Below are 144,179 nucleotides of genomic sequence, written 5' to 3'. Positions count from 1 at the left end.
TGGAAAGGGGAAGAGGCGTGGTGGAAAAGGGAAAAAAGGGTTTGTCCGTGGGGAAGGTGGCAAAGCTCCATTATCATCTGCTGAAGATAGACCATCTACCAGCAAAAGTAAGATGTCTACTACTTACCGTGGACAATCCGATGTGCTCACTTTTTTACGGACACGAACATCAGGAACAAAGGTAGATGATGGACAAAAAAGGAAAATGCTTGAATGGATCTCAAGTGGTCCAACAAGTGCCCTCTCAGCTACTTCAAGTACCGCATCCAAAAAACACCAGTCCTCTGAGTTGTCATCCCAATCAAACTTGCTTTCTCCCAGCTCTGAAGTCTCCATCCGCCCTGCACAGTATAGTGGAACTGAGATGGCTGAGTCTGCAGAGCTGTTCAGTCACACTATAGCCTGGGAATCAGAGGTCTGCTCCCAAGCTACAGTGAGTACAGAACATGAAATGGTCTGCAGTGATGCCCAGAACCTTTGTGACTCTGATTCAGGCCGTGAGGACCAAGTTTCTGAGCATAATGTTGACCCTTTGTCACAAACTGTAACACCTGTGGTTATAGACAATGAGGAACATACTGATGAAGATGAGACGCAGATACCCGATTGGGATGACAACTTAAATATTCGGTCAGGGCAAGAAGAGGCTCGGTCTGAGTGGGAGGGGAGTGCAAACACAACAATTGATGATGAAGTTCTAAATCCCACCTACTATCAACCCACAGTCAGGCACTCGAGGAGGTCAACAGAGGTGGTGGAGGAGGATGCAACTGATGACGAAGTTACCTTGCGCCTTCCTGGACACAGTCGGAGTACTGGTAGCACGTCTACAACTGCATCCTCAGCCACCACTCTGCCTCTGAGCACTAGTCGGGGTGGATCAACATGTCGCTTGCCCTCTAAGCCTTGCCTAGCCTGGTCCTTTTTTGACATAGCAAAAGATCGCCCAAATTATGTGATCTGTAAAATTTGTCATTGTTCTATTAGTAGAGGTCAAAACTTCTGCAGTTTGACAACTTCTTCCATGAATCGTCACATGAATAAATATCATATGTCCCGGTGGGAAGCTCACCTTGCTGCAATGCGGCCTAGTGGAGCGAACCATCCACCGCCTGCCCCTTCCAGGGCATCCGCGCGCTCTTCATCTTCTAGGACTGTGGGGACAGCTGTCACACCTATTTTTCCACGCACAACTTCCACCACTGTAACCGCAACAGGCAGTTTGCTTGGTAGGTCGTCAGTTGGTTTGGAAGGGGAACAAGTGAGTGTTTACAGCTCTCTCAGACATCGATAGCACCAACGTTGGATGAAGGCAACATCAGGTCTCCGCCTGCACTTTCCTCACAAACCTGCATTTTTCCAGGGACACCCTACTCAACACCGTCTACACACAGCAGCCAGATCTCTGTCCCTCAGATGTGGTCAAATAAAAGGCCACTTTCTGCGACCCATGACAAAGCTAAGAGGTTGACTCTATCCCTCTGTAAGCTCTTGGCTACCGAAACGCTGCCTTTCCGCCTAGTGGACACACAGGATTTTAGAGACCTTATGTCTGTCGCTGTGCCCCAGTACCAGATGCCTAGTCGCCACTACTTCTCTAAGAAAGGTGTGCCCGAGCTACACCAGCATGTCGCACACAACATCACCACTTCCTTGAGAAACTCTGTGTGTGAACGGGTGCATTTCACCACCGATACTTGGACCAGTAAGCATGGACAGGGACGTTACATGTCGCTGACTGAGCACTGGGTAACTATGGTGATAGATGGTGAAGGGTCTGCTGCACAAGTCTTGCCATCCCCACGACTTGTGTGTCAATCCTCTGTCTGTCCAAGTTCCGCCACTGCTTCTGCCTCCTCCACCTCATCTGGGTCCTCCACCTCCGCCCGAAGCCTGCCTGGTCAGGCCACCAGCGTTCTCACTGCGCAGAAGGAATCACGCACGCCTCATTACTATGCTGGCAGCAGAGCACAATGGCATCAGGCGGTCTTTAGCTTGACATGTCTTGGGAATAAGAGTCACACAGCTGAGGAGTTGTCGTCAGCTGTGCGGTCCGAGTTTAATAAATGGTTGTCTCCGCTCAACCTGCAGCCTGGTAAGGCCGTGTGCGACAATGCTGCAAACCTGGGTGCGGCCCTTCGCCTGGGCAAGGTGACACACGTGCCTTGTATGGCTCACGTGTTTAACCTTGTTGTCCAGCAATTCTTAACACACTATCCCGGCCTAGATGGCCTTCTGAACAGGGCACGAAAACTGTCTGCTCACTTCCGCCATTCAAGCGCCGCAGCTGAGCGACTTGCATCGCTCCAGAAGTCTTTCGGCCTGCCGGTTCATCGCCTGAAATGCGATGTGGCGACACGCTGGAATTCAACTCTCCACATGTTACAGCGACTGTGGCAGCACCGCCGAGCCCTGGTGCAATACGTCATGACGTATAGCCTGGGCCAACGAGACGCAGAGGTGGGGAAGATCACCCTGATGGAGTGGTCTCAGATCAAGGACCTATGCACCCTTCTGCAGAGTTTCGACATGGCGACGAATATGTTTAGCGCTGACAATGCCATTATCAGCTTGACAATTCCAGTCATTTACATGCTGGAGCACACGCTAAACACTATTCGGAGTCAGGGGGTGGGACAACAGGAAGGGCAGGAACTACAGGAGGATTCATTTGTGCAAGGGACAACAACATCACCAAGGTCCAGACGTTTTTCATCACCAACGCGGCAGGCATGGGACCATGGGGGACAGGGATCAACAAGGGCGCATGGTAGCAGGCTAAATGTTGAGGAAGGTGCAGAAGAACATGAAGAAATGGAGGACGAACTGTCCATGGACATGGAAGACTCAGCGGATGAGGGAGACCTTGGTCAAATTTCTGTTGAAAGAGGTTGGGGGGAGATGTCAGAGGAAGAAAGAACGGTTAGCACCTCTATGCCACAAACACAGCGTGGACTTGGTCCGCATGGCTGCGCAAGACACATGAGTGCCTTCTTGTTGCACTACCTCCAACATGACCCTCGTATTGTCAAAATTAGAAGTGATGATGACTACTGGATTGCCACACTATTAGATCCCCAGTCCAAGTCCAAATTTTGTGACATAATTCCAGCCATAAAAAGAGACGCACGTATGCAGGAGTATCAGCAGAAGCTGTTACTCGATCTTAGCTCGGCTTTTCCACCAAACAACCGTGCAGGTGCAGGGAGTGATTCTCCCAGTTGTAACTTAACAAACATGGGACGGTCTCGTCATCTTCAACAGTCTACCCGTACCAGTAGGACCGTATCTGGTGCTGGTAACAGCAATTTTATGGAATCTTTTCATAATTTTTTAGACCCTCCTTTGCAAGGCCACCAGAGACAACAAGTCTGACACATAGTCAACGGCTGGAGAGGATGATACAGGAGTATCTCCAAATGAACATCGATGCCATGACTTTCCAAATGGAGCCTTGCTCCTTTTGGGCTTCAAATCTAGAAAAATGGCCAGAGCTCTCCACTTACGCCTTGGAGATTTTGTCGTGTCCAGCTGCCAGCGTTGTCTCTGAATGTGTCTTCAGTGCTGCTGGGTGTATGCTGACAGATAAGCGCACGCGTCTGTCCAGTGACAATGTGGACAGACTGACGTTCATCAAAATGAACAAGTCATGGATCCAGAAGGAATTTACTACCCCTGTGTCATCCTGGGGAGAGTAAATGCTTGTGGATTTGGAATGTGCTTGATGCAAATCAAAACATCCTGTGCTGCCACTGATAAGGTGTCTGTGTGGGGCCCAATTTTTGGAAAAAAGGGAGACTTAGCTTGGAGTAACCCTTGCTTACATTGTTTTTAAAAGAAGCCAAGATGAACAGAGCTGGGATCAGGAAAGACTTTGCTACCTACCCCGGTGTCATCCTGGGGACGGATAAGAATGGCGTATTTTTGAATGTGCTTGATGCAAATCTAGCTGTGAAGTGTACAACTAGGGCACAAGTGCTGCCACTGAATGGGTGGGTGTGTGTGGGGCACAATATTTGGAAAAAAGGGAGACTCCGCTTGGAGAAACCCTTGCTTACATTGTTTTTAAAAGAAGCCAAGATGAACAGAGCTGGGATCAGGAAAGACTTTGCTACCTACCCCGGTGTCATCCTGGGGACAGTTAAGAATAGCGTATTTTTGAATGTGCTTGATGCAAATCTAGCTGTGAAGTGTACAACTAGGGCACAAGTGCTGCCACTGAATGGGTGGGTGTGTGTGGGGCACAATTTTTGGAAAAAAGGGAGACTCCGCTTGGAGAAACCCTTGCTTACATTGTTTTTAAAAGAAGCCAAGATGAACAGAGCTGGGATCAGGAAAGACTTTGCTACCTACCCCGGTGTCATCCTGGGGACGGTTAATTATGGCATATTTTTGAATGTGCTTGATGCAAATCTAGCTGTGAAGTGTACAACTGGGGCACAACTGCTGCCACTGAAGGGGTGGGTGTGTGTGGGGCCCAATTTTTGGAAAAAAGGGAGACTCCGCTTGGAGAAACCCTTGCTTACATTGTTTTTAAAAGAAGCCAAGATGAACAGAGCTGGGATCAGGAAAGACTTTGCTACCTACCCCGGTGTCATCCTGGGGACGGTTAATTATGGCGTATTTTTGAATGTGCTTGATGCAAATCTAGCTGTGAAGTGTACAACTGGGGCACAGCTGCTGCCACTGAAGGGGTGGGTGTGTGTGGGGCCCAATTTTTGGAAAAAAGGGAGACTCCGCTTGGAGTAACCCTTGCTTGCTGTGTTTTTTATAAATGATCCAAGATGCACAGAGCTGGGCTTAGGAAAGACTTTGCTACCTACCCCGGTGTCATCCTGGGGACGGTTAATTATGGCGTATTTTTGAATGTGCTTGATGCAAATCTAGCTGTGAAGTGTACAACTGGGGCACAACTGCTGCCACTGAAGGGGTGGGTGTGTGTGGGGCCCAATTTTTGGAAAAAAGGGAGACTCCGCTTGGAGTAACCCTTGCTTGCTGTTTTTTTTATAAATGATCCAAGATGCACAGAGCTGGGATCAGGAAAGACTTTGCTACCTACTAGAGTTGAGCGCGGTTCGCGGTTGGAGGTTCTCCAGTTCTAGGCTCGAGTGATTTTGGGGCCTGTTCTAGATCGAACTAGAACTCGAGCTTTTTGCAAAAGCTCGATAGTTCTAGAAACGTTCGAGAACGGTTCTAGCAGCAAAAAAACAGCTTATTCCTAGCTGGCTTTCCGCTGTAATAGTGTAAGTCACTCTGTGACTCACACTATTATGACATTTCAGTGTATAGTGTGCGGGAACAGCGCCTTCAGATCACTGCTGTTTGTATAATGGCGATCGCCATTTTTTTTTTTTTCCTTGTCTTCCTTCCCTAAGCGCGCGCGTCTTGTGGGGCGGGCCAGCATGTCAGCCAATCCCAGACACACACACAGCTAAGTGGACTTTTAGCCAGAGAAGCAACGGCATGTGTGATAGGATGTCCATGTCACATGTCCCTGCATTATAAAAACGAGTATCTGCCCGTCCGGACGCCATTATCTCTTCTGCGTCCTTGGTGTCAAACATCACTGGCGCAGCTCCGTCCTGAGTCCTATCGCCGATACTGCTGTATACACAGCGCTGGACAGCATAGGGATAGCACTTTCCATCAGTCCTTTTAAGGGCTCGTACCGGCAGGGTCAGAGACTCAGAGCCATAGGTGACAGGTCCTGAAAACAGCGACAGCGTCTGTGTAGCAAAGGTCAGGGATTTCTTCACTGCATTTCCCCATTAGGAGGGAATAGAAAGGCAGGCTTCCATTCCTCTACCCAGAGACCCACAACCCTGCCACTGTACCCTCCTGTCCTCTGCACACTCTAACTCATTATAACTAAGCCATTATACTAGCAAACACTCAGTGTACCTAGTGGCATCCTAAACGTGGCTATTGGACTTTTGTCTAGTCCCACTAGTGCAAAGACATTTGCAGCACCTCTACCTGCATTGCACACTCCAACTCATTATAACTAAGCCATTATACTAGCAAACACTCAGTGTACCTAGTGGCATCCTAAACGTGGCTATTGGACTTTGCTATAGTCACACTAGTGAAAAGACATTTGCAGCACCTCTGCCTGCATTGCACACTCCAACTCATTATAACTAAGCCATTATACTAGCAAACACTCAGTGTACCTAGTGGCATCCTAAACGTGGCTATTGGACTTTGCTATAGTCCCACTAGTGCAAAGACATTTGCAGCAACGCTACCTGCATTGCACACTCCAACTCATTATAACTAAGCCACTATACTAGCAAACACTCAGTGTACCTAGTGGCATCCTAAACGTGGCTATTGGACCTTTGTCTAGTCCCACTAGTGTAAAGACATTTGCAGCACCTCTACCTGCATTGCACACTCCAACTCATTATAACTAAGCCATTATACTAGCAAACACTCAGTGTACCTAGTGGCATCCTAAACGTGGCTATTGGACTTTGCTATAGTCCCACTAGTGCAAGGACATTTGCAGCACCTCTGCCTGCATTGCACACTCCAACTCATTATAACTAAGCCATTATAGTAGCAAACACTCAGTGTACCTAGTGGCATCCTAAACGTGGCTATTGGACTTTGCTATAGTCCCACTAGTGCAAGGACATTTGCAGCACCTCTGCCTGCATTGCACACTCCAACTCATTATAACTAAGCCATTATAGTAGCAAACACTCAGTGTACCTAGTGGCATCCTAAACGTGGCTATTGGACTTTGCTATAGTCCCACTAGTGCAAGGACATTTGCAGCACCTCTGCCTGCATTGCACACTCCAACTCATTATAACTAAGCCATTATACTAGCAAACACTCAGTGTACCTAGTGGCATCCTAAACGTGGCTATTGGACTTTTGTCTAGTCCCACTAGTGCAAAGACATTTGCAGCACCTCTGCCTGCATTGCACACTCCAACTCATTATAACTATGTTATTATACTAGCAAACACTCAGTGTACGTAGTGGCATCCTAAACGTGCTATTGGACTTTGCTATAGTCCCACTAGTGCAAAGACATTTGCAGCACCTCTGCCTGCATTGCACACTCCAACTCATTATAACTAAGTTATTATACTAGCAAACACTCAGTGTACCTAGTGGCATCCTAAACGTGGCTATTGGACTTTGCTATAGTCCCATTAGTGCAAAGACATTTGCAGCACCTCTGCCTGCATTGCACACTCCAACTCATTATAACTAAGCCATTATACTAGCAAACACTCAGTGTACCTAGTGGCATCCTAAACGTGGCTATTGGACTTTGCTATAGTCCCACTAGTGCAAAGACATTTGCAGCACCTCTGCCTGCATTGCACACTCCAACTCATTATAACTAAGCCATTATACTAGCAATTGATGCTGCCAGTTTAAGGGCCGTAGTTGCATTGTCAGGGATATTTATTCTTTATTATTCTGCTGTTAATAAAGCTAGACCACCGCTGCAATCTACACCACCTCTCAATTTTTACTACCACATTTTAAGTGCACAATCTTGTCGCAATCAACATGAGTGGCAAAATGACAGATGCTGGTGGAAAGGGGAAGAGGCGTGGTGGAAAAGGAAAAAAAGGGTTTGTCCGTGGGGAAGGTGGCAAAGCTCCATTATCATCTGCTGAAGAGAGACCATCTACCAGCAAAAGTAAGATGTCTACTACTTACCGTGGACAATCCGATGTGCTCCCTTTTTTACGGACACGAACAACAGGAACAAAGGTAGATGATGGCCAAAAAAGGAAAATGGTTGAATGGATCTCAAGTGGTCCAACAAGTGCCCTCTCAGCCACTTCAAGTACCGCATCCAAAAAACACCAGTCCTCTGAGTTGTCATCCCAATCAAACTTGCTTTCTCCCAGCTCTGAAGTCTCCATCAGCCCTGCACAGTATGGTGGAACTGAGATGGCTGAGTCTGCAGAGCTGTTCAGTCACACTATAGCCTGGGAATCAGAGGTCTGCTCCCAAGCTACAGTGAGTACAGAACAGGAAATGGTCTGCAGTGATGCGCAGAACCTTTGTGACTCTAATTCAGGCCGTGAGGACCAAGTTTCTGAGCATAATGTTGACCCTTTGTCACAAACTGTAACACCTGTGGTTATAGACAATGAGGAACATACTGATGAAGATGAGACGCAGATACCCGATTGGGATGACAACTTAAATATTCGGTCAGGGCAAGAAGAGGCTCGGTCTGAGGGGGAGGGGAGTGCAAACACAACAATTGATGATGAAGTTCTAGATCCCACCTACTGTCAACCCCCAGTCAGGCACTCGAGGAGGTCAACAGAGGCGGTGGAGGAGGATGCAACCAATGACGAAGTTACCTTGCGCCTTCCTGGACAGAGTCGGAGCACTGGTAGCACGTCTACAACTGCATCCTCAGCCACCACTCTGCCTCTGAGCACTAGTCGGGGGGGCTCAGCAGGTCGCATGCCCTCTAAGCCTTGCCTAGCCTGGTCCCTTTTTGACATAGAAAAAGATCGCCCAAATTATGTGATGTGTAAAATTTGTCGTGATTCTGTTAGTAGAGGTCAAAACCTCAGCAGTTTGACAACTTCTTCCATGAATCGTCACATGAATAAATATCATAGGTCCCGGTGGGAAGCTCATTGTGCTGCAATGCGGCCTAGCGGAGCGAACCATCCACGGCCTGCCCCTTCCAGTGCATCCACGCGCTTTTCATCTTCTAGGACTGTGGGGACAGCTGTCACACCTGGTTTTCCACGCACAACTTCCACCACTGTAACCGCAACAGGCAGTTTGCTTGGTAGGTCGTCAGTTGGTTTGGAAGGGGAAACAAGTGAGTGTGTACAGCTCTCTCAGACATCGATAGCACCAACGTTGGATGAAGGCAACATCATGTCTCCGCCTGCACTTTCCTCACAAACCTGCATTTTTCCAGGGACACCCTAATCAATACCATCTACACACAGCAGCCAGATCTCTGTCCCTCAGATGTGGTCAAATAAAAGGCCACTTCCTGCGACCCATGACAAAGCTAAGAGGTTGACTCTATCCCTCTGTAAGCTGTTGGCTACCGAAATGCTGCCTTTCCGCCTAGTGGACACACAGGATTTTAGAGACCTTATGTCTGTCGCTGTGCCCCAGTACCAGATGCCTAGTCGCCACTACTTCTCTAAGAAAGGTGTGCCCGCGCTACACCAGCATGTCGCACACAACATCACCGCTTCCTTGAGAAACTCTGTGTGTCAACGGGTGCATTTCACCACCGATACTTGGACCAGTAAGCATGGACAGGGACGTTACATGTCGCTAACTGGGCACTGGGTAACTATGGTGATAGATGGTGAAGGGTCTGCTGCACAAGTCTTGCCGTCCCTACGACTTGTGTGTCAATCCTCTGTCTGTCCAAGTTCCGCCACTGCTTCTGCCTCCTCCACCTCATCTGGGTCCTCCACCTCCGCCCCAAGCCTGCCTGGTCAGGCCACCAGCGTTCTCACTGCACAGAAGGAATCACGCACCCCTCATTACTATGCTGGCAGCAGAGCGCAACGGCATCAGGCGGTCTTTAGCTTGACATGTCTTGGGAATAAGAGTCACACAGCTGAGGAGTTGTGGTCAGCTCTGCGGTCCGAGTTTAATAAATGGTTGTCTCCACTCAACCTGCAGCCTGGTAAGGCCGTGTGCAACAATGCTGCAAACCTGGGTGCGGCCCTTCGCCTGGGCAAGGTGACACACGTACCTTGTATGGCTCACGTATTGAACCTTGTCGTCCAGCAATTTTTAACACACTATCCCGGCCTAGATGGCCTTCTGAACAGGGCACGAAAACTGTCTGCTCACTTCCGCCGTTCAAGCGCCGCAGCTGAGTGACTTGCATCGCTCAAGAAGTCTTTCGGCCTGCCTGTTCATCGCCTGAAATGCGATGTGGCGACGCGCTGGAATTCAACTCTTCACATGTTACAGCGACTGTGGCAGCACCGCCGAGCCCTGGTGCAATACGTCATGACGTATAGCCTGGGCCAACGAGATGCAGAGGTGGGTCAGATCACCCTGATGGAGTGGTCTCAGATCAAGGACCTATGCACCCTTCTGCACAGTTTCGACATGGCGACGAATATGTTTAGCGCTGACAATGCCATTATCAGCATGACGATTCCAGTCATTTACATGCTGGAGCACACGCTAAACACTATTCGGAGTCAGGGGGTGGGACAACAGGAAGGGGAGGAACTACAGGAGGATTCATATGCGCAAGGGACAACAACATCACCAAGGTCCAGACGTTCATCATCACCAACGCAGCAGGCATGGGACCATGGGGGACAGGGATCAACAAGGGCGCATAGTAGCAGGCGAAATGTTGAGGAAGGTGCAGGAGGACATGAAGAAATGGAGGACGAACTGTCCATGGACATGGAAGACTCAGCGGATGAGGGAGACCTTGGTCAAATTTCAGTTGAAAGAGGTTGGGGGGAGATGTCAGAGGAAGAAAGAACGGGTAGCACCTCTATGCCACAAACACAGCGTGGACTTGGTCCGCATGGCTGCGCAAGACACATGAGTGCCTCCTTGCTGCACTACCTCCAACATGACACTCGTATTGTCAAAATTAGAAGTGATGATGACTACTGGATTGCCACACTATTAGATCCCCGGTACAAGTCCAAATTTTGTGACATAATTCCAGCCATAGAAAGTGACGCACGTATGCAGGAGTATCAGCAGAAGCTGTTACTCGATCTTAGCTCGGCTTTTCCACCAAACAACCGTACAGGTGCAGGGAGTGAATCTCCCAGTTGTAACTTGACAAACATGGGACGGTCTCGTCATCTTCAACAGTCTACCCGTACCAGTAGGACCGTATCTGGTGCTGGTAACAGCAATTTTATGGAATCTTTTCATAATTTTTTTAGACCCTCTTTTGCAAGGCCACCAGAGACAACAAGTCTGACACATAGTCAACGGCTGGAGAGGATAATACAGGAGTATCTCCAAATGAACATCGGTGCCATGACTTTGGAAATGGAGCCTTGCTCCTTTTGGGCTTCAAATCTAGAAAAATGGCCAGAGCTCTCCAGTTACGCCTTGGAGATCTTGTCGTGTCCAGCTGCCAGCGTTGTCTCTGAACGTGTCTTCAGTGCTGCTGGGTGTGTGCTGACAGATAAGCGCACGCGTCTGTCCAGTGACAATGTGGACAGACTAACGTTCATCAAAATGAACAAGTCATGGATCCAGAAGGAATTTACTACCCCTGTGTCATCCTGGGGAGAGTAAATGCTTGTGGATTTGGAATGTGCTTGATGCAAATCAAAACATCCTGTTTGCAACTGGGGCACAACTGCTGCCACTGAAGGGGTGGGTGTGTGATGGGCCCAATTTTTTGAAAAAAGGGAGACTCCGCTTGGAGTAACCCTTGCTTGCTGTGTTTTTTAAAAGGAGCCAAGATGAACAGAGCTGGGATCAGGAAAGACTTTGCTACCTACCCCGGTGTCATCCTGGGGACGGTTAAGGATGGCATATTTTTGAATGTGCTTGATGCAAATCTAGCTGTGAAGTGTACAACTGGGGCACAACTGCTGCCACTGAATGGGTGGGTGTGTGTGGGGCACAATTTTTGGAAAAAAAGGGAGACTCCGCTTGGAGTAACCCTTGCTTGCTGTGTTTTTTAAAAGGAGCCAAGATGAACAGAGCTGGGATCAGGAAAGACTTTGCTACCTACCCCGGTGTCATCCTGGGGACGGTTAATTATGGCGTATTTTTGAATGTGCTTGATGCAAATCTAGCTGTGAAGTGTACAACTAGGGCACAACTGCTGCCACTGAAGGGGTGGGTGTGTGTGGGGCCCAATTTTTGGAAAAAAGGGAGACTCCGCTTGGAGTTAACCCTTGCTTACATTGTTTTTAAAAGGAGCGAAGATGAACAAGTCATGGTTCAGCAAAGACTTTGCTACCTACCCTGGTGTCATCCTGGGGACAGTTAATTATGGCGTATTTTTGAATGTGCTTGATGCAAATCTAGCTGTGAAGTGTACAACTAGGGCACAACTGCTGCCACTGAAGGGGTGGGTGTGTGTGGGGCCCAATTTTTGGAAAAAAGGGAGACTCCGCTTGGAGTAACCCTTGCTTACATTGTTTTTAAAAGGAGCGAAGATGAACAAGTCATGGTTCAGCAAAGACTTTGCTACCTACCCTGGTGTCATCCTGGGGACGGTTAATTATGGCGTATTTTTGAATGTGCTTGATGCAAATCTAGCTGTGAAGTGTACAACTAGGGCACAACTGCTGCCACTGAAGGGGTGGGTGTGTGTGGGGCCCAATTTTTGGAAAAAAGGGAGACTCCGCTTGGAGTAACCCTTGCTTGCTGTGTTTTTTAAAAGGAGCCAAGATGAACAGAGCTGGGATCAGGAAAGACTTTGCTACCTACCCTGGTGTCATCCTGGGGACGGTTAATTATGGCGTATTTTTGAATGTGCTTGATGCAAATCTAGCTGTGAAGTGTACAACTAGGGCACAACTGCTGCCACTGAAGGGGTGGGGGTGTGTGGGGCCCAATTTTTGGAAAAAAGGGAGACTCCGCTTGGAGTAACCCTTGCTTGCTGTGTTTTTTAAAAGGAGCCAAGATGAACAGAGCTGGGATCAGGAAAGACTTTGCTACCTACCCCGGTGTCATACTGGGGACGGGTAATTATGGCGTATTTTTGAATGTGCTTGATGCAAATCTAGCTGTGAAGTGTACAACTGGGGCACAACTGCTGCCACTGAAGGGGTGGGTGTGTGTGGGGCCCAATTTTTGGAAAAAAGGGAGACTCCGCTTAGAGTAACCCTTGCTTGCTGTGTTTTTTAAAAGGAGCCAAGATGAACAGAGCTGGGATCAGGAAAGACTTTGCTACCTACCCTGGTGTCATCCTGGGGACGGTTAATTATGGCGTATTTTTGAATGTGCTTGATGCAAATCTAGCTGTGAAGTGTACAACTGGGGCACAACTGCTGCCACTGAATGGGTGGGTGTGTGTGGGGCCCAATTTTCGGAGAAAAGGGAGACTCCGCTTGGAGTAACCCTTGCTTGCTGTGTTTTTTATAAATGATCCAAGATGCACAGAGCTGGGATCAGGAAAAACTTTGCTACCTACCCCGGTGTCATCCTGGGGACGGTTAATTATGGCCTATTTTTGAATGTGCTTGATGCAAATCTAGCTGTGAAGTGTACAACTGGGGCACAACTGCTGTCACTGAAGGGGTGGGTGTGTGTGGGGCCCAATTTTTGGAAAAAAGGGAGACTCCACTTGGAGTCACCTTGCGGTGTTTTACATGATTTTAGAAGGGCGTGCCATGCCTATATCTGTGTGTCCTCCACTTTTTCCTTGTCCTGCTCTTTTGTTTTCGCATGAGTATATGTCCTTGTCACTTTCCCATGTGTTTGTGTTGTGTTGTGAGTTGTTTGTCACCTTTTGGACACCTTTGAGGGTGTTTTCTAGGTGTTTTTATGTGTTTGTGAATGCCTGCCATTGTTTCCTATGCGGTTCGAGTTCGGTTCGTCGAACGTTCGACGAACCGAACTCGAACGGGACCTCCGTTCGGCGAACCGACCTCGAGCCGAACCGGGATCGGTTTGCTCATCTCTAGTTAACCTTTTTTCTTTATAACAATTTGGGTTTTTGCAACATCTATTTCTGTTTCATATATCTAATAACTGATGGACTCAGTAATATTTCTGGATTGAAATGAGGTTTACTATGTCCCTCACAATGGAAACTGACAGTTTAAATCTCTGAGACAACTGTTTGTATCCTTCCCCTGAACAACTATTTTGAATAATCTTTGTTTTCAGATCATTTGAGAGTTGTTTTGAGGAGCCCATGATGCCACTCTTCATAGGAGATTCAAATAGGAGAACAACTTGCAAGTGGCCACCTTAAATACCTTTTCTCATGATTGGATACACCTGTCTATGAACTTCAAAGCTCAAAGAGGTTACAAAACCAATTTAGTGCTTTAGTAAGTAAGTAAAAAGTAGTTAAGAGTGTTCAAATCAAGAAATTGATAAGGGTGCCCATACTTTTGCACCGGGTCAAATTTTGTTTAAATGCGGATTGCACATTTTCTGTTAGTACAACAAACCTCATTTCAATCCAGAAATATTACTCAGTCCATCAGTTATTAGATATATGAAACTGAAATAGCTGTTGCAAAAACCCAAATTGTTATAAAGAAAAAAGTTTAACATTAATAGGGGTGCCCAAACTCTTTCAAATGACTGTATGTAGATATTGCATTAACAACCAGACATTTGAAGTTAGAACAGTCAGTTACAACATTAAAAATGTACAGTGTATTTCTTTTTAAATTAATGTTAGCTTCATTAAAAAAAAAAGTGCTATTCTTTGAAAAATAGGGAAATATGTAAGTGACCCTAAACTTTTGAACTGTAGTGTGTATATATATATATATATATATATATATATATATATATATATATACAGTACAGACCAAAGGTTTGGGCACACCCTCTCTTTCAAAGAGTTTTCTTTATTTTCATGACTGAAAATTGTAGATTCACATTGAAGGCATCAAAACTATGTTTTAACACATGTGGAGTTGAATACTTAACAAAACAGTGTGAAACAACTGAAAATATGGCTTATATTCTAGGGTCTTCAAATTAGTTTTGCTTTGATTACTGCTTTGCACACTTTTGGCATTCTCTTGATGAGCTTCAAGTGGTAGTCACCGGAAATGGTTTTCACTTCACAGGTGTGCCCTGTCAGGTTTATTAAGTGGGATTTCTTGACCATCAGTTGTGTTGTGCGGAAGTCTAGTGGATATGCAGCTGATAGTCCTACTGAATAGACTGTTAGAAATTTTATTATGGCAAGAAAAAAGCAACTAAGTAAAGAAAAACGAGTGGCCATCATTACTTTAAGAAATGAAGGTCAGTCAGTCCGAAAAATTGGGAAAACATTGAAAGAGGCAAAAACCATCAAAGGCTACAAGGAAACTGGCTCACATGAGGACAGCCCCGGGAAAGGAAGACCAAGTCACCTCTGTTGTGGAGGATAAGTTTATTCGAGTCACCAGCCTCAAAAATCGCAGGTTAACAACAGCTCATATTAGAGACCAGGTCAATGCCACACAGAGTTCTACCAGCAGACATATCTCTAGAACATCTGTTAAGAGGGGACTTTGTGCAGCAGGCCTTCTTGGTAAAATAGCTGCTAGGAAACTACTGCAAAGGACAGGCAACAAGCAGATGAGACTTGTTTGGGCTAAAGAACACAAGGAATGGACATTAGACCAGTGGAAATCTGTGCTTTGGTCTGATGAGTCCAAATTTGAGATCTTTGGATCCAATCACCGTGTCTTTGTGCGATGCAGAAAAGGTGAACGGATTGACTTTACATGCCTGATTCCCACCGTGAAGCATGGAGGAGGGGGTGTGATGGTGTGGGGGTGCTTTTCTGGTGACACTGTTGGGGATTTATTCAAAATTGAAGGCATACTGAACCAGCATGGCAACCACAGCATCTAACTGCGGCATGCTATGTTGATGCTGATGTGCTGAGGTAGAGCATTCCAGAGTATGGGGGAAGCACGGGAGGAATCTTGTGCGCGATTGTGGGAAGAGGAGATAAGAGAGGAGCAGAGAAGGAGATCTTGTGAGGATCTGAGGTTGCGTGCAGGTAGGTACCGGGAGACTAGGTCACAGATGTAGAGGGGAGACAGATAGTGCATGGCTTTGTATGTCATTGTTAATGTTTTGAACTGGAGTCGTTGGGTGAAGGGAAGCCAGTGAAGGGATTGGCAGAGTGGCAAGGCTGGGTAGTAGCGAGGGGAGAGGTGGATTAGGTGGGCCACAGAGTTTAGGATAGATTGGAGGGGTGCAAGAGTGTTGGAAGGGAGGCCAGAGAACAGGAGGTTGCAGTAGTCAAGGCGGGAGATGATGAGGGCATGCACTAATGTTTTTGCTGATTCTTGGTTAAGGAAAGCACGGATCCGGGAGATAGTTTTGAGTTGTAATCGGCATGAGTTGAAGAGGGCTTGGATGTGTGGCTTGAAGGATAGAGCAGAGTCGAGGGTTACTCCAAGGCAATGTGCTTGCCAATGACACCCAAACATACCTCCAGGCTGTGTAAAGGCTATTTGACTAAGAAAGAGAGTGATGGGGTGCTACGCCAGATGACCTGGCCTCCACAGTCACCAGACCTGAACCCAATCGAGATGGTTTGGGGTGAGCTGGACCGCAGAGTGAAGGCAAAAGGTCCAACAAGTGCTAAGCATCTCTGGGAACTCCTTAAAGACTGTTGGAAAACCATATCCAGTGACTACCTCTTGCAGCTCATCAAGAGAATGCCAAGAGTGTGCAAAGCAGTAATCAAAGCAAAAGGTGGCTACTCTGAAGAACCTAGAATATAAGACATATTTTCAGTTGTTTCACACTTTTTTGTTAAGTATTTCATTCCACATGTGTTAATTCACAGTTTTGATGCTTTCATGTGAATCTACAATTTTCAGAGTCATGAAAATAAAGAAAACTCTTTGAATGAGAACGTTTGTCCAAACTTTTGTTCTGTACTGTATATATATATATATATATATATATATATATATATATATATATATACACACACAATTTATATGGTTGTAGAAAAGTAAATCATTAGAAAAACGACGTAGCAGTAGAAAGGGAACTTGCACCTTGTTCATGTTTAGATTATTTGCACTTTAGAATATTATTTGTTCTTTGATTTTATTTCTTCTCATTATAGCTGCAGTTCTGTTAAAGTGTCTGGCACAAGAGTATCTGGTATAGTGGGGGGAAGACTGAGTGTTCTTAGTATTTTTTTCCTATCAGAAGTTTGGTATTTTTTGCAGGTTTTTTTGCTGGCCACATCCAGTTATATTTGTTGTGATTTCTCATTTCTACCTTTGAGGTGTAGCAAGTTTTTTAGGCCGTGACAGGGTGTCTAGGTGTGTTAGGAGAACATCCCACTGCTACTGCTAGTGTTGTCTGATAGGGGATTGCGGTCAACTTAGTTTCCAACTACTCTTGTGGTTTTGTTTTTTGCCTGATTAATGGGATTTTTTGTGATCTTCCACGGTTAACATATCATAACAGGGAAGCAGGCTGACACTGAGGCCGGTGTTCTACTTACAAGTGACTCGTGCAGTCTCGCATCAGCATCATCCGGCATGGACTGACACTCTCCGGACACGAGCGCCTTAGCTGCATGGAAATACATGCAGCCAGTGTGTGTCTATACCGGGTGATGCTTTGCAAAACTCACACAGTGACAGTCAAAGTTCAATCGAGTCCATGAGCCATGGACTCAGGTGAGCCCTGAGGTCACTGTGAACATAGCCGAAAACAGACGAAGATTGCTGAGTGACGAGCAGTGCAATCCATACCTCTGGAAGTTAACAGGACCTGCCATGACATCATAGTCATCTGACCAGCCTAACCCAATGGCTGTACAACATTCACATTAGACTGGTCCCATGGCTATGACATCAGGGCAGATCCTGTAAGTCAGTGCTGGCTACCGGGAGGACACAACAATGATCGGACTTGGAAGCAGAAGAGCCCGGGAGACAGTCTGCAGGACGCGTCGAGGGACCTGTAAGTATGATCATAATGTTTTTTTAATAATGTGCTTTTTCTTACAGCCCTTGGCCCCGAACTGGATCCGAACTGCTACAGGAGGTTCCCAGGAAAGCTCCTGTTTGGGATCATGTACACGATCAATATCTGATCAGTACGAACCCCGAACTTTACAGTTTGGGATCGCCCATCACTAGTAATAGACATTCAAACAAAGTGTCTTCAGAATAATTGGGTAGGTAAGTCAGCAGGGAAAATTTGTGAGGTAAAACTCATAAAAAAAATCATCAAACAAAAGCCCAAGGGTTATTAAAAATGGTCCATTGTATAAGTAGTCTTCATTAACCTCTTTACTACAGCCTTACATTTTAAAACAGCAGCAGAAAAGGGTACATATTCTGATCCAACGTTTTAAAATGGCAGGAACAAAAAGTAAATAGCACCCCCCAGCGTCGAGGGTAGCTGAGACCCTGGAGATCACAATTCTGGCCGTTACTTCCGGTCCCCAGTGACGCGATTACCGGTACCCACCGCAAAACCATGATGACGTGACAGTATATGGTGGCGCCAGTAAAAAACATCATTTATCTCCCTCAGTCCCTCCGTTCCCTGGTGTCGTCAAAGTGCTCCCCAGACCCCCACGCTACTCTTGCCAAGATGGCAGCCCGCATGACCAGTCGCATTCATCCTCCATCTCTGACTTCTGTTGCATGTGCCATGGCAGATGCAACATTAAACTCCTCCCAAGGTCCTGTTAAGTCACCACCTATAAACCCCCCACTGTTCCCCTGTTTCCATTGTACTTTTCACAGCGTTGATCCCCGCAATCCCTCCTTCTCCTTCACCAAAGATCCTTGCCACATGCGCAGAGTGGCTGTCAGCCAGCTTCTTGCCTTCAGAGATGCTGAGCTTGCTGCACTCGCGTGCTGTGTATAATTACACCCACACTCCTAATATGAAGGGTCTGCACTCCCAGAAAATGTGTGATACATTCCATGAGCTTACCCCCATATTTTGAATGGTCCAGAATTGTCGTGGGACCTCCAAAATGGATTACAGCAGACCGCATTTTTTGACAATAAATTGGTGAAAGAGAGAATGTTTGGGGAGTGTTTTTTCAAATTATTTTTGTCGTCTATTTTTTGATCACTGACAGCTTGTGATGTCGGGTATCTAATAAACGCTATGATATCACTAACCGCTGGGCTTGATGCCAGGTGACATTACAGCTGGTATCAACTCCATGTATTACCCCATTTGCCACCACATCAGGGCAACAGGATGAGCTGGTGCAAAACGCCAGGAGTGGTGCATCTAATAGATGTGACACTTCTGGGGCGGCTGCGACCTACTATTTTTAGGCTGGGTAGGATTCAATAACCATGGCTCTTCCCACCCTGAGAATACGAGACCACTGCTGTTTGCTTTACCTTGGCTGGTAAACCTATTTGGGGGTCCTGACATTTTATTTTCTTAAATTATTTGTTTAGAAATAGTTAAAAAAACAGTCTGTGGTGTCCTCCATTTTGGATCACTAGCCAAGGTGAAGCTGCCAGCTGTGGTCTGCAGGCTGCAGCTGTCTGCTTTACTCTAGCTGGCTATCAAAAATTGGGCGGGAACCACATCATTTTTTTTAATTGTTTATTTTTTGGCTAAATACAAGACTAAGCACGCTTTAGTGCCACATGAAAGTCAATAAAAAGTGGCAGCTTAGACTATGTAGGGGGTGGAACATTATATACAGTGCCTACAAGTAGTATTCAACCCCCTGCAGATTTAGCAGTTTTGATAAGATGCAAATAAGTTAGAGCCGGAAAATCATCATGATCAGGCCGGCACAGGTCTCTGGAGTTATCTTGGCCCACTCCTCCATGCAGATCTTCTCCAAGTTATCTAAGTTCTTTGGGTGTCTCATGTGGACTTTAACCCCTTAACGACCTTTGACGTACTGGGTATGTCATGGTGACATGGTGCTAAACGACCCATGACGTACCCAGTACGTCATGGCGAAATCGCGGCCCCGGAGCCCTTCTAAGTGCGATAGTTGTAATGAAATAGAAGATTCTGGAAGGAGGGGACCTCTGCCTGACCTCAGGAGGGGTGGTGTCTCCTCCCTGGACCTACAGAGGCTGTGATTGGCTGACGAACGCCACTCAGCCAATTACAGTCACTGTAAAGTGTCAGCCATTGAAAATGGCTGACACATTGAAATCCAGCCATAATCAGTGCTGCTGTAGCACTGATGACTGGCTAAAGCTGGGTGAACTTTGTTTCACCCGCCCCCAGCTCTGATTGGAGAGACCGGCCTTGTGACTGATCTCTCTCCAATCACTGTGGATCTTGTGCCGGTGACCGCTACCCTCAGCTTCACTCCGTTTGTGAAAGCTGATGAGAACGGTCGCCCATCGGTAAGTTATAGCCCCCCCCGATCCACCGCTGCCCCCCGCTGATCCACCGCTGCCTCCCGCCGATCCACCGCTGCTCCCCGCCGATCCACCGCTGCTCCCCGCCACACCGCTATTCCAGCCACTGTCCCTGCCCGCCACGCCGCTTTACACGCCGCTGTCCCCGCCGCCACCGTCCCCTTTCAGTCGCACCCACCTTTTTCAGCCGCCGCTGCACCCGATCGGCCGCCGCCTCCATCGGCTGTCACTGCACCTAATCGGCCACTGCCTTCCATGTGCTGCCTCCCCGGACCCATGTGCTGCCTCCCCTCCCCCCCGGACCCATGTGCTGCCTCCCCTCCCCTCCCCCTTCCCTGGACCCATGTGCTGCCTCCCCTCCCCCCCTCCCCGGACCCATGTGCTGCCTCGCCTCCCCTCTCCCCGGACCCATGTGCTGCCTCGCCCCCCCCCCTCCCCGGACCCATGTGCTGCCTCACCTTCCCCCCTCCCCGGACCCATGTGCTGCCTCCCCCCCTCCCCGGACCCATTTGCTGCCTCCCCCCCTCCCCGGACCCATGTGCTGCCTCCCCTCCCCCCCCTCCATGTGCTGCCTCCCCTCCCCCCCTCCCCGGACCCATGTGCTGCCTCCCCTCCCCCCCCTCCATGTGCTGCCTCCCCTCCCCCCCTCCATGTGCTGCCTCTCCCCCTCCCTCCATGTGCTGCCTCCCCCCCTCCATGTGCCATCGCTCTCTCCCATCAGACTCTGCCCCCCTCCCTGATCTGCTGCCTGCTCTCTCCCATCCTCTTCATCTACTGCCCCTTTTCACCCTCCTTCATCTGCTGCCTCTTCTGTCTGCTGTGATCCTGCTACCTAGATCCATCCTGTAAGGTAGCTATCCCCAATCTCACCTCCCACCCCTGCCGCTCCTCCATCCGCTGCGCCCTTTCCCATCCTCCATCCGCTGCGCCTTTTCTCATCTGCCGCTTCTCCATCCGCTGCGCCTTTTCACATCTGCCGCTCCTCCATCCGCTGCGCCTTTTCACATCTGCCGCTCCTCCATCCGCTGCGCCTTTTCACATCTGACGCTCCTCCATCCGCTACGCCTTTTCACATCTGACGCTCCTCCATCCGCTGTGCCTTTTCACATCTGCCGCTCCTCCATCCGCTGCGCCTTTTCACATCTGCCGCTCCTCCATCCGCTGCGCCTTTTCACATCTGCCGCTCCTCCATCCGCTGCGCCTTTTCACATCTGCCGCTCCTCCATCCGCTGCGCCTTTTCACATCTGCCGCTCCTCCATCCGCTGCACCTTTTCACATCCTCTGCTGCTCCTCCATCCGCTGCACCTTTTCACATCCTCTGCTGCTGCTCCATCCGCTATGCCTTTTCACATCCTCTGCCGCTCCTTTATCCGCTGCGCCTTTTCCCATAATCTGCCGCTCCTCCATCCGCTGCGCCTTTTCCCATCCTCTGCCGCTCCTCCATCCGCTGCGCTTTTTCCCAGCCACCATCCGCTGCGCCCTTTCTCATCTGCCGCTCCTCCATCCGCTGCGCCTTTTCCCATCCTCTGCCGCTCCTCCATCCGCTGCGCCTTTTCAAAGCCACCATCCGCTGCGCCCTTTCTCATCTGCCGCTCATCCATCCGCTGCGCCTTTTCCCATCCTCTGCCGCTCCTCCATCCGCTGCGCCTTTTCCCAGCCACCATCCGCTGCGCCCTTTCTCATCTGCCGCTCCTCCATCTGCTGCGCCTTTTCCCATCCTCTGCCGCTCCTCCATCCGCTGCGCACTTTCCCATCTTCCATCCGCTGCGCCCTTTCTCATCTGCCACCCCGCCCTCTCGCATCGCATTATCCAGCGCAGTTGCTTGCTTCCAGACTAAAGTGCATGATGCGATGCGAGACTCGTGCATTGCTCTCACGTTTGGCACTGGTCTTAGTGGCAGGCGCTCATATTTTTTTTTTTATTCATTTTTTTTTTTACTGATGTCTGTATTTTTTATTTCGCCAAACCAATTTTTTTGTATGGGGGGGGTGTCTAGTTTCCAAAATGGGATCACATGTGGGGGAGCTCCATTGTTTAGGCACCTCAGGGGGTCTCCAAATGCAACATGACGTCTGCTAATAATTCCAATCAATTTTACTGTGAAATGGCGCTCCTTCTCTTCTGAGCCCCGCCGTACGCCCAAACAATTGATTTCCACCACATATGAGGTACCTGTGTACTCAGGAAAAATTGCACAATATATTGTATGGTGCATTTTTTTCCTGATACCCTTGTGAAAAAACTATTTTGTGGTAAAAAAAAGAATAAAATATTTTCACGGCTGAACATTACAAACGTTTGTGAAGCCTCTAGTTGTTCAAAGTGCTCACTAAACAGCTAGATAAATTCCATGAGAGGTCTAGTTTCCAAAATGGGGTCAATTGTGGGGGAGCTCCATTGTTTAGGCACTTCAGGGGGGTCTCCAAATGCAACATGGTGTCCGCTAATAATTCCAACCAATTTTGCTGTGAAATGGCGCTCCTTGCCTTCCGAGTCCTGCCGTGTGCCCAAACATTTGATTTTCACCACATATGGGGTATCTGTGTACTCAGGAGAAAATGCACAATACATTTTATGGTGCATTTTTTCCTGATACCCTTGTGATAAAAAAAGCTACCTGGTTGAAGCAACAGTTTTGTGGTAAAAAATTTTTTTTTTCTTTTCACGGCTCAACGTGATAAACTTCTGTGAAGCCCCCAGGGGTTCAAAGTGCACAAACATCTAGAAAAAAATATTTGAGGGCTCTAGTTTCCAAAATGGGGTCACTTATGGGGGAGCTCCATTGTTTAGGACCCTCAGGGAGTCTTCAAACCCGACATGGCGTCCGCTAATGAGTGCAGCTAATTTTGCACTCAAAAATTCAAATGGCACTCCTTGCCTTCCAAGTCCTGCCGTGTGCCCAAACATTTGATTTCCACCACATATGAGGTATCTGCGTACTCAGGAGAAAATGCACGATACATTTTATGATGCATTTTTCCTGATACCCTTGTGAAAATACTAATTTTTATGGCTAAAGTAACATTTTTGTGTTAAAAAAGTAAAATTTTTATTTTTTCTTCTACATTGCTTTGGTTGCTGTGAAGCTCCTAAAGGGTTAATAAACTTCTTGGATGTGGTTTTGAGCAGAGTGAGGGGTGCAGATTTTAGAATGGGGTCACTTTTGGGTATTTTCTTTCGCCTAGGTTTCTCAAATCACTCCAAATGTGATGTGGTACCTAAAAAATTTTTTTTTGTAAATTTTGTTGGAAAAATGAGAAATTGCTGATGAACTTTGAACCCTTCTAACTTCCTAACGGAATTTTTTTTTTTCAAAAATTGCGCTGGTGTAAAGCAGACAAGTGGGAAATGTTATTTAGTAACTATTTTGTGTGACATATCTCTCAGATTTATGGGCATAAAATTTCAAATTTTGAAAACTGCGAAATTTTTAAAATTTACGCCAAATTTCCGAAATTTTCACAAATAAACGCAAAACATATTGGCCTAAATTTACCACTGACATAAAGTACAATATGTCATGAAAAAACAATGTCAGAATCGCCAGGATCCATTGAAGCGTTCCAGAGTTATAACCTGTCAAAGTGACACTGGTCAAAATTGCAAAAAATGGCCGGGTCTTTAAGGTGAAAACAAGCTGGGGGCTGAAGGGGTTAATCTTGAGCTCCTTCCACAAGTTTTAAATTGGGTTAAAGTCAGGAGACTGACTAGGCCACTGCAACACCTTGATTTTTTCCCTCTTGAACTAGGCCTTGGTTTTCTTGGCTGTGTGCTTTGGGTCGTTGTCTTGTTGGAAAATGAAATGATGACCCATCTTAAGATCCTTGATGGTGGAGCGGAGGTTCTTGGCCAAAATCTGCAGGTAGGCCGTGCTATCCATATTCCCATGGATGCGGACCAGATGGCCAGGCCCCTTGGTTGAGAAACAGCCCCACAGCATGATGCGGCCACCACCATGCTTGACTGTAGGGATGGTATTTTTGGGGTCGTATGCACTGCCATCCAGTCTACAAACGTCACTTGTGTGGTTGGCACCAAAGATCTCGATCTTGGTCTCATCAGACCAGAGAACCTTGAACCAGTCTGTCTCAGAGTCCTCCAAGTGATCATGAGCAAACTGTAGACGAGCCTTGACATGACGCTTTGAAAGTAAAGGTACCTTACGGGCTCGTCTGGAACGGAGACCATTGCGGTGGAGTACGTTACTTATGGTATTGACTGAAACCAATGTCCCCACTGCCATGAGATCTTCCCGGAGCTCCTTCCTTGTTGTCCTTGGGTTAGCCTTGACTCTACGGACAAGCCTGGCCTCGGCACGGGAGGAAACTTTCAAAGGCTGTCCAGGCCGTGGAAGGCTAACAGTAGTTCCATAAGCCTTCCACTTCCGGATGATGCTCCCAACAGTGGAGACAGGTAGGCCCAACTCCTTGGAAAGGGTTTTGTACCCCTTGCCAGCCTTGTGACCCTCCACGATCTTGTCTCTGAGGGCCTTGGAATGCTCCGTTGTCTTTCCCATGTTGACCATGTATGAGTGCTGTTCACAAGTTTGGGGAGGGTCTTAATTAGTCAGAAAAGGCTGGAAAAAGAGATAATTAATCCAAACATATGAAGCTCATTGTTCTTTGTGCCTGAAATACCTCTTAATACTTTAGGGGAACCAAACAGAATTCTGCTGGTTTGAGGGGTTGAATAATAAATGACCCTCTGAATAAACTTTTCTCAATTAAAAAAAAAAAAAAAAAAAAAAAGAAATAACATTCTTTTTTGCTGCAGTGCATTTCACACTTCCAGGCTGATCTACAGTCCAAATGTCACAATGCCAAGTTAATTCCGAATGTGTAAACCTGCTAAATCTGCAGAGGGTTGAATACTACTTGTAGGCACTGTATGTGTTTGACATTTATCCATGCATCCTAGCTTTTTAGGCTATGTGCCCATAATCACAGTTTGCAGTGTTTTGGACACAGAGTGTTTTCACTGTGTCTACAACACTGTGATGTACAGCACAAGTGCAGTGAAAGGATTTTTGGAAATCCCAAGCACACTGTGCTTTTTTTTTCTCTGCAGCATAAACTGACATCCAGCGCAGATTCCAGAGCCTCAGCATGTTAATTTATGCTGAGGAGATGAGAGTGTTCTCTGCGGGGAGAATATAGCTAAAGTCATTAGTGGCCGAAACCTGGGCAAGGGGCAGCTGCGTTCTCCCACAGACAACAATCACATCTCTGCAGACTCAGTGTCGCGAATATTGAGTGCACATAGCCTAAAATTGGGAAATTTGTTGCTACAGCAACATTTTTGTGACGTACCTGTGGAACAATAACAGCTACTGGGTATCAACCACAATCAATTTATTTCAATCAAAAAAGCAATAGTGTGATTTCTAGAGAAGAACAAAAATTCTTAAAACACAACTTTTACTAATACCTTAAAAGGTCACAACCTGACCCCTGGGATTAAAAACATATATCCACATGTATAATATTAAGGTTAGTCCTTTCACCTCATAAACAATTTTGTTGTTAGGGATAGTATCAAGACCCCAACTGATTCATTCATAGAATACCATTAAATCTCTTATAGGCCTGCAACACACATCCGTGCCTCCGGTACGTGTTTGGTACGTTTTTGCACGTACCGGAGACACGGAGACACAGAGACGAATGTTACTCTATGGTAGATGGCACACACACGTAAAATCACACGGAACGTGTGTCCGTGTCGTAAGTACGTGTGTGCGGTTTTCTACATGGACGACATGTCCGTTTTTGGCCGGCAGCACGCAGGCACGGACCCGCTATAGCCTATGGGTCCGTGCCTGCACGGACCGCACACGGAGTATGTCCGTGTTCAGCACGTTTCGTCCATGTGCGTTTTTAAACGAGTGATCTATTTTCTTTTTCTTTTTTATTAAAGTCAGTCTTCTTACCTTTTTTCTGCTGTTCTTAGTCATACTTACATTGGCGCTCGGTCTTTTTCTTCCCCCGGCTCATACTTACCAATCCCCGATCAGCGGCGCGGCGAGGAACAGCTGTGCCGAAAATACCCGGCTTCAAATCATTTGAAAATGCCGGCCACTCATTAGTCAGTCTACTATTCCCTGCTTCCCCCGCCCACAGGCGCCTATGATTGGTTGCACTGAGACACGCCCACACGCTAAGTGACAGCTGTCTCACTGCACCCAATCACAGCAGCCGGTGGGCTGGTCTATACTGTGCAGTGAAATAAATAAATAATTAATTAAAAAAAATGGCGTGCGGTCCCCCCCAATTTTGATACCAGCCAAGATAAAGCCATACGACTGAAGGCTGGTATTCTCAGGATGGGGAACCCCACGTTATAGGGAGCCCTCCAGCCTAACAATATCAGCCAGCAGCCGCCCGGAATTGCCGCATACAATAGATGAGACAGTTTTGGGACTCTACCCAGCTCTTCCCGATTTGCCCTGGTGCGTTGGCAATCAGGGTAATAAGGAGTTAATGGCAGCCCATAGCTGCCAATAAGTCCAAGATTAATCATTGAGGCATCTATGAGACACCCCCAATGATTAACTGGCAAGTTAAAGCTAATAAACATATACAGTGAAAAAATCCTTTATTTGAAATAATAAACAATAACAAATACCCTCGTTCACCAATTTATTATGCCCCAAATACCCAGACATTTCCGGCGTAATCCACGGAGGTCCCGCATCGCTTCCAGTTCAGCTACATGAAGGTGACAGGAGCTGCAGAAGGACATCGCCGCTCCTGTTACCTCCACGCAGCAACTGAGGAGAGAAGCGTGATCAGCTGTGCTATCACTGAGGTTACTCGCGGCCACCGCTGGATCCTCCACCTGTGACAGCAAGTCGCCCGAGTGACAGCGATGAAGTCACAGGTGAGTTGCGGTCTCGGGGGGAGGATCCAGCTAGCCGCGGGTAACCTGAGTGACGGCAGCACTAATCGTGCTGCTCAATTCAGTCACTCAGGGGATTAGCGGTCACCGGTGAGTCCTTCACGGGTGACCGCTAATCAGTACACGACACAGACAGAGCCACGGTATGACAATGAAGTCGGGTGAAGTTCACCCGAGTTCATTCTCATCGTGCAACTCTGTGTGCTGTCAGCCGACATGTATCAACGACATTTAACATCACACACATGGACATTCCACACAGACATTCCACGTACACATACACGTACATTTTACACGCATACACGGACATTCCACACGCACACACGGATAGCATACGCCATCACACGGATGTCATACATACCGGAGAAACGCCAAAAAAAAAACGGAACACGGACATGAAAAACGGACCGTGTCACATGTACGTTTTTTATGCGGAAGTGTGTTTTCGGCCATAAGAAAATTGAAACAGTCTCACCCAATTTCCAGATGTCACTTTCTTAGTAACGTATTAGGGTCCAATAAATAATTTCTCGGTACCTAAAAAATGCCATATAATTCCTTCCAATGCGTTTCATTGTAAGATTCCTCAGGGAAGTCACCTACGTGGCATTCTTAAGAGATGATACACATCTCTGGACTCAATTCAATATCATGCATATGACAGTAGCGGTGGCAATCATCGCTTTATACTGCCCCATTCAAACCAATGGCAAGCATGTGGCAGCAGCGGTAGTGATCCTCGCTCTGTAAGCTCAGAAATAAAAAATATCCTCCTAAATTTACAACTATCATTAAGTACAACATGTCCTGAAAAAACAATCTCAGAATCACCGGGATCTACTGAAGCATTTCAGAGTTATAACCTCATAAAATGATACTGGTCAGAATTGCAAAAAATGGCCCAGTCATTAAGTGCAAAACTGGTTTTGTCCTTAAGGGGTTAATATTGCAATAAATAAATAAAAAAAAATAAAAAAAAACATATAGACCATCCAAAAAAATCAATGGAAATAATGGTGAAATATTGCAGTGTAAATTGAAACATCTGATACTGAGTGTTTGCTAGAATCTAAAGTACATCCCAACAGATGAAAGTTTTTTGAAGGGAAGAAAAACATTGTAATATAGAATGCGCAAGTAGGCCGGTTTCAGACGTCCGTGTTTCAGGTATGTGTAAATCAAAAAGGTCCATGGAGCCTCTGTTAGGAGACTCAACACAGAAACCAGCCAGATATCCCTCCGGGAAGGGCCCAGCCAAGGGGTGACTTTTTAAGAGACCACCATAACTACCATATTAAGTGGCCCTTTTAGTCAATATCCAACTTTTTGACAAGTTTAAAGATATGACAAGGGAAATACCAAGGCCAGGTATCCATCCACAGACAGCCGTTTCGGGGTATTGCCCCTCATCGGTGTGGAGTAGGATTCTGGCCGGGTGGGAGCAATGCCTAGTAGACCAACAAAACAAAACAATCACTGATCTTGGGGAGACCAGCCAGAGAAAACACTGCCAGCAGCCAGCGAGGGTGCTCAAGACAGTGAAATCCTAGGTACATTGCCCCCAGGGTATGTGTGACATATGTTTTTAACATGGATGCCATGCGTACACATGTTATTCTTTATGAGAAATATTCCCAACAAATGAACCATCAGGTGGACACGCTGTCAGCATACTTCACTTGTATCAATCCACACTTGTATTATGTACTTGGGCTCCTGATCTGCCTTATCTAATTGGTGTCTACTTATGACTGGGGTTAAATTCCCCTTGCATCATTACTATCCTCTTATGATTCTTATCCTTGAACTCGAGGGTCAGAATCTTCCAACCAAATCTTATATGAGTAAATGGGTTATGTTTTATATATACCTGGTGATATTGTGGTTTCCCCTGTTACTGCCACTTAGTGCAGGAATTTTTTACTCGGTTGAGTATATACCTCTTCCCATGCAGTTGGAACCCTTTCAGCCTCATAGTTGTCAGTAATTTTCCTGAATCATGCAATAGAGTTTGGTCCATGTCATGACTGCCCTACTGCAGAGGCTTCCCCCCACCATTGCCTCAACACCGAACCATAACCAATTTTATCCCACCCACAAATAAACACGCAACACCATTATTTTGGATAAATTGGCCAAAAACAGCCCGGTTTATTAACAAACATCATAACACATAAGAAACCATAAATAACCATTTATACCAATGCAAGGGCGGTTCTTGGAGCCCCAAAAACCTGGCGGACACCAAGTATGTTACCAAAACCATTCGGCATATTTGCCCCCAGCCGCAACTACAAGCTCGGGGGCATCACCTTTTGCCGGAAAACTGTGTCCCTAACCAACTCTCAGGAGACCCCACTCCTGTAGAGCCCCCCAAGTCCGCCATGCAATTACCATACCAGAAAAAACAAGGGAGTGGTCCCCCATCTATCCGATGTACCACCCCCCTCCCCGACATTTCCACCGACCCCAAGAACCCCCCTCGCCACCGCTCACCGAAATGACACGAACACACTATAAGAAGTTAAATTAAATGCAACTCCCCCATCTAACCCTAACACAGATTAAACATAGGGCGGGAGGGCGGGACCTTTCTCTATAGGTGCCTCATGCCAAAGTGATGCCCCCCTCTCTCACTGGACATATACAGTTAGGTCCAGAAATATTTGGACAGTGACACAATTTTCGCGAGTTGGGCTCTGCATGCCACCACATTGGATTTGAAATGAAATCTCTACAACAGAATTCAAGTGCAGATTGTAACGTTTAATTTGAAGGTTTGAACAAAAATATCTGATAGAAATTGTAGGAATTGTACACATTTCTTTACAAACACTCCACATTTTAGGAGGTCAAAAGTAATTGGACAAATAAACCAAACCCAAAAAAAAAAATGTTAATTTCAATATTTTGTTGCGAATCCTTTGGAGGCAATCACTGCCTTAAGTCTGGAACCCATGGACATCACCAAACGCTGGGTTTCCTCCTTCTTAATGCTTTGCCAGGCCTTTACAGCCGCAGCCTTCAGGTCTTGCTTGTTTGTGGGTCTTTCCGTCTTAAGTCTGGATTTGAGCAAGTGAAATGCATGCTCAATTGGGTTAAGATCTGGTGATTGACTTGGCCATTGCAGAATGTTCCACTTTTTTGCACTCATGAACTCCTGGGTAGCTTTGGCTGTATGCTTGGGGTCATTGTCCATCTGTACTATGATGTGCCGTCCGATCAACTTTGCGGCATTTGGCTGAATCTGGGCTGAAAGTATATCCCGGTACACTTCAGAATTCATCCGGCTACTCTTGTCTGCTGTTATGTCATCAATAAACACAAGTGACCCAGTGCCATTGAAAGCCATGCATGCCCATGCCATCATGTTGCCTCCACCATGTTTTACAGAGGATGTGGTGTGCCTTGGATCATGTGCCGTTCCCTTTCTTCTCCAAACTTTTTTCTTCCCATCATTCTGGTACAGGTTGATCTTGGTCTCATCTGTCCATAGAATACTTTTCCAGAACTAAGCTGGCTTCATGAGGTGTTTTTCAGCAAATTTAACTCTGGCCTGTCTATTTTTGGAATTGATGAATGGTTTGCATCTAGATGTGAACCCTTTGTATTTACTTTCATGTAGTCTTCTCTTTACTGTTGACTTAGAGACAGAATGTACCCGACTGTTGATTTTGCTACTCCAAGCATGTCTGCTATCTCTCTGATGGATTTTTTCTTTTTTTTCAGCCTCAGGATGTTCTGCTTCGCCTCAATTGAGAGTTCCTTAGACCGCATGTTGTCTGGTCACAGCAACAGCTTCCAAATGCAAAACCACACACCTGTAATCAACCCCAGACCTTTTAACTACTTCATTGATTACAGGTTAACGAGGGAGATGCCTTCAGAGTTAATTGCAGCCCTTAGAGTCCCTTGTCCAATTACTTTTGGTCCCTTGAAAAAGAGGAGGCTATGCATTACAGAGCTATGATTCCTAAACTCTTTCTCCGATTTGGATGTGAAAACTCTCATATTGCAGCTGGGAGTGTGCACTTTCAGCCCATATTATATATATAATTGTATTTCTGAACATGTTTTTGTAAACATCTAAAATAACAAAACTTGTGTCACTGTCCAAATATTTCTGGACCTAACTGTATATACAGTCCCCCCTATTCCCTCCCCTGGCCCTATAAGTCCACCCCTTAAACTCCTGACCCTGCAGAAAACCCGCTCTTTTCTCGAACTGCAATTAACTCCTTGGTTGCCCTGCAAAGGTGAGTCATGGGTCACTACGCCCACGGCTCTGCCCTGGCTCCGTTCAGCCTTGACTGCCCTACTGCAGAGGCTTCCCCCACCATTGGCTCAACACTGAACCATAACCAATTTTATCCCACCCACTAATAAACACACAACACCATTATTTTGGATAAATTGGTCAAATCGGCCCGGTTTATTAACAAACATCATAACACATAAATAACCATAAATAACCATTTATACCAATGCAAGGGCGGTTCTTGGAGCCCCAAAAACCTGGCGGACACCAAGTATGTTACCAAAACCATCCGGCATATTTGCCCCCAGCTGCGACTACAAGCTCGGGGGCGCCACTTTTTGCCGGAAAACCGTGTCCCTAACTGACTCTCAGGAGACCCCACTCCTGTAGAGCCTTCCAAGTCCCCCAGGCAATTACCATACCAGAATAAACAAGGGGGGTGTTCCCCCTTTTATCCGATGTACCACCCCCCCTCCCCGACATTTCCACCGACTCCAAGAACCCCCCTCGCCACCGCTACCACGGGCATTACCTGACCCCTCATAATGCGAGTCACCCCACCAAAACAAGTGCCCGCTCAACTCCTTCTTGAATGCTCAAGGCCCACAGTTCGATACCCACGGCAGTCAGGTGCACACCATCTGACCGCCAAAAATTCCCCTCCCCCGACTTCAAGTCCCTGTGCCGAACTACGACTCCTCCATTCCTGGACATAAAATTCCCAACCACCCTGTTGACCTTTATTCTGGTGTTCTCGATCCTCTTCAGGGACCGAGCCCCCCACCAAATCTTTCGGGGAACGATATCTGACCAAACCACCCTGAGTTTAGGGAAGATTGACCAAAGGCGGAGCAGGTCGTACCGGATATCCCGTATCAACTCCCGACAGGGGCGAGCCCCTAAATCATTTCCCCCGATGTGCAACACCAGCACCTCAGGGGGGCGATCCAAACAAGCGAACCAGTGAAAATCCACCAGCACCTGCCACCAGCGCATGCACCTCACCCCGATCCAATGAACGATTACCTCGTCTCTGGACCAACCCAACTGCCGACAATTGCGCCGCACATCAGCTCTCAGTGCCCCCCAATAAACAAAAGAATGGCCGAAAATCCACACCAGGGGCGTATCACCTATAGAAGGAAGCAAACACAAAAAAGAGGGGGGGAGGGGGTGTAACAAACCGAAAAAACTGACACGCACCAATAACTATCATTAAACTGTAAAAAACAACATTGCAGAGATGTTTGTTTTTTTTTATACACCACCAGTCCAGAAAAAATGCCCAGACTCCTACAACAAATGGGGGCGGACGTACAGCCTGAACCTCTTCGACTCCCACCTGCCTATCCTCTGCACTGTCTCCGCCGGGAGCCCCCACCTGTCAGCTTCAGTCGCTGCCCCTAAACGAGTGGGCTGAAAACTTGTCCGCCTGCAACCCCAACCTCTCCAGACATTTCCGAAAAACTGCCACAAACTGGTACCTGGACAAAAACGATCCATCCTGATGCTTCAACAATGGACCCGGGCGGTCAACCTTCAATTCTAAATACCGTTTAAAACAGGATACAGGGCACATAGGGGACCCTGCCAATGCCCATAAAGTGACCCTCCTCCCACGACCAAATTGATCCGTCTTAGACCGCCGGATTCAATACTCCACAGTGTCCCCGGAAACAACCGTGTCCTCTCCCAAAATGCCCCCTCCCCCGGGATGACGCTGGGGATACCAACTCGCCTATCCTCGTAGCTCCAAAGAAAGCCCATGAAAATGCCAACTGAAACAGAACCATTTCAAAGTGTGAAACACACACTCGCTCCAGCTGAGCACCCAGCTCGTCCAGCAGCTGGAATGACACCGGCCTCCGACTGTCCGGTCTATGAACCCCCTTTCTCAAGCCCCTCACATCTTGCCGAACAAGAAAAATCTTTCTTATATCCACTACCCCCTGCAATTTACAACCTAACGAAAGCCCCGCCAAGAAACCATTAACCCTGGAAAAAGACCACTGATCCGAAGCCATCCTACACAACCGACAAAGCAAGGCACCGATAGAATCCTCCTTAGACTCCCCAACCCCAAAATCCTGCCTCCAATTCATCCAGTCTATCCAGGCTGCTTCATATGCAGCCCACGTACCAGGAGCCCTTGACGCTCTGATCAACGAGCTCACCTCTCGAACACCAACTCCAAGAGCTTCGCCGGCCAGGTGCTGCCGGCGGACTCCGCTTCCGGCGCCAGGCTCCAAAAACGATCCCACTGTAAGCAAGAAAGGGAATCAGCAATGGAGTTCTCTACCCCCAGTACATGCACTGCCACAACCCACGCATTAAAGCAAAGACACCGCAACACCAAATACCGCAACAGGCGGACAACCGGAGGAAACGTACCAGACAAGTTGTTAATCACCATGACAACCGACATGTTGTCGCAGGGAAAGCGGATTTTTTTGTTGCTAAAATGATCTCCCCAAACGGACACCGCCACCACAATCGGGAACAGCTCCAACAACGTCAAATTCTGCGTAAACCCTGCTTCATGCCACGTCATCGGCCACTCCCCCACGCACCACCTACCTCCGAAGTAAGCCCCAAAGCCCGTACCACCTACTGCGTCGGTGAAAAGCTCGCAATCAAAATCATCTACCACTTCCGCAATCATTAGCGACCGGCCATTGTACTTCTCCAAAAAAGTGCCCCAAACAGCCAAATCCTCCCTAAAGTCCTGGGTCAACCTTACGTAATGCCTGGGGGAACGCGCACCGGACGTCGTCGACGCCAACCTACGTGAAAAAACCCGGCCCATGGGCATGATACGACAAGCAAAATTCAGCTTACCTAACAAAGACTGAAGGTCCCTCAACTGAATTTTTTTAAGGCGAATGGCCGAACTCCCCTCCGCGCGCAAAGACAAGATTTTTTCCTCCGGCAGCCTGCACTCCATGATCACAGTATCAATAGTGATGCCCAAAAAATTCAGACAAGTACATGGGCCTTCCATCTTATCCTGAGCCAAGGGAACCCCCGAACCGGTCAGACAACCATTCCATAGTCCTCAACAACGTCTGACAAACTGCCTACTCGGCAGGACCAATGAACAAAAAATCGTCGAGCTAGTGAATCACTGACGAGAGCTGAGCCACATCACACACTGCCCATTCTAAAAAAAGAACTGAATGCTTCAAAATAAGCACAAGAAATGGAACACCCCATAGGCAAACAACGATCAACAAAATAGGATCCGTCCCCAAAACAACCCAACAGATGAATGCTCTCAGGATGCACCGTCAGCAAACGGAAAGCCGATTCGATGTCCGTTTTTGCTAACAATGCTCCCCTACCACATCTCCTAACCCATCTGACGGCTGCGTCAAACGAGGTATAAACCACCGAACAGAGATCTGGGTCAATGCCATCATTCACCGACAAACCCTTGGGGAACGACAAATGCTGAATGAGCCGAAATTTGTTCGGCTCCTTCTTTGGGACGAACCCTAGCGGCAATACAACCAAATTCGGAATGGGGGGGATGCAAACGGACCCGCCATCTGACCACGAGCAACCTCACCAAGTAGCTTTTTAGTCACCACCTCCGGGTGTCGCCGCGCTGACAACAAATTCTTTAACTGAAATGGAACAACATGAAGAGGGGGGGGGATCCTAAAACCAACACGAAAACCGTCCTCCAATAACACTGCCTTGTCCTGCCTAGGGTATCTATTTAGATAAGGAGCCATCTCGAGAAGCCTCACTCGGCTCCCCCCCCCTTTTCCAGAATCTCCCCCTGCTTTGGGCCTTCCCTTCTTAAAGCAACGAGCCGCTCCGTGGGAGGAACCTCCACAACTGGAACACTGATGCAGGAGCTCCCAAACTTGCACTATCTGTCGTTAAACTGCCAGCACACCCCTGGCTTTGCTCCAACGCCACCTGCCTGGGTCCCCACTCCCCCAACGGTATGTTGGCCGGCCGACCCGGCCCCCCGTGAAAGGGCTGACCATAACAAGCCGGTGCCATAACTTTCAACCATAACCCGATATCCTTCTGATCCCATTGTATGCTGGGCCGCACGCCTTTTCGCTGCCTAAACTGCTTATCGTACCGTAACCAAGTCTGCCCACCATAAATCCTATGAGCTTCCACTATGGCATCCATATAACAGAATAGCCCAGAATAATTATCCGGCGCCTTTTCGCCAATAACGCTAGCTAGGATCGCAAAAGCCTGCAACCAGTTAGCAAACATTTGAGGGATCAGCCGCCACCTCCTCTTTTCTTCCTCCTCCTTCTTGCTATCATCCTTCTTCTTCTTATCTAGATTAAACTTCTCCAAAGGAAGGAAGGAAAAAATCTCCACATACTCATCCTTCCAAATCTTTTCCTTCACCTCCTTCTTCAAATGCGCCCCCAGAGGGCCCTCAAAGCAAACGTACACCTCCCCTCTGGCCCTATCATCCAAAATAATCCTGTCCCCTTCCTTGTCCTTCTCTGTCTGCCCGGAAGACACCACGCCATTCCCAGCAGCCGCCTCGCTCTCCGTCGGCACAACTGCAACAGCCGGCGCTGCCACCCCAGAGCTCGGTACCCACGCAGGGACGGGAGACCCGACCGCCCCCCGACTCGACCTATCCAGCCGCTCCAACAAATCACGCACACCCCTCAGCACGTCACCGAGGCTACCGACATCTACACCTGCCGCGCTCGGCCCTGCCTGCGCCTGGCCACCTCCTGCTCCCGCCGGGGAAACTAAACTAGGTGAGGACGTACAAAACATAGAGGCAAACTCACCAAGCTGCGTCGGTACATGAGATCCACCAGCCGAAAGTCCTGACTCCGGATGACAATCCCCTCTGGAATGGCTCCTCACAAAAGCATCTTCAGCAGCTCGACCAGGAGGACCCTGGGAGCCCACCAGGGAGCGGACTGGATGATGAGATGTGGGCTGGCTCATCCCCGATGCTGCCGGTGTCCATGAAGGCGACCTCCTCCTGGAAGGCGACCGTGACCGTGAAAAGGACCTTCTCCCAGACGCAGGCCCCTGCCGTGCTGGCAAATTTTCCTGTGGCGCTGACCTCTCTGACGGCGACAGTCTCCTCCTGCCTGAAGGCGACCCGTGCCTGGACTGCGATCTCCCTGCCGGTGATGACATCCTCCGCTGCAGCATCCCACACCTGTCAGACGACTCTGACCCGGTGCGCGCTGACCTCCTGGAACATGGTTCCTGCACTGGCATCGCAGACGAGGTTCCTGGATCAGCTGTCCTCCTGACTTCAGACCCTGTGGGCCCTGCAGCACTCCCATCTCCATGCCGTCCAGCAGTCCCCCCGACTGGAGCATCAACAGGAAGGACCGCCGCCATCTTGTTGTAGCCCTGTGCAGTAGTGGTAGCTGGGCCGGTCACATGATCCCTGGAGGGACCGCTCACCACCGCAGGTCCTGGACGCCGGGAAGGATTCCTCCCCCGCCTGCTCCTGCGTGCAGGCAACGCTGGAGCCTTATTGCGAGGAGGGTCCCCGGAGGGACTCCTCTGGCGCCACTGAGGACAAGGAGCCACATCAGGTGAGAACCGCTCCGGCGCCCTCACCATGCACCCGCTCCGGACCGGAAGGGGGTCAGCGTTGGCAGCAGGTTCAGAGCCTCCCAGTATCTCCCTCACAGCTTTTCTGACCGCTGCTCTATCCTCGCCGCCAGCAGTAGCCCGCAGCTGCTCTAGGATCTCTGCCAACGTCGCCATCAGGTCAGGGGGGAGATCTAGTGAGGTGACACGGGGACATTTCTCTATAAGTGCCTCATTCCAAAGTGATGTCCCCCCTCTCTCACTGGACATATATATACAGCCCCCCCCTATTCCCTCCCCTGGCCCTATAAGTCCACCCCTTAAACTCCTGACCCTGCAGAAAACCCGCTCTTTTCTCGAACTGCAATTAACCCCTTTGTTGCCCTGCAAAGGTGAGTCATGGGTCACTACGCCCATGGCTCTGTCCTGGCTCCGTTCAGCCTTTAAGTTTCCTGCATTATATTCATATTTAGTCTCTTTATTTTGGTTTGGTGTATTCACCTCTCCCACGGCTATTTGAGACAGACAAGAAACTCTTATATTAACCAATTGAATTTCACCCTTGCACCTTCTGTGATGTTTTGGTAGCAATTTTTAAGTGCAATATTGTGCTGTCTTTTGCGTCTTTCCATTAATAAAATTCTTGTATTTGCCTACTTACTCGTATTTCTCCTTTGTTCTGATTGATTCTGAGTAGTGCAGACACGCTGTTGGTATATTTATGCTGACAGCGTGTCCACCTGATGGCTCATTTGTTGGGAATATTTCTCATAAAGAATAACATGGGTACGCATGGCATCTATGTTAAAAACATGTCACACATACCTGAAACACGGACGCCTGAGACCGGCCTACTTGCGCATTCTATATTACAATGGTTTTCTTCCCTTCAAAAAACTTTTATCTGTTGGGATGTACTTTAGATTAAGTGTGATATTGTGCTGTCTTTTGCGTGTGATCTCCATTCATAAAATTCTTGTATTTCAATGTTATTCCTTGCTGCTACTCTCACGGTTGTGTTTTCACATGGACCATGTGACCCATCATGGCCCCGTACGCACACATGGAGAGATGTCCATTTTTTTCTCTGGCAGCATGGGTGTCACACCTATTGCACACTGATGTGATCCATGTGACATTAGTGTGTCACGTACCGGAGAAAACACGGGTCTGGTACATTAAAATATTTTCTATATTCACCTGTATCCAGCGGTGCTGTCTTCTGCTCTCCTGCCTCCCATTTCTGACCCCCGCTCATTATACTCACTGAATATTCACTGCACTGAGGAGCTGGAAGCCGTAGCATCGCTGGGGACTTCAGTGCCAGGGATTGCATCGCTGGGGACTTCAGTGCAAGGGATCGCATTGCTGGGGACAGGTGAGTATCTAGCAGAGTGTGTGTATGTGTGTGTGTGTGTGTGTGTGGTGAGGACCTGGAGGCTGAAGCATCGTGGAGACAGCATTAGGGACAGCATTGCCGCATCACTGGTGACAGGTCAATATTCAGAAAGCAAGCAGTGTTTGTGCAGCGATGTCAAGGAGGTCATCAGATTTCCGAATGAACCCTGATGAACCCGTGAAGTCACTGTATTGACACCCGCTGTAGCGCGGGTGTCATCAGGATGTCATCAGAGTTCATTGGGAGCTCCAATGACCTCCTGGACATCACTGCACACACACTGCTTGCTAAATACTCACCTTTCCCAGCAATGCTGTCCTCGGTGGTGCTGTGCCCAGCACTGTCCCTCCGATGCTCCGGCTTCCAGCTCTTCAGTGCAGTGACTAATCAATGAAAATAATGAGTAGCAGTCAGCAGCGGGAGGCAGCAGAGCCGACGAAAAGAGCGCTGGATACAGGGGAATATAACACATCTTTTTATTACAAAGACCCGTATTTTCTCTGGTACGTGTCACATGTACTGTATGCAAACACAGATGTCACACGTGTGACATACGCGTGAAACACGTGTGACACAGCCGTGACACACGTATGACCATAACCATGCGTAAGCTTGTACCTGATTAAACATGAACGTCTGAAACCGGCCTTAAATACATTAAACTTGACAGACTTACAGATTGTGGAATGAAAAACAGATCCATTATCACTGTTATGGAGTATGTAGTAAATACTTTCAACCTGGAAGTTAGAAAATATTATTGCAGAAATTAAAATTAAACATTCCCCCAAAATAAATAAATAAGTAAAAAAAAAAATAAAACCTGCAAAGCAAGAACTTAAAATTGTTTAGACATGGAAAATCTTAATAGAGAAAGCATAAATGTGTTTCCAAATTTAACCCAGTGTGGATGTCTAGTTTCCAACTTCAGGATTCCTCTTAAGTAAAAATTTGCTATTGAACTAGGTAAAGAGGTCTTGCCACTTTTCATTGCCTACTAAAAATTATGCAGTCAATGATATTTCTAGGTATTGTTATTAGTACTGCCTGCTGTTAATTTGCTAGAGAAGTAGCTAAAAAGGTCTTGACACTTTTTAGTGTCTGCTCAAAATGACGCAGTGAATCACATTTGTAGTAATTGGTACTTTTCAGTGCATTCACAATATTGCCAACTCAGGAGGAAATAAATAATTTACCTCTTGTGTCAGGTGTCTGACAGGTGTGGGCGTTGACTTGGAAAACATCTGTTGGAAAGAGGAAGGTTACATCAACCATGAGTGGGAAATCATAACGAGGTTGTGTTGGAAGGGTTACCCTTCGAACTACGACTGGGTAGGGAGATGGGTGGCTGGAGGGCACTGATGTACTCACGACTAGTAACACACACAAGTTTCTGGTAAACCAAGGTGATGGTGGTCGGGGCCCGCAGCCGGTCGCAGTCTGGTCCCCCACCTGGTTTGTGGTCTCTGCCTTTCTCCTGCACCGTTTGTGTGATGGTGGACTACCTGCGCTTGCAGCGTCAGGAGTCCGCTCCCTGGCTTGTGGTTGCCGGAGGAGCCCTTTGCCCGCAGACGCTGGTCCGTGTGATCTCTCTGCCGTGGTGGTGGCTTTCTATCCCCCTCGTTGGACTGTTGTCTTCAGTCGGGACTTTGGGTGGGACAGAACCTATAGTCCTGGCCGCAATCAGTTAATTAGCTAGCCCTCAGTAGCTTCTGGACCTAGCTTCACAGTCTGAGTACCCCCCTTTGTTCTCCGGTTTCCGAGTCAGTTCCCTGGGTCGGTACCGGGGGGGCCACTACCCTGTCCCGGTCCACCACGGTTCCACCGAGCCATCTTCCCGGCTCCTGCAGACAGAGGCCTCCATCTGCCTCCTAGCCAGAGGTGCCTGGGCTCCTACCTTGGCACCTGTCAGTTAGTTGCAGACCTGACACACAGGCCTGCTTCCACTTTACTCCACCTCCACTAACAGACTCCTCAGACTCAACTAAGAGTTTTCCCATCCCAGGCCCTCTGAACTCCTCAGTGGGCGTGTCCAATCACCTGACTCCGCCCCCTGGTGTGTCCATTAAGCACTGGGGATGGGTGACTAGGGTTTAAAGTGTTTGGCTGCTGTCACCTTGTTAGGGGACTGGTGCAGTGCAGGGCCCTATCTTTGACTACCTGGCCCGCCCAGGGCGTCACACATCCACTATGTTCCTTGCCAAATTTCCCGGTCTGGAATGTAAACGTGTGTGAAAGAAGATTCTGTCTTGGATTGAGAGTTAGCCACCACACATAACAACTGTCGAGTGGGTGTGGATCGCTGACATTTGTGAGGTTCTTGAGAACTTTGAGTACTGCACCAAGCTCGTGAGCGGTGATCAGGCTATCATCAGCTTAATTATCCCGCTGCTCTATCTGTTGAAACAATCACTGCATAATCTCAATGAGGAAGATTTGAGTGCCCAGCACGTGGCTATGGAGCCACATTTTCCAATGGCTGATACTACCCAGCCAGCCAATATTCTGAGGCAACATTGGGTGATGATGAGGAGGATGAGGAGGGAGAGGACTTGTTTTTTTATGCTACCGTGGGGACTCTCAATGCTACACTGGGGACTTTCAACTCCAGCTTCATCTCTGTCCAGCATGGATGAGCTGGAGAGAAGGAGGTGGAGGATGAGGAGGAAAGTCAGTGTAAGGAGAATATAGATATTGTTCCTCCAGATGAGGACACAGAATCGTTGCCTGTTTTCAGCTTGGCCCACATGGCACAGTTTCTGTGTAAGTGTCTGTGGCACGACCCTCGCATGATACAAATTTTGTCCAACAACCTATACTCATTGCTCACGGTACAAGGAGAAATTTCCTCTCCTTTTGGAGTCACCAAAAGGTTGTACAATGGAATCCCTCAAGAGGGTTGTTGTAGATCAGTTGCTGAAAACATCAACCACAGACAACACAGGTGGCAGAGTTAACAGCTCTTTTCATCACCAAGGATTACTGGAGAGACACAAAGTCCAACAGAGGTGAGGGGAAAAGGTGTTAAAACTGGGCCATTTTCAATAAACCAGCACATTAGCAAGGGCTATCTGTGCCTGTAACAATGCCAAGGAGGGAGACGTCGCACAACATTGTCAAGAGGTACTTACGTGACCATACCTGCATCCTTTCTGATGATTCAGTTCCTTTAATTATTGGGTGTCCAAGCTGAACACTTTGCCCAAAATCTATTTATATGCCTTGGAGGTGCTGGCCTGCCCGGCTGCTGGTCTGATGTCAGAGTGTGTGTTCAGTTCTGCAGGGCCAATAATCACTGATAGGCGCACATACCTCTCCACAGAAAATGCAGACAGACTTACTCGGATTAAAGTCAACAAAAACTGGATTTCTTCACAGTTTCTATTCCCTCCAGATGAGAGCAAGCCAAACTAAATTTCCCCAAAATGTTGACTTTGATACTGCTGTTAACGTCCACTCCTCCCCAAAAAAAGCCATTTGCTTCCTGCATCAACCATGACTCAGCGCATAGGGCTAAATTTTGTAAACACTAAGCACATTGTGCAGTGGTGGACAAACCAGGAGAGTACTCTTACTCCAGCCTAAATACTATTTATCATTGGAGACCCTTGTGATGCCGACTCTTTGAGTCAACCATGACTCAGTCCATAGGGCTGATTTTTGTAAACAACATTGTTCATTGGAAAAACCAGGCCAGTAGTCCTACCAAACTATTAATTGTCATTGCAGACCCTTGTTATGGGTTGTCCCACATTGTGACTGAGATAGGGGATACGTATTCGATAGCAATTTACAATGGCTGTTGACCAACAACCTATGGCCCTCTGAAAACTTGAATTGAGGGCCACAACTACTACACTAGTCCTACATAGATAATGATTGTCATGGGAGGCCCCTGCCATGGTATTTTCCTGCATCTATGACACAGCCCCCAGGAGTAATTTTTAGAACTCCATTGCACATTCTGCACTGGACCAAGTACTAAAGTATCAACAAGTCTTCTCATCCTATGTAATCTGGGGAATATTGCCAATCAATATCTCTGAGCCATTTAAAGGAGCTTATCCAACCCATCCTGGGGGAGGACACCATATACAGTGCCTACAAGTAGTATTCAACCCCCTGCAGATTTAGCAGGTTTGAGAGATGCAAATAAGTTTGAGCCTGCAAACTTCAAACAAGAGCAGGATTTATTAACAGATGCATAAATCTTACAAACCAACAAGTTATGTTGCTCAGTTAAATTTTAATAAATTTTCAACATAAAAGTGTGGGTCAATTATTATTCAACCCCTAGGCTTAATATTTTGTGGAATAACCCTTGTTTGCAATTACAGCTAATAATCGTCTTTTATAAGACCTGATCAGGCCGGCACAGGTCTCTGGATTTATCTTGGCCCACTCCTCCATGCAGATCTTCTCCAAGTTATCTAGGTTCTTTGGGTGTCTCATGTGGACTTTAATCTTGAGCTCCTTCCAGTTTTCAATTGGGTTAAGGTCAGGAGACTGACTAGGCCACTGCAACACCTTGATTTTTTCCCTCTTGAACCAGGCCTTGGTTTTCTTGGCTGTGTGCTTTGGGTCGTTGTCTTGTTGGAAGATGAAATGACGACCCATCTTAAGATCCTTGATGGAGGAGCGGAGGTTCTTGGCCAAAATCTCCAGGTAGGCCGTGCTATCCAGATGGCCAGGCCCCTTGGCTGAGAAACAGCCCCACAGCATGATGCGGCCACCACCATGCTTGACTGTAGGGATGGTATTCTTGGGGTCGTATGCAGTGCCATCCAGTCTCCAAACGTCACGTGTGTGGTTGGCACCAAAGATCTCGATCTTGGTCTCATCAGACCAGAGAACCTTGAACCAGTCTGTCTCAGAGTCCTCCAAGTGATCATGAGCAAACTGTAGACGAGCCTTGACATGACGCTTTGAAAGTACAGGTACCTTACGGGCTCGTCTGGAACAGAGACCGTTGCGGTGGAGTACGTTACTTATGGTATTGACTGAAACCAATGTCCCCACTGCCATGAGATCTTCCCGGAGCTCCTTCCTTGTTGTCCTTGGGTTAGCCTTGACTCTTCGGACAAGCCTGGCCTTGGCACGGGTGGAAACTTTCAAAGGCTGTCCAGGCCGTGGAAGGCTAACAGTAGTTCCATAAGCCTTCCACTTCCGGATGATGCTCCCAACAGTGGAAACAGGTAGGCCCGACTCCTTGGAAAGGGTTTTGTACCCCTTGCCAGCCTTGTGACCCTCCATGATCTTGTCTCTGATGGCCTTCGAATGCTCCTTTGTCTTTCCCATGTTGACCAAGTATGAGGGCTGTTCACAAGTTTGGGGAGGGTCTTAATTAGTCAGAAAAGGCTGGAAAAAGAGATAATTAATCCAAACATGTGAAGCTCATTGTTCTTTGTGCCTGAAAGACTTCTTAATACTTTAGGGGAACCAAACAAAATTCTGGGGGTTTGAGGGCTTGAATAATAAATGACCCTCTGAATACACTTTTCACAATTTAAAAAAAAAAAAAAGAAATAACATTCTTTTTTGCTGCAGTGCATTTCACACTTCCAGGCTGATCTACAGTCCAAATGTCACAATGCCAAGTTAATTCCGAATGTGTAAACCTGCTAAATCTGCAGGGGGTTGAATACTACTTGCAGGCACTGTATCCTTTGCCCCTTCACTTGCACTTGAGCTCATCATCCAGTTGAGTAGTGCAGTTTTATTTTTTCTGTTGGCAGATATCAGCTCAACCTGAGTCACGCAGACTACAACCACTGCTTCATTCTTGAACTATATATCGCTTGCCCTTCTTCTCTATAGTCTCTGCTCTTAATTGAGCTAAATGAATAAGTGAGGACCCTATGATATCAATAAGTGGGGGCACTCTGAAATGTACAAAAGAAAGCCCTCAAAAATGTATAGAGGAGGGCCCTTCGAAACATATGTTGCTGGGCTACCCGAGGGCCCTCACCAAACTTAGGTATCCTGACTACTGCAGGCCCTCTGAAAATTAGAATTAGGGCTGCAGAATGACATGGAGGAGGAGAAGGGTAAAGCTCAATGCTACAATGGGCACATTGTAAACTACTATGGAATACGTATTCAACTATCTGAGTCTGAATAAGGGAGTGACCGCCTAAATGTGTAAGAGCAGTTCTCCACAAACGTATGCTACTGGGCCACCTCTGGGTGCTCACCAACTCAGGTTTCCTGACTACTGCAGGCCCTCTGAAAACTTAAACTGAGGGATGCAGAATGGCACAGAGGAGGAGGAGGGTAGAGCCCAATGCTACAATGGGCACATTATAAACTGCTATAGAATATGTATTCCATTATCTGAGTCTCAATGAGGGAGGCAGTGCCCAAATGTATAAGTAAGAGCAGTCCCTCCCAAAGTTATCTTATTGGGCCATCTCTGGGTGCTCACCAAACTCAGGTTTGCTGCAGACCACAGCTAGCAGCTTTACCTTGGCTAGTAATCCAGAACAGAAGGCACTCCATTCTGTTATTTTTTAAATTAAATTAAATAAATAATTTAAAACAAAACATGTGGGGTCCCCCCAAATTGGATTACCAACCAAGGTAAAGTGGACAGCTGTTGTCTGGTATTCTCAGACAATGGGGGGGTCCATGGTTATTTAACCCTCAAAAGCCTAAAAATAGCAGGCTGCAGCTGCTCCAGAAGTGGTGCATGCATGAGATGCGCCAATGCTGATGCTTCACAACAGCTCATCCCATTGCCCTAGTGCGGTGGCAAACGGGGTAATATATGGGGTTGATACCAGCTGTGTAATGTCAACTTGCATCAAGCCTTGGCATTAGTGATGTCATGGCATCGATCCGATACCCGACATCACTAACCCAGTCATGGTGATGAACTCCGCTGAACTTGTGACATCAGTGCTCATCACTGTGTTCCATGGTCACCGCTGGCTCATGTGAAGTATCGTGTGAGCCTGTGACATTACCACTAGTCACAGTCTCGGGCTGCCCGCAAGACTTGATTATTAAAATGCAGCATCATGGAAGTTAGTGACGAGCGCTTACATAACGAGTACAGTGGAGATCATCTCAGCAGGTAATGATCTGAGCTAACCTCCTGATGTTGTTGCTCATCATCCCTGCAGCTGCTTTCACACTGCTGTGTGAGTCACTGTGGGGCTGGCCAGGGCAGTGAGACATAGACGGCAGGGGCACCAATAGACAGCAGCCACATGGAAGTGCTTCTGTGTGGCTTCCAGGGATCCCAGAATCCATATGTGAGTCAGAAATGCATGCAAGCATATTCTTTAGAGTCTCCCCATTCAGTTTCATCACTTTCCTATCCATTTCAGCCTTTTCCTCAGGCCCTCAGAGATCGATTTTGGGTCCAGCAGTAAATTACTTGCATTTCCCATTGACTTGCATTGTACTCACCATTTAGAATGAATACGCAAGTATTAGGCCACGCGCACACGTTGCAGTTTTTCTTGCGTTTCCGCAGCATTTTAAGCTGCAGCGTCACGTTGTCAAAATGCATGCGTTCTGCTTCCCCTGCAAAGTCTATAAGACTCATGCAAAATCCGTGCGCATGTTGCTTTGTTGATTGCAGCGCTTTGAAAGACAAAAATTTGACAATATCTCTGTGTTTAAAAATGCAGCATGTCACTTCTTTTGAGTGTTTTGGCAGCGTTCTACACCCATTGAAATCAATGAGTTGTTGAAAAATGCTACCAAAATGCTAAGCAGTGCATTTGCACTGCATTTTTGTTGCAATCCGCATGTTTATTTGACATAACAAACACAGGTCTTTCAGTTTCTCTCTCTCTTTGTTGATGTCGGTCTCTCCCTCCTACCCCCTTTCTCATACTCATTGATCCCCGATCACCAGCACGGCGCTGCACGGCGCTGAACGGCGTTCCCACTGTGGCAGTTTCTCTTCTTTTGAAAATGCCTGCCGCTCATTATTCCATCTCGTATTCCCTGATTCCCCCGCCCACTGGTGCCTATGATTGGTTGCAGTCAGACACACCCCACGCTGAGTGACAGCTGTCTCACTGCAACCAATCACAGCCGCCGGTCGGCGTGTCTATATCGTGTAGTAAAATAAATAAATACATAATTAAAAAAAAACAACATGCAGTCCCAACAAATGGTACCCAGCCAAGATAAAGCCACACAGCTGAAGGCTGGTATTCTCAGGATGGGGAGTGCCACGTTATGACTCATGAGGAGACCCCCATCCTAAGACGCATCCATTAGATGCGACAGTTCCGGGACTCTACCCGCCTATTCCCATTGCCCTGGTGTGGTGGCAATCGGGGTAATAAGGAGTTAATGGCAGCCTATAGCTGCCACTAAGTCCTAGCTTAGTGATGGCAGGCGTCACTAAGACACCCCCCCATTAATAATTTGTAGAAAAAGTAAATAAACACAAACACCGAAAAATCCTTTATTTGAAATAAAAGACAAAAAAACCCCTCTTTCACCACTTTATTAACCCCTAAAAAACACCTCCAGGTCCGACGTAATCCACACAAGGTCCCACGATGCTTTCAGGTCTGCTACATCAGAAGCTGAAAGCGAGCGGCCATAGAGAAGGACTGCTAGCTTTGAGTTCCACGCAGCAACTAAAGTGAGCCGCACGATCAGCTGTGCTGTCACTGAGGTTACCCGCGGTCAGCGCTCTCAGGTGGAGGACTGCAGCTGTGGCCGCAGGTAACCTGAGTTACGCACCGCTGACCGCGAGGCTCACTTCAGTCACTCAGGGGATTTGCTGTCACAGGTGAGTCCTTCATGTGTGACCGCAAATCAGGCTATGACACAGAGAGAGAGAGAGATGTGCAATGTCAGTAAACTCGGGTGAAGCTCTGATGTCACTGCTGCGGACTTCTGTGCCTGGCACTGACTTCGGAGGTTCATCTGAGTTCATGACAGCACACAGAGACAGAGTCATGGGATGACAATGAAGTAGAGTGAAATTCATCCGAGTTCATTATCATCGTCCGGCTCTGTCTGTTTGCTGTCAGCGGGCATGTAGCAGAGCTGAATTGGCGGGGGACCGCACTGACAAAAATGCATCAAAAACGCATGTAAATGCATGCAAAATGCATCCAACATACATGCGTTTTGGATGCATTCTTTTTGTCAAAACACAGTGTCAAGTCTGCCAGAGGGAGTGCTTTTTTCTGCACTGGTCAGGACGCAGTGTGCGAACATGGCCTTACAAAGTACTCGTTACAAGTATAGCAATTACAAATAGTACGGTACTCACTCATCTCTAGTAAGACGCTCTTTGAATGTACCACATGTATTTTTGCTTTAAAAATCAACACAGTAAAGAGGGCTTTACACGCAACGACATCGCTAACGAGATATCATTGGGGTCACGGAATTCATGACGCACATCCGGCCTCGTTAGCGACGTCATTGCATGTGAAACGTACGAACGACCGCTAACGATCAAAATTACTCACCAAATCGTTGATCGTTGACACATCGTTCTAATCCCAAATATCGTTGCTGTTGCAGGACGCAGGTTGTTCGACGTTCCTGAGGCAGCACACATAGCTACGTGTGACACCCCAGGAATGAGGAACAACACCATACCTGCGTCCTCTGGCAACGAGGTGGGCGTCACTTTTTTTTTGGCTGCTTTCCGCCCCTCCGCTTCGATTGGACGGCTGCCGTGTGATGTCGCTGTGACGCCGCATGAACCGCCCCTTAGAAAGGAGGTGGTTCGCCGGCTACAGCGACGTCGCAAGGTAGGTAAGTATGTGTGATGGGTCCTAGCGATGTTGTGCGCCACGGGCAGAGATTTGGTGGGTGCTTTCACCAGCGACACCGCTAGCGATGTCTCTGCGTTTAAAGCCCCCTTTAATTAGTGGTTGACAAGATAAAGGGGAAAACTAAAGTATTTATGTACAGTATATAATATTCTTTACTATTTTATGATCACATTTCACAGTCCACATCTGAGAAGTTTTGCTGCATTTTTGGCTTTTATGTTTGCAATTCATGAAGTTAACAGGAATCCAGAACTTTTACCCAACATAACTCTGGGTTACCATATGTTTGATGCTTTTGGTGATGAAATGAAGTCTTTGCAAAGCTTCCTACAAGTTCTGTCTGGTAGATACTATGAGGTTCCAAATTATTCCTGCATAAGAGATGAAGAAGTAGTCGGATTCATGGGATATTCTTTCACAATGGAACAGATTCTGGAAATATATGGCTATACAAAGGTAAGTCTGAAAACTCAGCATTTATGGTGCAATTTGTGAATGATTATTTTGATGATGATGATGATATTTTTTTAAATCTTTTATATACTGTATGATGAGAAAAAGGGTAACAATGTTTTGTATTTTGAATTTAAGGACATACTACTAGAGTCCTGAAAAAAAACTCTGGTAATAAAATGTCCAGGAATAAATAGAAACTATTATAGATAAATAACACAGTACAAAGAATAATAAAACAAAAACAAAGGGCATTCACATTACAGAAGACTGAGGATACAGTAAAAGAATTTTAGCACCATGCATTTCTCAATAGGAAATGTAATAAAGAAATTAAGCTAGAAAAATTAGCTACTGAAACAAAGACGTTAAAATAACCCCCCCAAATTTTTATAAATACATCAATGCCAAAAGGAAAATTATGGATGGTATCAGCCCCATAAAAGATTATTAATAGAGAAGAGCAAATCTGTTCGGTTCAGGTTCAGCAATTTCAGGTTTGCCAATTTCAGATTTGGTATGAGCCTTTGCCTGTTCGTTTGGGTTTGGCTTTGCTAAAAAGTCGGCAATGTTTGGTAACTGTTTGCAGAAAACCCACTCCCAGCTTACTCAAGGCATGTGAAATCTTAGCATGGCTGTCATTGGACAGGGGATTCACTGTAAAAAAGGAAGCAAAAAGATTAAAGTGTGACATACTTACCGAGTCCCGAACTCAGCTGTAATTGCTTCCGTGGGTGTACTTCAGTGCTGTTCATTATCCCTCAACCATATTCTCTGCATTCTCCTGTCACTGGCATCTCTGATTGCCTGCAGACAGGTTGCCCACCCCCAGACACTTTGGGTCTATATTGTGGTATACAAAAAAATAAAGCAATTGGCGAAGGATACCTCCATATTATGATAACCAACAGAGATAAAACATAAGGCTACAGTCTGCAGCTCCCAGTCGTGCACTTATCTTGGCTGTGCATCAAAATAAGAGGAACTGCATGCCCCATTTTTAAAATTATGTGAATAAATAATTTAAAAGCGGCATGCGGCCACCCCCCATTTTGATACCCAGCCTTGATAAAGTCCGACAGCTGGGGCCTGGTATTCTCAGGCTGGGGTGAGACCCATGCTTATTGGCCCCCCCAGCCTAAATATAGCAGCCTGCAGCCACCAAAGATTTTAACATGAAACTGTCTTAGAATTTTACCTAGTTCATATGGGATAATATTGAGTTAATTGCAGCTCACAACTGCCACTGAGTATTAAGCTACCACTAAGCCCTAGAATTTTAATGGGAGGCGTCTATGAAACTCCCAAGCATTACTAATCTGTAAGTGAAAGTAAATAAACACAAATACCAAAAAAATCCTTTATTTGAAATAAAAAACAACAAAGCAACCTCTTTCACCTTTTATTAACCCCGAAAATAATGCTGAAGATCCGACTTAATCCACACCAAGTTCCATGATGATCGTAGCTCTACATCTAAAGTTAAGGCACATGGCCAAAGAATATGACAGTCTACTGTAACTGCAAGCAGAAAATGAACCACGGTGTTCAAGGGTGATGTCACTCAGGTGAGCTGTGGCCACAGCTGGAGGTTCCTACGGCTCTTCACCCGTGACTACAGGTATCTGACCTCAGGAGACCTCAATAAACTTAGTAACCTCACCTCAGGTGAAGTCACTAAGTTTAATAAAGTCACCTGTGTCCAGGCCTATCATCCTGTAAAAATAATAAATGATAAATTTGGAGTAGCATCCTCCCATATTATGATACTCAGCACAGATAAAGCATATGGCTGCAAGCTGCAGCCCCCAGCCATGCGCTTATCTTGGCTGTGTATCAAAAAAGAGTAGCTTCATGCTTTCTTTTTACTTATGTAAATATATAATTTAAAAAAAACAACTTGCGGTCCCTCCCCCCAGCAATTATAAAGCCCGACATCTTGGGGCTGGTATTATCAGGCTCGTGAGATCCATGCTTATTGGGCCCTCCAGCCTAAAAAAAGCAGCCTACAGCCACCCAAGGTTGTCCCATCCATGAGATGCGACAGTCCCGGAACTTTACCCGGCTATTTACAATTGCACTAGTGAGGTCGACATTGGGGTAATGAGGGGTTATCGCAGCTCACAGCTGACACTAAGCCCCGGATTAGTAATCGGAAGCAACTATGAGACTCCCTCATTACTAGAGTTGAGCATGGTTCGCGGTTCGCCAGTTCGCAGTTCGAGTGATTTTGGGGGGGTGTTCTAGATGGAACTAGAACTCGAGCTTTTTGCTAAAAGTTCTGCAGCTCGATTTACATTCGAGTTACATTCGAGAACGGTTCTATCAGCAAACAACCTAGCTAATTACTAGATAGCTTTTCACTGTAATAGTGTGAGTCACTCTGTGATTCACACTATTATGAAATTTCAGCGTATAGTGTGCGGGGGGAGGGAACAGGTTTTAGATCTTAGATTTTAGATTTTTTTTTTTCACAAGCGCGCGTGTAGTGGGACGGGCCAGCATGTCAGCCAATCCCAGACACACACACACGGCTAAGTGGTCTTTTTGCCAGACAAGCAAGGCATGTGCCATAGGCTGTCCATGTCACATGTCCTTGCATTAGAAATAAGGACATTTTCCCTCAGGATGCCATTATCTGCCTTATGCGTCTGGGTGTCAGTCACCGCTCACGCAGCTCCTGTCGCCGATCCTGCTGTGTACGCTCTACACACAGCAATCTACAGATTGGGGACAGAGGTTTATTTCAGTCAGAGCCATAGGTGACAGTCAGGTCCATGAAAACGCTGCATACAGCTTCAGATAACAGCGTCTGTGTACCTAAGCTCAGGGAATTCCTTGCTGCATTTCACCATTAGGAGGGATAGAGAGTGAGGCTTCCTTTCCTCTACACTGACCCACAACCCAGCCACTGTACCCTCCTGCACATTTTAGCAAAGCCATTTTAATTTAAAAGAGTGCTGCCAGTTAGTGGCATCCAAAAAGTGGCTGTTGGACTACATTAGTGTCCCACTGGTGCCAAGCAATTTCCAGCACCTCTGCATTACACCCTCCTGCTCATTTTTACTAAGCTATTATAATAGCAAATACTGCTGAAACTTAGTGTCATCCCAAAAGTGGCTGTTGGACTCCATTATTGTCCCACTGGTGCCAAGCAATTTCCAGCACCTCTGCATTACACACACCTGCTCATTTTTACTAAGCTATTATAATAGCAACACTGCTAAAACTTGGTGGCATACAAAGAATGGCTGTTGTACTCCCACTGGTGCCAAGCAATTTCCAGCACCTCTGCATTACACCCTCCTGCTCATTTTTACTAAGCTATTATACTAGCAAACACTGAGGAAACTTAGTGGCATCCAAAAAGTGGCTGTTGGACTCCATTAGTGTTCCACTAATGCCATGCAATTTCCAGCACCTCTGAATTACACCCTCCTGCTCATTTTCATTAAGCTATTATAATAGCAAACACTGCTGAAACTTAGTAGCATCCAAAAAGTGGCTGTTGGACTCCATTAGTTTCCCACTGGTGCCAAGCAATTTTGAGCACCTCTGCAATACACCCTCCTGCTCATTTTTACTAAGCTAATATAATAGCAAATACTGCTAAAACTTAGTGGAATCCAAAAATGGCTGTTGGACTCCATTAGTGTCACACTGGTGCCAAGCAATTTCCAGCACCTCTGCATTACAACCTCCTGCTACTTTTTACTAAGCTGTTATAATAGCAAGCAAACACTGAGGAAACTTAGTGGCATCCAAAAAGTGGCTGTTGGACTCCAGTAGTGTCCCACTGGTGCCAAGCAATTTCCAGCACCTCTGCATTACATTCTCCTGCTCATTTTTACTAAGATATTATAATAGCAAACACAGAGGAAACTTAGTGGCATCTAGAAAGTGACTGTTGGACTCCATTATTGTCCCACTGGTGCCAAGCAATTTACAGCACCTCTGCATTACACCCTCCTGCTCATTTTTACTAAGCCTTGCTCATTTTGGGCATCAAATCTTGAAAAATGTCCAGAGCTATCCAGTTACGCCTTGGAGATCTTGTCGTGTCCAGCTGCCAGCGTTGTCTCTGAACGTGTCTTCAGTGCTGCTGGGTGTGTGCTGAGAGATAAGCGCACGCGTCTGTCCAGTGACAATGTGGACAGACTAACGTTCATCAAAATGAACAAGTCATGGATCCGTAAGGACTTTACTACCCCTGTGTAATCCTGGGGAGAGTTTCATAGTTTCATAGTTTTTAAGGTTGAAGGGAGACTCTAAGTCCATCTAGTTCAACCCGTAGCCTAACATGTTGATCCAGAGGAAGGCAAAAAAACCCCAATGTGTCAAATAAGCTCCAATGGGGAAAAAAATTCCTTCCTGACTCCACATACGGCAATCAGACTAGTTCCCTGGATCAACACCCTGTCATAAAATCCAATATACATAACTGGTAATATTATATTTTTCAATTAATGCGTTCAGGCTCTGCTTAAATTTTACTTGTGAATCCCTCAATACAACATCATACGGCAGAGAGTTCCATAGTCTCACTGCTCGTACAGTAAAGAGTCCTCATCTGTGATTATGATTAAACATTCTTTCCTCAAGACGTAGCGGATGCCCCCGTGTTCCAGTCGCAGGCCTAGGTGTAAAGAGATCTTTGGAAAGGTCTCTGTACTGTCCCCTCATATATTTATACATTGTGATTAGATCCCCCTAAGCCTTTGTTTTTCCTAACTAACTAACCCCAAGTTTAATAACCTGTCTTGGTATTGCAGCCCACCCATTCCTCTAATAATCTTGGTCGCTCTTCTATCTACCTGTAAGATTATGCTATTTATAACCTTCTATACTTTTGCTAACAAGAAATACATCCATTCCTCTCTTAAATTCATTCAGTGAGTTGGCCATCACCACTTCCTCAGGAAGAGAGTTCCAGAGCCTCACTGCTCTTACCGTGAAGAACCCTCTTCTATGCTGATGTAGGAATTTTCTTTCCTCCAATCGAAAAGAATGCCCCCTTGTTCTTGTCATAGTCCTTGGTACAAAAGTAAATGCTGCCATATTTTAGAATGTGCTTGATGCAAATCTACCTGTGAAGTGTACATCTGGGGCACAAGTGCTGCCACTGAAAGGGTGTCTGTGTGGCCCAATTTTTGGAAAAAAGGTAGACTCCGCTTGGAGATACCTTCTGGTGTTTTACATGATTTTAGAAGGGCATGTTATGCTTATATCTGTGTCTCGTCCTCTTTTTCCTCGTAACGCTGTTTTGTTTTCGCATGAGAATTTGTTTTTGTCACTTTCCCATGTGTTTTTGTTGTGTTGTGAGTTGTTTGCCACTTTTTGGACACCTTTGAGGGTGTTTTTAGGTGTTTTTATGTGTTTGTGTTTGCCTCCCATTGTTTCCTATGGGGATCGAGTGGTTCGCCGAACCGGTTCACCGAACCGAACTCGAACGTGACCTCCATTCGGCGAACCAAGGTCGAGCTGAACCGCGACTGGTTCGCTCATCTCTACTCATTACTAATATGGGAAAAAAACTAAAAAAAAAATAAAAAATACTTTATTTGAAATAAAATACAAAAACACTACCCTCTTTCACCTTTTCATTAACCCCAAAACATGCAGTTCCGATGTAATCCACATTAGGTCCCTCGATGTTTCCAGCTCTGCTACATCTGAAGTGAGGTGAGCTGCAGCCACAGGTGAAGGCTCCCACAGCCTTCCACCTGTTACCACAGGTAACCTGACGTAAGGGGACCTCAGTGAACTCAGTGGCATCACCTCAGGTAAAGTCACTGAGTTCACAGACCTGCATCTCGTGGCAGAAAACTGCAGGGTTTTTTGCCAAGAGATATAGATTTGGTGCTGAATTTTTGACACCATATTCCTGAAGCCAATCTACACCTCCTGGCAAAAAATCTTATAACTATAGTGTGCTTTATGATGGGGTTTTGATACAATTTTTTGCCAAAGGTGTAGATTGGGTGGAGGAATATCTTGTTGAAATTTCAGCACCAAATCTGCATTTTCTTGCCAAAAAAAATACATAAAAACAGTTTTGACGCCGTTTTGGTGCATTTTTCTTTCAGAAGGTGCAAATTTGCTGGTCAAATGTCTACATCCAATTTCAAAAGCAAATTTGCATCTCCTGGCATAAAACTGCACCATAACGACATCTATACCGTTTTTGCTCATTTTTTTGCCAAGAGAAGAATATTTGGAGCTGAAATTTCTAAAACATATTCCACATCCAATCTACGCCACCTTGCAAAAAACACATAAAAACCGCACCATAACGCATGCGATAGTGATGCAATTGTTTTGCCAGGAGGTGTATATTGGGAGGTGGAATATTTTGTAAAAAAAATTCAGCACAAAATCTGCATCTTTTGGCAAAAAAGAACATTTTTTTGCCAGGAGATGCAGGTCTGTTAACTTCAAATCTTTATCGAACCTTTTTGTACCCCATTGGATTAATTTGGAGGATAAACGCAAACACGTTTGGGGGGGTCAAAAAGCTTCCAAAACAGCAAAAATATGTTTTATAATGCAGCACCACTGTTTTTGGAATGGGCATTAGCTTTTAAGACTATTATTTTCATAAATATAGAGATGGATGACAGACAGGTGTAGGGCTGGTTGGTGCTTTCATACCCCTGCCAACACAGACTTTTACTCACAGAAGCCTGGCAGTACAATATAGCCTAGTGTGCACATGTTTGGACCGAGGTGGCAAAGACAATGGACATCCATGACTTCATTCTAATCGTTCATTTTAATGAAGGTTAGGCAGTCTACACTTTAAAGGGATCATCACAATTTAAAATTTGAAAATGTGCTGCTATTGTCAACTAATGAAGAATTTTGTGTTAAGATCATAAATTTTGGGCAGTCCAAAATTGTTGGTGAAGCCTTATTAATGACAACTTTGTTTGGGACACCCAACTACTTGGCTCATGAGGTGTTGATGACAGGAGGAGGAAAAAGCAACAGACGCAGTTGATTTTGTGGCTGGTGGTTAGATAGGCCTGGCAGTCTGCATTTTAGCGCAATGAGATTCTTACAGTGTTCACACTATGTGGGATCTACAACTTCATCATTATGCTCTATGTTGTCCCACTACTCCTCCTCTTCCTGACGTGACATCACAATACAGTTTGCATGAGCCTCAGCTATGAGTCTCATCATCATCATCACCTCCACCCTCGGTAGTTAACGTCAGTTGACAAGGGTTAGGATCCTGCTTGGACCCTACTTTGTCCGGGTCAAGATCCAACTCAAAAAGATTTTGGGCATCAGTGCAGATGCTTTCCACCTCAACAGTCTGGGAATCTTTGGAGTGGACCTGTGATGGTTATGGGATTGAATATGTGAACAACTCTTGAGACTCGTTCTCGTGTTTCTCCCCACAGTCAGTTTGTGAGTAGGTAATTTGTGATGTGGGCGCAAACAAGTGTAATTGGGGTGGCACCTCTGAGGAATGAACTGTGTATGATGTTGAGTTGCATGAAGAGGAGTAGAGGCCACTTGATGTCACACTTGCCATTCATTCCAGCACCTGCTGTTTATCAGCCTCATTTCAAAGTTTAAGCAATGTGAGGATGCCAAAGAAATCTAGTGGAGTGAGCTGTCCAGTAATGGAAGTTGTTCTCATTTCTCTTGGGATAAAATGAGCCGGCATGTCTTCACTAAATCTTTGACTAACAGAACTTCTCACGCATACACCTCCAAGACCTCGTCTATTCCCCCTTCCACTACAACTTCGTTGTGATTTACCACTCATGGTTAATGTACCCTTCCCCTTTAAAACAGATGTTTCACAACTCTATGACTACACCTATCAGACATCTGACACAAAAGATAAATTATTTATATTCTGCCTGAGATGGCAATTTTGTTAAGGCAGGAAGAACCACTACTTACAAATAAGTTTCACTGTGTCATTTGGTACTGACACAGTAAAGTGCCAAGAAGACCTTTTTAACTTGCTCAATAGCAAATTTTCAGCAGGCACCACTAACAATACCTATACAGGTATTTCACTGCATAATTTTGAGCTAGCAGTTTAAGCTGCAATGAAACATTTTTTATACACTTTCTTACCACCTTTTTTAACCCAATCACTTACAAGCAACATTGTAGAATTGTGAACAGGCAATTAAAATTCGCAAGAATCACTTTTAGATACTTTAGTTCCCTGGAAATTTTTTCGGCCACACACAGCTAACAATACCAATACCTAGAAATATGTTTGCGAAATTTTCCTGCAAGCAATTAAAATTGCCCAGAACCACTTTTTAGATAACTCCCTAGGAATTTTTTTGGCCAGCCACTAACAAGTAATATTACATTTAACTGTGTTTGCAGAATTTTTACCAGGCAATTAAAATTGGAAAGAACCACTTTTTAGATAGTCCCCCAGCATCTTTTTCGGCCATACACGGCTAACTACCAATACCAATAAATGTGTTTGCGTAATTTTCAGCAGGCAATTAAAATTGCCCAGAACCACTTTCTAGATACTTCCCTAGGAATTTTGCTAGGCCAGGCACTAACAAGTAACAATACCTATAACGCTGTTTGCAGATTTTTCTCCAGGCAATTAAAATTGCCAAAAACAACTTTTTGTATACTTCACTTGCTACTTTTTAAGCCAGGCATTAAAAAGTAGAGATGAGTGAAACTCTGAAGGCTCGATTTCGGTTCGGTTCATCGAACGGAGGCACCGTTCGACAAACTTTCGACGAACCGTTCGACGAACCTCTCGAATCCCATTGAAAACAATGGGAGGCAAACACAAACACATAAAAACACATAGAAAACACCATCAAAGGTGTCCAAAAGGTGACAAAAGACACCACAAACACATAGGAAAATGACAAGGACATATACTCATGCAAAAACATAGCAGCTGGACAAGGAAAAAGAAGGGGAGAAACAGATATAGGTATGTCATGCCCTTCTAAAATCATGAAACACCAATAGTTAGAGGATGAAATCCATACCACACAAGACCATTAATAAATATTAGATATTAAATATAAATGTTAATAAATATTTTCTCAAAGTGTGGGGATATAGGATCAATAGGACCATTCGGAATTAAAGTACTATACCAAAAAAAGAAAAAAACGAACAAAATAGTCACTGAATATTATATCTTTATTAATACATGATAAAATACACACATGATAAGTCTTCTGACTTATCTCATTCTGGACACTTCAGTGTCACTTATTTTTTATTTTATTTATTGATTAGCACTCAATTTTATGATCACATGATTCTGGTGATTGCACGCACTGTCCTCTGTATGTGTGCAGTTTGCAATGTTCCGTCCTACTCCTCCTTTATATTTACAATTGTATATGACACATTTAGGGTATTTATTATTATCTTTTCTTGTTATGTCCGTCCTTCTCATGACACCCGTCATGGATTTTTCCCTTTGACAGTTCCACATCATTCCACTGTTAGATTTTTTGCTTTACACGTCTTGGCGATTCGCCCTTTTCACTACACCCTGACAAGTTGATTATTTGTCTCTTTCATGACACTAGATGATTTGCTCTAGCATGTATTTTACCATCAGCCTCTTGTTACCCGTCCTCTCTGTATTATTTAGGGCCATCTGCCCTCTCTATGACACGGTCAGCATCTCTCGTTCCTCCTATTCCTTTATATGTTTGGATATCTGCCTCCCTTTATACGCCCCCTCCATGACATGTTCTGGCTACCCGCCCCTTTAATGACACTATCATACGTCGGCTATCCGCCTCTTCTATGACACCCATATATGATCCACCCCTTCCAATATGCGTTTAACTACTTGCCTTCTCTCACCCACGCTCTCTATGACATGCTCGGGCTAACCGCCCCTTTATGACACGCTCGGCGTTCTCCCGCCCCTTCTATGACGCACTTATCACATGACTCCCCTCGGATTATTATTACCACATCTGCACTTAAGTTAATGTCCGCGTTCTATATATATTATTTCGCTGTGCTGTAATGTATGAAATTTATTTAATTAGTCCAATTTGTTACCCCGTGCCAGACTTCCACGCCCACCTCCTTACTCCTGTTCAGTGATTCGGCAGGCCAGCTATGACGCTTCCGGACACCTTCCCCACGTGACTACTTGCGTGCACGACTAATAACGCATGCGTACAGACTTTGAGCTTATTGGTCGCTTGTATACATTTAACCCCAGGCAATCCCCAATGACTCCACCCCCTGAAGAAGTCGCTACAAAACGTGCGCGCGTCAGGTAAGGCGTCACGTTACCTTGAGGAGGCTATGCTCTCTTACCCATTAGGTGAATTTATCATTTTACTACTATTTAGTGTTATTGTGTGCCGATTCTGACACCCTTTCAATTATGTATGCTTTCTCCTACTGGCTGACACTGCCTTGAGCCATCTCCTCTCTGAATTTTACCTGCCTTTGAGGCTTCAGGTTTAGTGTCCTGTGGATTTTTTACTATGATGGTTACCCTGCTGGTTATTATCAGCTGAATAATCATCAGCTGACTTACTCTTATCTAGTGGCATGACCTCTGGCCACAATTTCTCAGCACCTGACACTTTAGTTGTATACTGGGTTTACTTATTTAATTATTCCGTTTGAATCCTTTTACACTAACCCTTTTGCCTCATATATTTTGTACCATATTTATACATGCTATGCAGGTTTTTTGACGCCCCTTTTTCCAGTCAATAGCTGTGTTTTTATCATGTGTGTATTTTATCATGTATTAATAATGATATAATATTCAGTGACTATTTTGTTCGTTTCTTTCTTTTTTGGTATAGTACCTTCTAAAATCATGTAAAACACATCAAGGGTACTCCAAGCTGAGCCTCCCTTTTTTCAAAAAATTGGGCCCCACAGACACCACTTCAGTGGCTTCACTTGTGCCCCAGTTGCAAACTTGACAGGTAGATTTGCATCAAGCACAGTCAAAAATACGCCAGCCTTAACTGTCCCCAGGATAACACCAGGGTAGGTAGCAAAGTCTTTTCTGAACCATGACTTGTTCATCTTGGTTCATTTTTAAAAACACCGCAAGGGGACTCCAAGCAGAGTCTCGCTTTTTTCAAAAAATTGGGCCCCACAGACACCACTTCAGTGGTATCACTTGTGCCCCAGTTGCAAACTTGACAGGTAGATTTGCATCAGGCACAGTCAAAAATATGCCAGCCTTTACTCTCCCCAGGATGACACAGGGGTAGTAAAATGCTTGCGGATCCATGACTTGTTCATCTTGATGAATGTTAGTCTGTCCACATTGTCACTGGACAGACGCTTGCGCTTATCTGTCAGCACACACCCAGCAGCACTGAAGACACGATCAGAGACAACGCTGGCTGCCATACACGACAAGATCTCCAAGGCATACGTGGAGAGCTCAGGCCATTTTTCAAGATTTGAAGCCCTAAATGAGCAAGGCTCCAGTTGCAAAGTCATGGCATCGATGTTCATTTGGAGATACTCCTGTATCATCCTCTACAGCCGTGGACTATGTGTCAGACTTCTTGTCTCTTGTGGCCTTGCATTGGATGGTCTAAAAAAATTATGAAACAATTCCATAAAATTGCTGTTACCAGCACCAGATACGGTGTTGCTGGTACGGTTTGACTAATAATGACGAGACAGTCCCATGCTTGGCAAGTTACAACTGGGAGATTCACTCCATGCACCACTGGTGTTTGGTGGAAAAGCCAAGCTAAGATCGAGTAACAGCTTCTGCTGATACTCCTGCATACGTGCGTCCCTTTCTATGGCTGGAATTATTTCGCCAAATTTGGACTTGTTCCGGGGATCTAATAGTGTGGCAACCCAGTAGTCATAATTACTTCTAATTCGGACTATCTGAGGGTCATGTTGTAGGTAGTGCAGCAAGAAGGTTCTCATGTGACTTGCGCATCCATGCGGACCAAGTCCTCACTGTGTTTGTGGCATAGAGTTGCTAACCGTTCTTTCTTCCTCTGACATCTCCCCCCAACCTCTTTCAACTGAAATTTGACCAAGGTCTCCCAAATCCGCTGAGTCTTCCATGTCCATGGACAGTTCGTTCTCCATTTCTTCATGTTCTCCTGCACCATCCTCAACATTTTGGCTGCTACCATGCGCCCTTGTTAATCCTTCTCCCCCACCATCCCATGCCTGCCGCCTTGGTGATGCTGAAGGTCTAAACCTTGTAGATGTTGGTATCTCTTGCGCATATAAATCCTCCTGTACTTCCTCCCCTTCCTCTTGTCCCACCCCTGGCTCCGAATAGTGTTTAGCGTGTGCTCCAGCATGTAAATGACTGGAATTGTCATGCTGATAAAGTCATTGTCAGAGCTAAACATATTCGTCAACATGTCCAAACTGTGCAGAAGGGTGAAAAGGTCCTTGATCTGAGACCACTCCAGCAGTGTGATAGGCCCCACCTCTTCATCTCGTTGGCCTATACGTCATAACGTAATGCACCAGGGCTCGGCGGTGCTGCCACATTTGCTGCAACACGTGGAGAGTGGAATTCCAGTGTGTCGGCACATCACATTTCAGGCGATGAACCAGCACGCCGAAAGACTTCTGGAGCGATGCAAGTCGGTCAGCTGCGGTGGTTGAACAGCGGAAGTGAGCAGAGAGTGACCTTGCTCTGTGCAGAAGCCCATCTAGGCCGGGATAGTGGGTTAAAAATTGCTGGACAACAAGGTTCAACACATGAGCCATACAAGACACGTGTGTCACCTTGCCCCGGCGTAGGGACGCACCCAGGTTTGCAGCATTGTCGCACATGGCTTACCCTGGCTGCAGGTTGAGTGGAAACAACCCTTTAGTAAATTCGCTCGCAAGAGCTGACCACAAATCCTCAGCTGTGTGACTCTTATTTCCAAGACATTTCAAGGTAAAGACTGCCTGATGCCGTTGAGCTAAGCTGCCAGCATAGTAAGGAGGTGTGCGGGATTCCTTCTGCGCAGTTACAACGCACGTGGCCGGACCAGGCAGGCTTGGGGCGGAGGTGCAGGACCCAGACGAGATTGAGGAGGCAGAAGTAGTGGAGGAACTTCGACATACATAGGATTAACGCACAAGTCGTGGGGACGGCAAGACTTGTTCAGCAGACCCTTCTCCATCTCTCACCATAGTTACCCAGTGCCCAGTCAGCAACATGTAACGCCCCTGTCCATGCTTACTGGTCCAAGTATTGGTGGTTAAATGCACCCTGTCACACACACAGAGTTTCTCAAGGAAGCGGTGATGTTGTGTGTGACATATTGGTGTAGCGCAGGCACACCTTATTTGGAGAAGTAGTGGCGACTGGGCATCTGGTACTGAGGCACTGCGACTGACATAAGGTCCCGAAAATTCTCTGTGTCCACCAGGCGGAAAGGCAGCATTTTGGTAGCCAAGAGCTTACAGAGGGATAAATTCAACCTCTTAGCTTTGTCATGGCTCAGAGGAAATGTCCTTTTATTTGTCCACATCTGAGGGACAGAGATCTGGCTGCTGTGTGGAGACCATGTTGAGTAGGGTGTCCCTGGAAAACTGCAGGTCTGTGAGGAAAGTGCAGGCGGAGACATGATGTTGCCTTCATCCAAAGTTGGTGCTCTTGATGTCTGAGAGAGCTCTACACCAGCACTTGTTTCCCCTTCAAAAAGAACTGATGACCTGTAAAGCAAACTGCCTGTTGCGGTTAAAGAGGTGGAAGGTTGGCGTGGAAAAACATGTGTGACAGCTGTCCCCACAGTCATAGAGGATGAAAAGCACGCGGATGCACTGGAAGGGGCAGACGGTGGTTGGCCCCCTCCGCTAGGCCACATTGTAGCACGGTGAGCTTCCCACTGGGACTTATGCTTGTTATTCATGTGACGATTCATGGAAGAAGTTGTCAAACTAGTGAGGTTTTGACCTCTACTTATAGATTGGCGACAAATCCTACAGATCACATGATTTGGGAGATCCTTTGCGATGTCAAAAAAGGACCAGGCTGAGAGCCCATGCGACCTGCAGAGAAACCCCAACTCGTGCTTAGAGGCAGAGTTGTGGCTGAGGATGCAGTTGTTGACATGCTTACAGTACTCCGACTTTGTCCAGGAAGGCGTCAGGTAACTTTGTCATCAGTCGCATTCTCCTCCACTGCCTCTGTTTACCTCAGTAAGTGGAATCTAGAACTTTATCATCAATCGTTGTGTTTCCACTCCCCTCGCCCTCAGACCTAACCTCTTCCTGCCCTGACTGAATAGTTAAGTTGTCATCCCAATCAGGTATCTGCATCTCATCGTCATCAGTATGTTCCTCATTTTCTCCACCAACAAATGTTAGTTTGGGAATGAGGGTCTACATTATGCTCAGAAACTTGGTCATCAGGGCCTGAATCTGACTCACAAAGCTTCTGGGCATCACTGCAGACCATTTCCTGGTCTGTACTTACTGTAGCTAGGGAGCAGACCTCTGAATCACAGGTTATAGTGTGACTGAACAGCTCTGCATACTCAGCCATCTCTGTTACACCATACTCTGCAGGGCGGGTGGAGATTTGAGAGCTGGGAGAAAGCAAGTGCAATTGGGGTGACAACTCAGAGGACTGTTGTTTTTTGGATGTTAAAGTTGAAGTTGAGAAGAGACCACTTTTTGGAGCACTTGAGATCCAATCAAGCATGTTCTTTTTTCTGCATCATCTACCTTTGTTACAGTTGTTCGGTTCCGTAAAAAAGGTAGCACATCTGATTGTCCACGGAAAGTAGTAGACATCTTACTTTTGCTGGAAGATGGCCTTTCTTCAGCAGATGTTAATGTAGCTTTCCCACCTATCCCACGGACACAAACTTTTTTTCTTTTTCCAACACACCTGTTCCCCTTTCCACCAGCATCTGTCCTTTTACCACTCATTTTGTTAGGAACAAGATTGGACACTTAAAATGTGGTAGCAAAAATGGAGAGGTGGTGTAGATTGCAGAGGTGGCCTAACTTTATTGACAGCTGAAGAACCAACACTGACTATCCCAGTCAATTTTAGTATGCCCGTAATGGCAGCACATTTTGCAATTAGAATTGCATAGCAAAAATGGACAGGTGTGTAGCATGCACAGGTGCTGTACCGTGATTTGCAGCAAGGGAACATTAAGGCGGGCTTTACACGTTGCGACATCGCTAGCAATTGCTAGCGATGTCCAGCGAGATAGCACCTGCCCCCGTCGCACATGCGATATGTGGTGATTGCTGCCGTGGCGAACATTATTGATACGACAGCTTCACATGCACATACCTGCTCGTCGACGTTGCTGTGACTGCCGAACTATCCCTCCTTCAAGGGGGAGGTGCGTTCGGCGTCACATCGACATCACCGCGACGTCACTAATTGGCCGTACAATAGAAGCGGATGGGCGGAGATGAGCAAGACATAACATCCAGCCCACCTTCTCCCTTCTGCATTACCGTCAGGACGGAAGTAAGGAGATGTTTGTCGCTCCGGCGGGTTTACACACAGCGATGTGTGGAGCTGCAGGAACGAAAAACAACATCGTACATGTGGTCGATGCGTCATTATGGAAATGAACAACGCTATACAGATCAATGATTTTCGACGCTTTTGCGATTGTTTATCGTCGCACCTAGGATTTACACGTTGCGATGTTGCTACTGGCGCCGGATGTGCGTCACTAACCACGTGACCCCGACGTTATTCCGTAAGCGATGTCGCAATGTGTAAAGCCCCCTAAGGTAGTATACCAGACAATTTTAGTATGTCTCTAACAGTGGCAGCACAGTTTGCTATGAGAATTGCGTAGCAAAAATGGACAGGTGTGTACAATGCAGAGGTGGTCTAGCTTTATTGACAGCTGAAGACCAACACTGACTATCACAGTCAATTTTAGTATGCCCCTAACAGTGGCAGCATAGTTTTCAATTAGATTTGCGCAGCAAAAATGGACAGGTGTGTAGCATGCACAGGTGCTGTACAGTGATTGGAAGCAAAGGAACACTAAAGTAGTATCCCAGACAATTTTAGTATGCCCCTAACAATGGCAGCACAGTTTGCAATTAGAAATGCATAGCAAAAATGGACAGGTGGGTAGTATGCACACGTGCTATATCGTGATTGGCAGCAAAGGAACACGAAGGTAGTATCCTAGACAGTTTTAGTATGCCACTAACAGAGGCAGCACAGTTTGTAATTAGAATTACGTAGCTAAAAATGGACAGGTGTGTACAATGCAGAGGTGGTTTAACTTTATTGACAACTGAAGAACCAACACTGACTATCCCAGTAAATTTTATTGTGCCCCTAACGGTGGCAGCACAGTTTGCAATTAAAATTGCGTAGATACAATGGGCAGGTGGGTAGAATGCACGGGTGCTGTGGGTCAATGGACAGCAAAAGAACACTAACTTTAGTATTCCAGACACTTTTAGGATGCCACAAAAAGTGTCAGCTCTTTGGGGAAATAAAATAGTGTGGCAAAAATGGGCAGATGGGTAGAATGCACGGGTGCTGTGGGTCACTGGACAGCAAAGGAACACTAACTTAGTATTCCAGACACTTTTAGGATGCCACAAAAAGTGTCAGCTCTTTCGGGAAATAAAATAGCATAGCAAAAATGGGCAGAAGGGTAGAATGCACGGGTGCTGTGAGTCACTGGACAGCAAAGGAACACTAACTTAGTATCCCAGACACTTTTAGGATGCCACAAAAAGTGTCAGCTCTTTTGGGAAATAAAATAATATGGCAAAAATGGGCAGGTGGGTAGAATGCACGGGTGCTGTGGGTCAGTGGACAGCAAAGGAACACTAACTTAGTATTCCAGACACTTTTAGGATGCCACAAAAAGTGTCAGCTCTTTGGGGAAATAAAATAGCATGGCAAAAATTGGCAGGTGGGTAGAATGCACGGGTGCTGTGGGTCACTGGACAGCAAAAAAAAACTAACTTAGTATCCCAGACACTTTTAGGATGGCACAAAAAGTGTCAGCTCTTTGGAGAAATAAAATTGCGTGGCAAAAATGGGCCAGGTGGGTAGAATGCACGGGTGCTGTGGGTCAGTAGACAGCAAAGGAACACTAACTTAGTATTCCAGACACTTTTAGTATGCCCCTAAAAGTGTCAGCTCTTTGGGGAAAATAAATTGAGTGGCAAAAATGGGCAGGTGGGTAAAATGCACGGGTGCTGTGGGTCAGTGGACAGCAAAGGAACACTAACTTAGTATTCCAGACACTTTTAGATGCCACAAAAAGTGTCAGCTCTTTGGGGAAATAAAATTGCGTGGCAAAAATGGGCAGTTGGGTAGATTGAATGGGTGCTGTGGGTCAGTGGACAGCAAAGGAACACTATCTTAGTATTCCAGACACTTTTTGGATGGCACCAAAAGTGTCAGCTCTTTGGGGAAATAAAATTGTGTGGCAAAAATAGGCAGGTGGGTTGAATGCACGGGTGCTGTGGGTCACTGGACAGCAAAGGAACACTAACTTAGTATTCCAGACACTTTTAGGATGCCAAAAAAGTGTCAGCACTTTAAGGAAATAAAATTGCGTGGCAAAAATGGCAGGTGGGTAGAATGCATGGGTGCTTTGGGTCACTGGACAGCAAAGGAACACTAACGTAGTATTCCAGACACTTTTAGTATGCCCCTAAAAGTGTCAGCTCTTTGGGGAAATAAAAATGCGTGGCAAAAATGGGCAGGTGGGTAGAATGCACGGGTGCTGTGCGTCACTGGACAGCAAAGGAACACTAACGTAGTATTCCAGACACTTTTAGGATGCCCCTAAAAGTGTCAGCTCTTTGGGGAAAGTAAATTGCATGGCAAAAATGGGCAGGTGGGTAGAATGCACGGGTGCTGTGGGTCACTGGACAGCAAAGGAACACTGTCTTAGTATTCCAGACACTTTTTGGATGGCACCAAAATGTCAGCTCTTTGGGGAAATAAAAATGCGTGGCAAAAATGGGCAGGTGGGTAGAATGCACGGGTGCTGTGCGTCACTGGACAGCAAAGGAACACTAACGTAGTATTCCAGACACTTTTAGGATGCCCCTAAAAGTGTCAGCTCTTTGGGGAAAGTAAATTGCGTGGCAAAAATGGGCAGGTGGGTAGAATGCACGGGTGCTGTGGGTCACTGGACAGCAAAGGAACACTGTCTTAGTATTCCAGACACTTTTAGGATGGCACCAAAAGTGTCAGCTCTTTAGGAAAATAAAATTGCGTAGCGAAAATGGGCAGGTGGGTAGAATGCACGGGTGCTGTGGGTCACTGGACAGAAAAGGAACACTAACTTAGTATTCCAGACACTTTTAGGATGGCACCAAAAGTGTCAGCTCTTTAGGAAAATAAAATTGCGTAGCGAAAATGGGCAGGTGGGTAGAATGCACGGGTGCTGTGGGTCACTGGACAGAAAAGGAACACTAACGTAGTATTCCAGACACTTTTAGGATGCCCCTAAAAGTGTCAGCACTTTGGGGAAATAAAATTGCGTGGCAAAAATGGGCAGGTGGGTAGAATGCTCGGGTGCTGTGGATCACTGGACAGCCAAGAAACACTAACTTAGTATTCCAGACACTTTTAGATGCCACAAAAAGTGTCAGCTCTTTGGGGAAATAAAATTGCGTGGCAAAAATGGGCAGTTGGGTAGATTGAATAGGTGCTGTGGGTCAGTGGACAGCAAAGGAACACTAACTTAGTATTCCAGACACTTTTTGGATGGCACCAAAGTGTCAGCTCTTTGGGTAAATAAAATTGTGTGGCAAAAATAGGCAGGTGGGTTGAATGCACGGGTGCTGTGCATCACTGGACAGCAAAGGAACACTAACTTAGTATTCCAGACACTTTTAGGATGCCCCTAAAAGTGTCAGCACTTTAAGGAAATAAAATTGCGTGGCAAAAATGGCAGGTGGGTAGAATGCATGGGTGCTGTGGGTAACTGGATAGCAAAGGAACACTAACTTAGTATTCCAGACACTTTTAGCATGCCACAAAAAGTGTCAGCTCTTTGGGGAAATAAAATAGCGTAGCAAAAATGGGCAAGTGGGTAGAATGCACGGGTGCTGGTGGTCAGTGGACAGCAAAGGAACATAACTTATTATTCCAGACACTTTTAGGATGCAACAAAAAGTGTCAGCTCTTTGGGGAAGTAAAATAGCGTAGCAAAAATGGGCAGGTGGGTAGAATGCACGGGTACTGTGGGTCACTGGACAGCAAAGGAACACTAACGTAGTATTCCAGACACTTTTAGGATGCCACAAAAATTGTCAGCTCTTTGGTTAAATAAAATTGCGTAGCGAAAATGGGCAGGTGGGTAGAATGCATGGGTGCACGGGTCAGTGGACAGCAAAAGAACACTAACTTAGTATTCCAGACACTTTTAGTATGCCCCTAAAAGTGTCAGCTCTTTGGGGAAAGTAAATTGCGTGGCAATAATGGGCAGGTGGGTAGAATGCACGGGTGCTGTGGGTCAGTGGACAGCAAAGGAACACTATCTTAGTATTCCAGACACTTTTATGATGGCACCAAAAGTGTCAGCTCTTTGGGGAAATAAAAATGCGTGGCAAAAATGGGCAGGTTTGTTGAATGCATGGGTGCTGTGCGTCACTGGACAGCAAAGGAACACTAACGTAGTATTCCAGACACTTTTAGGATGCCCCTAAAAGTGTCAGCACTTTGGGGAAATAAAATTGCGTGGCAAAAATGGGCAGTTGGGTAGATTCAATGGATGCTGTGGGTCAGTGGACAGCAAAGGAACACTATCTTAGTATTCCAGACACTTTTTGGATGGCACCAAAAGTGTCTGCTCTTTGGGGAAATAAAATTGTGTGGCAAAAATAGGCAGGTGGGTTGAATGCACGGGTGCTGTGCATCACTGGACAGCAAAGGAACACTAACTTAGTATTCCAGACACTTTTAGGATGCCCCTAAAAGTGTCAGCACTTTAAGGAAATAAAATTGCGTGGCAAAAATGGCAGGTGGGTAGAATGCATGGGTGCTGTGGGTCACTGGATAGCAAAGGAACACTAACTTAGTATTCTAGACACTTTTAGGATGCCACAAAAAGTGTCAGCTCTTTGGGGAAATAAAATAGCGTAGCAAAAATGGGCAGGTGGGTAGAATGCACGTGTGCTGGTGGTCAGTGGACAGCAAAGGAACACTAACTTATTATTCCAGACACTTTTAGGATGCAACAAAAAGTGTCAGCTCTTTGGGGAAATAAAATAGCGTAGCAAAAATGGGCAGGTGGGTAGAATGCATGGGTGCTGTGGGTCAGTGGACAGCAAAGGAACACTAACTTAGTACTCCAGACACTTAGGATGGCACAAAAAGTGTTAGCTCTTTGACAAAATAAAATTGCGTGGCGAAAATGAGCAGGTGGGTAGAATGCACGGGTACTGTGGGTCACTGGACAGCAAAGGAACACTAACGTAGTATTCCAGACACTTTTAGGATGCCACAAAAATTGTCAGCTCTTTGGTTAAATAAAATTGCGTAGCGAAAATAGGCAGGTGGGTAGAATGCATGGGTGCACGGGTCAGTGGACAGCAAAAGAACACTAACTTAGTATTCCAGACACTTTTAGGATGGCACAAAAAGTGTCAGCTATTTGGGGAAATAAAATTGCGTGGCAAAAATGGGCTAGGTGGAAAGAATGCACGAGTGCTGGGGGTCAGTAGACAGCAAAGGAACACTAACTTAGTATTCCAGACACTTTTAGTATGACCCTAAAAGTGTCAGCTCTTTGGGGAAAGTAAATTGCGTGGCAAAAATGGGCAGTGGGTAGAATGCATGGGTGCTGTGGGTCAGTGGACAGCAAAGGAACACTATCTTAGTATTTTAGACACTTTTATGATGGCACCAAAAGTGTCAGCTCTTTGGGGAAATAAAAATGCGTGACAAAAATGGGCAGGTGGGTAGAATGCACGGGTGCTGTGCGTCACTGGACAGCAAAGGAACACTAACTTAGTATTCCAAACACTTTTAGGATGCAACAAAAACTGTCAGCTCTGTGGGGAAATAAAATAGCGCAGCAAAAATGGGCAGGTGGGTTGAATGCACGGGTGCTGTGGGTCACTGGACAGCAAAGAGACACTAACTTAGTATTCCAGACACTTTTAGGATGCCAAAAAAATGTCAGCTCTTTGGGGAAATAAAATAGCATGGCAAATACGGGCAGGTGGGTAGAATGTGTCGCGGGCGGGGAGGAGGGTGTCAGCACACCGCGCTCACCCCTTCTGCTCGGGTCCGGCTGCTGCTCAGTGGTGGCCCGAGCTGTGGGCCGGATCCCGGGGTGTCTCGAGCGGCACTCCTCGCCCGTGAGTGAAAGGGGTTTGTTGGGTGTGGGGATTGTTATAGTTCGTGACGCCACCCACGGTTGTGGTGATTGCACCACCGCTGCTTTGGATGGGGATCCCGGGGATGGTGATGGGAGCAGCCAGGTGTTGTGTTGCCCCTCCGTGGGTAGGGGTTGGTGATCCCAGGGCCCGGTGAATAGATGTGAAGTGTAGGGCCTGGTGGGCGCAGGGACGCGGGGGCAGCGCTGTGCCTTGCGGCACTATGGTACTCACTCAGCCTGAGACTTGGACACAGTTTGTACGGTAAACCAAACGGCTGGTAGGACGGTCCCACAGACGGCTGCTTTGCTTCCCCGGTAGGTGACGGTGATGTCCCTCTTCCTTGCACCTGTATGTACGGATGGTTGCGATGGGTCCCCACCGGTAACCCGCTCCCCGGCTTCAAGCTGGGCTGGAGGAGCACTACACTTTGCCCGCAGGCGCTGGCCCTCAGAGACTGGTGCCCTGGCGGTGGCGGTGCCTCTGTTGTACAGGTTGGACTGTTGCCTTCTATCGGGACTTGGTTGTTGGGGGAATCTATGTCCCCTTCACTGACGGATTCGGCAAATTTGGCGACTCCTAGCCTTGCCGGGGTCCGAGAGGCCCCTGCCCTGGTGCTGACTGTCTTTCGGAACACTGCTCCAGACCACCGGGCACACAGCCAACGGGGTCCTTCCAGGAACTTCCAAACGGTCCCCCTCCGGACAGTCACCGCCGTCGCTGACCTTGCTGTTCTAGCCCTACACACAGCTGGGCTCTCAGGCTTCTCCTTCCCTCTGCTCTGTCACCACTTCTTGCTTTCCTCCTTTTCCACTTTGCTTTCCTTCACTTTCACTTGTTGTTTGTTTACTCTAGCCCTCAGCTAGACTGCACTCTTCCCCTGCCCGGGGCTATCTGCTGTTCACTCCTTCATGTCCCTGACTCGACTGACTGGTTACTTCCTGCCTCCAGAGTTGTGAGCTCCTTGGTGGGCGGAGCCAACCGCCTGGCCCACCCCCTGGTGTGCATCACAGACTCCTGGAGGGAGGCAACAAGGATTTGTAGGTTAGCTGATGTGCCTACCTGGGGTGTGGGGTGTGGTGGTGTTGTGACCTGTGTCCCCTGGCTTGCCCAGGGCGACACATTCCCCCTTAGCAAAATGCAGACCGTCCGCGGGCTGCCGTCCTACACCGGTTTTATTTTTCTGTAAAAAGGGGATAACAAGGTTAAACAAACATGCATAACATTTTTAATAAACTCTTCCCAAGACGGGAGGCACATTTACTTTTAACGTTTCAACGGTATACGGTCACGGTTTCCGTTCTCTCCCACCCAAGTAACCTGGCCCTGATGCTGCCCCTAAAACCCAGGCAGCACCCCTTGACCCACAGTCCAGCACACGGTACCCGAGCGGGATCTGTCCTTCCCTCCAGAGGGTAGCCACCGGTTCCTTTGGTGGCTGGGCCCTGGCCTGCTCTGCTCAGGGCCCTCCCTCCAACCTGCCTCTCCGGAGGCGGCCTGCGGAAACGGTAACGGTACCCAACATATTTACAAGCCACTAACGTTTGTGGTTGCCCTGCAGAGTTCACGGGCTTGTCCATGGCTAGTTCCCATGCATTTTTAAACGTTAAACGGTCCCCACGGGGACAACGGTGCCGGCTCCAGCCGGTTGCAAATCAACAACAAATCAGGTTACTTCTTCGGATCATTTTCATCATCATTGCAGAACTTTCAAACTTTTTCAACAGACACACAACACTCTTTTACATTTGCGGACCCCTTTTTCTCATAGAACGGTCTCCCTGTACCTAAGTGGGGGTCTACCTAGGTTGGAACGGGTGGACCTTCGGGGCCCGGTGTCAGTGTTGCTAGACAGTGGGGTAGAGGGAACAATCGGTTCCTCCTCCCTGCTATAGTGTGGGGCAGGCGGAGGTATAGGGGGGCTGGGTACAGGTTCATCCCTGGGCACTGGCACTGGTTCTGGCTCACGGTTAACCACTTCCACTACTTCTTCATCCACGGGTTGTGGGAACAGTATCACTGGAAGTATCACCGCGCCATTCTGTGTAGGCCAGTTTGCTGGGAAGTCACCCATTACAGTGTGGATTACCTCTGCTGCCTTCTCCACGGGTGGAGGAACCGGTACTTCAGCCTCTGCCTTCAACGCTGGGGGGCATTTTTTTAGATGGTCCCAGGAAACAGTGGCCAGGGTGCCCCCTTGGTCACGACTGATCTGGTAGGTCTTCCCATCTTCCCAGGCTGTGGGTTGTATGACGTAAGGGACCTGCTCCCACTGATCATCCAGCTTGTGGGCTTTTCTCTTCCGTTTCAGCACCACATCTCCTGGCTGGAAAGGACCTGCGGGCGCCTTCTGATTGAACCGGTGCTCTTGCTGTTCTCGACTTCGACCGAGGTTTTTCTCCACATACTCCTGGATTTGCCGGTACTGTGCCCTCCTCCGACTTTCCCACTCTGCCGTTGAAGGGAGTGTTTCCGGGGCCTCCAACCCCATCTCCAGATCCACCGGCAGGCGGCCAGGCCGAGCCCTCATCAGATACGCTGGGGTGCACTTCGTCGAGCTGGACGGGATATTATTGTACATGTCGACCAAGTCGGGCAACTTTTCCGGCCACATGTTCCGTTCTTCCAGCGGCAGCGTCTTGAGGAGCCCCAGGACCAAGTGATTCATTTTCTCGCACATGCCGTTGGTTTGGGCATGGTACGGGGTGGTCCGAATCTTCTTGCAGCCGTACAACTGGCAGAATTCGTGAAACACCTCTGCTTAAAAAGCCGGGCCTTGGTCTGTCAGCACCTTCTCGGGGTACCCGTGGGGTCGGCAAAAATAAGCCTGGAACGCTCGAGCAGCGGTTCGACCAGTTAGGTCCTTAACAGGGACGACCACCATAAATCTTGAATAGTGGTCTACCATGGTCAATGCATAGGTGTACCCACTTCGGCTAGGGGTGAGCTTGACATGGTCCAGGGCGACCAGCTCCAGCGGCTGATGGGTAACGATGGGATGTAATGGTGCCCTCTGGCTAGTCTCGTACTTTCTCCTCAGTGTACAAGGACCGCACTCTCGGCACCAGGCTTCCACCGATTCCCGCATCCCACTCCAATAGAACCGCTCCCTCAACAGCATCTCCAGCTTTTTCCACCCGAAGTGGCCAGCACCATCATGGTATGCCCGCAGGACGGTAGCGACCTCAGCTTGAGGAACGATCAACTGGCATATTTTCTCATGGGTCTTTGGGTTGATCAGCTCACGGCACAGCCTCCCTTGGTGTAGGTAGAGCCGTTTTCGTTCTTTCCACAAGCGTTGGGCTTCGGCTGGAGCGCTAGGGTCCATTCCCATGGCGCCTTGTTCCACCAGAGTCTTGACAAGGCGGACAGCCGGCGCTTGGTCCTGGGCGTCCTGCCACTCGTGACTGGGCCGCGGGTCCAGATCCACCCTTTGCTGACACACTTGTACCCTCTCAGGAGGCGGCTGGTGAAACGCAGGCAACTCAATCTCCTCGAGGTCGTCATCCTCGCACCCCTCTTCTGACAAATGGGGCATCCGGGAGAGTGCATCTGCATTGATGTTGACACGACCAGCTCGGTACTTTATGGTGAAATCATAGTTGGCTAACCGGGCTACCCACCGCTGCTCCAGCGCTTAACTTGGCCGTGTTCAGGTGAGTCAGCGGATTGTTGTCCGTGAATGCGGTGAATTTTGCTGCCGCCAAATAGTGACGGAACCGCTCCGTGATAGCCCACACCAACGCCAGTAGCTCGAGCTTGAAAGAGCTATAGTTCTCAGGGTTCCTTTCAGTCGGACGGAGTTTTCGGCTGGCGTAAGCGATCACCTTCTCCTTTCCATCCTGGACCTGGGAGAGGACCGCTCCTAGCCCCACATTACTGGCGTCCGTGTGGAGGATGAACGGGCGCCCGTAGTCAGGGTACGCCAGGACCTCTTCTCCGGTCAGGGCCGCCTTCAACTGGCAAAAGGACTCCTCATGCTTGTCCTCCCACGACAGTGGGGCTCCGACGGGTCTGCCACCCTTGGTCTGTCCCACGAGTAGATCTTGCATGGGGGCGGCCATCTTCGTGTACCCCTTTATAAAGCGCCGATAGTACCCCACCAGACCCAAAAACTGCCTTACCTCCCTCACGGTAGCGGGCCTCGGCCAGCTTTGGATAGCAGTGATCTTCTCAGGGTCGGGGGCGACACCATCCGCACTCACCACATGCCCTAGATGTTGCACCTTGGGTTTCAGCAGGTGGCATTTTGAGGGCTTCAACTTCATCCCGTACTTAGCAAGGGACGCGAACACCTCGGCCAGGTGCTCCAGATGGGCTTCATACGTCTGGGAATAAACAATCACATCATCCAAATACAGCAGGACGGTCTCGAAGTTTAAATGTCCCAAACAGCACTCCATCAGCCGTTGGAAAGTCCCGGGGGCATTGCACAGCCCAAACGGCATGCTATTGAATTCGCAGAGTCCCATCGGGGTGGTGAAGGCGGTCTTCTCCTGGTCCTCCGGGGCCACGGCCACTTGCCAGTATCCGCTGGTGAGGTCAAGGGTCGAGAAGTAGTTTGCAGTTCTCAGTGCAGCCAAAGACTCTTCCATACGAGGCAACAGATAGGCATCTTTATGGGTTATCTGGTTGATCTTCCGGTAGTCCACACACATCCGCATGGTACCATCCTTCTTCTTGACCAGTACCAACGGAGCGGCCCAGGGACTACAGCTGTCCCGAATAACCCCTGCCTCCTTCATATTTTTCAACATATCTTTGGCACACTGGTAATGTGCAGGGGGTATAGGTCTATACCTCTCTTTGATAGGGGGATGTTCTCCCGTAGGAATGTGGTGTTGGACCCCCTTAATCTGCCCAAAGTCTAGGGGGTGCTTACTGAAAACCTGTTCGTACTCCTGCACCACCCTGTGTACCCCTGCCCTGTGATGTGTAGGGGTATCATCAGTGCCCACATGTAGCTGTTGGTGCCACTCCTTGGTGTCCCCCTGGGGTGGGGAAGTGCTGGTGGTAGGTGGGAGTGTGGATGGACTGGCTTCCTGGATAGTGTGAGGGTCTAGGGTGAGCAGCTTGGCAATGGTGGCATACCGGGGGAGCCTGACTTCTTCCTCCCCACAATTCAACACTCTCACAGGCACTCTCCCTTTCTTCACATCTAACACCCCTCGGGCGGCCACTACAGTGGGCCAGTGCTCGGAAGGCATGGGCTCCATCATCGCAGGGTAGTCACGCCCCTGAGGCCCTACTGCTGCCCTACACCAGATCATCATCTCACTCCTAGGGGGCACAGTCAATGGAGCAACATCCATCACTCTCACTCCACCAATCTCCCCTCCGGTTGAGCTTACATGCTGGCGGTACATCAGGGCACGGATTTCACGCTGCACAGCCCTCTGCCGGCTCCCCGCCGCCGTGGCGGCTAGCTGTTGCAATAGGTTCAACACATCAGCCATGCAGTGTTCCATCACATTGGTTCCCAGCACTATTTTCGGGTTATGATCACTAGGCTCATTCATGATCACAATCATACCCTGGTGTTGCAGTTCAGCTTGCCCCACTGTCATAGCCACCTGTTTATACCCCACCTGAGTCAATGGAAGTCCTTTAGCGGCAATCAAATTTATACTATTGTCTGGAGGCGCCAGCTCGTCTGTGGCCCAATATCGCTGATACAACGTGTACGGTATGGTCGTTACCTGTGATCCAGTGTCCAAGAGAGCCATCACCGGTATGCCGTCCACAGCCACAGGGATGATAGGGCGGGCCCCGACATATCGGTCTCGCCAGTCCGGGGAGCCACGGTGTTCTACTCCTGAGGATTGGCCCGGGGCCCCAGCGGTTGCTCGTTTAACGGGCACTGTCGGTAATAATGGCCCGGCTTACGGCACTTGTAGCAGATTGGAGGTCTGCTCCGCGGGTTGTTAGCGCTTCTCCGCTGCATCCAGGGAACATCTTCGGGACTGTCAGCAAGCTGTATCTGTGCTGGGGGCTGAGATCTGGTCAGTGGTTGTAGCGCAGCAAGGATTTTGGCAAGGTCTCCGTCCAGGCGACGGACCTGGGCTGCCAGTTCTTCCACTGTGCTGCTCGAGGCTGCAGGTATTAAGGAGGTTGGTTTGGCTGGGGCGGCCACAACGGGAGCTGTCTCGATGGGCCACGGGACGGGTTCCAGAGCTTCAGCAGCTGGGGGCTGTAGTGCTTTAATAGCCCGCTCCTTTAACACAGCAAAGTCCACATCCGGGTGTTCCCGGACCCACAGCCGGAGTTGTTTACGATCCTCAGGGGACCTCATCCCCTGCGCAAATTGCTCCACTAACATCTTGTTGCTATCCGCCTCATTAATAGGGTTCACCCGCTTCAGCGTGCGGAGGGCGGTCTGCATACGTAGAGCATAGTCCCGAATGCTATCCCCAGCTCGTTGCCGGCACTGGTAAAACTGCATCCTCAGCTCAGCTTCAGTCCGGGTCTCGAAGGCAGTCTGTAGCTTCTCGAAGATGGTGGCTACAGAGAGCCGGTCCCCCTCGGCCCAGGTCTCCACTTCCTGCTCGGCCGCACCGGTTAACTGGCCTAGCACTATCGCTGCACGTTGCTTATCAGTCAGGGGGTACAGCTCTAGCAACGGGTTAAGCTTTTTCCGGAAGGCCTGTAAGGCATCCGGTTTCCCGTCATACTGCGGTAGCCAGGCAGCTCCGGGCGCATAGGGCAAGGAAAACGGCATGACCTGAGCAAGCGCGGGGGCCGCGGCACCTCCCGCCAGTACGGCCGGGACCTGGGCAGGCCCATTCCCATCCGCGGGTGCCGCTGCGGCTGCGACCACCGCTCCTCCAGCGGCTCCGTCGGGCGCAGACATCTTGTTTCCGTCCCCCTTAGCTCTTTCCGACCCCTCCTCTCTCGGGGCGGGGTTTTGACCTTCGCGCCTCTACTGCTCGAGAAGACGCTCGAGCGGGAACTTTTCGCGCCAAAGATGGCGGCTTCTGAAATTTTTCTGACGGATACCTCCGGCGGTAACAAGGCGCACCTCTACCAGACGGCAGAGCGGTAAGATCCTGTTCGTGACGCCAAGTTGTCGCGGGCGGGGAGGAGGGTGTCAGCACACCGCGCTCACCCCTTCTGCTCGGGTCCGGCTGCTGCTCAGTGGTGGCCCGAGCTGTGGGCCGGATCCCGGGGTGTCTCGAGCGGCACTCCTCGCCCGTGAGTGAAAGGGGTTTGTTGGGTGTGGGGATTGTTATAGTTTGTGACGCCACCCACGGTTGTGGTGATTGCACCACCGCTGCTTTGGATGGGGATCCCGGGGATGGTTATGGGAGCAGCCAGGTGTTGTGTTGCCCCTCCGTGGGTAGGGGTTGGTGATCCCGGGGCCCGGTGAAGAGATGTGAAGTGTAGGGCCTGGTGGGCGCAGGGACGCGGGGGCAGCGCTGTGCCTTGAGGCACTATGGTACTCACTCAGCCTGAGACTTGGACACAGTTTGTACGGTAAACCAAACGGCTGGTAGGACAGTCCCACAGACGGCTGCTTTGCTTCCCCGGTAGGTGACGGTGATGTCCCTCTTCCTTGCACCTGTATGTACGGATGGTTGCGATGGGTCCCCACCGGTAACCCGCTCCCCGGCTTCAAGCTGGGCCGGAGGAGCACTACACTTTGCCCGCAGGCGCTGGCCCTCAGAGACTGGTGCCCTGGCGGTGGCGGTGCCTCTGTTGTACAGGTTGGACTGTTGCCTTCTATCGGGACTTGGTTGTTGGGGGAATCTACGTCCCCTTCACTGACGGATTCGGCAAATTTGGCGACTCCCAGCCTTGCCGAGGTCCGAGAGGCCCCTGCCCTGGTGCTGACTGTCTTTCGGAACACTGCTCCAGACCACCGGGCACACAGCCAACGGGGTCCTTCCAGGAACTTCCAAACGGTCCCCCTCCGGACAGTCACCACCGTCGCTGACCTTGCTGTTCTAGCCCTACACACAGCTGGGCTCTCAGGCTTCTCCTTCCCTCTGCTCTGTCACCACTTCTTGCTTTCCTCCTTTTCCACTTTGCTTTCCTTCACTTTCACTTGTTGTTTGTTTACTCTAGCCCTCAGCTAGACTGCACTCTTCCCCTGCCCGGGGCTATCTGCTGTTCACTCCTTCATGTCCCTGACTCGACTGACTGGTTACTTCCTGCCTCCAGAGTTGTGAGCTCCTTGGTGGGCGGAGCCAACCGCCTGGCCCACCCCCTGGTGTGCATCACAGACTCCTGGAGGGAGGCAACAAGGATTTGTAGGTTAGCTGATGTGCCTACCTGGGGTGTGGGGTGTGGTGGTGTTGTGACCTGTGTCCCCTGGCTTGCCCAGGGCGACACAAATGCACTTGTGCTGTGGGTCAATGGACAGCAAAGGAACACTAACTTATTATTCCAGACACTTTTAGGATGCAACAAAAAGTGTCACCTCTTTGGGGAAAAAAAATAGCGTAGCAAAAATGGGCAGGTGGGCAGAATGCATATGTGCTGTGGGTCAGTGGACAGCAAAGGAACACTAACTTAGTATTCCAGACACTTTTAGGATGGCACAAAAAGGGTCAGCTCTTTGACAAAAAAAAAATTGCGTGGCTAAAATTGGCAGGTGGGTAGAATGCACGGGTGTTGTGGGTCACTGGACAGCAAAGGAACACTAACTTAGTATTCCAGACACTTTTAGGATGCCACAAAAAGTGTCAGCATTTTGAGAAATAAAATATAGCGTAGTAAAAATGGGCAGGTGGGTAGAATGCACGGGTGCTGTGGGTCACTGGACAGCAAAGAGACACTAACTTAGTATTCCAGACACTTTTAGGATGCCAAAAAAAGTGTCAGCTCTTTGGGGAAATAAAATAGCATGGCAAATACGGGCAGGTGGGTAGAATGCACGTGTGCTGTGGGTCAATGGACAGCAAAGGAACACTAACTTATTATTCCAGACACTTTGAGGATGCAACAAAAAGTGTCAGCTCTTTGGGGAACTAAAATAGCGTAGCAAAAATGGGCAGGTGGGCAGAATGCATATGTGCTGTAGGTCAGTGGACATCAAAGGAACACTAACTTAGTATTCCAGACACTTTTAGGATGCCACAAAAAGTGTCAGCTCTTTGGGGAAATAAAGTAGCATGGCAAAAATGGTCAGGTGGGTAGAATGCACGTGGGCTGTGGGTCAGTGGACAGCAAAGGAACACTAACGTATTATTCCAGACACTTTGAGGATGCAACAAAAAGTGTCAGCTCTTTGGGGAACTAAAATAGCGTAGCAAAAATGGGCAGGTGGGCAGAATGCATATGTGCTGTGGGTCAGTGGACAGCAAAGGAACACTAACTTAGTATTCCAGACACTTTTAGGATGCCACAAAAAGTGTCAGCTCTTTGGGGAAATAAAGTAGCATGGCAAAAATGGTCAGGTGGGTAGAATGCACGTGTGCTGTGGGTCAGTGGACAGCAAAGGAACACTAACTAAGTATTCCAGACACTTTTAGGATGCCACAAAAATTGTCAGCTCTTTGGTTAAATAAAATTGCATAGCGAAAATGGGCAGGTGAATAGAATGCATGGGTGCACGGGTCAGTGGACAGCAAAAGAACACTAACTTAGTATTCCAGACACTTTTTGGATGCAACAAAAAGAATCAGCTCTTTGGGGAAATAAAATAGCGTAGCAAAAGTGGGCAGGTGGGCAGAATGCATGTGTGCTGTGGGTCAGTGGACAGCAAAGGAACATTAACTTGGTATTCCAGACACTTTTAGGATGCCACAAAAAGTGTCAGCTCTTTGGGGAAATAAAATTGCGTGGCAAAAATGGGCAGGTGGGTAGAATGCACGGGTGCTGTGGGTCAGTGGAAAGAGAAGGAACAATAACTTAGTATTTTTTAGACATTTTTAGGATGGCACAAAAAGTGTCAGCTCTTCGGGGAAATAAAATAGTGTAGCAAAAATGGGCAGTTAGGTAGAGTGCACGGGTGCTGTGGGTCAGTGGACAGCAAAGGAACACTAACTTAGTATTCCAGACACTTTTAGTATGGCACTAAAACTGTCAGCTCTATGGGAAAATAAAATAGCGTAACAAAAATAGTATCATAGTATCATAGTTTTTAAGGTTGAAGGGAGACTCTAAGTCCATCTAGTTCAACCCGTAGCCTAACATGTTGATCCAGAGGAAGGCAAAAAAAAAACAATGTGGCAAACAAGTTCCAATGGGGAAAACATTTCCTTCCTGACTCCACATCCGGCAATCAGACTAGTTCCCTGGATCAATACCCTGTCATAAAATCTAATATACATAACTGGTAATATTAAATTTTTCAAGAAAGGCGTCCAGGCTCTGCTTAAATGTTAGTAGTGAATCACTCATTACAACATCATGCGGCAGAGAGTTCCATAGTCTCACTGCTCGTACAGTAAAGAATCCTCGTCTGTGATTATGATTAAACCTTCTTTCCTCAAGACATAGCGGATGCCCCCGTGTTCCAGTCGCAGGCCTAGGTGTAAAAAGATCTTTGGAAAGGTCTCTGTACTGTCCCCTCATATATTTATACATTGTGATTAGATCCCCCCTAAGCCTTCGTTTTTCCAAACTAAATAACCCCAAGTTTAATAACCTGTCTTGGTATTGCAGCCCACCCATTCCTCTAATAATCTTGGTCGCTCTTCTCTGCACCCTCTCCAGTTCAGCTATGTCCTTCTTATATATCGGTGACCAGAATAGTACACAGTATTCTAAGTGCGGTCGCACTAGTGACTTGTACAGAGGTAGAACTATATTTTTTCATGAACACTTATACCTCTTTTAATACATCCCATTATTTTATTAGCCCTGGCAGCAGTTGCCTGACACTGTCCACTAAAGTGAAGTTTACCATCCACCCATACACCCAAGTCTTTTTCTGTGTTTGTTTTACCCAGTGTTCTACAATTAAGTACACAATCATAAATGTTATTTCCTCTACTCAAGTGCATGACCTTACATTTATCTACATTAAACTTCAATTGCCACTTCTCAGCCCAATCCTCCAATTTACATAAATCTCTCTGTAATATAAAATTATCCTCCTCTGTATTGATTACCCTGCAGAGTTTAGTATCATCTGCAAATATTGAAATTCTACTCCGCATGCCCCCAACAAGGTCATTTATAAATATGTTGAAAAGAAGCGGGCCCAATACTGACCCCTGTGGTACCCCACTATGAACTGAGACCCAGTCCGAGTACGTACCATTAATAACCACCCTTTGTTTCCTATCACTGAGCCAGTTTTTAACCCAGTTACACATATTTTGCCCTATCCCCATTATTCTCATTTTATGTACCAACCTTTTGTGTGGCACCGTATCAAAAGCTTTTGAAAAGTCCATATACACAACATCCACTGCATTTCCCTGGTCCAGGCTTGAACTTACCTCTTCATAGAAGCTGATCAAATTAGTTTGACAGGATCGATCCCTCATAAACCCATGTTGATACTCTGTCATAAAAGTTATTTTTCTTGAGATACTCCAGTATAGCATCTCTCAAGAAACCCTCAAGGATTTTACCAACCGTAGAGGTTAAACTTACCGGCCTATAATTTCCCGGCTCAGTTTTTGTCCCCTTTTTGAATATTGAAATATTGAATTTTGAAAATAGGCAGGTGGGTTGAATGAACGGGTGCTGTGGGTCACTGGACAGCAAAGGAACACTAACTTAGTGATCCAGACACTTTTAGGATGCCACAAAAAGTGTCAGCTCTTTGGGGAAATAAAATAGCGTAGCAAAAATGGTCAGAAGGGTAGAATGCACGGGTGCTGTGGGTCAGTGGACAGCAAAGGAAGCCACACTTTCTATCCCTGCTAATGAAAAAGTGCAGCAAGGAATTGCCTGAGCTGAGGTAGCCAGACGCTGGTATCTAAAGCACTTCACAGCGTTGGCACAGACCTGCCTAGCAGCTATAGCTATGAATGCCTGTAAATCAGCCCTGAAAAGGGCTGAAATAACCAGTAGTCCCTAATCCCCAAAGCGCTGTGTAGATTGCACTGTATGGCTATAGCACACACAGCAGCAGCAGCGGGAGCAGTGACTGTCACTCACCCGCGGCAGAGAGCTAATGGCGGCGATGGGAATAATGGCCGGATCTTATAGAGCAAAGACATGTGACTTTCACAGCCTATGACACATGCCCTTGCTTGTCTGGCAAAAATCCACTTTGCAGTGTGCGTCTCTGTGATTTGCTGACAGCCTGGCCCGCCCCACTGTACGCGCGGTTAGGGGGAAAAAAAAATAGCGATTGGCATTCTCTCAGCACTCAGCAGCAGCACTGATCTAAACCCCATCCCCCTCCCCGCACACTATACACTAAATTTTGATAATAGCGTGATTTACAGTGACTCATACTATTACAGTGAAAAGTCAGCTAGTAACTAGCTAGGCTTTTTGTTGATCGAACCGTTCTCAAACGTAACTTGAACTATCGAGCATTTAGCAAAAAGCTCAAGTTCGTCGAACATCTCGAACACCCCCCAAAATCACTCGAACATAAAATTGTCGAATCTCGAACATCGCTCATCTCTATTAACAAGTAACAAGACCTATGACTGTGCATGCTTTTCAGCAGTCAGTAATACGTAGCAGTATTTATTTACATGCTTCACTGGGAACTTTTTAGCAGGCACTACAAGTACCAATCCCTATTTTCATTATGAATGTGCCGATATGTGGCACATACACACCTTTGCCTACACTGCACATCGATATTGTAATCTATTGCTCTCTTATCTATCTGAACTACGTAGTATTAAACCGATAGCTAAGCTCACTTACATTGCACAACCCTATTGTAAACTATCGCACTCCTATCTATCTGAACTACCTAGCATATTTTCTCTAGCTAAGCTCACTGTTTTGCAGGTTCAGTGGCAGCAGCTTCCCAAACGTTTCACATTCACAAAATGGCATCGAACCAACATGTCCACTCTTTATATGCACACGGACATGTGACTTAGGCAGTCAATCACAGAAGCTCTTCTGTCTGAACCTTGTAAATTTTTGCTGCACCGTAATCGGCTGCAGCAACTGCACGCATCTGGCCAAAATCCCCACCTCCTGAGCTGATTTTATACATCCCCACATCAAACAGCACCACAATCCTATTCAAAAGTAGAAAATGCTATACAAAAAAGAATTTTTAGAAACATGGCAAGTGTTCAGGGGAGAAAACAAACAAAAATTAACATTACCTAGTTTTGGGGAAGGGCCTCAGATTTGCTGAACCTGAACAAATAAGCTCAGGCTCCTACCAAATTTGAAATTGGCGACCCCTTACTGAACAGGTTTGCTCACCTTTACCTGTGAGCAGCTGTGAGCTGCAATTAACCCCTTATTACACCGATTATCACCACACCATGGCAATCGGGAAGAGCTGGGTAAAGGGCCAAGCTTATCGCATCTAATGAATGCATCAAACGTAGGTGGCTGGAGGCTACTATTTTTAGGCTGGGGGGGCCTAAAAAGCATGGATCTTCCCTGGCTGAAAATACCAGCCCACAGCTCTTGGGCTTTATCATGGCTGAGTATCAAAATTTGGGGCACTGCACGCTGTTTTTTTTAATTACTTTATTTGAATAATTAAAAAAAAGCCACATGCAGTGTGTTATGAATCAGTGCTGCCGTTGCCGCAAGCAGCCTGCTGTGGTTTCTGTTACACCCAGGTGCCAGCCTCCATTTTTGGCCGTGCCTTAGGTCGTCCAGCTGGCTGCTCATTCCTCCATGCCTAAGTGTGGAGAGTTAGCTAGTGTGCATGTGTGTGTCGATTTACCCCAGCCAGAGCCTATGTCCAGTGTTTCGCCTAGTGAGCATGATCAGCTTGTTAGTGGCATTTCTGAGCCAAAGTCCTCAGTTCAGGCTACTGAGCATGCTCACACAGTACAATATCTGAGGCTAAGTCTGTTGAGGACTTAACTGGGCATGTCTGTGATGTGGCAGGGCCTGATAGGCTGGATAGCGTCAGATGCCCTAATGATATGGCCACTCCAGACTGTCTCGTGGAAGCCCGCCCCTATGACCTGGCACCCAATCAATGATCTTCTGGTAATGACTGGTAGGGTGTTTTGGGTGGTGCTGCAGTTCTGTCATCAGTGACATGGCATGTTTGAGCCGTTGCCTGGGCTATGATGACTCCCAGCCCACCATGCTTACACCTGTCACTTATTGACCTAAAATTTCTTACGTTTATAGTCTAGGAAGCAAAGTTCTCTGCCATTACTGTGTGGCTCCACTGTAAAACGGCTTGAGCTGTTTTTGCAGCTTTTGGGCCTCCCTAAAGGTGATGTCTATGCCTTTGTTTTTGCCTCCCATTAAATGTACTGGGGTTAAAATATGTTTGGTGAACTGTTTGGCGACTACAGGTAAATTCAGCGAACATGAACCTTGGGAGGTTCCCTCATATCTATTGGACACCTCTGTGCAGTGATGGACTGGCTCCCAGAGAAACTGCCAGTAATACCATGCCTGACTGCGTGTACCTGCATTGAGCTCCGAAACTCTCACCTATTTTTTTGAATTTGGCAAAATATAAATAAAATAATCAGCAAAACCCTGAGGCATTTATTTCTATATTTGCGTTTTGCAGATAAATTACGATATGATGGATAGACGTCTAAACAGCAATGTCGATATAAAGTCTCTCTTCACTATGGCTCCACGTAATCATGTCCACCATTTGGCTATTGTGCTCTGCCTGAAACACTTTGAATGGAACTTTGTTGGGATATTAATCCCCGAGGATGATAGCGCCGAGGCTGAAGTGCGGGAGCTGAGCAGAACGATGGCCAGATATGGAATCTGTATAGAGTATGTTGTAAAATTATTTAATGACCTAAGTAAAAATGTAAAAACTCATTTCATCATCCAAAGGTCCAGAGCTGAAGTTCTCATCATATGTGGTCAGTTTACCACAATGTACCATAGATTGTTACATGTGTTTGACCAGAAGAAAACGCTGATCCTGAATGACTCGTGGTTGATGCATCTTGAACTGGGACCTACTTATGTGAAAATAGTTAATTGTAGCTTGAGCTTTTCAGCAAGCAGTAACTCATTGCCAAAACTCTGGAGAACGATAAAGAAGTTAAATCTAATGAATAGTCCAAAAGATCAGTATCTTGTATCGATTGCTTACTTTTTCTGTTTAAACTATAACGAAGAAAAGAAAATTGGAAAGTTAAATGTTCTTATGAGGAATTGCTCCAAAAATTATTTCCCAACTGCTGACATTCATGCAGATGATATAGTAGTGTATTACGTGTATACAGCGGTGTTCGTCCTGGCTCATGCTATACATGACATGAATCTGTTTATGGAAAAATATCCCTTTGAATCCAGAAGAGGCAATTACAGAAAAAAGGTAAATAGAGATAAAATTGATGACATTGCTTTACTGCTACTATTACTACTGGCACTGCTATACAGCTAGGCTCACACGACAGTATACAAAATTGATGCTATTGTCATCCAGAAAAGTGGTACGATTTTTATCTCATCTCTCATCCATGTCCAGTCTGTTTACAATCCCTTTTTTACTCACTAGCTAAAAATTATTTACAGGAGCATTTACAGTTTTAATGTTACAGAATTGCAGTATGGCCGGTATCACACTTTCGAGTTACTCACACGAGAATCAAGTAGCATTACCCAAAATGGCCTGCCAATCTCCAGACAGGAGCGTGCAGCTGTATAGCAATACATGGAAATGCACACACTTGTCAGAAGAGCAGCAGACCATGGCGGCTGATAACACTAAATTCTCACACAAGTCAATCCCAAGTGTGAACCCGGTCTTAACCTTTAAAAATCAAATGCTAAACTAGGACTCTTTATGGCATTTAATTTCACTTTCACACCTATAGACTTGAATCCCTTAATCACCTTCAATTTCAGAGTCAAATTGCAGCAGGATGGGAATTTTTTCTCACTGACTTCTTTGCATGAGAAATAAAAAAAGTTCATCTGCACTGGTTCATTGAATAACATTGGTCCATTACCAATATCTCTTTCTATCAGTTTGCAATCAACCAATCTATGAGCGAACCATAAATATCATCATCACAAATGATGAACGATAGAGATGAGCGAACCTTTCAAAGTTCGATTCGCCGAGCTTTACTGATCAAATGCTATGTTCGCCAAACTGATCATTATACCTTTTCAAACCTCATTGGATTCAATAAGAGGCAATACCTAGTGCAAAAAAACACCTTTAGGGGGGTTGAAAAGCTTCCAAAACATCACAAGTATGTTTTACAGTGCAGTCCCACTGTTTTGGCATAGCCTTTAGCTTCCTAGACTGTTGAAGGAAAAAATATTGAGGTGCATGAGAGACAGGTGTAGGGCTGTTGCTCCCGTACCTCTGCCAATACAGAAAAGACACAGCTTGTAGACTCATCTAGGAGGGAAGTATGGTCCATGCAACACACAGGATGTGGCCTGGCATTTCCATTTTTAAAGGTAAGACAGTAACCGTGCCTTGTACATCAGCATATTCAGGCAGGAATACCAACCTTATAATTTTTCTACAACCAGGTGGAGGACGTGAGCCATGCAATGAACATGTTTGACGTCACCCAGGCATATTTATGCCACTAGGTTTGCATCATTATTAAACACGGCCTTTCCTAGCTTCAGGTTTAATGTATACTGCCATTAATCAATTTTGGCCTTGATAGTTGTCCACAACTCGATAGCTGTGTGACTGCATTCAGGAATGCATACAAATTTCATCTTTGCTTGATTGTGTTTACTTACACAAAAGACGTGGCCTGGCATTTCAATTTTAACAAATCAAGAGATGCATGAGGGATATAATTAGGCCTCTTGCTCCCATATCTCTGCCACTACAGGCAGACATAACTTGGATTCCCATCTTGGATTCTTGAGCATTAAATACATTTCAGGCGGACAACAGGAAAGTTGCATTAATTGCTCCCCCTATTTCCACATAATGTCTTTGCACAGCAGGAATTTTTGGTCCATGCAACACACAGGATGTGGCCTGGCATTTCAATTTCAAAAATCAAGAGATGAATGAGTAACAGGATTGAGCCTCTAGCTTCCACACCTCTGTCAGTACAGCCAAAACTCAACTTGGACACCCATCTGGGAGTCTTGAGATTTAAAAACTAGGGACGAGCGAATATATTTGCCACTATTTGATATCCGATGGATAATGAGGTATTAGAGGTATTCGGTAGCCGACGAATAAAACTGTAACCGCTCCGATACTTTCATTTTCGCTTTTGACTTCCTGATGCCTTTTTTTCCAGCCAATGAACACTTCTGATGTTGCTTGCCCTCACAGTAATGCCGCAGCCATCTTTGTTGTGGTGTTACTGTGATTGGCTTGGCCAACACACCGTCATAGGGGCTATATAAGCCAGAGGGCATTTTGTGAACACGCACTGATAGGGAGCTGGTGGTGTAGATAGACTGTACTGTGTGCAGGAGAGCCGTTTGTAGATCTAACTAATAAATAGTCCTTGTAAAGGCTGAACACCGTGTCCAGTAGCTGCTAGCAGCTGTGCAAATTGTAGAACCAGGTATAGGGACAGTGCAGTGTGTTGTATGAGACAGCGTTCCTGCTGCAAGATCCTAAAAAGTCCTTGTAAGGACTGAAGCCAATAGTTAGTAGCTGCTAGCAGTTGCATAAATCGGCAGGCTGCAAAACAGTGAATGCAGAACAAGCTATAAGGCTAATGACAGTCAGTGCTTTGTTAGGTAAGAGCGATCCATCTTTAAAAAAAATTAAAATCCTCTTATTAGTGCTGCATACGGTCTGTTAGTGCAGTGTCTGATATAGGAAAAGCTTTTCGACAGGCAGGGAGAGATTTAAAGCTGTCCTAACATCTGCTACTAATAATCAACAATCCCAGCACTTCTACATCCTTTGTGTGTGTTCCACTAGGGATAGGTCTTGCAAATTCCTAAAAAAGTCCCACAATTTCAAAAACAATAGGTTCAGGTGTAGTGTAGTGCCTGACCATCGCAATTCATACCAGCTCAGTTGCGTCCTTGTGTTGGCTTCATAGCGTACATAAACTCCATAGTACCCTACTGCTAAAAAAATAGTGTAAGTTGAAAAAAAAAAAAAATTGCTGTCACGGCCTGTAGTTCTGCCTGAAGCCAAATACCATAATATATAGCATCCTAGGGGAGGCTTCATATGTTACAGAACCTACATAGTGTCCTGCTCTTACTAAAACACAGTCTGAGTGTTACCAAATTTTTATTTAATACTCAGTGTCAGTGCCTCTACTCCTGCCTGAAGCAAAATACTGTTATAACACCAAGCTAACATCCTGGTGGTGGCGTCTTCATATCTTACAGAACCTACATAGTGTCCTGCTCATAATAAAACACAGTCTGAGTGCCAAAAACCAATACTAAAATAAAAGTGGTGTCAAACCCTGTTTTCTTTTTGGGCTGAAAGACATTCACAACATCTTTGTCGACTCCTCCAAGTGGTACTTGTCCAATAATGGTACCTTGCAATTTTTAGACTTACAGAAACAGCTATCATGGGAAACTATTAACAAGTGTTTAAAAAACTGGCATCAGTGTCGTTCCACTGCCTGTAGAAAGGTCACGTTACAGTATTCATATTCAAATAATCGAACCAAAAAAATGGGAAAAAGAGGCAGTAAGGGCCGTGGACAATGTGGTAGTGACAGTGGTGGTCGCCCAAGCAGTGTGACCGAGCCAAAGAAAAAGGTTTCTGCTTTATCTACCTCTGCTTTCCTATCCCAATTTTCTTGTCCACGAAAAGCACTCCTGCGCCCTGAACAGTGCAAGCAGGTAATGAGTTGGCTAGCAGAAAATGCCTCCAGTTACTTGCTGAGTAGCAAATCCCAAGGGTCCACACAGACAGACTTGAGTAGCCAAGAGGTTGGACCATCGAATCCTCAGCCTGGTCCTCCTTCCTCACAGCATCAGTATTCTAAGGAATCCTATGACCCCAAAGCAGGTTACTCTGAGAAACTATTTACGGGACCCTTTGACCTTTCATACCTCTCACCGCGCAACACCACCAATGCAGGTGAGGCCATAGTTTGCAGTGATGCACAGATCTTTGAGCACCCAAGGCCAGAAGAAAGCCATGGTGTTAACCGTGACATGCTGGGCAATCAGGTGGAAGTGTTGGAGGATGATGAGACACAGTTGCCCTCAGGTCAGCCTGAAACCTCCATTACCGAAGATGTTGACTTTCAGGAATTTGAAGACGACCTAGTCAACGATGAGGTGACTGATCCAACATGGACTGGTATCATGGATTGCGAGAGCAGCAGTGCAGAGGAGCATGTGTCCATAGTCTGCAAAAAGGCTGTAAGAGATAGGGTTTCGACCAGTGCCAAAGGTCAATCAACTTTGCACATGACTCCACTACCTGTGGCATCTAAGAGTCCAAGGGTCTGTGCACCACCTGTGCCAGCTCAGAGTCCAAGGGTCCATGCACCACCTGTGCCATCACAGAATCAAAGGGTCCGGGCTGCGATTGTGTGGGAGATTTTTTTCCAAGAGTCCTTCGGACCAAACGGTTGACATTTGTCAAATCTGTCAGACCAAGCTTGGCAGAGGCAGAAATACTTCCTGCTTGGGCACCTCCAGCATGAGAAACCATATGTTAGCCAAGCACACTACTAGGTGGTTGAAATCTCTAGGTGAAAAACACGATTTTCAGACTCAAAATTCTGGCATTTCCCTTGGGCTGCCTGCTTCCCAAACTGGTGTGCAAGAAGGTGGCGCTGATGCCTCCATCTCTCAACCTAATGTTGCCAAAACTCAATGACCACATCCGTTTCGGTGTCCCAGCGTTCCGTTCAGTTGTCCATACCACAGACCTTCAAAAAAACCATAACTGCACACATTGCACGATTGATAAGCTTTGAGATGTTGCCGTATCGGCTTCTGGTAACAGAGGCTTTCCGCGACCTTTTAGCAGTGATAATGGTCGTAATCTGCTGACGGCTTTAAAGATTGGAAAGCTTGTACACGTTCCTTGTATGGTCCACGTTGTAAATTTAGTAGTTCAGCACTTTCTCAAAAAATACCCTGAGAAACCAGACCTACTTACCAATGCAGTGCTGCAGCAGCGCTTACACTTGCCTCATCTCAGACTAATATGTGACCTCCAAACGAGATGGAATTCAACCTATCATATGTTGGCCAGGATCCATGAGCAGCAGAGGGCAGTATCCCAATTCCAGCTGGGACATGCCCATCAGACGCAGCTGCCAGACATAAGTACTACAGAGTGGGTGTGGATTGCAGACATTTGTCAGGTCCTAGAGAATTTTGATTACTGTACCAACATTGTGAGCAGTGATGATGCTGTTATCAGCATTACCATTCCCCTAATTTATTTATTAAAACGCTCTTTGGATGGTCTGACTGACCAAAAAGTTAATGCACCTAACGTGTCTGTGGATCCAGACTTCAGAAGGGTTGCTAGTAATCCACCCAACCTCGGCCAACAAGCTCAGGCCACCTTTGGTCAGTATCATGAGGATGATGATGAGGAGGATGATGAAGTACAGCAATGCTTTGAAGTTGGTAACCAAGGCAGTGACAACCCAAGCTTCAGGGAAAAAACTGTTGAAAGAGAGCGCAATAGGGTCTTACCCCAAAAAACAAATAGGGTGAAAAGCACAGAGGTTACCCACCAAGTAAAGTTGTGACAGTCACAACCACTATAAAGGCATAGACAATGGGTCAGCGGCAGCAGTTACCCCTCAGATGAAGTGGAAAATGGATAAGAAAATGGGTAAATTTAGTACCGCGCCAACGACCACTCATGCAGGAGATGAAATTAACGTGACTTTATTCCATGCTCAGGTCTACGCGTTTCAGGAGGCTCTGCTCCCTTCCTCAGGACAATACAAGCACAAGAAACATCAAAATCCACAGACACAGAATGGACTGAAAACATATACCTTCAAGTGTGACGTCATTGGTCCGCCCACTTTAGAAAGAAAAAAATCGGCGGGAATTCCATACATTCACTATATGACGTAGTAACATGATTTGAATACAAAACAAACTTATCTTCATTACAGAAATACCTGTGAAAGTAAAGATCAATGATCTAGTATAATAAAAAGAAAAAAAGAAAAAATAGGAGCCGTGTATTTATTACTAGTGATAAAATATATAGGAAAAACCAAAGATAGTGATAATCAATATGTGGAAAGGCAGGATGGGTCAGAATCGAACCCACAGAAACATAGAGTCAGTCTATAATGCAAGTATTTTAGAGGTTTAGACCCTTGGGCCAAACAGTGCAGACAGAGGTGACCATAAGAAAAGATGTATTATTTCCTCAGAGGAACATCATCGTATAATGAGGAACCCTCTATTAGTAAAAGTGAACGCAATGTGAGAAGCCCAGAATAAAGAAGCTGCAAGTATTAAAAGCGCTGGGGTCATACAGTTCAAGACCGTGGGAAAAAACACTACTGCGCATGCGGAAAAGCAAGATAAGAAGCCGAAGTGATGTGCGGGGTCGAGCAAGTTCAAAAGCGTGGGAAAAAATACTATTGCGCATGCGGTGAAGAGAAAAAGTATCCAGCGTGTAATTCAAAAAAGAATGCCGTGCTATATAGCCACGGGAATCTAATATTATGCACGGGAACGTACATGAGATCATAAAAAACACTATAGGGGTATTTAACGGCCAGGATTTCAGTGGGAATCAAACCCGGGGAGTTCAAACAAAGGAACATGGATAGTTCAAGTAGCTATACGGCGTGTGCCATTCCCTACAACTATCAAAAGGGAAAAATATAAGGATTACCTATTTCCATAAATACATTGGTGCAACGTTATACCAATGTGATAGAGAAAGATCCCCTATAATAAACCAAGATAGTAAAATAGTGATCTCATGGGTGAGAAGTGAAATACAAAACCAACGCACCACAAGTTAATCCAAGGCAAAAATAAAGGTATACACGTGCATGTACCTGTAGAAATGATTACACACATAAATATGAGAATATAACACACACCTATACATATGAAGACCTCAAATGAAAAACATATATACAAGAATTATAAAAGGAAATCAGATAAAAACAAAAAGTTCATTGATATATAAAAAATATATACATATATAAAATATATATATGATAAAAAATATATATATAAAAAATGTATCATGTTAAGATGTAAGGTGAGACCTGGCAATGAGCTGGATTAAAACAACTGAGCCTAAAAACAGGCATTAAAAACAAAATAACAACAAGATATAAATTTACATATAAAACCAAATGGAAAACAATCTGTAAAGATTTTTTTAAAAGTATACATGATCCAAAAATCCATAAAACCCTGGAATATCAGGATAAAATTATATATACATATGAATACAAAGGGAGGTGGATATGGAAAAACGATTTTTAACTAATAAATATATACCTCTCATCAATCTTTCAATCTAAACAATTAATAAGAGACACCCATAGACCTCTAATGAAATAGATCGGTTACCTCATTAAGCCCCAACGGTTTAAGCATGTTAAGTTTGTAGATCCAATAGGTTTCTTTTTTATTTAGTAATTCATTGCGATTAGGGGTATGTGGGGGTATCTGTTCAATAGGAGTCACTTTTAAGCTGAACTTTTTATCATGAACCATGGTCATATGCCTGGATAGGCCATGGAGCATAAAACCAATTTTTATATTGTGCCTATGCGAGTTAATTCGGTTATGAAGAGCCTGCATGAATGTATGGAATTCCCGCCGATTTTTTTCTTTCTAAAGTGGGCGGACCAATGACGTCACACTTGAAGGTATATGTTTTCAGTCCATTCTGTGTCTGTGGATTTTGATGTTTCTTGTGCTTGTATTGTCCTGAGGAAGGGAGCAGAGCCTCCTGAAACGCGTAGACCTGAGCATGGAATAAAGTCACGTTAATTTCATCTCCTGCATGAGTGGTCGTTGTCGCGGTACTAAATTTACCCATTTTCTTATCCATAACCCAAGCTTCAGGGCTGACCAGCATGGATGGCCTGGTGAGGAGCAGGAGGAGGAGAGAGAGGCTGAGGAGGAGAGGAGGTTTAGGGAGACAGAATGTATTCTTAGCAGTGACACACAAAGGTTTCCAGTTCGAAGTCTGGGACACATGGCACAGTTCATGTCACGCTGCCTTTCTCATGACTGTTGACTAGTCTACATTTTGGCATACAACAAATACTGGTTATGTACCTTCCTTGACCCACGCTACAAAGACAAATTCGCTTCGCTACTTGTTGAGGCAAATAAGGATTGTACTATGGAAACATTCAAGAGGGCTGTAGTGGAGCAGTTGATGAAACGATTAAGATAAGATAAGTTAAAACTGTATATTTATTATACAATCTAACTGCAGTTTGAATGAAGGACCTACGAAAACGCTCTATCCTACAGTGTGGATGTATAAGTCTGTGACTGAAGGAGCTATTCAGGCCCTCTACATTTTCATGCAGAGGGTGGAGGGGGTTTTTCATGATAACTTTCAGCTTTGATAACATCCTCCTCTCCCCCACCACAGCCACAGACTCCAGAGGACAACCCAGCACAGAGCTTGTCCTCCATACCAGTTTGTCCATCCTGTTTCTGTCCCTTTCAGTACAACCAAACCCCCAACCGACCACCTAAGGACCTTAGCCTTTTCAATAGGTGGAGTCGACTCTGGCCCTTCTTATACAGGGCATCTGTATTTGCAGTCAAGTCTATATTTTTGTTGAGGTGGACACCCAGGTACTTGTAAGAGTCCACTGTCTCAATGTCTTTTCCATGGATCATCTGACGATGATCAAAATGAACCATAGATGTATTGCTCCACAGCATCTCAGGGTACCTGTTAACAATACCCAATAATAAGTCTAGCCCCAAAATTTGTATTTCTTAAGTTCAAATAAGTTCCATTGTTTCTCATTCAAGACTATTTTGTCTTCTATCATCTAATAACACCGCATGACTAATCTAACTTGTTATGTTGCTGCAATTTAATTGTTAGTCTTAATCACGCAGGGCAATATTTTTCAAGCCTTTGTATATTTTGCACTGGCACAACCACTGTCGAGGCTACACTGTCTAGAACAATTGGTCAGGCAGTCTCTTTTTGTGTGCTTTATTGATGCTGTGCTCCACAGTGTGCTACACATGGAACCCTGCAGAATCAGAATTTTTTTTAGCTCCTTGGCATGTTATGCCTTGTTGCATATCCAACCAATTTTTTTTTAAAAAAGAAAGCTGTTGGGAGCTGTTGAGAGTACCTTCTGATGCTGTGCTACATAGTGTTTCAACTATTCCCCCCTGGGAAAACTGAATTTATTAAACTCTTTGGTATGTTATGCCTTGTTTCAAATCCTACCAATTTTTAAAAATAAGCTGTTGGGAGTACCTTCTGATGCTCGGCTATATGGTGTTTGAACCATTTCCTACTTGGGAAACTTAATTTTTTTAAGTCCTCGGTGGTAGCTAGTGGAATAAAGCCTGAGTTCCAGAGTGAAGCAACTGCCACTTCCACGGTGCTGCATGCTTCACAAAGTGCGGTTTAGGAAGCAGGCGATGATGCCTCCTGCTCCCAACCTGCTTTTGGTCAGATGCGATCATCATCAACGACATCAGCTTCGATGTCCCAGTGTGGCGTTCATTTTTCTATAAAACATACATTTCTGAATAATTTGAATAGAATTTGAATAGAGCACCACTGGAGCCGGTGGTGTTGGTGGAGGAGGAAGAGGGCAATGGCCCAAATTGATTTTATTAATTTCTTGAGTGTTTATAATTATCACGCAAATATGTAAAAAGCAAATTAAGTTAGCTAAGTTTGAGACAGAAAGACTCATTGCGAGAGAAAGTAAAAATAATCGTAAAATATTCTTTAACTACATAAACAGTAAAAAACTGAAAAGCGATAGTGTTGGCCCCCTTAAAAATAGTCTTGGTGAAATGGTGGAAGGGTATGAGGGTAAAGCCAACCTGCTGAATGACTTTTTTTCTACGGTTTTTATACAAGAAAATGCCATGGCAGATGACATGACCAGTGATACCATAAATTCACCCTTGAATATTACCTGCTTAACCCAGCAGGAAATACGCCGCCACCTCGAAATCACTAAGGTTGACAAATCTCCGGGCCCGGATGGCATACACCCCAGAGTACTACAGGAATTGAGTTCTGTGATAGATAGACCATTATTTTTAATCTTCTCAGATTCCTTAATAACAGGGTCGGTATCGCAGGACTGGCGCATAGCAAATGTGGTGCCAATATTCAAAAAGGGGACAAAAACTGAGCCGGGAAATTATAGGCCGGTAAGTTTAACCTCCACGGTTGGTAAAATCCTTGAGGGTTTCTTGAGAGATGCTATACTGGAGTATCTCAAGAAAAATAACCTTATGACAGAGTATCAACATGGGTTTATGAGGGATCGATCCTGTCAAACTAATTTGATCAGCTTCTATGAAGAGGTAAGTTCAAGCCTGGACCAGGGAAATGCAGTGGATGTTGTGTATATGGACTTTTCAAAAGCTTTTGATACGGTGCCACACAAAAGGTTGGTACATAAAATGAGAATAATGAGGATAGGGGAAAATATGTGTAACTGGGTTAAAAACTGGCTCAGTGATAGGAAACAAAGGGTGGTTATTAATGGTACGTACTCGGACTGGGTCTCAGTTCATAGTGGGGTACCACAGGGGTCAGTATTGGGCCCGCTTCTTTTCAACATATTTATAAATGACCTTGTTGGGGGCATGCGGAGTAGAATTTCAATATTTGCAGATGATACTAAACTCTGCAGGGTAATCAATACAGAGGAGGATAATTTTATATTACAGGGAGATTTATGTAAATTGGAGGATTGGGCTGAGAAGTGGCAATTGAAGTTTAATGTAGATAAATGTAAGGTCATGCACTTGGGTAGAGGAAATAACATTTATGATTATGTACTTAATTGTAGAACACTGGGTAAAACAGACACAGAAAAAGACTTGGGTGTATGGGTGGATGGTAAACTTCACTTTAGTGGCCAGTGTCAGGCAGCTGCTGCCAGGGCTAATAAAATAATGGGATGTATTAAAAGAGGTATAAGTGTTCATGAAAAAAATATAGTTCTACCTCTGTACAAGTCACTAGTGCGACCGCACTTAGAATACTGTGTACAATTCTGGTCACCGATATATAAGAAGGACATAGCTGAACTGGAGAGGGTGCAGAGAAGAGCCACCAAGATTATTAGAGGAATGGGTGGGCTGCAATACCAAGACAGGTTATTAAACTTGGGGTTATTTAGTTTGGAAAAACGAAGGCTTAGGGGGATCTAATCACAATGTATAAATATATGAGGGGACAGTACAGAGACCTTTCCAAAGATCTTTTTACACCTAGGCCTGCGACTGGAACATGGGGGCATCCGCTATGTCTTGAGGAAAGAAGGTTTAATCATAATCACAGACGAGGATTCTTTACTGTACGAGCAGTGAGACTATGGAACTCTCTGCCGCATGATGTTGTAATGAGTGATTCACTACTAACATTTAAGCAGAGCCTGGATGCCTTTCTTGAAAAATGTAATATTACCAGTTATGTATATTAGATTTTATGACAGGGTGTTGATCCAGGGAACTAGTCTGATTGCCGGATGTGGAGTCAGGAAGGAAATTTTTTCCCCATTGGAACTTGTTTGCCACATTGGGGGTTTTTTTGCCTTCCTCTGGATCAACATGTTAGGCTATGGGTTGAACTAGATGGACTTAGAGTCTCCCTTCAACCTTAAAAACTATGATACTATGATACTATGATCTGTAGTGGAAAATAAAATTAAAAGTTCAAGTATTTCCTTTCCGTCTATTTACTCTATTTACATCCTTTTTGAATAACTTTAAGTGGCGCAGATTATTATACAATTATTATTTTATTTCAATTTTAAAATTCAAAATGTATTAACCCAGATTTCTCATTATCATAAATGACAATGTATGATAAATAGAACATTCTCAAAATCATTGAGATATGTAGAAAAATGTTACACTTATTACCACTTTAAATGACAAGTCAAATTTGAAATAACAGACCTTGCCACAGAGATGAAAACTGTCGCAATGTAACTCTATTGCGAGCGCAGCTTAACAAAAATATTTTCCTACAAATTACATAGACTAGAGATAGCGTGGGATATAAGGTATATATGGGATTGTACGCTGGGACCAGTAATCATTTATAGTCTAGAGCTATAAAGAATATACAATATAATTTATTATTTTATATTGTCTCTCCTCCTATTGATCTAATACAATATCTGTGTTTATTTATTCACAAGCTAAAATACTTTATAAGAAGAGTCAATTTCATTGATTACAGCAGCAAACATATTGCATTTGATGAGACAAGAAAGTTGCGCTCTGAAGGGTTGTTCCTGCTGAAAAACTGGCAATTTCAATCGAATAAAAGAGTTACTTACATATCATTAGCGAATAGTTACTTTTTGCCAAATAATAAAACTCCAGAAAATGATTGGTTCCATGTTCACACTAATAGCTTCGCTTGGAAATCTGGCTCAGTAAGTATTCTCTCTGTCTTTATTACACAGAAGTCTAAATAATAAAGATGCAGCCACTTAGGAGTCAATGATTCTGCAAAATCTAAAGAAAAGCTTTAGTAGATAGAATATTTGGGCAGAACTATTTGGTGAGTGATACAAGTTTTGTCATTTTAGCTGTTTAACAAAACATATTCAATATAAAGTTATATTATCAATATGGGCTTAAAGTGCAGACTCTCAGCTTAAATTTGAGGAATTTGCTAGTGATGAGCGAGTGTAATCGTTACTATTCACTACTTGCACAGATAGTACGGTATCCAGGTTACTCGTTACATTGCGAGTTTTTGTGTACTTGCCTTGCTATATTCGTATGTCCCTCCCAGACGGTTTGGTGCCTGATTTGCAGCCACTAAACATACTCGGCTTCTTAACCAATCACAGTAATGCTGAAGCCATGTTGGTTGGGGCATATCTGTGATTGTCTGGCCGCGCAGCATCATAGGGTCTATAAAAGCCCTTCCGCCGCCTTTTCACGCACATTGCATCCGGAGCCAGTGTTGTACCAGCATACAGACAGAGTGAGCAGCTGCTAGGGAGAGTGTGAGGCATCTTAATAACACAAAAGCCCTTTTCAGGGCTAACTGCAGCTTATAGTAGGTCAGTGTAGTATAGGGAGCGAGATATTTTCAAGCAGGGACAGAGAATCAAGGAGCCTGTCGCTACCTTCATAGTAACAGAATACAATAGCTCTTTTAAGAGCTTAAACTACTGAACAAGCTCAAAGTACACGGAGGGAGAGATTTTGAATTAGGTAGGGATAGGTTAAACTGTTCTTCCAGTGTCCTTATAAGAACAGCTATTGTCAGAGGCATGTAGCACCCCTGAAGCCATCAATGAGCTAAAAGGTACTGCATCCTATCAAAGATGAAGGGCCTTTTCCCAGGAACCCAGAAAACCAGTGCTGGTAACACCAAAACACATAGATAATCCTTTTTTTCCCCTTCTCAAGGACTGGTGACAGGCTAGGGTTGGACCCAATGGATGGCCACCTAGGGGTGGAGCCAATCCAGTCCACTAGACGACAACCAGGGAGGAGTGGTCAGACAGTCAGTAACTGGAAGTGAAAGGAGATGGATGTAACCGTACTAACGGGAGTGTGTAACAGTGACCTGTCAGGCTGTAGGCGTGTGGTTGCCAAAGGAGTACAGTGGAGTAGTCTTGGAACCACAGCACCGACAGGGTAAAGAGCCCTAGGTAAAGCAAACGCTCCAGGCAGACCAGATAAAATCTGCAGAGTGAGAGGACCATCTAGGACCTCACTGACCATAAAGTTAGGGGCACCAGCAGTGATGGGAGAACCAGAGACCGGAACAGAACACCGACCCTACAGGGTTCAAACTGCCCATCGTACGGACTAAGACTGAAAGACTACCAGGAGCGGACCCTCAGATGCTTCAAGCCATGGGGACCCACCAACCAGAGACAGGTGCAGGGGAAAGAATCCACCAGGTTACTACACCGGCACTGGGACTAAAGGGACCAGTGGAGAGGACCAGCCTTCTTCGGGTTGCAAGCCATAATAATGCTGTGAGTAAAGAAACCAGTTACATTGCAATCCCTTGTGTGGTCTACCTTCTTTCCACGCCTAACACCAACTCCTACCCCCCTGTATCCTGGCCATACTTGCAGAGGGCCCAACATCCAGGCTGCCATTAAGATCAGCCCCAGCGGTGCAGCGGCAGCTCTATCTACATAGCCGCAACCTGCAAGTGACATCATGACAAAACCTTTATTATTGTTCCCCTGTAAATAACCCCTTTTAAGCGACCCCCAGGGTCACGGAATTGGGCAATGATCACCCAGTGAACTGGCCTAGTAAATATACGGCCTGAGACCGAGTACCCCATTGCCCTGAGGCAAGTCAGGCAGAGCTCTTTTTTTCCAGCACACAGAGTAGTGTCATTTTGTGATACCAGATACACTAAATTCACCGGTCCTTTTCTCCTTGCTATTTTTGGGGTGACAACTTGGCTTGTGCCGTCCACATCAGCCACATTATTATGATGCTAATAATGATGGCCCCTGAGGAAGAATACATTGAAATGTGCGTCGGACGAGTGACGGGACTCGGCGTCTGAACCGCAAACGTATCTAATATGGGTGAGTCTGGAGGATGGTGATGATGTTATATCGCTAGAACAAACAGTCACATTAAGGTGATATAAGTAAGCATGCTATTAGAGCGCCACCTAGTGACTGTTTGTATGATAGCTCAGATCCTCTTAATGTGACTTGGGTTACATTTACCCGTGCTCTAGTAAGTGATATTTATTGTTTACCACCACCCATTTACCTATCTGGTTGTGCAGGCTCGGATGTTTAGTTCCGTCATAGTTCCGGCTTTTATAATGGTGTCCTCACTTTCTGCCCTGCTCCTTTTGGACCTTATTAATATGATCGTGTGTTTACAAAATTCAACCCCATAGTGTGTAAAATTCTAATGTAATAAACTGTTTTTGAAGTTTTTCAATAAAAAATAATCAATTATAAACAGTTTTCAGAGTTATTTTACTGATAATATGGTGGTGTATATACTTTGGGTCACACAAATAACAGGTTGTGAGTGAATGGAATCAAGTTTATATTTAGGGAGTGACCCGATGATTTAATAATGAATTTAAATTTTTCCCTTGCTTTTGTTGTTAATTATTATGATGCTAGTAGCCTTGCCAAATGCAAAGCAAAGGATGAGGAGGGGAGACAGGAAGTGGCATATGATGAGGCAGAAACACTGAAAGAAGTTGGGCCTACTATTCTCGGTATGGGTAGCATGTGGGATATTCCAGTTTGCGACTTGGCTCTCATAAGGTTCCCCCAGTGTGCTGTGAAAGATATGTATCATCCCTGTCCACAACAACTGGTCCACATGTCTGTTGTTAGGTGGACCGTCACAGTTATAGCGCTGGTCAGAGCATGGTTTAGATTGTTTAACACATGCTTGTGTAACACGGGGATGGGACACAAGGCAAAATAGTGGTGATTGGGAACACTGTATTTTGGGGCAGTCACAGTAAAGAGATCATGAAAACACTGTGTCCCCACAAGCCTCAATGGCAACATCTCCACGGCTAGCTGTTTGGCTAGGTATTTATGCATCCTTTCTAAGCTCTCAGTCATGGACAACTGGACGCTTTGCTGCAACAAGGAAGTGGCTACTTTGAAGAACCTAGACTATAAGACATATTTTCAGTTGTTTCACACTTTTTTGTTAAGTATTTCATTCCCCATGTGTTAATTCATAGTTTTGATGCCTTCAATGTGAATCTACAATTTTCAGAGCCATAAAGAGAAGAAAGAAAACTCATTGCATGTTTGAATGAGGTGTGTCCAAACTTTTGGTGTGTACTCTATATATATATATATTAGCTGTACTGCCCGGCTTCGCTCGGGTTAATAACTGCTGTTAACAAAATAGAATGTATTAACAAAAATGTATTCTGCACACAAAAACCACAAAACAAATAGATAGAAATTTAATTATTAAATAGTTTCACTTGGTGAAATGTGTGCTGAGGGTGGTATATGTGTTCATGTACGTGGTGGTATGTGGTGCATTTTGTATGTGTGTTCATATCCCGAAGTGTGGTTAGTATCCCATGTCGGGGCCCCACCTTAGCAACTGTATGGTATGTACTCTTTGGCGCCATCGCTCTCATTCTTTAAGTTCCCCTTGTTCACATCTGTCAGCTGTCAATTTGCCCCCAACACTTTTTGTTTAACTTTTTCCCTATTATGTAGATAGGGGCAAAAGTGTTTGAGTCTGTCTCTTTCCCTGTCTGTCTCTTTTCCTCTCTTTCCCTCTCTTTCCCTGTCTGTCTTTTTCCCTATTTATTTCTCTTTCCCTGTGTCTGTCTCTTTGTCTCTTTACCTGTCTTTGTCTGTCTCTTACCCTGTCTGTCTCTTTCTCTCTCTTTCCCTGTCTGTCTGTTTCCCTGTGTCTGTCTCTGTCTCTTTGTCTGTGTCTGTCTCTTTAAACTGTCCCTCTCTTTCCCTGTCTGTCTCTTTCCCTGTCAGTCTGTCTCTTTGTCTATGTCTGTCTCTTGTGTCTGTCTCTTACCCTGTCTATGTCTGTTTCTTACCCTGTCTGTGTATGCCTCTTTCCCTGTCTGCATTGTGACACGCCAACATTCCATATAAGGGCGTGGCTTCGCATTTTTCTGAAGTTCTGGCTGCACTGTGGCTCCCAGCTCCATTCGCTTTAAAAGAGGCAGGTTTTTTGGTGAATAACTGTAAAGCGCGGTGTTACAATTTCCCCTCAAAACATAGCCTATGACGCTCTCGAGGTCCAGAAGTGTGAGTGTGTAAAATTTTGTGGCTGTAGCTGCGATGGTGCAGATGCCAATCTCGGACATACATACACACACACATACACACACATACACACACACATACACACATTCAGCTTTATATATTAGATAAATATATTGGGTGGGCCATTTATATGGATACACCTAAATAAAGTGGGAATGGTTGGTGATATCAACTTCTTGTTTTTGGCTCATTTCTATATGGGAGGGGGGGGAACTCTTTAAGATGTGTGGTGACCATGTCGGCCATTTTGAAGTCGGACATTTTGAATCCAACTTTGTTTTTCCAATAGGAAGAGGGTCATGTAACGCATCAAACTTATTGAGAATTTCCCAAGAAAAACAATGGTGTGCTTGGTTTTAACATAACTTTATTTGTTCATTAATTATTTTCAATTTTATGACCACTTATAAAATGTGTTCAAAGTACTGCCCGTTGTGTTGGATTGTCAATGCAATACTCTTCTCCCACTCTTGACACACGGATAGCAACACTGCAGAAGAAATGTTAGCACAGGCTTCCAGTATTCATTGATTCAGATTCTGCACATCTTGTATCTTCACAGCATAGGCAATTGCTTTCAGATGACCCCAAAGATAAAAGTCTAAGGGAGCCAGTTCAGGAGACCTTGGTGGGCACTCAACTGGCCCATGATGACCAATCCACTTTCCAGGACACTGTTCATGTAGGAATGTTCAGAACTTACATCCATAATGTGTTATTTTTTGCTTTCCTTTGGATCAATATGTTAGGTTAGGTCATGGGTTGAACTCGATGGACTTAAGTCTACCTTCAACCTTAAACACTATTTAACTTTGAAACTATAATGTTGTCCTTGTTGAAATTTTACCCAGGACCCTTATGATGCAGAGCTTACCACTGAGCCACTGTGCTGCTCTACCAAATGTGTGAGAGGATCCACCAAAATTTAAGAATGATGGTGCTACACAGGGGGACGATTGGAGCAAAACTAATAATAGCTCAATCGTCTCCCAAGGTCCTCCGGGCTAATGACAAAGCCATAGAGAGACAGGCAGCCAGACGGCACAATTTCAGAGTGACATAAAAGAACAAACACAATCGGTGGTGTTCACCCCACACCACTGGGATTAGGACCTTCCCTGTTTAGCAGTATAGGGAGACCTACGAGGATTTGGCGCATGTGTAGGGACCACAGCCGGACCGAGGACACAGCCCAGTTGACGTCACTGGGCTGTATAGGTATGGATGGGATGTAGGACAGGAGTGGGATTACTGACTCTGGGTGTGCCTCACCACAAATCTTGGTGTGATGGGCGCTAAGGCACTAATGACACTCGTGCAGCCATGGGTCCTTTGTAACCTAAGCCCTACACCAAATCAGACGCCAGATGGCAATGGTGCCAGCCACGGCCAATAAGCGGCTGCCTCGTCACCGCTGACGTCATCGATGGCCAATCAGCGGCCAATGCATCACTGGTGATATCACGTGCATGCGCAGTTTAAGAAATTCCACACTTAGAGCCTGGAGAGGCAGTGGGAACGCGCACATGCGCAGTAGTGCAGAACTGGGGCTAAGGGGTACTTTGCATGCTGCGACATTGCTAGCCGATGATAGCAATGCCGAGCGCGATAGTACCCGCCCCCGTCGCACATGCGATATCTAGTGATAGCTGCCGTAGTGAACATTATCGCTACGGCAGCTTCACACGCACTTACCTGCCCTGCGACGTTGCTCTGGCCGGCAACCCGCCAACTTTCTAAGGGGGAGGGTCGTGCGGCATCACAGCAACGTCACACGGCAAGCGGCCAATAGAAGCGGAGGGGCGGAGATGAGCGGGATGTAAACATCCCGCACACCACCTTCCTTCTGCATTGGCGGTGGAGGCAGGTAAGGAGATGTCCCTCGCTCCTGCGGATTCACACACAGTGATGTGTGCTGCCGCAAGAACGAGGAACAACATCGTATCTCCTATTGGTGCGACATTATGGAAATTTCCGACACTACACAGATCACCAATTTTCGACGCTTTTGTGATGGTTTATCGGCGCATCTTGGCTTTACACGTTGCGACGTCGTTACTGGCGCCAGATGTGCGTCACTTTCGATTTGACCCCGAATATATCACAGTAGCGACGTTGCAACTTGAAAAGTACCCCTTAGGCTCAGGATGACCCAAGACCCTGGACACCTGATGCCTAGTAGTCAAGTGCCTGGAGCGACGGACAGGTGGCAAAGAGAAGTCAGCCAACAACAGTGTAGGGGATGAGGATGAGGCAGGAGTGGTTCGAGGCTCTGGGGAACCCCGAACTATAACAAATAGTCGTCCCAAATGTATGAATGATGGCTTTCTTATTGCCATTCAAATATTATGGTTGAGGGCCAGATGATGACTCTGAGGATATCGGGGAGCAGGAGGATGAAGAGGCTATAAAATATTAAATAAATAAGATCCACAGATGCAATCTTTTGCACAATGAGTCCAGAGACTGCAGTGCTAACCACCGAGCCACTGTGCTGCCCAGCTCAATATTAGAGAGAAAGCAGAATGATGGCCCTCCAAAAACTATGGTTGAGGGACGCAATTTGACTCTGTTGATGTTGTGGAGGAGGAGGTGGCCAAAAAAATAGATAAATAAGATCTGCAGAAGCCATCTTTTGTCAAGTGTGTTTGAAATCTAACCACTAAGCTACCATGCTGCTTTCCTCAATGTATGAGTGAGGGCCCTCCGAAATGCATGCGTAATTTTGTAATCATCAGATTTGATGATGCCTTTCACAAAGTCAAAGCACCTAATGGCAGAGGTAGGAACACAACCCCAAAATATCTTTGAACTTCTATGAAAATATACAATATTTGACTGTAGGCACTGTGCTCTTCTTTTTTGGTAAACATTGGTGCTTTACCAAAAAGATCTATCTATGTCTCATCTATCCAAAATATATTTTCCAGTAGAATATAAGCTTTCTCACAAGTGATAAGTGAGCACTAAACTGTTTGAGTGCCCATTACTTTAATGGAGTCTGTCTGATGTTCGAAACTACTTGAATCAAGTAACAGGTGTAATGAAAGTCTAAGGGAAACTCAAGCATTTTTCCTACAGATCATGCTCAAAAATATTTGGAAGATGCCTGGATTGCATTTCTGAGTTCCAGGTCGCTGCGCCGAAGTAAAAAAATAAAAAATAATAAAAATGCATTTGGTCCCCCAATTTTTGACAACCACCAAATGTAATGCAGATCTGTCTGCTTAACCTTGGCTGGTTATCAAAAATAGAGGAGACCCCACTCCATTTTTTTTAATTATTTATTTATACATTTCTTTAAATAATTAAAAAACAGTGTGGGCTCTGCCCTATTTTTGAAAGTCAGCCAAGGGAATGCAGACAGCTGCAGTCTGATATTATCAGGTTTGGAAGCTCCATTTGTTTGGCCCTTTCCAGCCTAAAAATAGCAGCCAGCAGATGCCCCTGAATTGGCACATCAATTAGAAGTGCCATTTATGGTGTCTCACCAACGTTCTTCCCGATTGCCTTGGTGCTGTTATGGGGGGACCGGCAGATTAGGACCAGGGGGTATATATCCTAATCGCCAGTCGGGGCCCACCGTGCTCCAGATGACAAAGGAGCTGCTGGCACCTGAGGGTTAGGCGGAGACTATAGAGCTGAATGGCTCTGAGATAACCCAGGAACTCTGGGAACCGGTCACGTGTGTTGGGACACGTCAGACCGGACGACAACCCGATTAGCGTTTTGGTGCACCTAGAGCTACACCAACCACGTGTGCAGGAAACACGTCAGGCCGGGTGGTAACCAGGTAGCGTTGACCAGAAGACCGGCACGAAAGCGCCCTGTCGGCCACGTGTGTAGGACACGTCAGGCCGAGCGGTCCTCCGATTAGCGTTTCTGGCCACCTCTCGACTGGCCACGTGTGTGTAGGACACGTCAGGCCAGATGGGTACACCAGTAGCGTTGACCGGGAAGCCGAGGAGGATAAGGAACACCCTGTTAACTCCACAGGGGTCCTGGGGTACGCTGCCCGTGCGCGTAGGGGGCACAACCGGACAGGTGGCGCAGCAGGTGCGTTGTCCGTGTGCGTAGGGGGCACAATCGGACAGGTGGCGCAGCAGGTGCGTTGTCCGTGTGCGTAGGAGGCACAATCGGACAGGTGGCGCAACAGGTGCGTTGTCCGTGTGCATAGGGGGCACAATCGGACAGGAAGCACAGCAGCCGCAGCCCAGTTAACGCCACTGGGCTGCTATAGCAAGACTGGAACGGCAGGAGGGAAGCACGGCGCCTGACCCTGATGTGCCGAGCCACGAATCTTGGCGTGACAGGCACCGTTCGCCTAACCCTACCTACCGCTTCCCAACATAGGCTTATGCCGCAATGAGGCTCTAACATGGAGGTGTGCTCTGACTGAGCAAAAGTGAAGACTGCGCACCTCCATGTTGTCTCCAGCCCCTTTTATAACCTGGGTCCGCCCCAAACCCAGGGTGGAACCACCAAGGTCCAATAGCAGAGTGCCATGTCATCAGTGACGTCACATACGACCTATCCGGAACCGCCACGTCATTGATGACCTCATGGCAGCCACGCCCCAAACACTTCACCAGTCATCGTCTGACGACCAATACTGAGGTGCCAGATCATAGGGGCGGGCCTCTGCGAGCCACGTCATCAGGACACCTGACACCCTCTGCCCTATCAGGGCCTGCCACCTCACGGACATGCTCAGTGAGGTCCTTACCGGACCTAGCCTCTGATGCACTAAGTGCCTGAGCATGCTCAGTAGCCTGAGCCATAGGCTTAGAAAGCAGACTATCAGTTTGAGCATTCTCAGTAGGCACATCCCAGAACTTAGACACAGCACGAAGTCCAAGTACCTGTGCAAAGAGGCTGTTAGGGTTAATTGTGGGAGCATGCTCAGTAGCCTGAACTGAGGACTTAGTCTCAGACATAACATAAACAGGCTGAGCATGCTCACTAGGCAAAACACCGGGCTTAGACTCTGGCTGGGGTAAATCGGCGCACGCATGCGCACTAGCCGCCTCTCCACACTTAGACATGGTGGAAAGAACAGCCAACTGGACGACCCGAGGCACGGCCAAGAACGGCAGCCGGCGCCTGGGCGCAACAGGAACCGCAGCAGGCTGCTTGCGGCTATGGCGGCGCCGGTTCGTAACAGGTGCAGTGGCAATTGGGGTAATAAGTTAATATGGTTAATTGAAGCTGTGTAATTTCAGCTAGAATCAAGCCCAGGGGTTAGTAAAGGAGAAGCATCTATGAGACACCCACATTACTAACCCAGTAAGTGTAAAGTTTAAAAACACAAACAGGAAAAAAATACTTTATTTGAATAATGACTCCATACACTTATTTATTGAAAAAAATGTTCCCAAAAAGATTTGACTTAATCCATGATTGAGAACCAACATTACTTATCCAAGTAACGACTGTATCCGAACACCCCAATGCTCAATTGATTATGGAGCACTCCCAAACACAATTGCTCATCACAATTACTCATGGAGATTTTAGCAAACTGTAGTCTTGCTTTTTCATGCTTTATATATCTATATGAGCCATGGGTCCTCCTGCGTGTCCTGCCTTGGCATTTAATTTCATTCAAATGTTGAAGAATATTTCAATGCATAGCACCACAAAATCACCATACCAACAGTGAAGTTTGGAGGTGGGAACACCATTGTGTGCCGCCAATTTTCAGCTTAATACCAAAGTTATGCCGCTATGAGAGGTATATGTGTGACGACCTGGACGGACTGTTATTATAATAGTACATATGTTCTCCTTTTTATCTTTTTCAGTTACAAAATAAACGGTGGTGGTCGGACAGCCCGTGACGGTCTATAGTTAACCAAGGGGGAGTGTGACGCTCTGGACTAGCCAGGTAGTCACAGGTAGACCCCCGCATTACACCTGTCCCCCAATAAGGTAACATCAGCCAACCATTATAACCTAGTCATCTCCCTCTGTGCTTGATTAACACCCCCAGGGTGGCGGAGCCAGGTGGTTGGCCATGCCCACCGAGAAGTTCAGAGGGCCTGAGACAGGAAAACACAGAGTTGACAGTTAGTGGTGAGTGAAGAACAGTGAGTGGTCAGTGAAGGAGAGAGGAGTCTGACAGTTGCCGGGGTTGGAGCCCGGGCACCATTGGCTAGGAGGCAGATGGTGGCCTTAGCTTGCCGGAGCCGGGAAGATGGATCGGTGGAACCGTGGTGGACCGGGACAGGGTATTGCCTCGGTTGTACCGATCCGGGGAACCGACTCGGAAACCGGAGCACACAGGGGGGTACTCAGACCCTGAAACGAGGTCCAGAATCCACTGGACTGAGGTAATTGACTGATTGCGGTCTGTACTATAGGTCCTTTCCCAACCAAGTCCCACCTGAAGACAACAGCCCACCGAGGGGCATAGAAAGCCACCGCACAGGCAGAGAGATCCAACGGGCCAGCGTCTGTGGGCAAAAGGGCTTTGCCAACATACATACAGCCGGGGAGCCTAAATACACTACATGGTGCAGGAGAAAGGCCAAGACCACCGAGCCGGGTGGGGGACCAGATGCAGCCGGCTGTGGGCACCGACCAGAGACTTGTGTGTGTCAATAACAGTGAGTACAACAGTACCATCCGGCCGCGCTCTGCCCTGCACCGCCCAGCTACTTCCCCAACGGGTCCCGGGGCCATCATCCCTGCCCATGGAGGGGGTTAACATCTTGCTGCATAACCATCTCCCCCGGGTGGCCCGTAACTGCAGCGGTGGTGTCTACCTTCACCACATCCCGTGGGTGGTGTCACGAACTCAAGCGCGGCTCCGGCCGTGCACCAACCTAACCCCCCACCAAAAGCGCCAGCATCCCCTTTTGGAGCAAAGTGACCCCGGGTCCGGAGGCGCTCGAGCCACCTACCAACGAGGCCGGATCCGAGCGGCTCGGCTGCAGCCGAGCAGCAGATATGAGCTGTTTACATGTTATATTACCTCCTAGGTGTATTATATACATATACTGTATATCCATTGGCATACTGGTGATGTTCTCTCATTATCCTAAAGTTCCACAGCTCCAAAACGTAAATTGCAACCTTTTGTATCCATATCCTCTTTCTGCTAAATATTAGACAAACTTTATTTCTCACTGCATTTAATTGCCTGAAAACACACCACAAAATGTGATGTAAAGAAATAATTCAACTCTCATTGCTGTACATTAGTTTTATGTGACTGACAACCAACAGCAAAGCCCAGCATTCTTCTCACACTAGTGTATATGCCTGACCCAGAGGTGTGGGGTACCCAGCCCCAGGCTTTTAGTTTTTCGGGGCTTGTCACAGGTGGCTGTGCCTGGTCCTGTGACCCTGGTGGCAGTTAAAAAAAAGTCTGGTGAAAAAATAGTAAAAATAAATAAAATAAAAGTGTCTTGTGACACCACCTACGGTTCCAGGTAATATTACCGGCGCTGCGTGCCGATCTCTGGGTGATGATAAAGCTGCTAGTTTGTCACGCTCCCCGTAGGTGGAGCGATGTCCCTGGGGCCCTTGGGAAAGATCAAGATTTTACACACAGGGAGGTAGCTTACCATACGAGTCTTGATACCGGTTTCTTCAAGGCCACTGATGTGCAGCTCCCCATGTTCAAGCAAACGAAGTTCATACTGAGAGCTGTACCTTTGATGACAATAACTGTTACACACACCGGGTCTTTCTTTCTGCACCTTTACTGATGTTGTTTTCAAAGTTAAGTCCTAGACACAATCCAGGTGGTCAGGTGGCAGTTAGGATTTACACATTCGGGAGTTATGAGGCCTCCTTGTTACTGTATGCTTGTTTAAGTCCTGGGCTGTCTAAAACCTGACCTTGACCTCTCTTGTATCTCTCACTTGTATAGCAGGCGATGAGAACTGTTCTCCTGGGTACCACTAACTCTGCTGCAGTCCCTGGCTCTATTGATGGCAGTGCTACAAGTGTTCGTGTGCCAGGAGACTGAAGTCCTCTTTGCTCTCAGGTCTTTTCTGCATGGCCTGACTGAATCCGTGCAGACTCTGACTCCGGTATCCAGGTTGCTTCTTCTGGAGTGAACTGAAGTGGTCCCTCCGCCTCTTTTCTGTATCGCCTCACCTCCTACCCTCACACAGGATCTCTCACACGTCACTCGACTCGACTGACTCTGCCAACTGTCTCAATTAACTCGCTCTGACTGGAACTAACTGGCTCTGACTGGAACTAACCGGCTTCCCGCCAACTCACCTCAGACACCTCACCTACTAACCTCCAGCCCCAGGCTGGTTTCAGGGACAGTGCTCACCACTATTCAAGTTCAGCTGCACTAGACCCTAACTACGGTTTAGTGGAGTGTTGTGATGAGTCTGTCTGTGCGCGTGTCATGTGAATTCTCCTAATGTGGAAATCCCTTCCTGCACCTACCAGATGTTACTGTAACTACTTAATCATAGGGTGCCACATTAGTGGGTGCCCCCTAGTTAATTTCAGTACTCCGGGACTGAGGCACCTTATTTAGAAACAATAATAATAACATCTATTACAATTAATATATCAGAGTCTTACAAAGAAATCAAAAATTCACAAACACCAATAAAACTGATGAAAAGCAAATAATGAAAAAGTGCAGTCTCTACTGCAGTAGTCCATCCGCTGCGACTGTTAGATATAAATTACACCAAGTCTTTACCACAAACAGTCCTGTGGCTAATTGTCAATTTTCAATTTGAACATTCCAAGAAGGATACAAAAAGTTCTTACAGTGTAGTCTTTGTAGGCTCAATACACTTGATGGTTACTGGGTTCTTTTTTTTTTAGTTGCAATAAACAACCAAAATACATAAACACTTACATTTTCCTACTTCTCTATAGCTTCCTATAGAAGTCCTGGTTTCTACCTCCCAACTTCAGGAACTTTCTTTCCCAACTGTATGTTCATGGGGCTGAGCCCAGTTTCTCCAACCTTCTGTACACTATTTACAGTCTATTTACATAGGACCTCTCTTTAACACTTTTAATTTTTACACCCACTCTCCATACCAAGACGAGGGTTGATCAAAGTTGCTACAGCCGGACCTACGTAGTTTAAGTGTCTCCGTTTGTCCTTGCTGTACTCTGGTGTCTGGTGTTAGTGTTCCACAAGTGTCTGTACTCTGGATAGACCTATGTGTTATAGGTAGACTGGGTAATTTTCTACGACTCCTTAGTCTTACAATAGAATTAACAGGTTCACCGATTGCAGGCTCTTCTGGTTCTGCTGCAATAGGTGGCACTTCAGGAACTTGAACGGGTTCTTCCAATCTTTCTAGAACTTCTAGTGGCTGCGGGAAAGTGATCAATGGTACTATTACGGCTCCATTGTACTAAAACCAAATCTCAGGAAAGTCTCTGAGTACCGTATGTATCATTTTCTCTTTCTTTTCCTTTAATTGAGGTATAAAGGGAATCTCTTCTTTGGGTTTCAATTGTTGCGGGCAACTTTACCTTTATGCTCTGTTCTGTTGTTATCCTGATACACAATTGCCTGAACAAATAAAGACTGAATGCCTGCTAAAATATTTACCAAAACCGATACACTGTTTAGTACGTCATTCCAATTCCATGAATCAGTGATTACAATCTGTGTCTCCATTCTATAGTTATTCTGTACAGTGAGGTAGGGTCATAAGGTCACAATGCTGCAGTATTTCTACTCCCCCCTCACTTCTCCCTTTTTAACTAATCAAGACTTAACCAGGATAAGTTACAGAAATATTACCTTCTATTAACAAAGAGTATCAACAGGCAGCTGAATATTAACTTAATTTTAGTTAATAGGTTAGTATGGTTATGTCAGTTACAGAACACAAATACAGACAAATAAAACAGTAAATAGCAGAAACGTTTAGGCAGTGGAAGCAGCAGAAACTTTAAGTAGCTTATTACACAATTAACAGTTATAACATACGCACAAATAAGGATTACAAGAAAAACAGGGACAAACAAAACAATAAAATAACAAGACAAGACAACATATAAACACAAACACAAACAACATGCAATCTACCTGAGGACTTCTAGTTTCCCGTTTATATTCTACTGAGACTGACTCGTGTGTCTGCTACCTTCCTTGAAGAGACAAACACTCTTGAGATCAAAGGCTCAACTTACCCCGGGGGTATTCTCGGTTCAAAGCAGGCCAGACTCCTTTGTTCAGTCCCAGATAAATTCAAAGAGGAAAGATTGAATCTCGTTGGGGCCTCCAAATTGTTAAAGCCGGGAAGATTCTATTCTACTCAGGTAGCAGTGGATGGTTGGATAGGCAGTCTTATCCTTGAGACGCTCACCAAGAAAGACACGGACTCAGTCTTAGGTTATGAGTGTCACACACATTAATTATAATAGCGAGAATATTTACAGGTTTTTGAAGTACATAAAAATAGATATGGAATGTTGACATGAGAGATTATACAATAGGCAGAGGTTTTCTCAGACAAATTACATGTTTCCAAAGTAATTAATCAATTTTGACATGTTTATAGAACATATTGCAATTTTGGCTAAAATCAACATTTTTTTTGCGTCAGTTAGACCTTACAGGATGCGATAACAAACACTCCTGCCAAAAATACATATCTTAGAAGACCCCAAGTTAACCCGTGAGTCAAAAGATGTGGTTTTTAACAATAAACTTGATTTCAGAGAAATAAAGGGAATAATAAGACAAAAATGCATTTGTCCTGCCAGGGACACATGTTCTGCCAAATTATAAATAATTTGTTTATCATATAGGGTATGAGAATGGAATGTTATGAACATTGATTGTCTTTAATAGAGAAGAGACAAAATAACTGAACTCAGAAAATAGTGTCTTCTTTAACACTTCTTCTAGGGTGAACTGAACTGGTCCCTTCGCCTTTTTTCTGTATTGCCTCAGCTCCAACCCTCACACAGGATCTCTCACACTTCAGTCAACTCGACTGACTCTGCCAACTGTCTCTTTTGACTTGCTCTGACTGGAACTAACTGGCTTCCCACCCACTCACCTCAGACACCTCACTCACCAAGCTCCACCCTCAGGCTGGTTTCAGGAACAGTGCTCACCACTATAAAAGTTCAGCAGCACTAGACCCTAACCACGGTTTAATGGAGTGTTGTCATGAGTCTGTCTGTGTGCGTGTGTAATGTGAATTCTTCTAATTTGGAAATCCCTTCCAGCAGCGACCAGATGTTACTGTGGCTACTTAACCATAGGGTGCCACATACACATATAGTGATGGATGAACCTGAATGGCAAAGTTTGATGTCTGTACCGTACATCTAGTGTCCATGTACAGACCCCATATACAGACATCTTAATGAAGTCCATGTTCCTGTTTGGGTTTGACTGCTCAGCTTAGGGACTTGGTGGCATGCAAAAGGAAGCAAAATGGGGATTAAAGAAGGTCAATTATACTTACTGAGTTTCCGCGCAGATGTCACACTGTTTCAATGTTCACTCATAATTTTTGTGAATATTTCCTGCTTTCCCTTCCCACCCTTTGTGACAGCATCTCTGATTGATTGCAGTCATACTGCTCCCCCACTCTTTGTGCCAGCGTCTCTGATTGATTACCCTAACACTAGCTGTCTGGGTAGCTGTCTGTGGGGTGTAAAAAATAAATAACTAAGAAATTACTTGTGATCTCTCATTTTTTTAACCCAGTGCAAGTAAAGCAGACAGCCTCCTGATAGTAGCTGCCTCCCTGCAGTCAGAAAACAAGGGGTAGGGTAGTGGCCACATCACTAACTCTAGATAGATAGAACAGAAGAAGATGTTATCTGAGGCTGGCTTTCACAAAATGAAGCAGACACCTTGATGTGTGATGTAAAGTCCAATGGTGAGGGGAAGCAGTGAAGAGCAGCTGTTGGGTACACTGAATTAGGTATTGTGAGGATATTAAATTGCACTGCACATCTCATTTTCATGGTTTATGTGTAAACGGACAGTAGAGTAGATTTCTATCTCCCCGATATACCCCTTTAAATTGTAAAATCAGTTGTAAAATTAATATTTGTTTGGGGCAGATAACTTCCATGCTGGTGTTTATGTATAACCATGTGTTTTGTTTTCCAGCAGGTGGTGCTAAAATTATTCTTGTTTTGGAAGTGCCAAGAGGTATTCTTCTTTTATAATTGAAGAAATAATAACTAGAGTTGAGCAGACTCAATGAAGTTCAATGGTTTCATCCGGACTTTAAATAAAGTTCGGTTTGGGACCAGGACATGACCTGAACTCTATTTGAAGTCACTAATCAGGCAGTTCAAATCTCCACCATCATGCAGCCAGCCATAATCAGAACACTTATGGGGCATTTTTTTTTAACTTCTGCAGCACAATATGTCCGATCACACTGCTGTTACCCCAATTTCAAGCCGTTCAAACACTGCAAGTGGCTTGCCCTTGGCTGATCACGAAGCGTACCCGAGCACAGCGATGCTCTCACAAGTGTTCATATGTAAAGCACCAGAACTTCAAATATGAACTCTGTTTGGTAAAGTCAATGTTTGGTAAGATCACTAAACATCAAACCTTGGGTTCACTGATCTATAACAATAACCTTTTTAAAGTCATCCAAAAATTATTTTTTTACTTAGAGAGAAAAAACTGTGCTTTTTTAAAATGTAACAAATGATAGCTACAAAACTAGGAATAAGATATCTCATAAAGTGCCAAATATATAATTTCTAATATTTATGAAACGGAGGGGCAAAACTAAAGTAAAAAAAAATTCCACTCTATTACAGTCTCTATTGCATCCTGTGTCCAGTTCAGAAAATAAAATCTTGGTGAAAGGTCCAAGATTCGACCTGGACATTAGCTTAGGTGCTCATTATATTGCAGTGACAGCCCATGTCTCGCTAAAGTCCCCCTTTCCTGATGTTCTCTTCTGTGACATTCATCCTTTGGCTGGAAGTAATTGAAGATTGTGAGTTTCATTATATACAGAAATTCTGTCGCATTGCTGCATATAGTGCAATTGATTAGATAACTTCCGATTCAAGTTCCCTGGGGGAAATGCAATATATATAGAAAACAAGTTTTACAAAATGTTAGCATTCCATTTTTCCCTTGATAATAATACAGAAAGGTAGAGTAAATATTTGATATGAGTGTCTTTAAAAATCCAGCCTATTAAAATATGAAATACTTAAGCCTATGAATAAATGTCATTCTCTGCAAAAAAGCTAAAAAAATGCAAAGAAAGCAAAGCATGTAGAACAAAAATGTATACATATATACATAGAAAAACCATCTCACCATTTTCATTTTTAAAGGTGCAGTTGATATGAATTTCTCACCAGATGTCAGTAACAACGCATTCAATTCACACAAACAAAAAAATCAGACTACAGATGCCCATAAATTATGTGTAATAATGAGAAAGGGCATAGGGAAGGGGAAAAAGTATTGGACATGGGAAGAAAGAGATGCAAAAAGCCATGGAAAGTCCTGACATCAGTTAAAATCTATCAGGAATTTGAAAGCGATCCTGCAATTTATTGAAAAACTAGATGTAGTACTGGGCATGTCCCGGGATAGTAACTGTCTCTCTGTCTCTCTTCAAGTCTGTCTATCTGTGTCTATCTGTCTGTCCCAAAGTGTCTGTCTGTCTCTATCCATGTCTGTCTCTGTCTCTCTCTATCTATGTGTCTGTCTCTCTCTATCTCTGTCTGTCTCTCTATGTCTGTTTCTGTCTGTCTCTCTGTCTGTCTGTGTCTGTCTCTCTATATCTATCTGTGTCTGTCTGTCTCTATCGCTGTGTCTGTCTCTGTCTGTCTCTCTCTTTCTCTGTGTCTGTCTTTCTCGTTTGCTGTCTGTCTCTTTCCCTGTTTGTCTATTTTCAGTCTGTCTCCCCATCTATCTCTTTCCCCATCTGTCTCGTTCCAGGCCTATCTCTTTACAGGTCTGTCTCTTTACAGGTCTGTCTCCTTCCCCATCTGTCTCTTTCCCTATCTGTTTATTTCCCAGTCTGTCTCATTTCAGACATGTCTCTTTACAGGTCTCTTTTTTTACAAGTATGTCTCGTTCCAGGTCTGTCTCATTCCAGGTCTGTTTCTTTACAGGTCTGTCTCTTTCCCGCCTGTCTCTTTCCCCGTCTCTGTCTCTTTTCCCATCTCTGTCTCTTTCCCTGTTTGTCTATTTCCTTGTCTCTGTCTCTTTCCCTGTCTCTGTGTATTTCACCATTTCTGTCATTTTCGGCGTCCACTGTCTCTTTCCCTGTCTGTCTGTCTCTTTCCCAGTCTGTCTCCTTCCTTGTCTGTCTCTATCCGTCTCCCTACTGACATCATATTACCTCACATATAAGCTTCTTATACTATCAATGTCCTCCATTCCTATAGCAACCAATCGTAGCTGCTATTAATAACCACAGCTCCACTGACTTTAATGGAGGTAGTTTTTTTGGAGAGTAACTGTAAAGCGCGAAGTTTAAATTTCCCATCAAAACATAGTCTATGGCATTCCCCGAGTAACATGAGGCATCTGTGCAAAATTATGAGATTGTAAATGCGACGGTGCGAATTCCTTTAGCGGACATACATACATACATATACACACACACACACACATACATACACTCAGTTTTATATATTAGATTATATCAAACGCTTGAACTGATGTCCTATAAAAAGGTGCCTAATTACTAAGATGCAAACAAGAAACATCTCTTGATGGCTAAAACAAGGGAGCTGTCTCAAGATCTTTGCAATCTTATTATTGCAAAACATACTGATGGCATTGGTTACAGAAGAACTTACTTAGAAAAATGGTGGTGCTCAAAACTTTTTAATTTTCAGTATAAAACAAACCCACACAGATACATTGATTGCAATATTAAAAAGCTATTGGTCTCAGAAAATCAAGACTCAAAGCTATTTTTAAATTTACAAAATTTATACTGGAAAATAGTAAACAAAATCTAGTTCTTTGGTATCTCCACAATTGTATTGACTTGGAGAAGCATTTTATCAGGGGATTTTTACTTTAAAATAAACTACTTAAAATACAGCAGAAGAATAGTAGAGATGAGCGAACCGGTCGCGGTTCGGCTCGAGGTCGGTTCGCCGAACGGACGTCCCATTCGAGTTCGGCTCGTCGAACGTTCGATGAACCGAACTCGAACTGCATAGGAAACAATGGCAGGCAATCACAAACACATAAAAACACCTAGAAAACACCCTCAAAGTTGTCCAAAAGGTGACAAACAACTCACAACACAACACAAACACATGGGAAAGTGACAAGGACATATACTCATGCGAAAACAAAACAGCTGGACAAGGAAAAAGAGGAGGAGACACAGATATAGGCATGGCATGCCCTTCTAAAATCATGTAAAACACCGCAAGGTGACTCCAAGCAGAGTCTACCTTTTTTCCAAAAATTGGGCCACACACACACCCACCCCTTCAGTGGCAGCAGTTGTGCCCCAGTTGTACACTTCACAGCTAGATTTGCATCAAGCACATTCAAAAATACGCCATACTTAACCGTCCCCAGGATGACACCGGGGTAGGTAGCTAAGTCTTTCTTGATCCCAGCTCTGGGCATCTTGGATCATTTTTAAAAACAATGTAAGCAAGGGTTACTCCAAGCGAAGTCTCCCTATTTTTCCAAACATTGGGCCCCACACACACCCACCCCTTCAGTGGCAGCACTTGTGCCCCAGTTGTACACTTCACAGCTAGATTTGCATCAAGCACATTCAAAAATACGCTATTCTTAACCGTCCCCAGGATGACACCGGGGTAGGTAGCAAAGTCTTTCCTGATCCCAGCTCTGTTCATCTTGGATCATTTTTAAAAAACACAGCAAGCAAGGGTTACTCCAAGCGGAGTCTCCCTTTTTTCCAAAAATTGGGCCCCACATACACCCACCCCTTCAGTGGCAGCAGTTGTGCCCCAGTTGTACAATTCACAGCTAGATTTGCATCAAGCACATTCAAAAATACGCTATTATTAACCGTCCCCAGGATGACACCGGGGTAGGTAGCAAAGTCTTTCCTGATCCCAGCTCTGTTCATCTTGGCTTCTTTTAAAAACAATGTAAGCAAGTGTTACTCCAAGCGGAGTCTCCCTTTTTTCCAAAAATTGGGCCCCACACACACCCACCCCTTCAGTGGCAGCAGTTGTGCCCCAGTTGTACAATTCACAGCTAGATTTGCATCAAGCACATTCAAAAATACGCTATTCTTAACCGTCCCCAGGATGACACCGGGGTAGGAAGCAAAGTCTTTCCTGATCCTAGCTCTGTCCATCTTGGATCATTTTTTAAAAACACAGCAAGCAAGTGTTACTCCAAGCGGAGTCTCCCTTTTTTCCAAAAATTGGGCCCCACACACACCCACCCCTTCAGTGGCAGCAGTTGTGCCCCAGTTGTACAATTCACAGCTAGATTTGCATCAAGCACATTCAAAAATACGCTATTCTTAACCGTCCCCAGGATGACACCGGGGTAGGAAGCAAAGTCTTTCCTGATCCTAGCTCTGTCCATCTTGGATCATTTTTTAAAAACACAGCAAGCAAGGGTTACTCCAAGCGGAGTCTCCCTTTTTTCCAAAAATTGGGCCCCACACACACCCACCCCTTCAGTGGCAGCAGTTGTGCCCCAGTTGTACAATTCACAGCTAGATTTGCATCAAGCACATTCAAAAATACGCTATTCTTAACCATCCCCAGGATGACACCGGGGTAGGAAGCAAAGACTTTCCTGATCCTAGCTCTGTTCATCTTGGTTAATTTTTAAAAAACACAGCAAGCAAGGGTTACTCCAAGCGGAGTCTCCCTTTTTTCCAAAAATTGGGCCCCACACACACCCACCCCTTCAGTGGCAGCAGTTGTGCCCCAGTTGTACAATTCACAGCTAGATTTGCATCAAGCACATTCAAAAATACGCTATTCTTAACCGTCCCCAGGATGACACCGGGGTAGGTAACAAAGTCTTTCCTGATCCCAGCTCTGTTCATCTTGGCTTCTTTTAAAAACAATGTAAGCAAGGGTTACTCCAAGCGGAGTCTCCCTTTTTTCCAAAAATTGGGCCCCACACACACCCACCCCTTCAGTGGCAGCAGTTGTGCCCCAGTTGTACAATTCACAGCTAGATTTGCATCAAGCACATTCAAAAATACGCTATTCTTAACCGTCCCCAGGATGACACCGGGGTAGGTAGCAAAGTCTTTCCTGATCCCAGCTCTGTTCATCTTGGCTTCTTTTAAAAACAATGTAAGCAAGGGTTACTCCAAGCGGAGTCTCCCTTTTTTTCCAAAAATTGGGCCCCACACACACCCACCACTTCAGTGGCAGCAGTTGTGCCCCAGTTGTACAATTCACAGCTAGATTTGCATCAAGCACATTCAAAAATACGCTATTCTTAACCGTCCCCAGGATGACACCGGGTTAGGAAGCAAAGTCTTTCCTGATCCCAGCTCTGTTCATCTTGGATCATTTTTAAAAAACACAGCAAGCAAGGGTTACTCCAAGCGGAGTCTCCCTTTTTTCCAAAAATTGGGCCCCACACACACCCACCCCTTCAGTGGCAGCAGTTGTGCCCCAGTTGTACAATTCACAGCTACATTTGCATCAAGCACATTCAAAAATACGCTATTCTTAACCGTCCCCAGGAGGACACCGGGGTAGGTAGCAAAGTCTTTCCTGATCCCAGCTCTGTTCATCTTGGATACTTTTTAAAAAACACAGCAAGCAAGGGTTACTCCAAGCGGAGTCTCCCTTTTTTCCAAAAATTGGGCCCCACACACACCCACCCCTTCAGTGGCAGCAGTTGTGCCCCAGTTGTACAATTCATAGCTAGAATTTGCATCAAGCACATTAAAAAATACGCTATTCTTAACCGTCCCCAGGATGACACCGGGGTAGGAAGCAAAGTCTTTCCTGATCCTAGCTCTGTCCATCTTGGATCATTTTTAAAAAACACAGCAAGCAAGGGTTACTCCAAGCGGAGTCTCCCTTTTTTCCAAAAATTGGGCCCCACACACACCCACCCCTTCAGTGGCAGCAGTTGTGCCCCAGTTGTACAATTCACAGCTAGATTTGCATCAAGCACATTCAAAAATACGCTATTCTTAACCGTCCCCAGGATGACACCGGGGTAGGTAACAAAGTCTTTCCTGATCCCAGCTCTGTTCATCTTGGCTTCTTTTAAAAACAATGTAAGCAAGGGTTACTCCAAGCGGAGTCTCCCTTTTTTCCAAAAATTGGGCCCCACACACACCCACCCCTTCAGTGGCAGCAGTTGTGCCCCAGTTGTACATTTCACAGCTAGATTTGCATCAAGCACATTTAAAAATACGCTATTCTTAACCGTCCCCAGGATGACACCGGGTAGGTAGCAAAGTCTTTCCTGATCCCAGCTCTGTTCATCTTGGATCATTTTTAAAAAACACAGCAAGCAAGGGTTACTCCAAGCGGAGTCTCCCTTTTTTCCAAAAATTGGGCCCCACACACACCCACCCCTTCAGTGGCAGCAGTTGTGCCCCAGTTGTACAATTCACAGCTAGATTTGCATCAAGCACATTCAAAAATACGCTATTCTTTACCGTCCCCAGGATGACACCGAGGTAGGTAGCAAAGTCTTTCCTGATCCCAGCTCTGTTCCTCTTGGCTTCTTTTAAAAACAATGTAAGCAAGGGTTACTCCAAGCGGAGTCTCCCTTTTTTCCAAAAATTGGGCCCCACACACACCCACCCCTTCAGTGGCAGCAGTTGTGCCCCAGTTGTACAATTCACAGCTATATTTGCATCAAGCACATTCAAAAATACGCTATTCTTAACCGTCCCCAGGATGACACCGGGGTAGGTAGCAAAGTCTTTCCTGATCCCAGCTCTGTTCATCTTGGATCATTTTTAAAAAACACAGCAAGCAAGGGTTACTCCAAGCGAAGTCTCCCTTTTTTCCAAAAATTGGACCCCACACACACCCACCCCTTCAGTGGCAGCAGTTGTGCCCCAGTTGTAAAATTCACAGCTAGATTTGCATCAAGCACATTCAAAAATACACTATTCTTAACCGTCCCCAGGATGACACCAGGGAAGGTAGCAAAGTATTTCCTGATCCCAGCTCTGTTCATCTTGGATCATTTTTAAAAAACACAGCAAGCAAGGGTTACTCCAAGCGGAGTCTCCCTTTTTTCCAAAAATTGGGCCCCACACACACCCACCCCTTCAGTGGCAGCAGTTGTGCCCCAGTTGTACAATTCACAGCTAGATTTGCATCAAGCACATTCAAAAATACGCTATTCTTAACCGTCCCCAGGATGACACCAGGGAAGGTAGCAAAGTATTTCCTGATCCCAGCTCTGTTCATCTTGGATCATTTTTAAAAAACACAGCAAGCAAGGGTTACTCCAAGCGGAGTCTCCCTTTTTTCCAAAAATTGGGCCCCACACACACCCACCCCTTCAGTGGCAGCAGTTGTGCCCCAGTTGTACAATTCACAGCTAGATTTGCATCAAGCACATTCAAAAATACGCTATTCTTAACCGTCCCCAGGAGGACACCGGGGTAGGTAGCAAAGTCTTTCCTGATCCCAGCTCTGTTCATCTTGGATACTTTTTAAAAAACACAGCAAGCAAGGGTTACTCCAAGCGGAGTCTCCCTTTTTTCCAAAAATTGGGCCCCACACAAACCCACCCCTTCAGTGGCAGCAGTTGTGCCCCAGTTGTACAATTCACAGCTAGATTTGCATCAAGCGCATTCAAAAATACGCTATTCTTAACCGTCCCCAGGATGACACTGGGGTAGGTAGCAAAGTCTTTCCTGATCCCAGCTCTGTTCATCTTGGATCATTTTTAAAAAACACAGCAAGCAAGGGTTACTCCAAGCGGAGTCTCCCTTTTTTCCAAAAATTGGGCCCCACACACACCCACCCCTTCAGTGGCAGCAGTTGTGCCCCAGTTGTACAATTCACAGCTAGATTTGCATCAAGCACATTCTAAAATACGCTATTCTTAACCGTCCCCAGGATGACACCGGGGTAGGTAGCAAAGTCTTTCCTGATCCCAGCTCTGTTCATCTTGGCTTCTTTTAAAAACAATGTAAGCAAGGGTTACTCCAAGCGGAGTCTCCCTTTTTTCCAAAAATTGGGCCCCACACACACCCACCCCTTCAGTGGCAGCAGTTGTGCCCCAGTTGTACAATTCACAGCTAGATTTGCATCAAGCACATTCAAAAATATGCTATTCTTAACCGTCCCCAGGATGACACCGGGTTAGGTAGCAAAGTCTTTCTTGATCCCAGCTCTGTTCATCTTGGCTTCTTTTAAAAACAATGTAAGCAAGGGTTACTCCAAGCGGAGTGTCCCTTTTTTCCAAAAATTGGGCCCCACACACACCCACCCCTTCAGTGGCAGCAGTTGTGCCCCAGTTGTACAATTCACAGCTAGATTTGCATCAAGCACATTCAAAAATACGCTATTCTTAACCGTCCCCAGGATGACACCGGGGTAGGTAGCAAAGTCTTTCCTGATCCCAGCTCTGTTCCTCTTGGCTTCTTTTAAAAACAATGTAAGCAAGGGTTACTCCAAGCGGAGTCTCCCTTTTTTCCAAAAATTGGGCCCCACACACACCCACCCCTTCAGTGGCAGCAGTTGTGCCCCAGTTGTACAATTCACAGCTAGATTTGCATCAAGCACATTAAAAAATACGCTATTCTTAACCGTCCCCAGGATGACACCGGGGTAGGTAGCAAAGTCTTTCCTGATCCCAGCTCTGTTCATCTTGGCTTCTTTTAAAAACAATATAAGAAAGGATTACTCCAAGCGGAGTCTCCCTTTTTTCCAAAAATTGGGCCCCACACACACCCACCCCTTCAGTGGCAGCAGTTTTGCCCCAGTTGTACAATTCACAGCTAGATTTGCATCAAGCACATTCAAAAATACGCTATTCTTAACCGTCCCCAGGATGACACCGGGGTAGGTAGCAAAGTCTTTCCTGATGCCAGCTCTGTTCATCTTGGATAATTTTTAAAAAACACAGCAAGCAAGGGTTACTCCAAGCGGAGTCTCCCTTTTTTCCAAAAATTGGGCCCCACACACACCCACCCCTTCAGTGGCAGCAGTTGTGCCCCAGTTGTACAATTAACAGCTAGATTTGCATCAAGCACATTCAAAAATACGCTATTCTTAACCGTCTCCAGGATGACACCGGGGTAGGTAGCAAAGTCTTTCCTGATCCCAGCTCTGTTCATCTTGGCTTCTTTTAAAAACAATGTAAGCAAGGGTTACTCCAAGCGGATTCTCCCTTTTTTCCAAAAATTGGGCCCCACACACACCCACCCCTTCAGTGGCAGCAGTTGTGCTCCAGTTGTACAATTCACAGCTAGATTTGCATCAAGCACATTCAAAAATACGCTATTCTTAACCGTCCCCAGGATGACACCGGGGTAGGTAGCAAAGTCTTTCCTGATCCCAGCTCCGTTCATCTTGGCTTCTTTTAAAAACAATGTAAGCAAGGGTTACTCCAAGCGGAGTCTCCCTTTTTTCCAAAAATTGGGCCCCACACAGACACCTTATCAGTGGCAGCACTTGTGCCCTAGTTGCAAACAGGATGTTTTGATTTGCATCAAGCACATTCCAAATCCACAAGCATTTACTTTCCCCAGGATGACACAGGGGTAGTAAATTCCTTCTGGATCCATGACTTGTTCATTTTGATGAACGTCAGTCTGTCCACATTGTCACTGGACAGACGCGTGCGCTTATCTGTCAGCACACACCCAGCAGCACTGAAGACACGTTCAGAGACAACGCTGGCAGCTGGACACGACAAAATCTCCAAGGCGTAACTGGAGAGCTCTGGCCATTTTTCTAGATTTGAAGCCCAAAAGGAGCAAAGCTCCATTTGCAAAGTCATGGCATCGATGTTCATTTGGAGATACTCCTGTATCATCCTCTCCAGCCGTTGACTATGTGTCAGACTTGTTGTCTCTGGTGGCATTGAAAAGGAGGGTCTAAAAAAATTATGAAAAGATTCCATAAAATTGCTGTTACCAGCACCAGATACGGTCCTACTGGTACGGGTAGACTGTTGAAGATGACGAGACCGTCCCATGTTTGTCAAGTTACAACTGGGAGAATCACTCCCTGCACCTGCACGGTTGTTTGGTGATAAAGCCAAGCTAAGATCGAGTAACAGCTTCTGCTGATACTCCTGCATACGTGCGTCCCTTTCTATGGCTGGAATTATGTCACAAAATTTGGACTTGTACCGGGGATCTAATAGTGTGGCAATACAGTAGTCATCATTACTTCTAATTTTGACAATACGAGGGTCATGTTGGAGGTAGTGCAACAAGAAGGCACTCATGTGTCTTGCGCAGCCATGCGGACCAAGTCCACGCTGTGTTTGTGGCATAGAGGTGCTAACCGTTCTTTCTTCCTCTGACATCTCCCCCCAACCTCTTTCAACTGAAATTTGACCAAGGTCTCCCTCATCTGCTGAGTCTTCCATGTCCATGGACAGTTCGTCCTCCATTTCTTCATGTTCTCCTGCACCTTCCTCAACATCTCGCCTGCTACCATGCGCCCTTGTTGATCCCTGTCCACCATGGTCCCATGCCTGCCGCCTTGGTGATGATGAACGTCTGAACCTTGGTGATGTTGTTGTGTCTGGCACATATGAATCCTCCTGTAGTTCATCCCTTCCTGTTGTCCCACCCCCTGACTCCGAATAGTGTTTAGCGTGTGCTCCAGCATGTAAATGACTGGAATTGTCATGCTGATAATGGCATTGTCAGCGCTAAACATATTCGTCGCCATGTCGAAACTCTGCAGAAGGGTGCATAGGTCCTTGATCTGAGACCACTCCATCAGGGTGATCTGCCCCACCTCTGGATCTCGTTGGCCCAGGCTATACGTCATGACGTATTGCACCAGGCTTGGCGGTGCTGCCACATTCGCTGTAACATGTGGAGAGTTGAATTCCAGCGTGTCGCCACATCGTATTTCAGGCGATGAACCGGCAGGCCGAAAGACTTCTGGAGCGATGCAAGTCGCTCAGCTGCGGCGCTTGAACGGCGGAAGTGAGCAGACAGTTTTCGTGCCCTGTTCAGAAGGCCATCTAGGCCGGGATAGTGTGTTAAAAATTGCTGGACGACAAGGTTCAACACGTGAGCCATACAAGGTACGTGTGTCACCTTGCCCAGGCGAAGGGCCGCACCCAGGTTTGCAGCATTGTCGCACACGGCCTTACCAGGCTGCAGGTTGAGTGGAGACAACCATTTATTAAACTCGGACCGCAGAGCTGACCACAACTCCTCAGCTGTGTGACTCTTATTCCCAAGACATGTCAAGCTAAAAACCACCTGATGCCGTTGCGCTCTGCTGCCAGCATAGTAATGAGGGGTGCGTGATTCCTTCTGTGCAGTGAGAACGCTGGTGGCCTGACCAGGCAGGCTTGGGGCAGAGGTGGAGGACCCACATGAGGTGGAGGAGGCAGAAGCAGTGGCGGAACTTGGACAGACAGAGGATTGACACACAAGTCGTGGGGACGGCAAGACTTGTGCAGCAGACCCTTCACCATCTATCACCATAGTTACCCAGTGCCCAGTCAGCGACATGTAACGTCCCTATCAATGCCTACTGGTCCAAGTATCGGTGGTGAAATGCACCCGTTCACACACAGAGTTTCTCAAGGAAGTGGTGATGTTGTGTGCAACATGCTGGTGTAGCGCGGGCAAACCTTTCTTAGAGAAGTAGTGGCGACTAGGCATCTGGCACTGGGGCACAGCGACAGACATAAGGTCTCTAAAATCCTGTGTGTCCACTAGGCGGAAAGGCAGCATTTTGGTAGCCAAGAGCTTACAGAGGGATAGAGTCAACCTCTTAGCTTTGTCATGGGTCACAGGAAGTGGCCTTTTATTTGACCACATCTGAGGGACAGAGATCTGGCTGCTGTGTGTAGATGGTGTTGAGTAGGGTGTCCCTGGAAAAATGCTGGTTTGTGAGGAAAATGCAGGCGGAGACATGATGTTGCCTTCATCCAACGTTGGTGCTATCGATGTCTGAGAGAGCTGTACACACTCACTTGTTTCCCCTTCCAAACCAACTGACGACCTACCAAGCAAACTGCCTGTTGCGGTTACAGTGGTGGAAGTTGTGCGTGGAAAAACAGGTGTGACAGCTGTCCCCACACTCCTAGAAGATGAAGAGAGCGCGGATGCACTGTAAGGGGCAGGCGGTGGATGGTTCGCTCCGCTAGGCCGCATTGCAGCACGTTGAGCTTCCCACCGGGACATATGATATTTATTCATGTGATGATTCATGGAAAAAGTTGTCAAACTGCTGAGGTTTTGACCTCTACTAAGAGAACCATGACAAATTTTACAGATCACATAATTTGGGCGATCTTTTGCTATGTCAAAAAAGGACCAGGCTAGGCAAGGCTTAGAGGGCATGCGACCTGTTGATCCACCCCGACTAGTGCTCAGAGGCAGAGTGGTGGCTGAGGATGCAGTTGTAGACGTGCTACCAGTACTCCGACTCTGTCCAGGAAGGAGCAAGGTAACTTCGTCATCAGTTGCATCCTCCTCCACCTCCTCTGTTGACCTCCTCGAGTGCCTGACTGTGGGTTGACAGTAGGTGGGATCTAGAACTTCATCATCAATTGTTGTGTTTGCACTCCCCTCCCCCTCAGACCGAGACTCTTCTTGCCCTGACCGAATATTTAAGTTGTCATCCCAATCGGGTATCTGCGTCTCATCTTCATCAGTATGTTCCTCATTGTCTATAACCACAGGTGTTACAGTTTGTGACAAAGGGTCAACATTATGCTCAGAAACTTGGTCCTCACGGCCTGAGTCAGAGTCACAAAGGTTCTGGGCATCACTGCAGACCATTTCCTGTTCTGTACTCACTGTAGCTTGGGAGCAGACCTCTGATTCCCAGGCTATAGTGTGACTGAACAGCTCTGCAGACTCAGCCATCTCTGTTCCACCATACTGTGCAGGGCTGATGGAGACTTCAGAGCTGGGAGAAAGCAAGTTTGATTGGGATGACAACTCAGAGGACTGGTGTTTTTTAGATGCGGTACTTGAAGTGGCTGAGAGGGCACTTGTTGGACCACTTGAGATCCATTCAAGCATTTTCTTTTTTGGCCATCATCTACCTTTGTTCCTGTTGTTCGTGTCCGTAAAAAAGGGAGCACATCGGATTGTCCACGGTAAGTAGTAGACATCTTACTTTTGCTGGTAGATAGTCTATCTTCAGCAGATGATAATGGAGCTTTGCCACCTTCCCCACGGACAAACCCTTTTTTTCCTTTTCCACCACGCCTCTTCCCCTTTCCACCAGCATCTGTCATTTTGCCACTCATGTTGATTGCGACAAGATTGTGCACTGAAAATGTGGTAGTAAAAATTGAGAGGTGGTGTAGATTGCAGCGGTGGTCTAGCTTTATTAACAGCAGAATAATAAAGAATAAATATCCCTGACAATGCAACTACGGCCCTTAAATTGGCAGCATAATTTGCTAGTATAATGGCTTAGTAACTATCAGTTTGAGTGTGCAATGCAGGCAGACGTGCTGCAAATATCTGTGCACTACTGGGACTATACAGAAGTCCAACAGCCACGTTTAGGATGACACTAAGCTCACTCAGTGCTTGCTAGTATAATGGCTTAGTAACTATCAGTTTGAGTGTTCAATGCAGGCAGACGTGCTGCAAATATCTGTGCACTACTGGGACTATACAGAAGTCCAACAGCCACGTTTAGGATGACACTAAGTTCACTCAGTGTTTGCTAGTATAATGGATTAGTTATAATGAGTTGGAGTGTGCAATGCAGGCAGAGGTGCTGCAAATATCTGTGCACTACTGGGACTATACAGAAGTCCAACAGCCACGTTTAGGATGACACTATGTTCACTCAGTGTTTGCTAGTATAATGGCTTAGTAACTATCAGTTTGAGTGTGCAATGCAGGCAGACGTGCTGCAAATATCTGTGCACTACTGGGACTATACAGAAGTCCAACAGCCACGTTTAGGATGACACTAAGTTCACTCAGTGTTTGCTAGTATAATGGCTTAGTAACTATCAGTTTGAGTGTGCAATGCAGGCAGACGTGCTGCAAATATCTGTGCACTACTGGGACTATACAGAAGTCCAACAGCCACGTTTAGGATGACACTAAGTTCACTCAGTGTTTGCTAGTATAATGGCTTAGTAACTATCAGTTTGAGTGTGCAATGCAGGCAGACGTGCTGCAAATATCTGTGCACTACTGGGACTATACAGACGTCCAACAGCCACGTTTAGGATGACACTAAGTTCACTCAGTGTTTGCTAGTATAATGGCTTAGTAACTATCAGTTTGAGTGTGCAATGCAGGCAGACGTGCTGCAAATATCTGTGCACTACTGGGACTATACAGAAGTCCAATAGCCACGTTTAGGATGCCACTAGGTACACTCAGTGTTTGCTAGTATAATGGCTTAGTTATAATGAGTTGGAGTGTGCAGAGGACAGGAGGGTACAGTGCCAGGGTTGTGGGGCTCTGGGGAGAGGAAAGGAAGCCTGCCTTTCTATTCCCTCCTAATGGGGAAATGCAGCGAGGAAATCCCTGACCTTAGCTACACAGACGCTGTCTCTGTTTTCAGGACCTGTCACCTATGGCTCTGACCCTGCCGGTTCGAGCCCTTAAAAGGACTGATAGAAAGTGCTATCCCTAAGCTGTCCAGCGCTGTGTATGGAGCGCATACAGCAGTATCGGCGATAGGACAAAGGACGGAGCTGCGCCAGTGATGTCTGACACCAAGGACGCAGAAGAGATAATGGCGTCCGAACGGGCAGATACTCGTTTTTATAATGCAGGGACATGTGACATGGACATCCTATCACACATGCCGTTGCTTCTCTGGCTAAAAGTCCACTTAGCTGTGTGTGTGTGTGGGATTGGCTGACATAATGGCCCTCCCCACTACACGCGCGCGCTTAGGGAAGGAAGACAAGGAAAAAAAAAAAAATGGCGATCACCATTATACAAACAGCAGTGATCTGAAGGCGCTGTTCCCGCACACTATACACTGAAATTTCATAATAGTGTGAGTCACAGAGTTACTTACACTATTACAGCAGAAAGCCAGCTAGGAATTAGCTGTTTTTTTGCTGCTAGAACCGTTCTCGAACATTTCTAGAACTATCGAGCTTTTGCAAAAAGCTCGAGTTCCAGTTTGATCTAGAACAGGCCCCAAAATCACTCGAGCCTAGAACTGGAGAAACTCGAACCGCGAACCGCGCTCAACTCTAAAGAATAGCTTCTTTTAACCATTTCACGGCACTTCAAACTTGATTGCCATTTTTCATTAATTTACTGTATATAGGGATTATTCATCTATTTCTGTATTAATTGTAAAAAATGATTGCCATTTTGCAAAGAGGAAAAAGTGAAAACGTAAAAACAAAAATTGGCAGTGAAAGAAACCGGTTAAACAGATGTGTGAAAACAGATTTGCACAGTTAAATGTCTCAAATTCCTGTAATAATTTGTGAATTTGTTTTTAGATTTTTGATTAAAGCAAAACAATTGCCCCTCTCCAAAAAGGAACAGGTAACAACATGTCAGGAGACTGTTACAGCCCACAGTATAGCTGTGGAGTCACTGTTGATAAATTGATTTAAAGTTAAATTTGATTTAAAGTTAAACGGTTGCAAAAAGATTACCTTTTTCTTTTATAGAATTATTCTGTTTAAAATTCTTATTCCCCCATAAATTTTCAATTTATGTTTTTTAATATAAACAGACCCCCAAATCACGGTGCAATGAAAAATGTCCTCCTGGGTCCAGAAAGGCTCCAAATGGAGGATATCATTCCTGCTGCTACGACTGTGCTCCATGTTCTGAGAGTGAAGTGACCAATATAACAGGTAACAACACATTTTATTTCAATTATTTTTCTACATGTAATTTAAAAAATTAAATTTAATGGTTTTCTTACTTTTAAAAACGTGGTCCCCAAATTATAGAACTTTAATACCTTTGAAAGTAGATGGTAGTACAGGACATGATACTTCCTTCATATACAAACATGGTCAAAATTGTTGGTACCCCTCGTTTAATGAAATAAAAACCCACAATCGTCACAGAAATAACTTGAATTTGACCAAAATAATAATAAATAAAAAAATCTTTGAAAATGAACAAACGCAAGTCAGACATTGCTGCTTTTCTAACATGCTTCCACAAAATGTAAAAAAAAATAAAACTCATGAAACATGCCTGGACAGAAATGATGGCGCCCTCCTCTTCCACCTCCTCCTCCTTCTCCTCCTCCACCACCCCTCCCCTTCTTCCTCCTCTCATCCTCCTCCTCCTCCTTCTCCTCCTCCATCTCCTTCTCCTTCTCCTCCTCCTCCTCCTTAACTTTATATTTTGTTGCAATACCTTTTGAGGCAATCACTGCAAACGATTCCTGTAACTGTCAATGAGACCTCTGCATCTCTCAGCAGGTATTTCAGTCCACTCCTCAAGCAAACTGCTCCAGTTGTTTAGTGTTTGAAAGTTGCCTTTTCAAGACGGCATGTTTCAGCTCTTTCCTCAATAGGATAGGTCAGGTCAGGGCTCATAGAAGTCACTCCAGAATAGTCCAATGTTTTCCTCTCAGCCATTCTTGGGTGTTTTTAGCTGTGTATTTTTGGGTCATTATCCTCTTGCAAAACCCATGACCTGTGACTGAGACCTAGATTTCTGACATTGGGCAGCACATTTCTCTCTAGAATCCCTTGATAGTCTTGAGATTTCATTGTAACCTACACAGAATCAAGACAACCTGTGCCAGATGCAGCAAAGCAGCCCAAGAACATAACAGAGCCTCCTCCATGTTTCACAGTGGGACAGTGTTCTTTTCTTTATATGCTTCAGTTTTTCGTCTGTGAACATAGAGGTGATATGCCTTGCAAAAAGTTCAATTTTTGTCTCATCTGTCCATAGGACATTCTCCTAGAAGCTTTGTGGCTTGTCAACAGGTTGTTTGGCAAATTCCAATCTGGCTTTTTTATGACATTTTTTTTAACAATGGTGTCCTCTTTGGTCGTCTTCCATGATGTCCACTTTGGCTCAAACAATGATGGATGGTGTGATATGACACTGATGTTCCTTGAACTTGATGTTCACCTTTAATCTCTTTAGAAGTTTTTTGGGTTCTTTTGTTACCATTTGTATTATCCATCACTTTGATTTGTCATCAATTTTCCTCCGACAGCCACATCCTGGGAGGTTGGTTACAGTCCGATGGATCTTAAATTTCTAAATTATATGTGCAACTGTAGTCACAGGAACATCAAGCTGCTTAGAGATGGTCTTATAACCTTTACCTTTAACATGCTGTTACAGTCAAGAATGTCAATTGAAATAAGATGTAAGATACTCTAATTGCCAGCTGGGTTACACTGTGCAAAGATGGAACCTGTTGTTTGTACCCAATGGGCTGATGGATAATTTCTCAGCTTACACACTAAGATAAAGGAGAATGGGACCAAGTTACAGGTCACTCAATGCTGAAATAGAAACCCTGTAACTCCACTGAGTAACGATAAGGTATGGTGCCTGTATCTCTGTTACCTCACAGAGGTAGGAAATAGCATATACGGTATGAGTGGACAAAGGCAATTGAGTACAAGCCACACTTCACTTAGACAGGAGGGTCAGGTAGAGCCCAATGGGAGAGCACCTAGAGGTCAACAAGTTTGACTATGCTCTGACCCTAGATAGGTCCACAAGCACCTGTATGCCATATCCCTGGGTTCCAGCTGGTACACCACTGGTTCCCACATGACAATCATAGTCCGGCCTTTACACCTAACCTTGACGCTAAAATGTAACCCAATACAGGTCCACAACCACCTCTTTGCTGTGCCCCTAGGTCCCAGGCGGTTCACTACTGGTCCCCAAACAACAAACGTAGTCTGGACTTGCTGCCTAACCCTGGGTCAAACAGACAGAAGGCGAGTTGTTGAGGATAAGACTCAAGCGGTCTCTCTGGATCTGACTGCTGTTCCAAATTATAATGTCATGAGTGCACTTCGAGAAGTAAACAACGGACACTATATCAGTTATGAACCTTCTCCATGACAGACGCTGAGCAACTGGCTCTCTTTATTGTTTGAAACTTTATACAGTTCAGAAGAAGTAAGGGGTGTAGACAAAGTATAGTCCAATCAAGTATTGCCGGCTGGACTCAGGACGTATAGGAATTTGCATAATCTCTGTTGGATTAGTCAGTCTAAACTTTAAGAATTCTCCTTTGTTCAGCATCTTGGGTGTAGACAGGATGTGGCAGACATCTTCAAATTACATGTGCTGGTATATAGTGTGTTAAGGAAAATCACTAAATATGCAATATACATGTATACGTGTTAGTAAGAAACAAAAGCATTTATAAATAAGTGTGTTAATTTACATCTACTAAACTATATACCTGAGTCTATGAAATGACTGAATTAAGTATTTCTGTTACTTAATTCTTATCCCCAACAGTCCCCCCTAAACACTTATTTCTGTCATTTCTAAATTCTAAGGGTACTGTGTTTCCTTAGGAGGAGAGGTAGAAAGATCTGTTGGGAAAACCTGCCTAACTGAACGTTGAGGCATGGGCGGAAAGGGAAAGGGGTTTTCTTCAGTGGTTTGAGACCAAGGATTTCTAGATGAATCCTCACCCTTTGTAGTGGGGCTTTCCCATGTCCCATGGTTCTCTAAGTCCTCTCATCTAACTGCTTTGGCAATGATAGTCTGAGACTGTACAGGTTTTTTGAAAAGGATAAATATGAGCAGGACGCTCAGTGCAGCTCTGGTGGGTCGACCCTTCTACAATGCGAGGCGTGGATCCATTGAAGTTTCTGCGGTTGGCTCAGCTCATCTAATGTTGACTCATGACTCTTTCTTGATTGTCCTTTAGGATCAATCAGTCTCCTGACCGAAAACCATATACTACTAGCTCTGATTTAAGATCTGAAATTGGAAAATACACCTGTTTATCACACTATTTAATCAATCATATAAAAATTGTACATGCCTGTACTAAACAAAAAAATATCTTACATAAAGACCTGTTTATTACAGAAAGAAAACAAAACATACATTTTCTTCACGATTTGCCAGTTTCCACTTTTCTATAAAATATATACCTTTTTTGTAAACCCATTTTTTATTACATACCACCATCATGTGCTTCTCAGCAATAATGTCGTTTTCTGCACTGGAATGTCTCTGACCAAACCTGGAAAGAAATCTACACAACACGCACAGACATGTGTACAATGTGCTCATGATATACATCTATAATCAGTTTGCAGTCTCTAAAAATGGGTAGAGCAGGTGCAGGGTGTTTCTGTGGATTCTTTACAGTTTTTTTCTCATTTCGTTTTAGGAACATGTCTTACAAGACTGGGTGAGTCTGTCCACCTGAGTACTGAACCCTGGTGTCACACACTGACAATTGTCTTTCACAGAATTTAGTCCATAGGTTACCTGAGCCATCATTAAGAAGAGATTTCATGGCAGAGAAAGCTTACCACCCTTTGTCCACAGACATTCCTCAGTCAGCTGGCTCCCTGCATGTCACACTCCATTCCTTGTTGAATCGCTTGTTCCTGTAGGGATTTAAGAACACAAGGAGTGACAGAAGTCACTGACGTGACAGGTGCCACCGAGGTATAGTACTGGTCTGTATTGGTAAAGGACTCCTTAACTCTAGGCCCGTTCACTGCTCCTTGGTCAGCTGCACCTGTGCGAGGATCTCCATCCGATTCCATCAGCTCAGATCTAGACTTTCTCTCCAGCATATCTAGCTCATTTGACAACAGGAAAATATCTACAACCTACAAACACCTCTAACCATCTTACCCACTACTGCCGTACCCATCTAGAGAGGGCATTAATACGTCACTTCCTCCTGTACCAATAGGAGGGAAGGGAGTGGTTCAAATTTTGATTACCTCATGTTGTGTAAACCGTAGCATATCCAGTGTAGAATCGACCAGCATCTTGTGCCGTCTATGAAAACAAAAAACTAAAAAAAAAATATACATTAGATTAAAAATATACATTAGATAATTCTTATAACAGTCATGCTTCATAGTAGTCTAGTAAACATAACTTTTGCAAGGGAAAGGCCAGCTTCAAAGCCTATCTAATATGCCTGCTGCACCCTCTACTATTGGAGAATATAATAAATAACTTCTTCCCCCCCGTTTTTTTGTTTTTGTTTTTGTTTACCAATGTGGCAAAATTTTTATGCTGGTATTCCCTAAAAGAAAAAATAAGACAGCAGGTAAAATATTAGCTACATACTAGAAACTAAAATTGGACAAACACTGAAAATAAGGTATAGCTTACAACAATATACATTGCTGGGGAATTATAAAACCTTACAATAGACAACACAGTTCGTATATACTGTATCCATAAAGAAAAGAAAACCTTTGATGGTAAAAAATAACTGAAACATGGTTAGATGAAAGCTGTGACTGGGCGGCTAACCTGCAAAGGTATAAATTGTTTAGAAAGAATCATAAAAACAGAAAAGGGGTTAGAGTCTGTATACAAAGTCACAAAATAAAAATATATTGTTCAAATAAATCACCATAAAAAAACAAAACAATACAGAAACTAATTTGCATATCTCATAATTCTAATTTTCCCTACAAAATTAATTTAATCATTCAGGTATAAGCAGGAAACTAAAAATGTGAAATCCTGAACTTAAAGGGTTAATGGAACTCCTCTAGCTGTTAGAGGCGACATTCCATTCTCTCTTTTAGTAGAAGCCAGAGAGAAAGGGGGGAGGAAAAAACTCATCTTCCTCTGATTTTAAAGAAGACAGCTTTGAAACCTCTTACTCTCCACAATACACATCTCCGCTGGGTGCATTTTATATTTTTCTTTTTTTTTTTCTACAAATGGATATGATACCTTCTGACATCATTAGGGTAAGTCTTCTAAGATTTTTTAGATTAGCTAATACAGTACAAAAATATGTATTTACCTACTTCTATTCTATTTTATGATATAATGTTACTGGACTTTTAGAATACTAATTATTTTATGTGGACAGTTACCTCTTTCTATTTACCAATTCTTTAAAGTTTCACTTATTTATTTCTGACTTACATTTATTGGATAGCTGAGTAAGCAAATATACTATTTAAATGTTATACTTATATACTAGAAAACACCTCTCCCCACCAAAAAAAGAAAAAAAAGTTTAAAAGGGATGGGTTTAGAGCTTTGTACAAAGAACCACTGAGAGTGGCCGGACCAAGCAGGATGTATACGGGGAGTGTCTACATTATTATGCATTTATGCGCTCTGCTATTGGCTACTATTCGATAAATACCTATATTTATGCATGATTCCTATGAAGAACAAGGTATTCAAAATAACAAAGTTTATACTTGTAAACTCTCAATATTCTCTCTAGGCTAAAAGAATCCCCCAAAATCTCCTAATTGTCATAACGTGCTCTGAAGATAGAAAACTTAGCACAATTACATGTACATTTAACACTCGATCAGTTTTTTTTTTCTTTCCACTATTTCTCCGGAGCTGTCTAGCCCCCCTTCCAGATGTGCGGGTAGTGTACATTCCAGCTCGCGAAGGGGGGATATGCTGCCAGTTTCTTCCCCATCTTTTCTTTGGTAGCAGGATCCTGTTAGGAGTATCATTTAAACTGAACTAAGGAGTGATAACTTCACAATCTCATCATAGATTCTTTACATTACCCATGTCAATCTTTTTGGACCATCTGTCAACACAGTTATACAACATATACTTTCTTCAATTTTCCACTGACTGGAGTGACAGCGTCCTCGGCTCCTGCAGAAAAATCCGATTTTTTTTCTTGAACAAAGTATACATAGTGCTCTAATTGGACCGCGGTTCCAATATTTACCCTTTTCCCACCTCCCCTGCTGTGTAATAAGGACACACTTATGACTTCCAATGTATGAATACAGTATACCGTTCCTCATACGTCTCTATTTCTGGCTTCTTACACAGCAGTGCATGAGTTAATACTCAGGGGAATACGCTGATTCAAACACTATAATCCACCTGAACCCCTCCCCCTCCTTGCCATGTAAAGCGGACACAATTCTCGCGTCCAACACATGGATACTTATATACCGTTATCCATGTGTTCCTATTTCTCCGGCTATAAACACGGAAATAGATATGATACAAACACAGGGGGAAACGTTGATTCCCTTATCTCTCTGTTCCAATCCAAAACAAACTCACGATTGTAAAATACCGATATACATATAAGCCAACTACATTCTGTTCCAAATTCCAAACAAAATATCACTCTGGTAAGCTAGCTGGGTTCCTTCTCTCCGTGGATCTCACAGTCCCCCTCCCTCCTTCTGATCCTTCTAGCAGCCGCGTAACAATCTCCAGCAGTACAAGCAGCCAGATCATTAACGACCTACACCCAGTACCTATGGGTTTTGATCCTTCCTTTGTTCTAGGCTACCGGCAAAAAATAGGCACACGCTGAGGTTTGCAGCATCTATCTCCCTCCCAGATCATAGACCAAACTTTTCACCGAAAACCCCCGACTTACAGGCAAATCGTCACATACAATGTATATGAAGCTCACCTGTGATTTTTGAGAGTGATCAGCTCTTTTTCGGGGGACCCTCGGGTACTGGGAAATGGCCTCCTGTATCCGAGAGAGAAAGTCAGACAATATTTCTTATGGTAGCCCCACGATTTTGGAGTGCCAGCTGTTGAGGATAAGACTCAAGCGGTCTCTCGGGATCTGACTGCTGTTCCAAATTATAATATCATGAGTGCACTTCAAGAAGTAAACAATGGACACTATATCAGTTATGAACCTTCTCCATGACAGACGCTGAGCAACTGGCTCTCTTTATTGTTTGAAACTTTATACAGTTCAGTAGAAGGAAGGGGTGTAGACAAAGTATAGTCCAATCAAGTATTGCCAGCTGGACTCAGGACGTATAGGAATTTGCATAATCTCTGTTGGATTGGTCAGTCTAAACTTTAGGAATTCTCCTTTGTTCATCATCTTGGGTGTAGACAGGATGTGGCAGACATCTTCAAATTACATGTGCTGGTATATACTGTGTTAAGGAAAATCACTAAATATGCTATATACATATATACGTGTTAGTAAGAAACAAAAGCATTCATACATGTGTGTGTCAGTTTACATCCACTAAACTATATACCTGAGTCTAAGAAATGGCTGAATTAAGTCGTTCTGGTTACTTAATTCTTATCCCCAACAGAGTGTGCTGTGACAAGCTTATGTCTGCACACAAAGAGATAACTGCGCACCTAGGTGCACTCTCCGGGGTCTTTTAATGCTAAGCACATCGACAAACACTCAGCCAGACTATCATGGCATGTACAGGAGCCAATGGAGAAGTTCCACATAAGCAATGATATCACCAGCAACAAATCTGAGACTGCCACGTCATTGGTGATGTCACTATCAACCAATCAGAAGCTGCCACTTCAGAGGTGACTTCATCCTGCCAACCAAAAGCTGCGACGTCACACATATGTGCAGTGGAGCTCTTTTGGGACTTAGCCCCTGGCTGCAACACCTTAGCACACACCTGCGCAGTAGGATGGAGCTGGAACTTAGTCTTAGAATTTTATATAGTCCTGCTAGCATCCCGGGCAGAAGTTAGATACAAAAAAGAATCAGAGATAAAGCATAAAATAAATATTCTTTATTGTGACAAAATTTATTAAAATACAAGATGAGGTGCAGTAAAAGGGAAGGTGCACAAGGTGGCATACCAGAGCAGCAGAGGAAAGTGTCAGGTTAGAATAATCCATAATATAGCCAATAATAGAAAAAATCCTAATCAGTATATATATAGTATATAGAAATCCCTGTGATAGGAAGATAATTTAAAGTGGCACAAGTGTAAATAGTATAAACAAACCTAAGAACACTTACTTACCACTGGAATGTCACCAGGTCCTCATTGCAGGAAGGAGAAGTCAGCTGCGGTCACGACGCAGGGGATGGGGGGCCCGTATACAGGCCCTGGGACCCTTCGCACTACGTGGCTCAGGCGACCACTGCTGCGACCGTGGTAGTTATGCAGCGCCCCTAGTTTGTAAGCCAATAAATGAATGAAGCGTGAAGGGGCCCCTTTCTGTTGGGGCTCCGGACTAGAGCACTAATTGATCCCCCATTTTTATACCCTTCAAAGTACAATTGTTAGTATCATACTTAGGAGATCAGCCTAGCCGCTTAGAATTTAACCTCTTAATGACCGCGGGCAGTAATATTACATCCTAGCGGTCATAGTGTTACTGCCCACGGTCTGCTGCCGGCAAATTGCCAAAATCGGCCCACATCTCAGCTGATTTTCACAGCTGAGATGTGTACCTGCCAGGCATCAGCAGAATCGTTTTCTGCTAATGCCGTTTAACCCCTTAAATGGCGCTGTCAATATGTGACAGTGCCATTATAACGGCATCGACGGTAAAACATTTACTTACCACCCAATACCGGAAGTCATGTGATGTGATCACGTGAGTTCCAGTGGTTGTCATGGTAGCACAGGGTCATGTGATGACTCCTGTAGCTAACATTAATTACTTTCGGTTTCACTCAGCCCGGATCCGAGTGAATCAGAAAATGAGCATATCTGCTGTTTACAGCTGTATAGCTATGATCAGCAGATATGGCTGAGCGATCGGATTGTTGATCCATATAGCCCCCTAGGGCTAGAACAGAACTGTTTTAAAAAAAAAACCAAAAAGCTAAAAGTTCAAATCACCCCCCTTTTGCCCTGTTGAAAATTAACGAGTTAAAAAAATAAAAAATATACACACATTTAGTATTGCCGCATTCAGAAACGCCCGATATATCAAAATATAAAATCAATTAATCTGATACGCAAACGGTGTAGTGGCAAAAAAATTCCATACTCCAAAATTACGTTTTTTGGTCGCCACAACTTTTGCACAAAATGCAATAACAGGCGATCAATATGCAGCATCTGCGCAAAAATTGTACCGTTAAAAACGTCGCCTCTAGACGCAAAAAATAAGTCATCACTGAGCCATAGATCCCGAAAAATGAGAACACTATGGGTGACGGAATATGGCATAAACGAGCGCCACTTTTTTCTGACAAACTTACGATTTTGTTTAACCCCTTATATAAAAGTAAACCTATTCATGTTTCATGTCTACGAACTCACACTGACCTGAGTCTTCACATCCAAACATCAGTTTTACCTTATAGTAAACAAGGTGAATAAAATATCTCAAAAACAATAGTGCTATCGCACTTTTTTTGCAATTTTTCTGCACTTGGAAATTTTTTGCCGTTTTACAGTACACTTTATGATAAAACTTAAGGTTTAATTTAAAAGTAAAGCTCGCTCCACAAAAAATGAGCCCTCACATGACCATACTGACAGAAAAATAAAAAAGTTATGTCTCTCGGAAGAAGAATGGCAAAAAAAAAACTGAAAGCGAAAAAATCGGCCGGTCATTATGGGGTTAATGAATTATCATGAATATGGATTATATATTTAATTACACTAGCCAACAACAAAATTGCATTTGGTTTGTAATATGCCAAATCATATGTATTTTTGCCTCCAGATTCCAAATATACCATCAAAAATGGTGTATCATGTAAGATTTTTTTTAGATATTGCGGATATTGCAGATTTTTTAAATGTATTTTGTGTACTTGCTTTGTTACCACAATCCCTCATTTGTTTTTTGTTTGAAATTATTGAATTACCAACTAAGCCTGTGATAATATTCATTTTGCTTTAACATCCAGTGTAAAAAGCTATAAAAAGTCACCAAAGAGCAGGTGTCCTATATGATAAATATTTCATAATGTGATTTAGCTGGCTTCCATAGTATTGCTCAATGAAATGGTATTGTGCAATGATATGTAAAGCTTGGGAATTAGTGAAATGTCTGAACAGCATATAAATGTGCAATCATAGAGTTCTGCTGTATTTCTTAGCGTTGGTGAGACCCTTTTAAAAATTCTTCTTTAATTATGGTGAAATAGCAAAATGGCACGTGCTTAATGTTGTCGTTGTTGCACAATCAATCCTTATAACTTCTGCTTGTGTGTGGAAAGTTTACAACAAAAGCAAACAAAAGCAAAATTGGGAAATATAAAGATCATGAATGAAAGATTTGCTGTGATTTAAAAGTTGTTGCTCTGTTTTAAGGTTTAAAGGGTGCTTTTACTAAATTCTGCTGCTTTTTGTGTCTGTGGGAGAGCCGAGACACCAAAAACCAGTACACAGTCAAGGAATGGCCTGTGAGGAAATTGTACATTCCTGGAAAAGAACATGTCAAATATATCCCATTGGTTGATCCAAGCGAAATAATTTTGCCACCTCTACATATAAAGCTAGGATTGATCAAGAACTTTGTAAAAGCTCTTGATAAAGAAGGTCAGGCTTTCAATCATTTGGTTGCTATGTTTCCAAAATTGAGGGCAGCTAATTTAAATTCATTGGACCTCAAATCAGGAAATTGCTAAAGATGAAACGTTCAAGTCAAAACTTAAGAAACATGAGTAATCTGGTTGGTTCTCCTTCAAAGAAAATGTTGAAGGCTTCTTGAGTAACAATAAAGATGATGACTATGTTACCACAGCCAATGAGTTATTGTAAAACTTCAAAGAAATGAGCTGTAGAATGTCATTGAAAATGCATACATTTGCACCTTGACTTTTTCCAGAAAATTTTGGTTCTGTTAGTGACGAACAAGGTGAGCATTTTCACCAGTAGATTCTTATCATGGAAAACGCTACCAAGGATGAGCAACTACTGCTAGATGTTGTGTAGGGAGACGATGAGACTACATACAAAAGGAAAGACTCACAGCCCATTTTGCCTAACAACTTGACATTAGAATTTGGATTTTAATAGCAATTAAGCGCAAAGTGTATAATTTAAGTGCTATTGCTATTATTATGACTTTGTATCATCATTACAACTTTATGACATTGATAGTGTAGCTTTTAAGTAGGCCTAATAGTTTCTTATCGTCTTACTTAAAATGCTGTGTATCTATTAAATGTGACATGATAGAAAGAATACAAATTTCCACTGAATTCAGCACCCCAAAAATAGTTAAAGCCACCCATTTTCAAACCAGATACAGAAAAATAAAATTTGTTGTGTTACTTATCATAATCACAATATCCTTTCTTTTTACTCTGCAGATAGTGAAATCTGTGAAAAATGTCCCATGGATGAGTGGCCAAATCTAGAAAAAACTGAATGCATTCCTAAATTATATGTATATCTCTCATATAAAGATGAAATTGCTGCTTTTTTCTGTTTCTCAGTAATTCTGTGCTGTGCTATGACTTGTTATACGCTACGAAAATTTATCTTGTTTTGGGACACTCCTCTGGTGAAGGCCAACAACCGGACTCTGAGTTTCATCCTTCTAGTCTCCATATTACTGAGCTTTCTTTGTATTTTCTTGTTCCTCGGTCGTCCTTTGGATATAACCTGCATGCTGAGACAGACTTTGTTTGGAATCTTCTTTACCTTAGCAATTTCTTCACTTCTTGCTAAGTCCATCATTGTCTGCATTGCTTTTAAAGCCACAAAACCCAGCAGTTCCTGGAGAAAGTTTACTGGAGTCTTATTCCCCAACCTCATAGTGTTGGTTTGCTCCTTATTTCAGCTTCTTATCTGTGTTTGTTGGTTGGTGATATGCCCACCCTACCAAGAGTTTAATATGAGCACATATCCCGGGACAATCATCATCCAGTGTAATGAAGGCTCAGATATCTGGTTCTACTCCATGTTAGGTTATCTGGGGCTCTTGGCAGCTGTCAGCTTTTTTCTGGCTTTCATGGTAAGGAAATTACCAGACAGTTTCAATGAAGCCAAGTACATCACCTTCAGCATGCTGGTGTTCTGTAGCGTTTGGATTGCCATGATCCCGGCTTATCTGAGCACCAGGGGGAAATATATGGTGGCCTTAGAGATATTTGCCATACTGACCTCATGTGCTGGGATATTAAGCTGTATATTCTTCCCTAAATTGTATATTCTGTTGGTTAATCCAGAAATAAACATTAGAAAGCAGGTGCTATCAAGGTTGGGGAAGACTTAATTTGTGACTCACATGTATGCACATTCATATTTGTACTGCAGATGTAATATTTAGTTAAACCTATATGTTTACAAAAGAAATAAAGATTGTAATCACATCTGCCTCTCATTTGTATTGTATGTAAAAGACTGTTCAAGTTGGTAAACAATTGTGAGCTAAACAATTATTCACTTTTAAGTCATATAAATATCTGGAAATGGTGAATGAGATCATTGCTGAGAACATTGTATTCCTGCATGGAGTTAGAACAACAACAGTAAGACAGCGGAACAGTAAAGGGGGCTTTACATGCAACGACATCGCTAACGAGATGTCGTTGGGGTCACGGAATTCGTGATGCGCATCTGGCCTCATTAGCGACGTTGTTGCATGTGAAACGCATGAATGACCGTTAACTATTAAAAATACTCACCTAATCGTTGATCGTTGACACGTCGTTCTAATCCCAAATATCGTTGCTGTTGCAGGACGCAGGTTGTTCGTCGTTCCTGTGGCAGCACACATCGCTATGTGTGACACCGCAGGAATGAGGAACAATATTGTACCTGCGGCCGGCGACAATGAGAAAGGAAGGAGGTGGGTGGGATATTCCAGCCGACATCTCCGCCCCTCTACTTCTATTGGGCGGCCGCTTAGTGACACCGCTGTGATGCCGAATGCACCTCCCCCTTAAAGGAGAGATTGTTCGGCGGCCACAGCGACGGTGAAGAGGTAATTGCGTGTGACGCTGTCGTAGCGATATTGATCGCTACGTCAGCGATCACTCCGGGAGACTCGCCCAATCATTTTGTAAAGATCAAGATCAGGATCGAGTTCACCAATCTTGGACTTTACAGTTTTGGGATGGGGCGGGGGGATATAAAATAAAGAATAAAGTTAATAATAAACATTGTCATTATACTTACAGGTCCCGCGACGCATCCTGCAGACTCTGTCTCCCTGCCGCTTCTGCTGCCGCGTCCGATCATTGCAGTGCCACCTTGTAACCAAAGGTCCTTCCATTACATAATAGCATGTGACCAGTCACGTGTGAATGTTGTACTATCTCATTGGTTACAGACTGGTCACATGACTATAACGTCATGCAAGGTCCTATACTCTTAGTGCATCTCGCCGGTACAAGGTGCTCACATGTGCATCTCAGTAATTGGTATACTCGGCGAGTGCTGTTTACCAGCGAGATGCTCGGGCATGTGCTCGGTTTCCCCACCTTGCATCTTAACGCTCTTTACAGAGTCCGCCCACATGCAGGGTTTGGCTGCCACACACTGTAATGCAGCCGGTGAATAGCGGCGCCGAAAATCAGGTGATCGGAGATTACTGTTGCTATACTAATCAGCTCGTTAGGTTACTATGGCAATGGTGGCAGCGATGACATTACCGCTTACCAACCCGCAGCCTTTGCTCACTCATTGAGTGATAACACAGCACGGGGAGTAGAAGTGTTTTCCCCCTGTGCATTCTGATATTGCAGAGCTGCATCAGTTGAAGAAAACAGAAGACAAAGATTGTGGAGGGGTGAGAGGGAGTAATAAAGATGGAGTCCCTAAGTGTGTTTGTGTATTTATTTCTAATAAAGTATTTTTTCTCTGTGTGGTGTCTTTTTTTAACCTTTTATTGAAGATTCTTAATGGCTAAGTCAAATTTGGCCTGACATTAAGAATTTCGGGCTTAATACCAGCGGGTAAAAAAAGCTGGTATTAACCCCTCATTACCCGGCACCAGGGCTGCTGGAAGTTGCATACAGCGCCAGAAGATGGCGCTTCTATGAAAGTGCCATCTTCTGGTGTGGCTGCGGACTGCAATTTGTAGTGGGGGGGCCCAGAAAGCTTGAGCCATCCTGCACTGCGGATTTCAATCCCCAGCTGCCTAGTTGTACCTGGCTAGACACAAAAATTGGACGAAGCCCATGTAGTCTTTTTTTAAATTATTTCATAAAATTCTTGAAATAATTAAAAAAAGGGCTTCCCTATATTTTTGGTTGCCAGCCGGGTACAAATAGGCAGCTGGGGGTTGGGGGCAGCCCGTACCTGCCTGCTGTACCTGGCTAGCATACAAAAATATGGTGAAGCCCATGTCAATTTTTTTAGCTTTTTGGCAAAAAAAACAAAACGGTCTTCTTCGGATTTTCCATTGCCACCTGTCAGGAGAGTGTGCGGCCGTAGCAGGTGATGCCGATGCGACACTAGCTCAGTGACTGTCAAAGTTCAGTTACCAGGACCTTGGAGACATCATAGTCATGTGACCAGTCTGTAGCCAACGAGGTTATACAGCATTCACACGTGACTGGGTCACATAGCTATGACGTCATTGAAGGTCCTTTCGTAGTCAGTGCTGGATACCAGGCGGTACAGCAATGATCGGACGTAGGCGGAAGCAGCAGCGGCCGAAAGGCAGAGTCTGCAGGACGTGTCACAGTACCTGTAAGTGTAATCATGTTGTTTTTTAATAATGTGCTGTTTTTCAGCCCCTGGACCCATTCAGGACCCAATCCGTAACACGAGCTTCTCAGG

At 45.4% G+C, this 144,179-nt stretch overlaps 1 protein-coding gene across 1 annotated transcript; it reads left to right on the top strand.

The window, feature by feature from the left end:
- The first annotated feature begins 40,995 nt into the window (after nucleotides 1–40,995).
- LOC142311542 (vomeronasal type-2 receptor 26-like) lies at nucleotides 40,996–141,666 on the top strand. Its single transcript, XM_075350486.1, has 7 exons — nucleotides 40,996–41,123; nucleotides 48,059–48,335; nucleotides 84,223–84,996; nucleotides 96,950–97,189; nucleotides 102,105–102,224; nucleotides 129,305–129,428; nucleotides 140,759–141,666. Exons 1-7 carry the CDS (start codon nucleotides 40,996–40,998, stop codon nucleotides 141,664–141,666), a joined length of 2,571 nt encoding a protein of 856 aa, XP_075206601.1.
- Nucleotides 141,667–144,179: the final 2,513 nt, after the last annotated feature.

The sequence above is a fragment of the Anomaloglossus baeobatrachus genome, chromosome 1 (assembly GCF_048569485.1).
Source record: "Anomaloglossus baeobatrachus isolate aAnoBae1 chromosome 1, aAnoBae1.hap1, whole genome shotgun sequence".
Lineage (NCBI taxonomy): Eukaryota > Metazoa > Chordata > Amphibia > Anura > Aromobatidae > Anomaloglossus > Anomaloglossus baeobatrachus.
The sequence above is the reverse complement of the archived record's forward strand: the minus strand, read 5'-3'. Positions and strand labels throughout refer to the sequence as shown.

Bases quoted from the DNA above. Each gene is read 5' to 3' on its own strand.
- LOC142311542 (XM_075350486.1), top strand. From the start codon at position 40,996: ATGGAATCCCTCAAGAGGGTTGTTGTAGATCAGTTGCTGAAAACATCA. The intron at 41,124-48,058 runs GTGAGGGGAAAA...CACATTTCACAG, and splicing joins AGACACAAAGTCCAACAGAG to TCCACATCTGAGAAGTTTTG. The intron at 129,429-140,758 runs GTAACAACACAT...TTTACTCTGCAG, and splicing joins TGAAGTGACCAATATAACAG to ATAGTGAAATCTGTGAAAAA.